Below are 137,783 nucleotides of genomic sequence, written 5' to 3' on the forward strand. Positions count from 1 at the left end.
GGGGACTGACAGATTACCTGTCTACTCTGGAAAAAAAAAAAAATTCTTTCATTCCTTTTCCTGTGTGAAGTGCCACTGTACTTTCTCCTGACTTGAGAAAAAACTGATGACAAATTTAAGAGGGTAGCTTTGGATTTGCCTTTTTTTGTTCCCCCTTAAAGAGGCTAGTGCCTGTGGACATACTGTGGCCTTTAAATAATGAACACCTCAAAACTTACTGGAGTGATTGAGAAACATTGAACTTTGTGCAAAGGGTATCTTGTAATACATGGAGTTAACTGGGAAGAGAAACTGGATGTTGGTTAACCTACAAAGGAGCATGTTTTTGTCCTGGTTAAGTAATTGTTTCCTGGTACAAGGTCACCTTACAAATGACTCATAACTTGTCTTGCTGCTGCTTATAGAAAATTAGCATTAGGATATAAATTAAAGTAACTTTGAAAGTCAGTTTTATAATATCAGTAGGACATTGCAGCACTGCAAATGAACCTCTTAAGCTCAGGAAAAGTAGATCACATCCAGCAAATACTAATTTTTTATCAATTGCTAGAGATTTACACAGACCAGCCACAGTAACCGTGTCTGACCCTAGGATCCCACTAAGAATGCCAAGTCAAAGTGAATGTTTCCAGTCAGTATTTTGTAAATTCTTTGGTTACAGCTTGAACTGGTGCCTCTGGAGAGGGACCCCTATCCCAATTCACACCTCTCAGTTATACCCCTGACATTCATCACCCAATCCAAGTCAAACACAAAATTCTGGTCGGTGGGCTCTTGATTTCTTGCTGGGTTCCATTGTTGCTGGGGTGGCCAAGTTCTCGTGTAGCTTTTTCTTTTGGAATTGTCTCCTTGCTCCTTATCATGTCCCTTCTGCTTGTATCTGCTGAATTTCAATAGTTCTTTTTTTACCAGCATTGTTACATTTATTAGATTAAAAGTTTGGTCAGCTCTTGCAGCCTGAGGGGACTATTCAGACAGGAGAATACAAGTAACCTAATTTTCTCTATAACTCTTGATAGTTCTTTATCTTACTCCTTAAAACAATCAGTTGTTTGTCTGCTTGCAACACCTGTGTTTTAGAGCAGGAGGAAAACAGGGATGACACTAGGTACTTCTGTGTTAAAATGCCTGAGTAATCATAAGTTGTTATGAAATTTTGTCTTTTCAAAAAAGTAAGTCCACAGATTCTGATCCATCTAATGATATTTGCAGTAACAAGGAAGTTGCAGTAACTGCTGTCCAGTAGATCCAACATTTGGATGTGTTATGCAATTAAGGAATGCAGAGGGTCACTGCCCAGGCCTTTGCAGGGCTCAAGGGCTCCTGTGCTTCTTTGCAAAGCTTAGTCACTATGACTTTGCAGAGAGGGCCAGCATGCAAGTAAATTGCATCTGAAATGATATGGAATAGATTGCTTGTTCCTATTTGGAGCAGTAAGTAGTTTTAATTCAGTGTGAAATATAAGTGCCGGATTATTAGCAACATGTTTACTTAATATTTAGCTTGATTTTTCCCTTCTGGACTGAACTTCCTATGAAATTATCACAGTACCTGTTCTGTTTTACTGTTGTGTAGTCTCTGAAGCTTGAGGTATTGCTGAAAAAAATTCATTATCATGGCCCAAACCAAATACCTTTGTCAAAAGCAGGCACTTAATCACATCCACAAAGTCCTTCAGCTGGTGCTAGTTTGAGGCTCAAGGCAAAGCTGCTCTATTAATTTTCAGTAAAGGCTGAGCAGGGCACTGCACAGGCCAAGTTCTGCCACGTGCACCTGGGGGAGAAAGTGCAGCTTTCAAACATGAGATGGGAACAAAAATTACAAAACACAGCCTCTGCAGAGATGAACTGGAACTTTGCACTGGCAAAGCTTGTTTGTAGGATGTGGCTGGGAGTAGGTCAGAACTGGTTCTGCAACCACAGGGCTGTGATTCTGTCACTTGCAGAACTGGCACTGTGTGTGTATCCTTTCAGTTTCTCCCTTTTTATTCCTGAAGCAGCAGTTGCTGCTTCAAATCCTGTGCTCCAAAAGCACAAAGCAAATGCACAACCTCAAACTGGAGAGAGATCATTCCCCCAAAGAGCCGTTTCAGGACAATGCAGTGACCAGGCTGGTGTTTGCCAGACCTGGTTTCTGATCTCTCTCAGAGCTGGAAACTGTAGACTAACGACAAATATAATTTTGTTCTCTGTAAAAGGGATGTAATGTTTTTCTAGGTCACAGGGGATCCTGTAGCACTGAAGTCCTGCAGTTAAAATATCCAGTTATGAAAATGACTGTCCAGTTATGAAAACATCCAGTTTCCCTCCCAGCCTTATGTTTTAGATGTAACTTCTTTTCCTGCTGAAATCTCTCAGAAAAAATGTTACAGCCAACAATACATCTTTCGTAAGAGCTGGAAGTGGGAGGAGCCTCCTGTGCAGAGCCATTTTCACACAACAATTTCTGCTCTCTGGAGCTGACAGATGCATCTCCAGCAAGTTAACACTGTGTGTCGATCAAACCACAAAAGCCAAGAGTACTGACACACCTCCCCTTTGCTGTAACGAGCCCAAAGAACACATTGCCAGCCAAACAAGTTCTTTTTTTTTTTTTTTTTTTTTTTTTTTTTTTTTTTTTTTTTTTTTTTTTTTTCACATCCAACACAGCTGCAGCTTACAAGCAGCTTGCTCTGACTCACAGAACGCATCCATCTCATCTGCTGCCACATGTTAATCCAGCTGCCGAGTGCTGCAGCACACATCACAGCTGGAAATGCTTTTGGGCATCACGGGGCATCCCAACAGGGCTGGCACCGCTCACCCTGCATCCCGCAGCTACAGGGGCAGCAAAGGGGCAGCTCCTGCCCTGCTCTCCCCCCTGAGCCTCCAGCACAGGGTTAACACCAGCTGTGTTTGTGTAAAGGCTGTGACAAAACGCCCGTGCTCTGCTCCCACCCTGCGCTGGGAATGTGTTTTTCCAGCTGCGCCGCCACACCAGCGCCTTTGCAGGAAGTTTCGCAGCTCTCTTGCTGCAACCCGCTCTCTGATCTCTTCGCCCCCCCCCGCCCCCCCAAGCTTTCTTTTTTTGGCTTTTTCACGTGATTTCCCCCAGTCTTGACTCAGCAGTTTCTGGCGTTTATTGGTTTGGTTTCCTACCACCACCTCCCCCAGAAACCCGGCAGCTCAGAAGCGCTGCCATCTGCTCGGGACCTGCAAAGGGATTAGATAAGAAGTGGTTTTATTCGGAGTTATCAGCGCAGAGCTGCCGGGAGCCCTCCCTGCCCTGTCCCCGAGCAGATTCACACCTGGAATAGAACACAACCCAGGCACTGCAGATGTCACCTGTCCCCCCTGCATTTCTTGCTTTCCTTTCGAGTGTTTGAACCTTTGCAGCCTGATTCTCACGCTGCTTCATGTAAACAATATTGTATTCTTAGAATTTATCAGTATGTTTTGCATTCTTGTTCTCTGAGAGAGAACTTGACTGATGGTCCTAGTGACCAATGGAGTCAGGAGGTTGTAACCTCCTTGGGCCAAACTTGCAGAAAATGTATATAAGTAGATTGGAGTCAGATAATAAAAGAGCCTTCCATGTTTGACCCTGCTGCTGCCTGCTGTCTTCTGTGAGGGTCCACACCCACACCACACCTTGTTACCCCTCTAAGGACAGGGGTAACATCGGGTGACCCCAGATGTGTGAGAACAGGGTCCCCTGTAACAATTGGTGACCCTGGATGTGGAAGAATGGGGTCCCCTGTAACAGTCACCCTGCACTGGATGGGACATGATGTGTCCCGACCCCAAATTCTCAGTCCACAGGCTACAAACCAGGGCTGTGTGAGAAAGGAAAACTCTCTGTGAATAGCTGTAACTCTCAGTTGCTGGCGCTGTCCCAAGAAGGTCGCTCTGGTTCATCCCCCTCTGCCAAGTAAATCTGGGACCTTTCTGGCCAGCGTTAATACATTTCCTCTTTCCACCCCTTTCCACATGAAGTGGAACTGAATCCTTTCTCTGCCTCCTGGGAAGGAATAATTGGTTCTGCCACTATTTTATTTTCCCTGGGAAAAAAAAAAAAAACTACAGGAATTGCCCTTTTGCTTAGAGATATCTAAAAAATAAATAAAAAATACATTAGAATAAAGTCATGATTACTGCATGTCCTAGGGATTATCTCCTTCTTCTTTTTTATCACATCCTCTACTCTTCTGCAGCAGGAATCAGAAACATTAAGTTACTCAGTGCTTCATTAAACAGTGGACAGTTTGTTTCTGACCACACACATCCATCAATTTTGGCAAGTCCCAGGACTAAGAAAAGTTTGATTACAGATATAATATCTAAACTGCTGAAACTGCTAAAGGATTCACAAAAGATTAACCATATGATGCAAATTAAATTAGGCATGAAATTATACTCCTTAGTGAACTAAAGCTTTAAAAAGAAATTATAAGGTTTTGCATATTTGCTCTCAGTGTATGTCAATACCTTCTTCAAGATCCTCATCAAAAACTGATGTCAGGAAGTTTAACATGTAGTAAAACTGTAATGCTGTACAGAAACATTACAGTCCTCCTCCTCAGCTCCAGCAAGGTGTGTAAATGTCTTAGAAAACCAGATCAGCTTGCCATCCATCAGTGGCTCCCAAAATCATGCCAACTGCAAAATCATTTCTCTCTACTAAACAAGAGGGTAAGGCATTTTCTCTGCATTATGGTAACAGTAATTCACTCTTCTCTCATTAAAGGTAAACAGCTGAGAATGTGAGTTTGAGCTTATGTTACTGAAGTGCAACTATCACATAAATGTTATTGTTAAGACTGCCACAATCAATAAAGAAATAACTCATGATAAATAATATGCAGTGGATATTTGTTAGAGGTTGAATCCTACAAGCACTGAATATAATAACTTATAGAATTAAAAAGGAATCAGGTAACATCTAACCCTAACTACTGAACTTTTTTCCAAGGACAGATGAAGGATTTGTTAAACATGAGAGCAAAAGAGCTTCATTTTGCTCCCTCCAGAGCTACAAAGAGGAGATAGGCCTTGGGAACTGCCAAAAAAATTCTCTGTTTGGGGAGAACAGTGCCAAAATCAAGATTCTGTCAGTTGGCTGGGCAAGAGGAGAATATCATTGTGAAAATGCAGGAGTACATTTCTTTTAACAACTTTTCATCACATCCAGATGGCTGGAGCACATGAGTTTTGTTGCACAAACCTCTTCATGAACATGCAGTGTTTGTAACAACTCTTTGGAGGTGGAATTTGATCCTTTGGTCTCCCCAAGGACTCCATGCAAGGGCAGAAACCCCTTGGGAAGATTTTGTGGTTGTCCCACTGCTTCCTGCACCTGCAAGTGCATCAGTCCCTCTGTGACTGTGTGACAGTGACAATAAACCACCAGCTCAGCCCACCAAGATCATGTAAAATGACATCACACCACCACATGCCTGTGGCAGGCAGGGGTGGAGTACAGGGAGGGTGAAGTAACCAGATGCAAACAGAAAAATAATCTGTTTTCTGGTATTCATGATGATATTTCTGGTGCAAAGGAAGATATTTTCCATTCTGCTAAATTAAATAAACTATACCATCCTTTTAACCTCACACCGGCTGCTATTTTTCTTGTGTTATTAAACAGAAAAGGATTTGCTTGTTATTATTGCTGCCATTAGATTTCAATTCAAGCTTCGCTAAATTGGCATAAAGGAAACAAGTTAATCAGCCTTCCCCTTTTATCTGCAGAACATCCACTTGGTTCAGAGCCCATTTCCTATGTGCAAGCAAGAGATCCAAATATTCAGAATTCTTCACGGAGAACAAGGGAGTGTTAGAATATCAGTGTATATACATACCAATGTATATACATAAGTCCTGAAATATTCCAGCAGATACAAAAGGTGCCATTCCACTGCATGAACTACCTGAACAGGCCAACCATTTTTCTCCTCTTCTGATTCATTAAAGCTTAATTCAATGTCTGTCTCCTCATAGTCAAATCCTCCTAATTTGATCGCTCCTAACTCCTTGTGAGATCACTTTTTAAAAAGAGAACTTTGTACTAAACGAGTGAAGCCTGAGGAAACACAAAATCCCCAGAGCTGGACTCTCCCTAGCCTCTGAAATGCCCCATTCTTTGTGGTGGAGCTGAGAAAGACTTGCTGCTTTCAGAATCCGTGGTTTCATCTGTGCTGCTGTTACTGACATTTCCCCACGGCCTACAGCAAGTCGGTTATTAAAGTTTATTTCTTCAAATAAAGTTTTGGCAATTAAGCCCGAAGGATAAATATACTCTAAGTGCTTTGAAATTACATGAACTTGAGAGTCACATGCAACCATGCTTAGACAAGTGCATGTGCAGGTATGTAACACACGTGGTGGGTGAGGGGGCTCCAGGTGTGGTTATTAAGCACAAAAAGAATTGCAAAGAAGCAATGAACTTGTCTGACCACAAAAGCTCCAGTGTGGGGTCTTGGGTTGGTTTTCTCACCCGAAGTCCTTGCCCTCTAAAAGCCCCGAGTCACATTGGTACAAAGAAGCGGAGACTTCAAGGCCTTGTTTTCTGGTTTCTCATGATGTTTATTATTTGATATCTCAGCATTTTCTCTGCTCCCAGCAGAGGTCTGGACAGCGGCTGGGACACGAGGGGACTGCCCACCGATGGGGCATCACCTTACGTTTATACAGATAATTAGGTGTAGGTTATTTACTATTTTGTACCAATGCCCAGTGCTTACACTAAGAGGGTCACTTCTGCTTTGACCCAATCCTCTCTAACCACCTTATATCATCACCACCCCAGAGGATGGAGGATGAGAAAGAAGGAGAGGGACACGAGGTACCACCCAAATTCCACCATCTTGTCCCCCATTTATCTCTATTCTAAAAATCCTAAAACTACTGAATTTTGCACCTTCTACTGTGCTGAACGACTATTTTCACTTCCTGGTGATTTGCAATTCCTCTCCTTGTGCTGGAAGTTTCTCCCATGGGCTGAGATCAAACTCAGTGTCTTCCTGGGCTGTGCCAAGGTCTCCAACCCCCCTGGACCGGTTCTACACCCCCCTGTCCAGGGCTCAAATTCCCTTTCCCGGGTCCCCGCTCATCCAAGGGGATGTCCTGGACTCCAACATGGGGGACCCTCATTTGTTCCATGTCCTGTTTTCCGTGGTGGCCCTGACACGCCAGATTTGGCTTTGTGACATTCTATGGGAAAGTACAGGATTGCAAGCCCTTTGATAACAAACTGCATTATTTCCTCTTCCTCAATGACTGCTCTCCTATCAACTCCATCTACATCCCAACTGTCTCATTATCAGGTCAATATTGTCTTCTTAAGACTTTATTTTCTTTCCCCCGTGGCTGGGGATGTGTCTTAGAGCCCAATCATTCAAAACCCTCAGTTCTTCCACAGCATCACAAAGAGGAATAAGCCATTCCAGAAGGCCCTTCCTGGCCAAGCACGGAGCTCCTGTCTCCTCAGGCCATCATCTTTCCTTGCTGTCTCCCAGCCTCAGTGTTTTCTTCCATTTCCCCTTTCTCTGCGAACCCAGCCTTTTTCATTTGTTTCGTTTGGGTCTGGGGGGATTTTATGGGTTTTTTTGGTGGGTTGTTTGTTGGGGTTTTTGTTTTGTTTTGTTGTTTGTTTGTTTACTTGCTTTTGTTTTGTTTTGGTTTGTTTTGGGGGTTTTTTTGTGTTTTTTTGGGGGGGGGTTTGTTTGTTTGTTTGTTGGGGGTTTTTTTGTTTGTTTTGGTTTGGGTTTTTTGATTGGTTTTTTGTTGGGTTTTTGTTGTTGTTGTTGGGTTTTTTGGTTTTTTGGTGGGCTTGGTGGTTTTTTTTGTTGTTGTTGTTTTGTTGGGGTTTTTATTTTGTTTTTTGGTGGGTTTGGGGTTTTTGGGTTTTTTGTTGTTGTTGTGGGGTTTTTTGTTGGGTTTTTTTGGGGGGGATTTTTTGGTGGGTTTGGGTTTTTTTGTTTTTGGGGGGATTTTTGTTTGGTTTGTTTTGGGGTTTTTTTTTTGTTTGTTTGTTTGTTTGTTTTTGTTTTCCCTAATCAATGGTGTCAGGATGCAATCCAGCATCCATTACATTTTACACCACCTTTCAGACCCAAATCATCAAGTCTCTTGTCCAACCATCTTCTCCCCGTTTTCTCCAGCTCTTTCCTCCTTCATTTGCGCAAACTCCTGTCTTCCCCCACCCTTCTCTGCCCCACTTTCAGCCCCGGCAAAACCCGCATTGGGGTCCCTTCCCTTCCCTTCCCTTCCCTTCCCTTCCCTTCCCTTCCCTTCCCTTCCCTTCCCTTCCCTTCCCTTCCCTTCCCTTCCCTTCCCTTCCCTTCCCTTCCCTTCCCTTCCCTTCCCTTCCCTTCCCTTCCCTTCCCTTCCCTTCCCTTCCCTTTCTCTCCTTAGTGAAATCCTCTCTATTAAATCTCTCTCCAAGTGCATCTCTTGTAAGCCGCCCCTTCCCAGCCTAGAGCAGCCCCAGCGCAAACCGCAAACGCTGCCGAGGACCAGAACAAGCCGGGGCTACCCTGTCCCTACAGAGGCCACCGCGGCACAGCCCCTGTCGCTGCTGTCACCGCTGCCGGTACCGGGAACCGGGACGGGATCAGAACACACCAGACCCGCCCGCCCGAGCCGGCGCGCGACGAGCGACCCCGTCCGCGATCCAGGGAATCGAGCGGCGGCGAGCGGCGATTGGCGGCGCGCGCGCGGCCCCGCCCCGCCCCCTCACATGACCGCTGGGCGAGCTTTTTTTTTATTGTCGCGCCCGCTCGCCCCGGCCGCTCGGCGTGCCCCGGTGTCCCCGGCACCACCGCCACCGCCATGGGCCCGCGCCGCTCTTCCGCCGGTTCCTCCTTCCTCCTGCCGCTGCTGCTGCTGCTCGGCGTGTCTGGTGAGCGGGGCAGCGCCTTGGCCCGGGGGGAGGGCAGCGGGTGTCCCCACAGGCTCGTCCCGGGCCCCCCGCCCCCTCACGCGTGTGACGCACCGGGCGGGCACCGGGAGGGCCCGGGGGGGGGAGGCCGGGGGGGGTCCCGGGGCCGCCTGGGCCCCCGCGGCGCCTTCAGGGGGCGGCCCCGGGGCGGAGGCGCCGCTCCCCCGGCCCCGCCACTCACGGGAGGGGAAGGGAGGGGAGGGGAGGGGACAGCGGCGGGGCCCAGGCCCCCCGGGCCCGGCGGACGGAGCCGCACCGTGCCGGGGGAAGGCCGGGAGCCCGGGGTGGCTCCGCCGAGGGCGGCGGCCCGGCAGGCGGCTCCGCGGGCCCACCAGGCCGGCCTGTCAGCGCCGCTCGGCGAGAGGGCCTGGCAACGGCCGTGCCCGGGTTCACCGGGTCAGCAGTCCGGCAGCGGGGAAAGTTCTCTTAAAACGCACTTAAAATTTAACCCCGTGTCTTTGGAGCTGGCAGTCGTGGAAATACAGTGAAGGCGTGTCAGTCCCGTCTTTTAGGGATCAGTGTGAGTTAATCGCTGTGCCTCCCGTAAAATAATAGGTCCTGGTCTGCAAGCAACGCATGGTTCAGGTGCTGTGTTCGTGCCCTTTGGTTTACACAGTGTGTCACCGGAAAGCTGGTGCTCGTTTCAGAGAGTCAGAATTCTGCGTTGGAAGGGACCTCAAGGATCAGCCGTTCCAGCCTTTCTTGGCAAAAACACGGTCTAGACAAGATGGCCCAACACCCTGCACAGCCAAATCTTAAAAGTGTCCAGTGTTGGGCAGTCAACACTTTGATATTTTTAATTTGTGTCAGATAAAGAGGCTATAAAATATTCTCTCAAATTTTGCCAGCTTTGACAGTTCCATGATCTGCATCATATTTGTTACACATTTTAGGAATCTAGATATTCTTTCAGTGTCTGGTAAATTGAATATGGTCCTGACATAATTTACTGCTTTGTGATGAGCTGTCCTCTTAAATGACTCTAGAAAATGAAGTAAAAAACAATGTCTTAGTAGCTAATAACAATATCTTACAGGTTTTTTCCAGTCCTATGCAGTCGAAGTAGAGCTAAAGGATGCTTCAAATGCTACGTGCCTGTATGGATTTTGGATGATGAAGTTCTTGATAACATATGAATCAAACAGTGGTGATTATGTAAGTATTTGGGAGTAACTCTTGCTGAGAACTGGATTTTGACCTGGATAAAGGTTTAAGCTCTTTATGTAGGGTGTTTCATTTCTTACTTTTTTTACTAAGTCAGTTGAGAAGAATATTCTTATATAGTGCTTATAAAATAAAGAATAAGTTCTCAGTCTTACAAATTACTGAAACTGCTCTGTTGCTCTTACTCAAATGATGTACACAAAACTCACCAAGTCTAACCAGTGTCAGTGTAGTTATGTTCTTGGCCCAAGCAGTAAATGTAATTGCAGTTCAATGGGATCAAGATATACAGCCAAGTTAGAGTTGTACTTTTGTACTTGAATCTGATATGGCTCCTTTCTCAGGCAGGTGTCAGGAGGCCTTTATCATAATTTTCCAGAATAACTTAAAGTAATCTCACTTACCTTGTGCAGAGTTTCAGCTAACTCCACCAAGTTTATCATGTTGTCGTGGGGAAGAGCTGCCATGTGAACGCATTTAAAATTACCCTTTTCTTCTAGAAAACCACAACCCTGAACTTGTCATCGAACGTGACACACAATGGAAGCGTCTGTGGCAATGACACAGAAGCTGCCCTGGTGGCACTGCAGTTTGGAGAAGGTCATGCTTGGAGCATTACCATGAAAAAACTCAACGAAACCTACGGGGGAGGCTTCATCACCCTCACCTACAACACCAATGACACAGCTGTATTTCCTGATGCTAAAAGAAAAGGTAATATTCAGTGCAGAATCTGACTTGCAAAGCAGTCTCAGCCAGAAGTGTCAGACCTCGTGTACCTGACCTGGCTTGGCTTTTTTAAAAGTAAGGAGGAGTACAGGAGTTGGTAATGAATATAATGAGTTCTGTACCACGTGCTGCCAACTGCTCTTCCTTGTACCTGCCTGCTGGGTAACAACCCAGGCCAAATGGCTTCACTGAGTGTGTAATTCCTGTCAGTGGAAGAGAAGGGGAAGGAGAAACAGCTTGGATAAGTGAGGTGCTGGTAGACAGCAGGCACACAAAAGATTAATTTTAGTGTGCACTGCTTGACCTTGTACCTTGCCAAGCAATACAGTGTTAGCCTGACTGTGTACTAATGCCTACTAATAACAGAGTATTTTTTCTCCATAAAAACTTAAGTAAAAGGGTTCACCTTTCTAATGGCTTGTCTAGTTCTCTAAGCTTGGTTACTCCTGCGCTACCCAGCAGTTCAGGTCAGGACACATAAGGAAAACATTGAAGAGAGCTTAAGATTGTTAAACTTAATTATCTCTTTGTCTTATGAAATTATATAAAATGTAACACCAGCTCTAAGTTCTTGTAGCTCATAAGGCATTAAAACATTTTTGCTTCTTTGTAGGACCAGTTACTGTTTCTGTGAAGGATCCTTTTCCTCCAGCTCCACTGAATACTGTCTTCGTGTGTCATAATTCCTTCCTTATTGAAGCAGAAAATGTAACGGAAGTTTACTGGAATGTTACTGTGCAGGCTTTTGTTCAGAATGGCACAGTCAGTAAAAAAGGTGAGCATTTCGGTTTGTGAAAGAGCTTTTTTGTGTTGCCCCTTAGTGCAGGGAGCAAAGTCCCATAATAAAAAATCCACCAATTCTAAGATGTGCTGTGCTTAACAACATTCATGTAAATATCCTCTAGTATTTCTTCCCTTGTTCCTGGAAAAATAGATTAGGAGAGCAGATTTAGTAGTGTGCTGTAATGTCGATTGTTTGCGTGCCAAGGCGGGATTCTTCTCAAGTGTGTATTCCAGTAATTGGGGTATTAAGAATAAGCATTTCAGAACTGCTGTTGTGAGTAAATGATTGAGTTTGAGGGGTTTTAGCTGACTGCCTTCCATTTCCAGTGGTGGCCTCTGCTGTTGCATTTGGATAGTCCAGAGCCTGTTGTGTCATAGCTCAGAAAGAGACAAGCACATCATCCTGCTACATATGGCATAATAGGGTCACTGACTTGATCTACAGCAAATGCATGTCACACTTTTATAACAACTGTCTTTGTGTGTTTTGCTTCCGTGTGACAGAGTGTGGATTTACAACTGAGTGTTACAGGATTTCTGAGAATAAATGGCAGCTTTACTTTGTCTGAGTAATAAGACGTCAATAAAATTTCAGCAATTAAATGGTGATTAAAATGTCTTTGCAGAGTCTAGATGTTCTACTGATATACCTACTTCTGCACCTACTGTTCCACCTACTACTGCCAATGCAACTACTGCCAATGTCACTACTGCATCTGCCACTACTTTGTCTCCTGCTCCAACTGCTCCCCAACCTGTGGAGAATCCAGCCACAGGAAACTATTCTCTTAAAAGTGGAAATAAAACTTGTTTCCTGGCAAGTGTGGGGCTGCAGCTGAATGTTTCCCAAGACAAGGTGCTTATTTTTTCTTTTGAAGAGTAAAAGTTGCTATAGTTGTTTGGTGAAATCTGAATGCAGGGTATTTGCTTTATACACTGCTGGCTGTCCAGAGCTGCTTCTAAGTATTGTATGTAGCACCTCTCTGACATCAGAACAGTTTTGTCACATAATACCTGTCTTCAAAAATCTTACACGGAGCCAGCAGAATTTGTTACTGGGAATACTTCTAATATGATTAAAAGTTGGGAACTTTCTTAGCTGTTATGGCTTTTGTTCCTGCAGATATTGTCTTTCCCTTCAGAGGGTAGCCTGTTGTGTTAGGGAACAAAGTAACACTTCTCAAGCAATTAGTTTGTTTTAGTACTGCCAGCATGTAAATTTAACTCAAACAGCCTTGGTTCCATAGCAGCCAAGCTCAGCTCTTCCTGCTGTCATATTTATGACAAGCTCTTCTAACCTAAGACTGTTCCTGACTGAGACAACATATTCCAAAGGCAGCTGAATGTCTTTGCTGTGCTTTGTCTGTATTTTAGCCACTTCTGATCAACATCAATCCAAAGACAACTGTCGCAGATGGCGCCTGTGGTAACACGACAGCCACTCTGAAACTGAACGATGGAAATAGCACACTGATTGGCTTCACATTTGCTGTTGTAAGTAACTTGTTTTATTTTAAACTAATTTGCCATTTAACAGCGTGGTGATCGCTTATAGTAAAATCCTCCTGTTGCTTGCTGGTGGTAGAGTGTTCTGTTTTGGGAAGTGGAACTGGTCCACTGAGTGCCTCAAGACAAATGGAGAACTGGGTTAAAGTTGCAGAAAATGTAGGACTGGTAAATGTGTTGGCTTTTTTAAAGCACGTGTTCTTAAAGTTACAAATGCAAAATTGTGCGCTGACACTTGGTTTTTGCTTCTTGAACAGAAAAATACAAGTGCAAGTGTACAAAAATTTTATCTGAGGGAGGTGAACGTTACGCTGCTCAACCGTCTGAATGGTTCTGGTAAGAAACAGTATCTGCCTTAAACAAGTGTAATAGTTTATTCAGTGTTGGTGTCAAATACTTCTGGCCTTTTTTTTCAGTGTTCTTCATGCTTACTGTTAGCTCCTAATTTATGTCTAGAAGTTGGTTTGAACAAAAATAATAAGCAGAAATGGCTGTAAGAGTTACTTTAAACAGCAGTGTTGGGATCACTCTACAATTCCTGAAACTTCTGCTAATGGAGTCACTGTAAATTAAGAGGGCTTCTTTGTAACTCTTTTCAGTAAAGTGATTTTTTGTGGTGTGAAATACAATTGTACCAACTTTGAGGCTTTTTGCCTAAACCAGCTGTTGTCTTCCTTGATTGAAGATGCTGCTGTATCTTCCAACTACTTGTACTTAACTCTCACTAAAAAAAGGCCAGTTCTTCAAAAACTAAAGCATACTTTGCCCCCAACAAACGTATGTTTTCTCTTTATTTTTCTTTAATTGCTTGTCATAGCTACGGCAATTAAAGAGCATTAAAACTAAAATAGTTGCAACTCTGCAGCACTGGGACAAGTGTAGGTAAAGGGAAAGCCTGATGTCATGTATATATGAAAGCAAGGTTACTGCAAAGTACCAAAGAACTTCAGTCTCTGATTTCTGGTTAAGCAGATCGATCCCACTTTGCACTACTTTGTTTTTCAGACTAGTCAGTGTTGAAGTGTTGGCCCCTCTAGATTCAGTCTTACTGTATTAGCAACTGTCTTGCATTTTAAATGAACATAAAAAATCCCTTTCTTCTTTTTCCTTCTTTGTTTAGTAATTTCAAGTGCAGATAACAGCAATTTCAGCAAGTGGGATGCTTTCCTTGGTAGCTCTTACATGTGTAGAAAAGAGCAAACTCTTCAGATTAATGAAGATGTTCAAGTACATACTTTTAATCTATGGATTCAGCCATTCCTTGTGGAGGCAAATAAGTTTGCTACAGGTAAGAGTTACGTTTTTGTTTTTAGTGATGCTTGCAAAATTCTTACTAAAATGTAAAAAGCACCAGCATTAGGTATAAGCACTTTATCTTGGAAGCTCTTGTTCCAATTTTTTAAAATAGTTTAGATATACATGAATGAAGTTCTGAGACTGACATTCAAGTTCAAGCAAAGCTTTGTTCTCACTTAAAATATATCTGCTAAGTGTGTGGTTCTCCTTCACAAAACTTGGATGAATTAGAGACACTGAAGGGTGATTTAGGCATTTCTGTACAGAATAGGTTAGAAGTTACCTCACTACACCTTGACATACAGCTTTTTATAGCTCAGGTATGTAAGAAAATCAGACAGAAATTTTACAGAAGTGGACTTTGGGAATACTGTTAGGTGTTTTGTTTCTTTTTAACTGTCAGTCTAAGGAATAGGAGTGTTGGGGAAGAAGGAACTGTCAGAGCTTCCTTCAGAGGCAGTCTTGAATATCCAGAACTAAAAAGAGATTCTGAAATGTTTGTTTGCTGCATTATTTTGATCTTGTCTGGAGAAAACTGAAATGTCTTATGTTACCTCTTAATATTTAGTGCAAACTGGTCTTTGAGCTTAATGCTAGTATTTGCAGCTTAGTCTTATTGGACTAGGCTGATCTGTAGACACATAGATTGAAAAGTTCTGTTTTTAGACAGAAGCAAGATAACTCTCCATATGTGTGTAGGGTAAACAGTCTTTCTAAAGAGTTAGGGACCCATTTCACTCTGCAGTTAAAGTTGCAGCTAGCTTTCTTCTAATTATAGTTATTTTATCTGTGTAACATGTTTTCATTCTAGATAGATTCTTGATACCAAATCTAGGTCACTTTTTTATCTTTAATGACTGAAAGCGCCAACCAGACTTGCCTTAAGTATGAAATGGATAAGCCTGGTTATTGAATGTAGAAAAAATGGCTACTCCCTTGCCTAGTGCAGATCTTGTACACAGGAAAACTTGTACACCCTTAACTTGCTATAGGTTATCAATGCTTAAATTAAGTATAGTGCTTAAATGTGCTAAATGTATCAAAGAACCTCTGCAGTTCTTTCTCTCTTAGTTTAAGTAATATTTGATTTTTTTAACACCTTTGTATTAAGGAAAACAGATTTTTTATACCACGTTTGGCAAGTATTCTGTCTTTATTTGTTCCTTATTGCAACCTTTTTCTCACCTACAGCCCAGGAGTGTTCGCTGGATGATGACAGCATTCTAATCCCAATTGTAGTTGGTGCTGCACTTGCTGTCTTGATTGCCATTATAGTGGTTGCTTACATAATTGGCAGAAGAAAAAGCTATGCTGGATATCAAACTTTGTGAATCTAAGCGTGATTCCTGTTACGATTTCACTCTAAATAAAGCAAGTGCAAGTTCTGAAGTCCAAAAAAGACCCAAAACTTAGGAGTAATTATTAGCCACAGCTAATTGGAGTTGAGAAATAAAGGGAGAATGTTTATCTCTGATGAAGCAGAGCTACACTTTGTTTTCCTGCCCTAAGAAGACGATGTGGGTTTCATAGCTGTTTTGAAGATGTCAAATGCTGGATGAATTGTTAGGCTAAGGATTTTATCTTGCAAAGATCCTAAAGCATTTTAGGATTTATCTCTGCTTTTTACAAATACTAGCCTGAAACAAGAACACGTTCTGAACTGATGTGCATTGGGCATCTCCCAGAATAGCATAGAATTTGTACTTGCTTCTCTCCTCTGCGTTCCTTAGTTGTCATAATTGTGGGTTAAGCTGGCAGCATTAGTCACTCTGTTGACTTGTACAGTGTTTAACAAGGATTGTCTAATGCCCAATAGCAACTTTGTTTTCCATAGGATTGAACTTCAGGCTGGTGATTAAGTGATCTCTTGAAGTGGCAGCAGTAACTTACTTGCCTTTGTTAGGGTTTGAGTAATTTACTCCTGCCTCGGTGTAGTTTCAGGAATCATTCCTATGCCATGGCTGTACAAACAAAACGAGTAATTTCCCAAATGGTGAATATATGGGAAGACTTCAGTGCTGAGATGCTTTCAAAAAAGAACCTGTTAGGCACTGAATTCTTTATTATACCTTGGCAGTCATCTAAAATACTCACCTAAGGCAGACTTCTGCTAAAGTAATGCAAGCTTTTTTTGCTGGCATCAGTTTAAAGGGAATAACCTTTCTAAATATTCCAGAACTTTAAAGTGCACTTAACTTCATACCATACTCTGCACAGAACTGGTCTGTCTTGTTGCTTTGAATGACCATTGTTTAAAGATGCTTTCATTTAGTGAGCCAGTATCTGTTGTTGCAGCTTGAGCTGTTTTGAAATCTTCATCTTGAATGGTTCTCTGCCAGTCCAAGTTCACATTATAACTGCCCGCCATTGGCACTCTGAATGTTTAATGTACTTTGTGTTGGATTGTTTGCGGTGTAGCTTTTATTAATGTTAAGAATGCAAAAGCCAAACAAGTCTGAGATGGACCCACAACACCTGTTTTTCCTTGCTGTATGGAAAGAATAACTAGGAAAGAATAAAAAAGTGCAGTGCAACTGGACTGTTCTTAAACTGCAGCTCTGTAGAGAATAACCCTTGATGCACAACTTTCCTCTGGGCTCCTTGTGCTGTAATACATATTCTTACTGCATGGAAAAAAAAAAAAAAGAAGTCTTTTAGACTTTTAGGTAATTGTGGCTTTTTTGCATATGTCATAACACGAGCTGCCTAAACTAGTTATTTAACGAACATAACATTTTCTCCCCCTTTAGAATGAGTTTAGCCTGCATCAAAGCTGCTCTAGTGTTTTATTAGTGTTCTCTAGGGTTGTAGAGATGTCTGTGGCATGTTTGTATACAAATCATAAAATACACTTCTTTCAGTAATGGTTTGGGTTGTTTTTTTTTGTAAGGACAGTTTACTCTTGACACTAGCCAAGGAAGCATGTATGGGGGATAGTGCTTACTATAGCTTGTAGTCTACAGCTTGAACTTTGCATCAGTTACTGAAATACATTTTAATGAAAGTGGGGAACCGCTATAAGTTTAATCATGAAACAAGCTTCAAGACTTACCATTTTAATTTTTAAAAATGGATCTAATGACTTTCATATTAATATATCCTCAAATGCAGAAGTTCCTATTGATTTTTTTTAGCACCTTTTCTTTTTTTTTTTTTTTTTTCTTTTTTTCCTTTTTTTTTTTTTTTGTGAGTGATGTTCAGTGGCACCAGTTAAACATGCATTTCTGTTAAGGAGTAATCATCACACTTTTCTTCTGACCTTGCAAATTTTTGAACTGTAGACAGTTTTCAAGTGATAATATAGAAGATTCATTCAAACTGCTTCCTAAAATCAACACTAGAAATACCATTGCAAAAACCTGTAAGTATGTTGGCTTAGAGATTTAAGTACTCCTAGGTTGATATGCAGGTAACTGGTTCAAAAAACAGCAGTTTCACCTGACTTCCTGTTGTTATAAAACCACTAGTTTTCCTGTATGTATTGCTCCATAGGGAACTGTCAATCTGTTTAACCTGTGCTCTAAAAAATAAAGATTGTTCTATTTCTTAAGGAAACTTGTTCACATTTTTTAACTGATTTGAAAACAGACGTCTTGTATTGTCTTTTTTTAACAAAAATAAACTCAATGAGTAAGGTGAACTCTAATCAGTCTGTATCTGAGATTCTGTTACATAGCTGGTTCTGTTCTGGTCTGTGGAAACAGCATTTAAATTGTGGATGTATTTAACACCTGTGGATGTGAAATACTAATATGTACAACCTGTTATAGAGTGTGGTTGGTTTAGTACCTTATACACAGTTTACTAAATACTGTATTTTAAAATGTTAAAATTTCTGATATTTCAGGTTAAAGATGTCATGCTAATAGTCCTCAAAAAAAGCATTTCTAGCCAGTGAATGATGGGATTTGTGTTTTGGAAGGGGATTTTGTTTGTTCATTTGTTCTTTGTTTTGGCTGGTTGTTTTTGTTTTTTTTTTTTTTTTTTTTTTATGACAGTGTTCTCCATTCCTTAGCATATTTTAATAAAACACAAACTTTGGGGCTTTTATCATGAGATAATTCAACTGAGTTGAATCTCATGATTGGAATTAAAAGGGAAGGCAGCTTTTATACTGGGGATAAAAAAAGCTTTGGGCCAAAAATTTATGACTTTTTTGAACGGAGACACATTCAGCCACATCAGTCGAAAAAGCTGTTCCTGCTGGCCCTGCTGTGTGTTGGGCTGCAGATAGCAATTCTGCACTTGAAGACACCTCTGAAGCTTGTAACCACTGTGCAGTAGCCACACCTGGATAGATGTGTGCCAGCAAGGATGGAATGTTCCTGGTATGAAACCTTTACCCCTTTTCCACCCTGGGGATTCCCTGTAACAGTGCCACAGTGTGACGTGTACTGCAGCCATCTCCTTCATTTGAAGAAGAGAGGGAATTTCTGTCACTGCCTGCTGGGCACCTTCATCCTCAGCAAATCAATTCATAGTGTTTAGTGACCCATTACCCTGCATCTAGCAAATTGTCTGTGTTGGTATTTACTGAACAAAGATGACTAAACATCAAATGCATGTCTCTCTTGAAGATGCTTAAACATTTTCTCAGAATATTTTGAAATAGCTGTATAAGATGCGTAGTTCCTTTCCTCTTTTTTTTTTTTTCCTTCCAAGTGTTACTCTGCTTGGCAAGAGGTGCCTTCAGATAATACGAGTTCAGTATTTTCAGCTGTTTTGAGCCCTCCACGTGTTCTTGCTCTTAGGCAAAGGCTTTGTGTAATATTTCGGGAAGGGGCCATGGCAGGTGTGTGCTGGACTGTAATAAGCTAAAGCAAGATGATACATTTCCCTTAATTAATGCTGATTCCATGAAAAACAGCAGACAACTTTTGAGGAAGCGTTGACTCTGTGTGATGCTCTGTCCTAATTAAAACCTCAAACAAAATAGTTTTACAAGGAGTGCTGCTTTATGAAACACTTATAAGTCAGGCACTGTTCCAGTGCTGGAGATCCCAGGCATGGCCTCCTGCCTTACCAAACCTCTGCTGGCACAGGCAGGTGCAGCTCTGCTCTCCTTACAAAACAGATTTTGATGCCAAGCCCTGCCCCCAAGTTTTAAACCAGTTCCTAGCGTGTTTTGTTAATCATTGATGAGTGTTTTTACCAGCAAGGAGCTGCTCACATGTTTTACAATCTGTATATTAGAAAAACACTGTAAATTTATAGATGGCTCTTCTATTTTCCCTCTGATGTGGATTTCAGTGAGGTCTGTGTAGTTCTCAGCTGGAACTAATAACCCTTTTGCATGGAAAATAAAGTGAAGACAGAGACTGTCAGTGTTTTCCGTGCAGTGCCTGGAGGTACATTTATCTTGGCTGTTTCTTGTAGGTCTTAGTAAGGTTCTGCTTTGTTACTTTGGTTGTCCCTTATGTCTTGTCTAGGACCCAGAGGAGTGCTGGTGACTCAAGGGTTGGGAAGACCCCTGGACAAGGCAGTAATACACCATTGTGGGGGTTTTGTTGCTTTAATGCTGCTAATTCTGAGATGTAATCAGCTAATGCATGCTCAGACTGCTGGTTTGTCCTCACATTTCTAATCTGTCCTCTGCTTGTTAGAGGAAGCTGAAATCTAATGAACAACTTGAACGTACAAATAAGAAGTATATTACCAATATAAAGGATGTGTGTAGTAAATACATTTAAAGAAATCAATCTTTCCATCAATTCTTTACTCAATACTGATTTTACTTTACATGTGTTATTGTATCTAATACAATGGAATTTCTCAAAAATGCCTGTTGGCTCCTTGCTTTCTTTGGTTTCTAATGCTTGATTTCCCTTACTAATTTATTCTCCCTTGCTTTTTTTTTTTTTCTTTGTTCTTTTCTGCAGCTGAAGAATGCATTGCTGATTCTGACCTGAACTTTCTTATCCCCATCGCAGTGGGTGTGGCACTTGGATTCCTTATCATTCTTGTCTTTATATCTTACATCATTGGAAGAAGAAAAAGTCGTACTGGCTATCAGTCTGTATAATCTCTTAATTCCATCTCTCTTGCCCACCTTCCCTGTTCTTTTCCCTTTCCCACACTTCCTGACCTGCTCCTTAAAAAAAAAGAGAAAAACAAATTAATTCAAGTTTCTTTATTTAAAAAAATTAAATCACTTCATGACAGAATAACATGCCATGAGTCTGAAGATGAGTTGCAGAAGCTACTGTATGACTTTGGAGAAAGTGAGTGTTCTGAGGACCAGAGAATTGAGCAGAGTTGGTGTGTCTCTGTGGGAAATGTGATTATTTTTAGTAAAGAAGACATCTACAAAACTTTCTGTCATTTAATCTTTTCATACAAGAAAATTTCTAGATGCCTACAGCTTGTCTTGGTTAATGCTACAGCTAAAACTATAATTAAAAGTGTGAATGCTGTGTCAAAAGGGACAGTACATGCAGTGGAAAAATGAATACCCAGCTCTCAACAGATTTCTGTTGGCATATGGCTGTTCTTGTGAATCAGCCTGAATTTCCTATTCCTTCTGAATGTAAAAGTAGTACCTGATCTCACTAATATCCTGACATAATATGAGAAGAACATCTGATTCTTCAAGTAAGTTAATTTGTTTAACATCATATGGAGAAGCTGACTGCTGATGTAAGTTGAATAGCTTTGCACTGCTGTGGCGTCTAATTTGCTAAGATAAGGTTCAGGTCTGGAGTACTTTGGCTACTCAGAAAAGGCAACAGTCTGCTGAAGGAAATGTCTCCTGTGCTGTTTTGTTGAACTACATTTTTCCTTTTGTTTTGAGCTCAGTTGTGAAATGAGGGTGGGAGGCTGGAATTTCACTGGCTGCAGTTTCTCTCAGCTTCTATTCTGAACATAAAAGAAACTACACAGCGTTGGTCCATGTGAGGCTCAAAAGTATTTTGAGAGCACTCAGACTGATTAAGAACACAGATTGCTCAGAGATTCCTGCAGTTCCTTTGGACAGCTTTCATAGGTCAACATGGGATCACTGAAAAGCTCTGATCTTTGAATGCAAGTGGAGATATACAAAACTTTTCAGGTTTGTTAGAATTAATGTGCATTTAACCTCCTCATTATTGCTGTCTCATTGTAAGAGCACAAAATACCTAGCATGAGGAATGCTGATCATAAAGCAGAAATGAATATATGTATAATGAAGAAAGTGACTTCCAAAGGAATAAGACATCTTACCTGTTTGATGATGCTTTCTTTGTTATTAGTGCCATACCTTCGCAATTCTATATTCCATATCTAAACTGTACCAAAATCAAATTTAGTGGTTTGTGGTTGTGTTCTGCTTCATTCCCATCAGGTTCACATTGATGGAATGAAAGAAGCCTCTTGTTCTTTAAACCTTTTTGGCAAAAGCCTTTTGCAGCCAATCAACCCTGAGAGCGCACAAAGTTCTGTCCTCTGCAGCAAGCATTGACTAAAGCTGCTTCAGTATTTAATCTCTTTGTGCATTGGCCCTGTATCCATGTTGTGGGGAAAGCACCTTCAGTAATTCACATACACAAAGGTGACAGTCAACGCTGATGTTTAGGCAACTCACAGTAGTTGTGTGTTCAGGGAAGGGAGTTTTCCAAAGACGTAGTTTTAATGTTTGAGAAATATCTGTACATTCAATTATTCTTGTCCTCACAGTGACCAAAGATAACATCTACCTGATTCTGACAAAAGTGATTCCGTAGTACAAATGGGCTCTTGGACCAAGTTATGTTTTGGGTTTTTTTAAGGAATGTAATTAAATGCTGCTGAGGTGGACTGTGTGCTTTAGGTTTGGTTGTCTTGGTCTCTTGTATTGTACCTTTGCTCTTGCAATACTTGATTTCCCTGCCAGTGTTAAATGGAATTATTTCAGGTGGCATATTATGAGTACACCCACTCGTCAGTGTGGTGTTTCTCTGCTGCCAGCAGATGGATTACAGCTTTGTTTTCATGCTGAGATTGCAGACTGAAGTTTTTAATATCACTTTTGCTAGGCTATCTTAGTGAAATGTGGTCATTTCCTAGATGCAAACACATACACATATATATATTTTGTATATACATAGAAAGTATTATTTTGAGCTTCAACAGAAGTAAAAAAAAAAAAAGATCCAGCACTTTAGGGTTGTTGCAGCATGAAGAGTGGTGTGTACAATTTTCCAGATCTTAAAATGAGTGTACAAATATGCTGACAGCAGAACATGTATATGGAAAATAAAGTTAATTATTGTGTTTATAAAGCTTTGTTTCTGTCTAAGTAGACATGAATGCCATTTCTGAGAGATTTTCCAGTGGGATTGTCAATGTGCTTGGATCTTGATATTTGTGGGGAAACAGAAGCTTTTCCTTCTAAGCTATTCATGGATTTACATCCAAATGAGTTGATTTTTGTGTTGATTTGGTCAAAGTATGGATCCAGCATCTGCTAAAGCACCTCCTCTTCCAACAGAATCCTTCCAATAGGGAATAGATATTAAAGTTTTATCTTGTTGCTAGTGTGAAGGCTGTTAATTTGATAGCATGAAACACAATGAGTTTGGTTTCCTTTTAAGACCCCACAAATCCAAATCTTTTAAAAGAGCTAAAGCAATTGGCAGACAGAAAAATGCTTGTGGGTTTAACTTAGTTCAGATGTCAAAAAGAAGAGCCACTTCCCCAGCAGCATCCTCCTCGGCAGAAGCCAGTTTTTGTTGGTCAGAAGATGCCCTTGCAGATAATTTGTGCAGGTAGAATGAATATGTTGCCCTGGTTCTATAAGTGCCATCTGGATGATGACAACTGAGCAGAATTAGTTCCTAAACTAACTCTGGTTCAGGTATTTAACAGTTGTTAATAAATAATTTTTGCCAGATGGTTGGTTGTGATGCTTGGTGAAGAATGAGTCTTATTGTACTGGGCTCCTGAACTCTTTGGTCTGCGGAAGTTTGTCAAGTGCTCAGAATTCCAGGATGTTGTTACATGTTGCTTGGAAATTCAGTCCCTAACTGGCAACACAAGCTGCATCTCTTAACACCAGTGTTTCAAGAATGCCACCACAGAGTTAATTTTACTGTAGTCACTTTATTTTAAATACAAAAAATCACTTCTTAGGGACTCATATAGATCAGGAAATGACAGCAGATGAAGTTCCTTGGCTATGGATGTAGGACAGACATACCATAATGCCCTGTTCAGCCAGTAATTTTAGTAAGCGTGCTTTCCAAGTAGTACCTTTATCCCAAGGTGTCCTGTCCTGCTGTGTTCTCATAGCTCCCAACAATCAGAATGCCCCTGGTCTCTGTCACATCTGAGGGAGGCTCAGGCTGCTCAGGGCAGTGCCGTCTGTGTTTCATCAGCCTTTGGGGGTGATAAACTGATGCCTTCACTCACCCCAACTCTGACCCCTTAACCATGAAAGGACTGAGCACTTCCCTGAATTTTGCTGCAGCTTTATAGCTTTGACCTCTCTGGAATGGGGAAGGAGAGGTCTGAAATCTTTGGTGCCTGATCAGGTGGCACTGCCAGCCTATGAACTGTGACAGGAGGGGAGAGCTCCTCTCACTCATCCCTGTCCAAGAGACTGCTTGAGGATTCCTGGGGCAGAGAGAAGTATTGGAGTGAGGAGGAGGGAGGGAGAAATGCATTAATCTTCCCGCTTTAGAATGGAACAGCTGGAAGGGCTCAAGGGCAAACGATTTTCTGTGGCCCTTGCTCAACACCTCGGGTGTGCTGAACAAGCTGTGTAAAATGCTGCAGTTAAGATGCTTCTGGGGCTGGAGATCCTAGAAGCATTTTTAGAGCTGCCATTTTCAATTTTCAACTGTTATTGCAGTCATAATCCAGAACTTTTGCTGTTTATTATTTTAACAAAAATAGTGCTAATAAACTACCTCCTTTTTAGCTTTTGCCTGAGAAATGCACATAAAACTATGCTAAAAAAATACAATTTAAAGCCAGGAAAGATGCATTCCAGAGGGATCACTCATTAAAGATCTTATGAAAATAGCATTTGCATACCAGAGATTTTTTTTTTTTCAATCAAAAAGTGGAATCCTTTGCAGGTTCTATCCCCAGAGGAAAACTTTTTAATTTTCATTAAATCATTTCATGTAAATCATTAATTAAATAATGATTTACATCAGAAGAAGAAAAATATGGATCCACATTCCATTGTAGCTAACATGCTCCATTGGTTTCCTAACTATGAACAAAAATAAATTAACAATAATCTCCATGTGCCTTTTCCTAGCAGAAAAAAAGTGCTGGCTTGATGTTTTAAAAAGGTAAAAGCCTCTGATTTGACTTAATCTAAGTGCCTGGTGTGGGCAGGGGCTACTTCCCAATGTTGAGTGTGAAGATGATCCGGCCCAGGAAGCGGTCACTGTTGAGGTCGTTGATAATTCCTTTCCCATTCAGGCGGCACTGAATGGGGACCAAGTAATTCCTCTGCACATCTGTAAAGTGCATGGCCACCAGTGGGGAGGTGTAGTTGACCTGGAAAGAAGGGAGATAGGTTTAAGTGTAATTTTTGAGGGAGCAGGAAAGCAGGCAGGGCTTTTATGTTCAATGAAATAATTTGTAAATGGTTCAAGGTTCCAGGCACCTGAGAGTGTCTGCCTGATGTCCATCAGGGTCTCTCAGCATGCTGAGCCTTTCTGTGTCTGTGTCTTAGCAAGATGGGATCACTATTCATTGCCTCTTGGGGTCATTGCCCAGGACACCACCAGAGCATGGGATTTTTAAATGCTTTATGCTGTCCTAAAAACCACACACACCCACTCATGCCCACTCTGATACACTCACAGACTTACACACACCCTTACACACACAGTTACACATTCACACACTGTTAAACACACACATACATACACACACTTTGTCAGACACAAAAACAAGGCGCTGTAATCCCAGTGTCCATGACCTCCATCCTGCCCACATCTGCCCAAAATAGCCTCAAAGCACATCTGTGCAGCAGCTTTTGCCCTCCCGTTTCCAAGGAAGCATAACAGAGATGCCAGACCCTTACTCACGTGGGTGAACTTGCCGTAGTAGGGATAATACATGAGGTCAAACGTCCCATTCCCAGGGTAGAAGTCCACCGACCTGAGGTAACTCTCATTGCCTTTCTGTGATCAGAAAAAAAAACAGAGGCACACACACACACACACAGGATATGGAACACAAAATACAGCTCTCTTCAGGGCTTGTCTCAGAGCAAATGTCCCTTGCCAGAACCTGGCTGAGCCCAGCTGTGCTGTGTTTGCTGTGAACCCAGTGACCACCCTGCTTCCAGCCAGGGAAGAGTGGAGCTATGGAGGCACGGACAGGGTTACAGTTTGCTGCCTGTTGGTTCCCTGCTGCACTTTTGCTCTGTTAGGATGTGATCCAGCAGCTCCCTAGGCAGTGGGAGCCTCTCCTTCGCCCCACTGCTGTTGGCTTGCAGGGTGCCCCCAGGACTGAGGATGCTGCAGAGCAGCTGGAGATGGATATGAGCAGTTCCTACATCTTCCCACTGAGCTCTAGCTGGGACCTGGCACCTAGGCCCACAGGCTGCCCCAGGGGCTGAGTATGGGGGTGCCCGTGAGGTTGCAGGAGCAACACGGGAAGCAGGAGACTGGGACCAGTTTCACTGTCAGCAGACTGGCCTCCAGTTGTGCCCAGACACATGGGCAGCACTGGTCCTGTGGAGTTTTGGGGCGAAAATGAGGACAAATTGTGCTGAAGTCCCTCAGGAGGAGACATCTGGCCTTGTAGCCACCACGCTGCTGAGCACAGAGGAAAGCAGTACCTGCACTTTGCAGTCCACACTCACGGGGACTCCGGCACCAGGGCGGTAGCCTATGATCTGCAAAAGCAAAAAACACCCATGCTTGTATGAAATGCAGTGCCAAGCACGTGCTGCCTCCCTTCTGCGGGGCTTAAACCTTCCTGGGTGCCAGAAACATTGCTCAAGACAGGAGCTGTTTGTCCCTGCAGCAGGGTCTGCCACTCCACACAGAGCAACCTGCCCACAGGTGAGTGCCAGATTGCTGCCTGAGAACAGGGGCAAAGCAGAAAACACAGAGTCCAGATTCCCTGGACAGAGTAACACAGCCTCTTCCCCACACAGTTCACACTCTCCCATGCTTATTTTCTCAGCAGTGAGCAATGAACCACCTGCTATTAAACTTCGATTAAATTAAATTCTAAGAAAGCTCCCATTGTAAAGCACCTGGGGTCTTCCACTAAAGCTTAGTTCCTAATGAAGAAGGGCCTCACAGAAGATCCTCCAAGCACTAAGGCCTCAGCAAATCAAATGGAGCAAGTTTTATAGTGGGTTTTTTTTAATGTTTTCTATCAGATACGGCCAGCAGGTTTGGGAATTCTAACTCCCTTTTTCCCTGGGCCTGAGAAGTGAAGGAGTTTCAGTCTGTTTATGATCTTCATGGCACTGGGATGCCCCAAAGGAAGGGATTTAAGCAAGCATCTTTCTCTGTACCCGGTTCATCTTCAGCAGGATGCAGGGCTGGCCTTTCGAGTAGCCAAAGGTTGGGTCCTCAATGCCAGAGCAGTTCTGCAGCAGCGAGCGCTTGAACTGGCAGGCCTTCTTCTCCTCACTGTCACTTCCCCCTTGGATGAAGTACTGCCCTGGGACACACTCAATATTCTTCTCCTCCTGGACTTTGTCATCATAAGCTGGTGAGGACCAAGAGATTTGTTAAAATGCCCTGAGATCTGCACAGACCCAAACTCTCAGAGGACAGTATGTCAAGGGTGTTAGGAAGTCATACCTGGAAAGGCAAAGTTCCCTCCCACAGAAGCTCCCTTGACCTTGTGAGCCTCCCTTTCCAGATGTGGCTTTTGGATTTTTAACAATTCCATTTCCAGGAGAGCCAGGAATAACGTAAAAATATGGATATGTAACCAAAAACATATTTGAAACCAGAATGTTGAGCCAGAGGATGTAAAGGCAGTGTATGTTTAATTGGAAATAGAACCCTTCAAAAAAATCAGAAAGGTTGATGTAGTTTGCTTTATTTTGTATCTTTTACAAACTTTTTGACCTATTCTAAATCTTTTAAGCCATATACTCTTTTTAAGCCATATACTCTTCAGCCTTTTTGAAGCTTAAAAGAACCACTTTACATTACCAGGTCTGTTCATATACCTGAAGCATGGTGATATTTCTGAGAAAGGTGACCACACGAAATCCTTAGGCTGTGTAGATCCACTTTGTGTAACTAATACTCTTCTTTTGAGCAGTGCATTTCTGGAAGAATTGTCTCCCAGACTACAGAGGACTTAATGCAGAATTTTATTGTTATCATACTGCAGTTATTCTAATTTTAAACATGCAATTTGGTGCTGAAGGTTTGCTCTACCTCCCCTATATGCTGTTTGAAAAACAGACCATAGGCATTAGAACTTGTGACCTTGTATTTGCTCTTTCTTCTTTATAGAGCTCATTAATGTGGTTGAGTTTTGGTAAGCCTGTGAGAAAAAATTACCTCGGAAGGAGACCCCTGCAGGGCTTGCATGTATCCATGGAGAAAAACAACCTCACCTGCTAGGAAGTGGTGCATGCTGTCCACGTAGGGCTGCCATGTGTTGGGCTGGGAGACATTGAAGGCAATGGTGAACCCATTCAAGTACGGTCTGATCATCACTCCTGAAGGAGACAGACCCTGATAAAGCAAGTGTAGGTGGACCAGCCATGGGCATGGGCTGTGTGTTGCAGGGGCTGGTGCATTGTTGTTTTTTCCCCAATGGTTTGTCCCTGATCTCCCTATTAGTTCCTCAGGATTGGTGCTGTCCCAGGTTTGTTCTCTCTTTCACCTGTCAATCAATGATTGAGTCTTTCCCCTTGTTCTAGAAAGTTCTGTTCTCCTCGACACCCTGTTGGCTCTTTGGCTTTGTACCCTCTCTTTGTATCCCCTCATTTGGCATAATCCTGTGAACCACTCCCTGCGATCCTCCTCTGCTGAATGGTTATTGGTTAGTGTATGGTACCCACCCCTTGTGCCACTCCTTTTTAAAATGACCCTGCATCCCCATTATCACTGCTCTCTCTCCCTGGATGTTTTCTCCGGGATAAACCTGTGGAATCTTACACTGAGAGCTTTCTCCTTGCTTGATCCAGGATGTGACTCACTCTGCTAACTTGGGGTTGACAACTTCAGAGGTCCTGCCTAGGCATATTCTATGCCATGGTAGCTCCCCATTCCTGATGGAAGTTCCACTCAAACAGCCGGGGCTTTGGAGACTGGAGGGAAAACATTGTGACTGGACTTGGGCTGGGCACAGGTGTGAGATTGGCAGCACCAGCTCACAAGTCAACTCCCTCCTCCACCCACTGATCCTTCACCTTCATTTCACCCCGTACACATCAAAATATCCAAGAAACATGGGAGATACAAAGAACCTCAGTAGTGTTGTGGGTTAGTGATGGGCTTGGGGTTGCACAGAGGGGCTGCAGGTCCCCTGTGTTCCCAGCTGTGTGGGGCAGTTCCACACAAGGAGCAGGGCAAGGGGCCCTTCTGTCTCCCACCAACACAAAAACACTGGGAAAATTACGTGTCTGACATAAGGAAAGGATTTTCTGAACATTCTCTTGCCAGAACTCCCCCGAATAATAATACATAAAAGCTACTCTTGAATTGTATTTTATTTTGAAGGCATGGGGTATAAAGGGCCAGCAGCTGAAATGCATCAGCATTACCTATGAAATACCAAACTTAGCTTTTACCTTGAGAATAATGATAACAAAAACTGTGCAATTAGAATAATAATTAGTGTCATAAGAGTGAATGCTTCTCATGGGGCTTTTTAAGGTGTCTGATCCTCTGCAGAGGACCTGCAGCTCTGCCAGTGCCCTGAGGTGAAAACACCCTGTGTTAGGGAGGGCTGGGTGACTGTAGGAGTGCACAGCTCCAGCAGGGCTTTTCCTGAGGTCCTAGCCATGCCATTTTGGTAGGACATTGGTGGGCAGAGGTGCCCAAGGCCAGGCTGGCTGGGGGTACATACCTGGTGGAGACACTCGGTCACGGAACCTGGGCGTGTAGGGGCTCAGCGTGAGTAGCATCACATACAGGCAAAAGGCAAACATTCCCGCCAGGCACGTGTAGAAAATGAAGTAAAACAGTAAGATCAAGCCTGCAAAAAGACACAGGCACGTCGCTGTTAAGGCAACCAGAGCACATCCCGTGGGATGTGTCCCGCAGGGATGCACAGACGTGCTCAGCACGGCGTCCTCTGCAGCTCTGAGTCCGTGGTGAGGTGGGAGCTTGCACCCCCAGCCCTGCACACAGACTCTGGTGTTTCCGGGTGCAGGACTGTCAGCTGCTTCAGGGCCAGAGTAGCTGCTGTTTGGTTCTGTGTCCCTTTTGCTGCATGGCCCTTCCCAGAGCTGGATCAGGACCAGGTGTGTGTGTTCATCTCTGCCTGAGTTCTCTCCGACAGATGGACCCAACATTCCCCCCTGCCTTTCCAACCTTCTTCTGGCATGGTACCCAGTGGCTCCAGCCAAACTCCTGATGGGGCTCTGGGGCAATGCTCCTGCCCTGGTTCCTGTCCCCTACATGGGAGGGACCCTGGTGCTGGGCCTGAGCAAACAGCATCACCCAGAGCTGCAGCACCACTGACTGTTTCATAGCCCAGACATTCAGAGAATGGGTTTGTTTTTCCTCTGGACCAGGCTGAATGCTGAGGATGTCTCAAGAGGCCACAGCCTATGAATAAAACCCAGCAGCTCAGAAAGCAAAGCGAAGCCCTAACCCAAATATTTCCCAGGAGAAACGTTCCGGCAGCTTGGAGGGAGCCCTGGGAACACAGATGTGCACTCCTGCCGTGCTTCTGCCAGGGCCACCATGCTGGGAACCACTGTGGGGCTGTGTCCTGCTGAGGGCTAAGCTGGGGCAGATGGGACCATCCATCACTGCTGCTGGTGGCATAGAAGGGCTCATTTCCAGCCCTGCCACAGTGATGCTGGATGGTGTTTCTGCACGAGCTTTATAGAGCTGGAGCTGCTGCTGGAGCACCAAATTGATGCTTGTTGAGACCTTTTCCCACTTCTGTTCCCATTTTTGTGTTTCCTGCAGTGCAGCAGGGAATGTTGTCACCAGCAGAGAGGGGGGTGAAAGCCTTTCCCAGGGATCACCTTGTGGGCCAGTTGTCTCCCTGCATTTGGTGAGTGCAAGTCCCCTGAAGCCCCCAACCCAGGGGACACCTTTAGAGCCAGCACAGGGGTGCAGCCCTAGGCTGGACAAATTCCCTCCTTCCCACCCATGAGCTGAGAGTGGGAAAGTTCCGCTCCACTCATCTCCAAATGCTCTCACTTCAAAATAAATTTTGATTTTCATCATAGCTTCTCCTGGCCCCATGTAGAGACATGTGAGCACGTGTGCGTGCACCAAGGGCATGTATGTTCATGGGCAGCAGGGTCACAGAGCAGAGCACAGTGATCCCAGGGAGGACAGGAGGATGCTGCACCCACCCCAGTGCTGCCAGCACTGCCAGCAGTAGCCTGCCACAGTCACCTCCACACCAGACTGAGCAAATCCTCTCACAAGGATCTTCCCAGGACCTGGAAGAGCCTCCAGAAAACCAAACCTACATCACTAAGGACTGTCATCCTACTGCTCCCACACTAGTCTATGCCTTCCCATCCAGCAGAGAAGCACAAAAACTGCTCTGCCTCTGTGGCCAGCAAAGGGCACAGGAGTGCAAACATGAACATCAGGTCTGTCCCAGACTCACATTTGCAGGTTTTCAGACTACTCTGGTGCTGGTGGGCAGCTTCCTCTGTTTCTCCCAGCTGTCACCACAGGCTTTGCAGGAGACCCAGAGCTCTTGGCAGGGGCGTGGCAGGGCTGTAGGGCTCGTGGTGCCCTGCCAGTGCTGGCCAAGGGCTGCAAACACCAAGCAGCAGCTCCTGGTGGTTCGCAGCCTTACACTGATGGATGTGCAGGTGGCTCTGGGTCAGGCAGGGATTTTCACTCTGGCAAGGGAACAGTGTTCTGGCAGAAGAGAGCTGCAAAGGTGGGTGGCACTGCATGTGCTTGTGGCATCTTGGTTTTGGACCAAGCCTGCAGCAGTGCTCACCCCACAGGCTGCTCTTAACCACCCGGGACACCTCCAGCAATAATTTTTGAAGGCCACATGTGGATAAAGTAGACAGGGCACTCAGAACCATCAGAGCTGGCACATCCCAGTCCACCAGCTCTGACAGCACTGTGGGTACTTTGTCACTACCAGGAAAGCTGTGGGGTGACAGTGCTGACCAGCCCTTCCCTTCCCTGTCTAGAACCAGGGCTCATGCAGGCAGGGAGGGCTGCCCTGCCCCATGGTGTGCACCCTCCACAAAACACCTGCCCCAGAGCCCGGGCACTCCTCCCCCACCAACCCGAGGGTGCTAAAGCCACTGTCCCAGGGGTCCCTGGCTTACACAGGCAGGGGCAGGAGTGCTGGTGGCAGCAGGGGTGCACAGACTAACCTGCAGCTCTCATGCTTGCTCAGGCTCTAAACTTCTTTCTGGGATATGGTCTGGGCTGCCTGAAATCTTCGCTTTCACATTCTCTGTCAACATTAATCTCCAGAACAAGGGTAACTTTTACATGGTTTTCTGCTTGTCCTCCTCAGCAGTTATTTATTGCACTAGTTAGAAACATTAACACTAAAGAAATGGGCAGGGGTGGCCAGTCCAAGCTACCACAGGCAAGTGAATTCATTGTGAAGCAGAAAAGGCAACAATCCCCGAAAGTGGGGCTTGAGCAAGGACCTACCCCAGCTCTTGGCTGTTCTCCCCAGGCATGTTCTCTCCTCCGGGTTCCACAAGAATATCTTCATCTCTGCAGCCAGGTCTGCCCAGGTTTTGCTCCCCATGTCTGCCTTAGGCTCGTCCTTCTCTCTGTCAGGATCCTGGACCTTCTCCTCGTGCTTTTTTTCCTGGAAGAGTTGCAGAACACAACCCCCACAGGCAAGCTGAACTTCTCATTGGCCAAAAATAAATGCAAAAGCACTTAATATCTGGAAATGTTTCAAATTTCCATTTTCCCATCATCACTCTTGAGTTAAAGAGAGGCAGTTTTGGCTGTTCCAACTTAAGCTCACTTAGAACCCAGCATCCCTTTTTCCATGACATGCACGTCACTGCTGTCACACTGGGTACTGTCTGCTTGTGCTGGCATTTACAGAAACTCATCTTTTTCCACCTGCATGAACATGACCAAATAAAACCTGTGATCTTGGGACACTGGGACTGTTCCCACACTTCTGCAACATCTCTGAGTTCACATTCTCTGTGCTGCCACAGATGATAGCAGGCAGCAGCATTTAAGAGATCAACCAGCTTGTTTTTCTTGGCATCTGAGCAAGTGTTCAGTCTTTGAAGAAATTCCTGCGTGTTGTTACTTTTTTGATTACACCGAGTTCCAGGGAAAAGCATCTCCCCAGGTTGCAAGAGTTTGTGTTTTGCCTAAGAGGTGAAAAGTTGTTTGTCCAGAGCTCAGGAACACAAACCTCTCTGTACCTGTGCCTGGGCAAGAGTCACCTGTGACACGGAAGCCGTCCTTCATTCCCCTTGAATCCGGGCAGGTCTCCAAAAACCTGGTGGGAGAAGGTGCTGACCTTGTTTTCAGCTCGGGGCAGGGCAGGGCTGGGCCGGGCACCGCCGAGGAGAGAAGGGCGATGCTGTGATCTGGATGGGTTCATCACCTCCCCGCATTTTAATGCAAAGGCTGCTGCTGCGGGGTTCAGCCGCTCCGGGCTGCGTCAGAGCCACGGCTCCCCGAGGCTGCTGTGCCTGCTCCAGGCGTGGATCCACAGCTGCCCTGCACCTGCCTGTCTCCACCCAGGGTCACGGAAACCTGCCGGCCGCGGGCACCTCTTGGAGCCGGGACTCTCTGATAAGAATTTGCAAACCGTGGGTTGCCCCAGGGGAGCCGGGACGTGGCTTGGCAAAAGCATTGCCTTAGAAACTCCTTTGAGTTGGGGGCAAGAAATTAAACTCTGTTCAGACACACAAATACTGCAAAACAGCGAGAATAGGGGGAGAATGACTCCAAAGCCTGAATGTGTCCCTTGGGGAGCCTGGGCAGAGCGGGGTTTGTAAAACATCCCCATCCCACTGACTGCCCTGATAGGCTCTGAATAAGGAAGGCCCCCGTGGGGCTTTTCTGGGAGCACTCCTGCATCACTAGGGTGCTGCTGCCAGAAAACACCCAGAGCTGCCTGTAGGGCCAAGGCAGTGTTTGGCACAGGTCCCACACCCCGGGCTGGAGCCCTGCCTGAGGCAGCTCCTGCAATGGCCTGAGGTGCAGGGTGTACAGGGTACAGGCTGATGAAAGCAGCAGATTTTGGAGCCGGGAAGCAGCAGCCCCAGCACGAGTCACCAGCAGGGACAAGGTATGGGAACTGTACCCTGCCAGGACACTGGCAAGGGAATAAGTGACTGATGAAGAGGGGGAGGAGGAGGAGGTGTTCTTCTTCCCACTCTCCCCATTAAATAAAAGAGCTACTAGCAGATGTTTTGGAAACATTTCCTCAGAGTGCCAGAGTAGGGGGGACTGCCCGGATGAACTCCACACTGGTGCTTAGTGCTGCATTGAGGAAAGCCCTCTGAATTTCATACAAACTTCTGCTGGAGGCAGCAAGAGCCCACACTCAGAAGCTGCTACCAGTGCTTAGAGCTGGGGGATATGGGGACAACCTCCCCCACCATGGGAACTGAAGGAGGCTTTTGCAAGGAGAGAACTTTCCAGCTCCCCTGGCTCTATGCTGTGTGACCCTTCCTTTGGTTAAGGGTCCTATCCTACCAGCTGGGAAAGGCCACGAGGGCTCCATGGCAGCCTGGGGAGGCTGAGGAAGACCCAGGCTCACCCCGTGGGTCTCTGTGGGGCAGATGGGCAGGATGGGATGATCCCAGTACCAGGTCCCTGGCAGATATCTCCCAGCCACAGAGCTAGGTCAGGTCTGGAATGAAGCACAGGTGGTTTATCTTCACAGCCAAGGACAGAGATGGTTTTGGAACAGCCCCTTGCACCTGGACAAGGAGCAGGAGTGGCAGGGACTGGGACAGGAGTGCAGTGGGGCAGGGAGAAGGCAGAGCCATGGCAGGATATGTTGGGACACTGGACAGCCTTGAGTCTCTGCCTGCTGTGACAGATTGAGAAGAAAATCTGGGGTTCAACTATGGCAAAACAATTCTGTGCTGACTGTTGTGAGTGTCCTGGGGGAGCTTTCCCCCATTCTCACCTCAGACCAGTTCAGCTCTCAGTGTTGGATTCCTCCTGCCGAAATACAGGTATGCAAAGGGTCACCCTGCCCAGGTGTTCCTGTCCCTTCCAGTCCCCCTCACCACCCAGCACCACTGGCCAGAGCTGCCACTGCCCTTTCCCCCGCACCAGCCCCCCATACAAAGTGCTTTGTCTAAGGGACAAAGCAGCATTTCCTAAAGCAAAGCAGGAGTTATAAATTTGTCAGCCACGAAGCAGGTCCTTGCAGCAGCTCCCACCTCACTTTGTGAAATGAGGCTGGCACCCCCCAAAATACTCACCACCTTCTGGCTGGGGCTCCTGAGCTGGCCCTCAGTGCCACTGGTGCTGGTGTTCCTGTTATTCTTGGGTGGGAAACATAAAAAAAGTGAGTGTTGGCACAGCAGCAGTGGCCCCCTGTGCCAGTGTCATTCCTGGCTCTCAGAGACTCACAGGCTCTCAGGGACTCCCCAGCACTGCTCTACACTGCCAGCCCTACAGCACCCCTAAAACACCCCTAAAACCCTATGCCAAGACTCTGGGGAGAACGCTGCTTTCCCTCCCTACCCTGCAGAACTGTCCAGGAGTGGATCAAAAAATAACTTGCCTTCCTAAAAGGGGGTAAGCTTAACTCAGCACAATCCTATCTTTGAGTCCTCTGGCATCGGGTACCCTTTGCACTACCCTCGCTGCATTCTGCCTCGTATTTGAGTTCCCATCCCTGCCGGCCAAAGCCCTACATGGGGAAGCCAGGCTTTTCCTCTAGGAGACCGTGTGGCTGTTAATAAACACTAACACATCGCTGGGGTTTCCGATGGCGAGAAATGTCGGTCAATGTGTGCTTGTCAGTCACAGCGGGGCCGGGGTTAATGATTGCGAAACCTCTTTTGCGGTGAAAGGGCTGGTGAGAGGGGCAGGCAGGCAGGTCTATATTTATCCCCGCGAACAGAGACAGCTCCCAGGAGTTCACAGCGCCCATTTCTTTAGGTTTAGGAGCTACCCACAGGCTCTCAGAAAAAATCCAGGGGCACACCTTGCTGTGACACCCTGGAGATCGGGGATGGGGAGTGTCGAATTTTTTTCCATTAGTGAATTACAGGCATGAGATGATGCACTGGGGCACCTGGGGTGTGTGCTGGAGTCCTGCTGCTGGCAGAGCTCCAGCGGTGCGATGGATGATGGATGATGGTGCGTCCCTGGCTGTGTGCTTGCAGCTCTCGAGGAGCACCGGGGCTCGGTTTACACGTCTGTCTGTCCCCAGCCTGAGCTCGGCACGGTCCACCTGCTCCTTCTCTTGGCCCATTTTCAGTGGCACCGGTGACCCTTCCTTTCCTGGCCCTGTTCAGGGGTGAGGAAAAGCTGCCTTGCCCCAGGCTGGGGCTTTGCCCGAAGGGACGGGTGTAGAAATTTCCGTGGATGGCAGGGACAAGGAACTTTGCAGACCTGAGATGTTCGTGGCTTTATTATTACAAGGATCGTGGGTAAAGAGGGCCTGCCTTCAGCCACCAGCCTCAGCTGAAGCAAAGCCCTAAAGAGAGAAAGGGGGGAGAGAGAGATAGAAGAGAGCTAAGGGGTAGAAATGGGATAAGAGCCGGGAAAAACGTGGGGAGAAAACAGGAGCGAGAGAGGGAGAGGGGGGAGAGAGGTAAGAGAGACCAAGCGAGGTAAGAGAGCCAAGAGGGTAAGAGAGTAAGAGGGTAAGAGAGGGATCACCTTGTTACAATCCATTATATCTCTTTTTGTGTTGAATATTCTAATTTACAGTGACCAACCCGTGCAAGATACAAAACCTTCAAACTTTGCATGCAGCCTATAAGAACCACTACATTACCGTGTCATTTTATATTCTAAACTCTAAAAGCCACATTTCTTACCTGTTTTCTACCTGATGCCTTTGGCAGAGTGGAAAGGCAACATTCTTGAGTCTTGTTTTCCTGTCTTTTAACCCATCTCCAGCTAATCACCTTTTTCCTGCCTGCCATGATCACATCTCAAAGCTGGCTTTCATTTCTATTTCACTCACAGGTTTTACATCCGTCTCAGCTGGAAAAGCACCATTTTTCCCTTCGCTCTCCTGGGCATGGCTAAAAGCCGCTCACCGGCTGTGCTAATAAATGGGCGCTGCGGGAAACAAAGAGCTTTGGCAGCTGCCCCGGGCTGGGCAGAGCTGGCCGGGGCTGCCGCTCTCCCGGTACCGGTACCGGTCCCGGTGCCTGCCCGCAGCCAGCCCGCCGGCAGGAGGGCACGCCGGCAGCTGTGCGCACAGCTGGGCCACAGCTGGATCTCCTGCCAGGCTGGCGCCGTTGGGGAAAGAAGGTCGGGAGGAGGAATGGGGATGCAGGGATTTAACATGGCAATTGTAGGGCACCAACAGCTCCCCGGGAACAGGCAAACCCTGTGCACAGGAGGGGATGGAGGAGGGAGATGAGACCTTGTCTCCTCCATCACCAGCACGGGGTGAGGGCAACTGAGCAGGAAGGGACCAGTGCCAGCCCCTCTGTCACACCCAGGGTGTTCGGGGCTCATCCGAGGTAAATAACTGCTGTTTTCCCTGGAGATTGTGTGTTCTGTGCCATTAATTGATCTGGGCATTTGCCTCTGGTATCACTGTCAGTGTGCACTTTCTCTTTTCTCCTGGGAGAAGCTGGTCATTAGGCTCTTACCCAGTGAAAGTGTGGATTTTTAAAAGCATAGGATTAGTTTCTCTTAACTTGATGAAATACACTCGAAATAATTACACGATTTGTACTTGGCATTTCTCAAGCCAGGACATTGGAGTCATTTACAAGAAATTATGTAGCCTGCTGAGAAGATGCTTTTTACCCCCGTTTTGCAAGATAGGATGTGGAATAGGGAGGTTGAGGGGCCTGTTCTTGCTCCTTGGCCATGGACACGGGGATTGCAGATGGTTGGAATAGGGCACAGGCAGCAACAGGCATTGCCACCCGAGGGGAGATCTCAGAGCTCAGAGACATTAAACACTTGGGCCAGTGGCCGTGTCGGGGTGTCCCGGGACTGTCACCTGCACCTCGGGGAGGAGGGAGATGGGGACAGCGGGGCAGCAGAGAGGGGCCAGGGAGATTCTGGCATTGGACAGAATGTCCTGGGGCAGCTGGGCTGGAGGACGGTGGGAGATGCTGAAGGCAAAAGGATGGAAAAAGGTGGGGAGAGGGGTGGGGAGCCCCTCTGGATGAGATGCCGGTGAGTGCGCCGAGATCTCCCAGAGAGGGGACAAGAGCCCCAAAGTCCCTGCGGAGATGGAGCAGGAGCTCCGTCCTCTCCGGAGAAGGGGCGGGAGCTCCATCCCTCCCTCCCTCCCCAAGCCCCCCTGGGGAAAGGCCTCCAGCGGGGTGTCCCCGGCGCTGCTCCGAGCATCCTCCGTGTCCAGAGCCGCCGGTGGCTCTCGGGGCGGCCGCGGGCGGAGCGGAGCGCGGGGCGAGGCGCAGGCGCGGCGGGGCCGGTGCCGGGGCTGTACCGGGGCTGTACCGGGGCTGTACCGGGGCCGTGCCGCCGCCGTGGCCCCGCGGGAGCGGCGGCGGCAGCAGCAGCAGCATGCGGCAGTCCCTGACTCAGCAGCGCCCGGGCGGCGTGGCCCTGCCCGACTCCGTGGGTGAGTGCCGCTCCGGGGAGCGGGGTTGGCAGGGGGATTGTGCGGGGTGCCGGGACCCCGGGGGACCCCACCGGGGCTGCGGCAGCCGGGCCGCTCCCCCCGCCCGCCCCCGGCCCGGCCGTGTGTTCCCGGGACCCCCGGGAGGGTCATCCCGGCGGGAGGCGGCTGCGGCAGCATCCTCCTCTGGAGCGGGCGGAGCGCGGCCCTCCCGCGGCCCCGGTGGGGTCGGGACCCCTCGTACCCCACCGAATGGCGATTTTCCCTCCGTTCACACCCGGCCAGCCGGGCAGAGCCCGCAGCCCCCCGCCTGCCCGCAGCCCGGGCGGGCACAGCTCCCTCCCCGCCTGGTGACGCGTTTTCGGCAGAAAAATGGGACGAAAAAGGAGAGGGGCTGGGAAGAGGGATGCTCGGTGCCATCTGCCCTCGGTTCTCCCGGGGTTAAAAGGAGAGGTGGTTTATTCTTTTATTCTTTGAGCTGCTCTGTGCCTGTTCCTCGCTGCCTTTGGGCTTTCCCCCCAAAGAACAAGATGGAGAAGTCGGTGGTGTTTCTGTGCCATCTTGTCCATTTTCTTCTAATAATCGTGGGGAGGAAAAAAAAAAAAGTGAATCAAGGGCAGTTCAAATATATATATATATATATATGCATTATTGCAAACTTCTAAAGTAATCTGGAAAAACCATCTGCAGCCTTGTCTTCAGACTGGCTTATAGGGCAAATGTATAACCAGAGGATGTTTCTGATGCTTAAAAGAAAAACTATCATTATAAAAGCAGTGCCCATTTTGAGTGCCATTTTAGCAAAAGTAATAGCCAGGCTATGGATAGCATTAATGTCCTTACAGCTCCCTGACAGAGTTAAGCACAGTGTTTTGGATCACCTGGTTGTGGTGAGCACTGCAAGTTTGGGGGTATGTTTGGGATAAATCACAGAGAAAAGGCTATTGCTCTTTGAAAAGCAGAGAGAGCAAACCTGCCATTGCTCAGCTTCTGTGTGTAGAATACACCAAGCTCAGGAGCACAGAGGAAAATTACCTGGTGGGGAATACTTTCAGCAGAAATTAATGTTGAGGGAGAGGATTTTGTCAGAGCAGCCCTTCAGCAGCTGTTAGAGAGATACTGGGTATGAGTCCATGTATGCTGAAGCAGCTGCAGGCATCCTTACAGCAGTACAAAACCTAATTTTCTACACTCATATCAAGGTGTTTTCAGAGAAGGAAAAATGTAATTTAAAAAAATGTAATCCCAGTACAGAGTTGAAGTGGAGGTAGTCACATTATCTCCTCAGTTTCACATCTTTCTTCAGTATCAAGTTAGAACATTATGGCTGGGTTTTTTTCAGAATTTGAAATAAAAAGGTTTTTTTAAAATATTTTTTAATCTTATGAGGAATATTGAAAAGCTTTGACAAAAATTCCAGTTGAAACCTTGTGCTTCTCTTCTCTATTGGATGTTGGCCTGTGCCAGTCCTAAGCTGGGAAACAACACAGAAATTAAGAGTGAAAAACGTGATGGTGCTGAAACAAATTCAGGATCTATAAATGGTGTTTCAAGACGCTTCTTTCAGGATGGTTTTCGTGGTAACTTTTTGCAGCAGTTGTGATGGCAGTGCAGGAGCACTGGTTTGTGTGTTTGTGTGCCCACAGCCCCCACCCAGCCCTGCCCTGCACTCTGGGAGCTGTGTGAGGAACACATGGTTGGGCTTTATTTACCCTCTGCTCCTTTGCCAGCCAAACCCTAGCAGTAATCACAAGTTTGGTCATTCTATGGAAGCAAAATGGATTCATCTTTTCTCTCTTTTCAGAACTGGTCTATGTAAGAAACAGCAAATTTTCTCCAGTTTTGGTCCCACTGCTATGGATTTTTAAAGACTTTTATGGGACACTTGTATTTAAATGGTTACATAGAAACTGAAGTGTGGCACAATGGCAGTATTTGTGAGGCAACACATATGGAATGGCTTAATCTCTCAATGATTTTTGAATTATTTAAAATCTTCAATTTTATACTATTAACTTATTTGGTAGATTTAGGAGAACAACCCCTAAAGAGTCACATATCTTTTTCTCCATCCTATAAAACATGGCTGGAAAGACTAAGGATCATTGATAAAATATCCAGCCTGAATCCTGGGGTTCTCTAGCAGTTATTTAATATTTTTGTTTGAAATGAGCACCTATCTAGGTATTTATTCCAGCTAAGGACTAGCCAGTTGCCAGGCTCCTTGCTCTTAGGACCAGTGATGTCCCGGTGGTGCAGTCAGACCTGTGCTCTGGAACATGAGCAGAAGGTTTGTGGGTGGAGAGCTTTCCTTCTAGAGACAGCAGCCCAGTCAGAAAGGATGGTGGTTGTTTTAATAAATCTCTCTTGCCTTTCATGCAGGGCAGGGAGGTAGGACTGGATGACCTTCAGTGGTCTTTCCCAACTTTACCCTTGTGTGATTTTGTGCTCTCCTTCCGTTGGGCTTTTAAGCCCCAAGTTTTAGCCCTTGTCTGTGATTTGATTGGGGTGAAATGATCCAGCCCCAGCTGTGCCAGCCCAGAGCAAGGAGTGGGAGCCCTTCTGCCAGCAGCACAGCTCCTGGGTCTGGAGCAGGTGTGGAGGAGCAGTGGGGAGCTGCTGTGCTTTTCCCTTGGAGAGATGTCCATGTGGAAGAAGGGAGATAATTTTTAGTGGTGTGTGTGGGTTGGTACAGCTGGATCAGTGTAACTTTTGGGGTGAACTGATCTCTTTATCTGCTGGGCATAAATACACAAACCCTACAGAAGGGGCTATGGGCACCTGGGGTGTGCATCTTTGAGACAAAAAGCTGCCCAGCGGGGCCTGGTGTGCTCCTCTTTCTGGAGAATTTGGACAAGGAGGTTGTGCTTAGCTTGACCAAGTCTTTGTCAGGGTCTTTTTCCTGTAGTTTTATCTCCCTGTGCACAGGCTGCCAGGGAGCCCTGGACAAGTGGGGATTCCCAAGGTGGTTTGCTTTAGGGAATACACTCAGTAACAGTGAAAGCTGCTCCTTGCCCTTGGGACACGTTCCTGCCCTTCTCTGAAACACCCAGAGGAGTGCTTGGAGCCTCTGAGGTGGGAATATCCTTCCCTGCTCCCAGGGCCTGTTGGAGAGCCCCAGACTGTGGGAATGGGATTGAGGGTGGCTCCAGCAGCCCACAGGGAGTGAGGCAGGGGCCCCTACAGTCCATTATCCAACCAGCCATTCTTGCAGGTGCTGGGTTATATCTACGTAATACATGAAATATGATCAAAAGGATTGTTCCACAGATTGACACAAAAATGGCAAAGCACATGCAGATCAAACACACCCCTAAAGATGTTGCTGAGTGTGGTGTCACAGCCAGCTTTCCTCTCTGCTGGTGGAATCACTCTTCTATGTTTATGCTCATTTGGGAGATCTATAAATATAGAAAAGGGGAAAAAAAACCCTCATCATCATCCAGCAGCTGTAGATGAGTTTTACTAATCCACAAATTCATTACTCAAGCATCTAAAAATACCTGGTCCTTGCCGAAAGTGGAGGAGAAGTGTCTGATACTGGTGATGTCTCATTTGCATGGAAAACTGTGGATGCCTTATGATTACAGTCAAATTTCCCCTCTCAAAACAAGCAGCATGCAGTGGGGTTATTTAGCTTGATGTGAGTAGACAGTTCAGAAAGTATATAAATGCCTAATGTGAATATTTCTCATTAGCTCAATTGCCCCAGGCTAGAGGAGCTGGGAGACTCCAGTGTATTTAAATGAGCTTTGCAGAGTTGCAGTTCTTAAAGCTCCCTTCATCTACGTCAGAGCAATGTTAGTGAAGGTGAAAAGTGACAGCCAAACCCAAAAATATTCTCAAGTCAGAAAAAGGGAAATTCACGGTGGTGTGGTTGGCAGTGGGAGGAGAAATTTGTGGTGCTGTGACTCTCCCCAGACGGAATCAGCAAATTCTGTTGTGTGTGTGTGTGTTTTTAGGGTCGTTCAATAGAAGAAAAAGAAATTCCCTCTACGTAACTGTGACTCTCCTCATTGTGTCAGTATTAATTCTAACGGTGGGCCTAGCTGCTACAACAAGAACCCAAAATGTGACTGTTGGAGGTTATTACCCAGGGGTTATTGTAAGTATAGAACTCCTAGGTAGGTCTAGAAAACTTATTCCCTACAAAGTCCCTTGTAATGCTGAAAATGTTATAAAGGGTGATCTTGTCCTCAATATTTTGCTCAGCTACTTCATTGCCATTTGATTTATTTGTTTTATTATTATTTTGCACCTGCTGCACATTCCCATGCAAAAATCACCTCCAAGTGGCAGCTTCCTCTGAGCTTCAGTAATAACCTGCTTTTGAGTTAGTGGTGAGACAGATAAATAGATTTATTATGTCAGTCAAAGCAACTTTAGAACTTTTTTGTTTACGTAGATCACACTAAGCCCAGGCAGAAGTAAGACAAAGAATGCTCTTACTGCCAAAAGCAGTTAGAGAGACCAGGTCTTGAAACTCTGGTTGCATGAACTTGTGGTCATAAAGTTTACTTGCAGAAGTGTTTAACAAATTGGAGTCCCTGGCTGAGGAGCTGTGGCAGCTTGCCAGGGGAGCATGTACATCAAAGCCATGAGCACATCCATTTCCTCTTTTTTGTTATCAGTGGCTGAAAATGGGAAAGAACAATCTTGTAGCTTCAAATGGCTTAATTTAGAGAAGACCACTGGTGTCCAGCCTTCCTGCCATTACATGTGTACTCTCTTACAGAAGCATGAAGTGCAGGTGTGTCACAACCCTCCTGGCATGAGCAGAGGTCTGACATGAGCTGGAAAGCAAGTCCTGCTTTGTTCCAGTGCATGTCTAAGACATGCTGAAAAAGAAGCACTGAACTGCAATCAAATTAGGTGTCTCAATAGATTAAATGCAGCCAGTGGCCCCAGCTAGAGGCTCCTGGTGTAACAGCTGCAGGATGTTGCACATTTGATTTGGAGCTTTGAATTTGGAGGCTTGAAACCATTCCAGATAACCAGGTGGAAAGTTGTTCTTGTCTTACTGCTGTTTGATTTATCTGCCATGCATTGCTAATCTCAGGGAACTTTATACTCTTCTGTGCCCAAGTTCTTCTCTGACTGAAGGAGGCCTCTTTACAGCCATAACAGTGTGGAACATTTTTACAGATTATGTCGGTCCTCTCTGGTTTAGGTTTTCTGGCTTGTCCCAGTGTCTCCTGCATTTAGGCCTGATCTTTTTCACAGAGGAGTATAGAAAGAAGGTGTTGAGAAAGGTGACAGCCTGGCTTCAGACTCTCCACACTTAGTCTGCACTGTGCCAGCCTGAGCTGAACCTCGTGCTTCAGAGCAGGTCCTGCAGACTGATGCAAATGGGCAGAGTCTGCTGTTCACATCCCCTTGACATCTCCAGAGCTATTTATGGTCAGGGAACGTCAGCATCACTTACGCTTTTTTAAAGCTTAGTCTACTCAAGGAATTAATGAATTCCTGGGCTTGGGAAGGGCATTGAGTTACTTTATTCAGAGGCACCCTGGCATTTTGTTTTTGTCACCAAATTCCCCATCTAGGTTCATTAATCTGCCCTGTGAAAATGTGTGGTGACCTCACCTGTCTCTCTGCACAGGAAAACATTTCACTGTGCTGCTGGATGTTTCAGAAGGTACTTAAAATAGCTGATGTTTCATAACAAGCTGGGATTTCTCCCTTTACTGGGGAAAAAGAGCTGGCTACAGAGAATGAGTATTCAGTGAGTTGTCCTCAAGCAGATAGAGGCAGAGGTCTCTTTGTCATTCTGGGTGACTTCTGTGTGTGGACCAGTTCCATGGTTGGAATCATCTTATGGAACATAGAATCATAAAGTCATAGGCTGTTCTGAGTGGAAGACACCCATCAGAATCATCAAGTCCAACTCCAGGATAACCCCAAGAGTCACACTCGTGCGCTTGAGGGCATTATCCAAATTCTTCTTGAACTCAGACATGAGATGTCTCATTGCTGCCATGCCTAAACCACCTTTCTTTCCTCCTCCAGCTTGTGTTTCTTAGGCAAGCACCTCTTGTGTGAGGAGGAAGCATGCAAAGTTGTTTCCTTCAATGCAGGGGATTATCTTCCCAGGCCTCTGCTTCCAAGGAAGGACAGAACTGGCACACATCAGTAGGATTTGTTTGGTTGGTTTTTTTGAGGGTTTGAAGTTGTTGTTTTTTTTTTTTTTTTTCCCCAGCAGCTCAGTTCCTCATTGATACAACTGGAGATGCTGAAGCAGAGGGTTCAGTGACATCCTGTAGCCAGGGTGCCTTCACCCTCCTCTGTGACCATCCACCCCTTCAGATCACATCAGTGAACACCTTATCTGTGTCTCTGTGAGCAATGTCCTCATCTGTGGGTGGATGACAGACCTGGGACAGGGAAGCCCAGAGTACCACAGTGATGTTCAGCAGACAAGAGTAATACTCAGGTGCAGAAGACAAGGAGCCCTATGGAAGTGAGACTGAGATTATGTGTGTTGTCTCCAAGTTGTAAAAGCTGCCACAGTCGTGTAAATGACTGACCTTTCTTGGGCTTTCATTGGCAAACCTCTTCTGTAATGATCCCTTGCCAAGGATGTTGGCTTGGGGCTTTACTCTGGAAAAGCACATTCACTTTGTGTCCTGTCCTCCTTTCAGACAGACGTCCCAGGGATCACATCCACCAGCAAATAAATCATGTAACTGAGGAACATTACTGAGATCTCCTTGTCCCATAGATAGAAGAATGAGAAGTTTTTCCATTAGTGCAATGAGAATTCCTGTTAATGAGAATCCACCAATTTATTTGGTCTTCGCCTGCTGGATGTGCAGACTTGGTCTAATTTCTTCTTCTTGAATTATCTTAAATTATCTAAAGCATTTCACCTTTTGGTTTGAGGCTGCTCTGAAACACCATGTGGATATTTCTCTTAAAGCTCAAAGGCCACAAAACATTCTTCTTGAGCATTTGCCTTAGGTGTGTGTTGCCACAGAGATTCCTTGTGCTGGATGTCAGCAGACTGAAAATTACACCTGGATCCACATCACTCTTAATGCCTGGATCTCCCAAATTTCTTTGAATGGACTTGAACTATTTTAGGAAGGTGGGGGTGTTGTTTGCCTAAGCTAAATTACAAGTCCAGAAGCACTGGCAGGTCAGTGTGGGGCAGTTCAGCAGTGCCCCAGGTCTCTGCTTTGCCTGTTTGCCACCCCAATGACTTTATTGCTGTGCTTCCCACCTTGGCAGTTTGTGCCTGACATGAGGACAGTGGTCTGCACGAGCTCGAGGTGCAAGCCAGGCAGTGGGGAAGCTGCAGCCTGGACAGCTGCACCACTTTAATCCCTGCTGTTGGAGCCACCTGCCCTCCCTGCCTGCAGCACTGCACCAAAGCAGGGCAAGGGAAGATTGCCCAAGTTTACATCACATTTGTGTCTGCTAATCTCTCCCTGTTAACATGCCTCTGCCTGTTAGTACTGGATTCATTAAACCTTTGTTTTCAATTCCTGCATCTCAAAGTGTCGATTCCAGGTTAGTTGATTCATTTTTGAGTCACTACATGATTGTCTCATGCCTTGTTTTTCTTCCTGGGAAGTCGGTCAATTATTGGGCATTCTCACATAGCTCTTCACTGTCCCTGGTCTATTGTCTGGATTTGCACCTCCTTAATATCATAGATCCATCTGTAGGACTTAACCAGCATTTCTTATTTTGCTAACCCAGGGAAGTGGGGTTGGATACACCTACACCAACCAAAGACCTTTCTCAGTGTGACATAACACTATTTTTGCATCTCCTGTCTTAGTCCGTGGCTCCTGCTTGAAGTCCTTGTTTCTGTCCTGGCTGAGGTGTGCTCTGTCCTAGAAACTACTTCTTAGTGTAGCTTAAGGCTATGGAGAAAGGAGGTGGGAAATTGTTCTCCTGGCTGACTTCACTGAGCTGAAATAAGTGTTGTCAGTTACAGCAGCAAGAGAAGATGCTTTTGCAGCAGTAGCTTATTCTCTGTTGGGCCAGTGTGAGCTCTTCTGGTAGAACACCCTGGTTGATGCATCCTCACCCCTGGAAATGAGGGAGGAGTAAGAGAAGACAGAAAATTGCTAAGTCTTCCAAAGTGTAAAGCTCCCTTATTTCAGGCTTCACATAGAGGAGCTCTCTGAGCTGAAAACTGAATTGGTTGCTCACATGTTCATTGAGGTCGCAGAGACCTGGTCCTGGAGGTTTTAGTGCATTGGTCCTGCTAGGTTTGCATCTGGAGGCTCCTGAGTGTCTCCAGGGTTGTTCCAAGACAGCAGTGCATATCCTCATCCACCAGCCATTTCTCAGCATCACTGTGGGGGGATGGAATTCAGAGCTCATCCTTTTGGTTTCTACACACGCTTTTAGTGTCATATGTATCAGGGATACACCTGATAGTTTCTGCTAGCGAGAGACTCCACTGATTCCTTGCTAAAGGAAGAGTGCTCACACATCAACAGAATGTTCTTTTGCTGCTTCTGGGTTTAATTGTGTTCTGTTTGTAAAATATGTTGGATATCATGCTGATCTAAATGCTAACAATGCATTGTTTTTCAGCTTGGTTTTGGTTCGTTCCTTGGGATAATCGGATCAAACTTGATAGAAAACAAAAGGCAAATGGTAAGCTCTTCATAAAAACTTCTCAAAAAATGACAGTAACTCAAATATTGTGTGTAAAGAGTGGTATTTTATGTTTTCCTAACTCTTCCAGGGTAGTGTTGCATACCTCTTGAGAACTGGAGATGTTTTCTGGCAGCCTAGGAGCAGCACCCTGTGGGCACTCTGCCTCCTGCCTCTGCTCATCTCCCTGAGGAGAGCAGCTACAATCCCCCTCCCTTGTGGTTTTCCCAAGCTCTGGCAGTGAGATCCCTCCAGCCCTGCTCGTGTGAGGCTGCAGAGGGCTGAGGAAGGTCATGGTGTCCCTGCAGCCTGTCCTGCTGCCTGCCTTGGCAGGGATGGAGGGGGCTCAGGGGGCAGATTAGCAGTGTGTGCTGCTGACCAAAGCTAAGGCAGGTTCTGCAAAGGCAGATGGGCGAAATTCCTGCCTGTCCTAATCCAAAGTCTGCCTTTGCTTTGCAAATAGAGTGCTCCCTGCAGAGCAGGAGGAGAGGGTGAGGCAGACCCTTCAGGAGATGACATTTGTCTTTCCCACAGTCAGACAGGGTGCAGGGGAGGTGAATTTCCCAGTGGATATCTCTTGTTGTTTTCAGCCTGGCTCTGCAAGAGCAACATATCCCTGTTCTTTCTGTCCTAGCAGGGTTCCAGCCTCTTGCTCATCATGTATTAGCAGCATGTCAGTGTCTGGTTGAGCAATGAGCATATTGTGCCAGTCCTGGACTCTTCACAGGAGTGCACACAACTGACAGTGTGGCTCTGACTTGTTTGATTATTTTGAAGAGCTCTGGACAGTCTGTGTTTACTCTTTTCATCTCTCTATCATTTTGTGTCCTGAAAAACATTCATGACCCAGCTTTGCAGGGATTGCATCAGTGCTGCCTGGGCTGGCAGTGAGTGTGTTTCTGCTCTGATCACAGGACACGCAGTAGCTGTCACTTATTGTCCCTGTGCTTTAGTCACATGTCCTCCTTACCCAGGAGCACTTTGCAGCCTCAGCTTTGTCCACTGCATGTTTCCGTGACACCGCTGGCCGTGGAGGATTTATTTTTTTCAACTTCTCTGAACTTCCCCTGTGTCCTAGTTTGCTAAAAGGCAGCTTTGGTCTGGCTTGTTGTGCAGCTTGAGGCAGAAAACACCAAAAGCAGCTTGTGCATCTGTGCTCCTATCTGTGTTTCTGTCTGTGGCTGGCAAGTGTGAGGAGTGGAGTGAGCCAGTGTGGCTGATGAGGAGAGATAACCTGAGGGAGCACTTCTCACTTCCCCCAGACTGCTGACAGGAACACCTCTCTGGTTTTTCCCTCCCAAGTGTATCGACTTCCCTGCCGTGCCTCTAGAAGGGCAGGGAGAGGTTTTGTGCCCAGAGGGAAGACCAGCTGCCCAGCAATGCTGCCCTCACTGCAGGCGGGTCTGGCACACGCCCCACTGCCCACTCAGCAGCCTCCAGCTGAGGAGTCAGCACTTTACATGTCTTTATGACAGTCATCTGTACCATGGAAATATAAGAACCAGCACCTGCACAGCTCATGTGGGGCTGTACCATCACCTAAAGGGACCCTCAGCCGAGGACACTCCTGCACTATTCGAACTCAATTTATCTTTTGTTGTCCCAATGCTACTTTGTGTGGCTGACTTTATCTGGAGTTATGTGAGTGAAGATCAATCAATAATAATATCACACAGCTCTATAGAAGGACTTCTGCTTGCTACAGTTAACAGTATTATCAACCCCAAATCAAAAATCTTGTTGACAAGTTGAAAACTGGTATTTTTAAAATTAATTTTAAAATTAATTTTGTCAAGAAAATTAACCCACAGGCACTAGAGGTTTATGTCTAAAAAAGGAGACAGAGGAGTCCTGTAACTTTATTCAAATAAAGGGAGAGGCCATGGGGCATTTCCCCTGAGGTCTCTCAAAATTTTTAGGGAATGCAGCCTCCTTTTTTATTTTAATTTCCCACTCACGTTTCCCTCTCTCTTTCTCCATTGGTTCAGGTACTTGAGAGGTACAGACTTCCCAAAATGCTTAATACCCCCTTCTAATGTATACCCCCCCACCACCCATTTTTCTTTTTCCCTGTGTCTCTGTTCTTTTTCTCTAAATCCAGAGATTTAGAGACTGTCTCAAATGAGTAACAGTCTGTGGTAATTAGTGGAATTCCTATGAAATTTATGGTCCCCCCTCATTGCTTTTTTCATCTCTCTGTATCTGGCCTTATCTACCATCAGGCCCCAAGTTTGTTTGTAAAGACACCTCCTTTTCATTCCTTTCAATTTGTGGGTTTCTATTTGCTGTTTGATTTTTTTTTCTCTATCATAAATCCTCAGTGTTTGGTTTTCAGACTTTTCATTCTACATCCGAAAAGGAGAAAACTATGTAAATAAAGTGAGCATCAGATACTTATCTCTTGGTAGGGCTGTTACAAAAGTACCATCAACTGTGTATTTATTTTAAACCACCATATTAGCAGCTCCTATCTGCGAGCAGAGATGACCAGCAAATTCCCTAATTGTATGTATTTAGTGTTTGGCTCACTTCCTGTCTCTAAGGCTCATGCTATTTAGGGCAAATATCCTCTTTCATGTGTGTATGAAACAAAGGACAGTACTGAGAAAAACTAAACTTGCTTCAAAATAACCTAAGCCATAAACCCCCGTGTCTTCCACCAAGACTGGACTTTCTCCCCTTGTGTGGTTTCACTGTTTTGGTGGTGAGATATTGTGGCTTTATAATGGATAGTGTGAGCTGGGATCCAGACATGCAAAGGGTGGGGCTGAGTGGGGAAGAAATGCAGGAGTTTACAGCTGACAGAAACAGGGTTGGTGTAGGATCTGGTCCTGGAAAACTTGTCACCTGCTGCCATCTGCAAGTCCTGTGTGGCACAGCATCCAAAATTCCAGTTACAGCTTGTTGTGATCATGACATGTTCACGTGGTCACTGAGGTCGTTTCACAGTCTGCTCTCTGCTGCTGCTGCTGTCTATGCCTTGAGTACTTGCCTCATCTAGAAAACCATTTTATTTTCTCTCATTTTTAAGTTGTTATATAGGGGCCATTTCCACCATCCCAGGTGAGCCCTCTGGCATCTCCAGTCATTGTTCAAGCTGATCTGGCCTGTATATGGAGGTTACTGGACAAGATCTGTTTTCACTTAGGAAGATATAAATAACACCAGTGTGATTAACCTAAAAATCCTGGGCTTCTTTAAAAACATACATAGGATCCTTCTGGATCGTATTTGTCCAGAGGGTTGGCTTGTCTTTTGGAGAACTGGAGCCTTGTGCAGTGGCAGGAGCCAAGGTTTGCAAACAAACTTAGTATCTGGAGCTTTAAAACAAACATCCCCAAGTCAGGAAACCTGAGAGATCTGTCAGCCCTGGCTGGGCTAACTGTTAGCTTTGTATTTGGGCTGTAGAGATTTTTACTATTGCTTACAGCTGCCCCATGACCAGAGTAACCTTTGTACTTGTGGAGAAATAGTTTTTAACAGCTGCTGGCAATTGACACTTGAAGGTTGTGGTCACCAGAGTTAGAAAACCACCAGGGAGCTCCCTGTTCTTTACAGTGAAATATTGTAAATGCATTGAAAAAACGTATTTCAGTATATATGAAGTAATATTGAAAGCTGTTCCCCAAGCTGCATTTTGTGAGCCTGTCTGTCTGAGTGCTGTGCTTGCCCTCCCTCTTCAGCCCTGCTGATATCCCCAGTGTGCTTTGGCAGAGGGGACTGGGATCAGTGCTGGGAGCTCTGTGAGGAGCTGGTCAGGAGCCTACTGGCAGCAGCTGAGCTGAGTTCAGCTGTGAGAGGGGCTGTGTCAGCACTGGGGCACGGCTCCTCTGAGCCCAGCTGAGCTCTGGCTCTTTGGCAGAGGTGGTGCCTGAAGTGGCATAGTGGGAATAGACACTGTTCCTCATACCTGGATTGGAGATTATTTCTGGTTTACCTGCTGAATGCTTTCACCCTAATTTTACAAATGGGCATGACGGGGCCAGTGGAAAAAGATTGTTTGTCTGACTGCCCTTCTCAAGCTGCAGGTGGAGGGAAGTCTCTCTCCTTGCAGCTCTCCAGTGGGAGGCTGGATGGACTGTGTTTGCCACAGCCTGGCCCCAAGGAGCCCAGCCAGGCTACTTTGAGAGCGTACAGCACCATCAGCTGCCCACCTGCCTTCTGCTCTCATGGCTTTGTGCCTGTACCTGCATCCAGGGGTTGTTCCCTGAAGGCACAGTCCCAGCAGAGGGGTTCACACACTTCAGTCTCCTGCATCCTCACAGCTCAGTAAGTGTTCACAGGAGCAGCTCCCCACAGCGCTCTGGGGAGAGGAGAGAAATTCTCTCCTGTCTCTCCAGGGGAGAGTTAAGAACAGCAGCAGCCAGAAGAGGAGGCCTGTTCTCAGCCCAAGTTTAGCCTATTGGAGTAATGGAAAAACCTGCATTACTCTGTCAGGTCCCCAGAGAACCAGTCTGGCACAATGCTCCCACCCCTGCCACTCTGCCAAAGCAGACACACATCCCACTGCCCTCAGCCAGTCCCTGCAGCCCGGGCAGACATTTGGGTCATTGATTGCTTGAGGGCTTATCGACTCTGGGTTACATATCCTTGTGGAGAGGGCACTAATCACTTGGTTGTGGGGAGGCAGATGATACTTTGCTTTGTTTTCCTTTCTCAGCTCGTTGCATCGATCGTCTTCATCAGCTTTGGTGTCATCGCTGCATTCTGCTGTGCCATAGTAGACGGTGTCTTTGCTGCCAGACACATAGTAAGTGCTCCCAGGAAAACACAGCTCCTGCAATGCTTTTACTCTAAGGAAACTAGTGATTACTGTCTGCAATCCTGTATCAGGCTGCATCAAACCCTGTAAATATATATCATGTGCTGAATGAATGCTGCTTTAAATCACAAGATTTAGAAAAATGTTACCATTAAAAAAAAAAAAACAGTGGAAAGCATTAAGATCTTAAAGCTTTGCTTTGGATTTTTTTTTGGCTTTATGTGTTTACTGAGTATCAGAACACTTAAGATGTAATGGGAATTACAACTATTGCCAAGGGATAAAACATGGGCAGTAACATCTATTTTGTTTTAAATATGGGCAGAGCTAGTTCTTAATGCAGAGTGAATCACTGGATGCTGTAGTAGAATGAAGCAATTTGATACGAAGCTCACTGAAGCATTACAGTATAAACAGGAAACATTTGCAGTAGGTTCTCAGTTTCCATTTGGTGACTTAAAAAATTATGAGCTACTGCTGTCATGACCAATCACTAGTACAGTGGGATGTGCAGAAGCTTTAGTTATTAGTATAGAAATAAAAAGACACAATTCTATTTCAGATTTTTGATTAAAATTTATAACTGCAAACATTTTTTTTGTCCTGCAACTCTGCAGTTTGATGACCTTTTTTTGGAATTTTTGGCAAAAAGGGATTAAAAAGGCAGATTTGGGGTTTATTTGTATCAGAATGAAAAGGAATTGCAGACCAGAATTACCCACAAAATGGAAACTCCCTGTGTATGCTCCTTGTGATGCTGGCTCTTCTTTCCTGCCCCTGAGTATTCCAGTGGTGGAAAGGTGGGTGGATGGCAGGATGGCAGGATTTGCTGACAGAGCAAAGGGCACAGCTCTGCTCAGTTGTGTGATGGGTGTCTGTCTGTCTGTCTGGGTGAAACCAGCAAGTCTGGGCCATCTCTGACCCCCTCTCAGGGTCCTTGAGGGGGTCCCTCAAGGGTATGACATTGTGGGTTGGGCTGTGGCTTGAGCTGGCACCTCCTCCCAGCTGGCTCTGGGGATGTCTGAGGCAGCCAGAGCTGAGCAGTTGTGATGCCAAAGGCTTTGGTTTCTGCCTCTCGATGAACAGATGGGCTTTGGGCCTCACTTTGGCACCTGACAGTCCAAAAATGTCACCACCTTGCTGGAGATACACTCCTGCCACGCCAGCACAAAGGATTCTTCCTGTTGCCAGCTGCTGCCACTGCTCTGCCACCCAGAGAGCCAGTCTGGCTGCTCCTGGGAAAGGCTCCCTGATGTGGATACACATCTGGCATTGCTTTCCCCGAGGTTTTGCCTTGGAGATCACCCCAAAGGGAGGCATTAATGCATATTTGCAGGCTGGAACATTGATGGTCCTCCAGAGCTTCCGCACAAGACACTGAAGAGCACAGGAAGGACCAATTTGCCAACAATTAATGAAAAACTGCTATGATTCTGCAAGAAGAACTCTCAGAAATAGGTCAGGCAGACCTGGGATGTGTCTTGCAAGATGAGGAATAAATCTTTTAGTTCAGGATGGCCACTATCACCCAAAGAGCTTAAGAGAGTGACCTCCCGTGCTGGCTGGAACAATTTCATGCCTCCAAGAACCAAGGTTAAACATCATCCTGGGCTCAGGGGGCTGGGGTGGGGGCTGTATTGAGGTGCTGGCGTGAGATCAGGGTCTCTCTAAAGCCTGTTCCCTTTCCCCAGACCCTTTGGGTGATTGTGATTTTGATTTTGCTGCAGGGCTAAGCCTGGTGCTTTTTCTCTGGCAGGATCTGAGGCCGCTGTACGCAGGGCGATGTCAGTACTACTCCAAGAGCACCACCCCACCAGAGGTGAGAGCAGGTCCTGCTGTGTCCTGTTAAGGGACCAGTTTCTTGGTGCAGGTGGAGGAACGTGCTGCCAGGTCCAGTGTCCTGGAAGTCTGCAAAGTGAGGAGGGGGTGGGAGGCTGGGCCAGAGGTGGGAGCAGGATGCTGGGAGTGCTTGGGATGTGGGTTCCTCCATGTGCTGCCTCAGGAGTGAAGGAGCAGATGGAGAGAAAGGGATGTAGGATAGGAAAATTCACCAGTTTCTCTAGATCTTCAGCTGTGCCTTAGTTGCAGGATCTGGGTGGTGGGTTAAGATTTCAGACAGCAGTAATTTCTGTGTACATGAGCAAAAAGTACCAGCTTCTGCACCTCTCCTTTGTCTTCTCCAAAGAGAAGCCTGTTGGGGGTGGGTGATCCTGCCACATACTGATGGTGTGTATGGACATCTTTGTCTGCCTTTGCTGAGCACCGATTGTCTCTCAGAGCTTTCCTCACAAGTCCACAGGTAGTTTTGCATAACCACTGTATACCAAATTAGAAGGGCTGCTTGAGGGTGCAAAGTTTCCTGCTAGGCCTAAGACTGTCCATGTGGACTGGGGTGTTACCACCCACTGGCACAGACAATTATTAACCATTTTGGCCAGTTCTGCAGCACTGTGAGAACCTTGCTCTCAGTTTGGGCCGTGCTGCTGACAGCTCTGCTCTGCCTTGTCATGGGGTGGGGTGCATTAGTTCAGCAACGCCCTGGCTGCTTCTAAAGGTTGCAAAACCTCCTTCCTCTGCAGGCATCTGCTTGTCTGTCAGTTCCCCACAGCAAAAGGAAATGCTGCTCTGTTCTGGTCTAGCACATCTCTGTTCCAGTAACGGAGGACTTTGTGGGAGCAAGATGGGGAAAGAAAAATCAGCCTAGGGCTAGTGTGGAGATCACTGAGAGATCTACATGCAGAGCAGGCCAAACAGCAGCACAAACTGTGTTTGGGGATTGTGTCATTCTGTGTTTTACGTATTTCTTTTCTGTATTCACGCAGGCGGTCTGTCACCCGCAGCGCCGTGCCCCCTGCACACCGAAAATAAAAACCAATACCTGCTTTTGCTGTGACCTGTACAACTGTGGGAAGTAAGCCAAAAACGCCACTCTTGGCCACGGGAAGTGGTCATGCTCGTTTGCAGGATAGTATCAGTTAATGACGGTTGATGTGGGAAGGGACCTTAAGCTCGGTTTGTTAGCAATGAGGAGTCCCAGACAAAAGCTAATGAAGTAGAGGTGGGTGTGAAATACACCAAGGCCATCCCAGCTGGAAAAATGAAGAGCACAGGAGCTTCCATTACTTTCGTGCTTGATGTTCTCCTCAGATTTTCCACCTATTGAGTGTTGCTTGTCTTAAAGCCTTCCTTCTCTGTCGCACTGGGTTGTTTGTTTTTCTTTGAGAGTATTGAAGATGCAAAAAACCTGGGACACTGTTGTTCTTCATCTTGCCACCATTCCATTCCCCACGCTGCTAACAGGGAGGAGAGTTAACAGGCTGGTGCCATCTGTGCTTTCATAAACCCGTGTCCTCTCTGCCCAGTGAATGTCCTTCATGGTCACACGAGGCTGGAAGGTGAACCAGCACCTTGCAATGAGTCAGAAGGTGGTTACCAATTGAGAACCACTGCAGAATGATCACACCACTGAGATCTGTGCCTAAGCCTGATAAATTTACAGCCTGTGCTGTTTATTCCTTGTGGAGTGTCCACTGTGTGTCAGTGAGTAATTAATAAATTGGTTTTTTACTGCCAGCTCTTGCCTAGGGCTGTTTGAGGCTTAGCATGTCTCACAGTACTTAGTTGGGCTGGCCTCCACTTAAATCATTGACTGTGGTGGAGGAAGATCAAAAGCTGCTCTTGGGAGAGGGTGAGTGTGCTGGGAAATGTGATCCCTGGTCTGTGCAGGATTTTGTATGTGTGAAAGTGGGGTGAAGCTCATGCTTTCCTTAAGCAGTTTACAGAACACAATCCCTTTTTACTATCTTAAGAGAGCGATACACAGAATAACTGATTGAAATAGAAAAGCTTGAAACTTTTCTGTATTTTTTCTTCTTTTGCTTTTGTTGGTATTTTGTTTTTCTTCAGTCTTCGCTCTGGGACCTGCCCCTGAGCCATTTCCCTCTTTCTGATAAAAGATATCAGTTGTTGCTATTTTAATCTTGCTTAATACCACACAAATATCCTGCACTGAGGGGGTGCTGGATGGTGTCTCAGTAAGAGAGGCACAGACACTCAAGGCTGGTTAGTGCACATGTAAAGGATGGAAATCTTGGAAAATGTGACAGGAATCTCGCATTCTTCCTGATGCTGGGAACTCTGCCTTTGGCAGCACGGGGCAAGCCCCTTCCTGCAGATGAGGACATGCTGAACAAGGCGGGATGTTTTCACTGAGAGTTCTGTGCTCTCAGACATCTCCATAGGAACCAACACTTGCAAACAGCACACACAGGTTTTATTGTTAGGGGGTCACGGTGAGAGCTCAGGTTACACAGAGGTCGTGCCAGCCAGAAAACAGGTTTCTGTAACTTGTGGTTAAGCTCTGCCTCAATTTTGCTTGAAACCCCCACCTCTCCTTGCAATGTCTCCCACAGCGCCTGCTAAAATGAAATGGGGGAATAAAAAGGGCAAAGAACTTCTCAATTGCTCAACTTCTAAGCTGAGTAATCAGCAAAGGAGGGTGACTTGTGAAAGGGGCCAGTTTCCTGCAGGCCTTGTGGTCTGCTGAGGAGTGAACCTGTATCTCCTCCTTCTTGACCTTAAATATGAGCCGTTTCTTCCCCCTTTCCTCAAAGCTCTCACGTGCTTTGAGTCTAACCCTGTGTGTGAGCTGCAAGATAAGTCATTCATTCACAAGCTCTTGGTATTGTCCTGGGGACTGGTATCAGGGACTGTTTGTCCCTGATAAATGTGCTTTCTGGAGGGGTATTTGCTGTAGGCCACTATATCTGGTGAGCTGTGCTGAAGGCCAGCCTGTCCCCCACCCAGAGACAAGTCATTCCTGAAGAATTCCACTGCAAGACTTCAGGAGTTCACGTATTGCAGGAGCTGCTTTTCCTTTTCCAAAATAATGGCTGAACCAGATTTGACTGAGTTTTCTCTCTCTTTTCTGTGCGTGGAAAAGGTTCAAAGTGTGAGCAGAAGGACCAGCCAGCCCAGGCTGTTGTAGAGCTGGAGCAGGGCACGGAGCTGGACCTGCTTTGTGGCACAGCCAGGTGGGAGCTGTGCTGGCCCATGCCCATCCCACCCAGCTGCTCTGTGTCCCTGGGGAGCAGCCAGCACTGCCTGGGGGGCAGCTGCTGCTCCTTAGAGCACACACTGATTTCCCAGGGTAGTTCCAAGACCGGTTTGTCCTTGGTAAGCCTCCAGGACCTCTGTGGAGAGTTCAGATGAAAGAAATAACCGGCAGGTTCAGACACAAAGTCATTTGTTTCAGAACAGAGCAAGCAGTTAGTGCAGGGAGATGATCATGGATGCCACAAGCATGGGATTTAGGAGGCTTCATCCCCACTCCCTTGGTAGTAAGGTCTAGGTTATCACTGAGCTGCAGAATGCATTTTACTGTCCAGCAGTACTGCTTAGGTTTTATGATATGTGGTGCATTCTTTCATATGCAGTGCATTTATCATTACTGTTGTTTTTTTTCCCAATCTAGCAGAGTAGAGATTTCTGGAGGGTACTATGAATACATTGATGTCAGCAGCTGCCAGGACATCATCCACCTTTACCACTTGCTCTGGTCGGCAACAATTCTGAACATAGTTGGGCTGTTCCTAGGAATCATTACAGCAGCAATACTTGGAGGCTTTAAAGACATGGTAAGAGGATATCAATTTATCTGTGCATTAAAGAAAACAAATCAGGCAAAATGCCTTTAAAGATAATCATGGAAACTATTGGTATTTAAGTGCAAATGATCTATGCATTACTTCAATCAGGGTGGAAAGAAGGGCAAGAAATAACTATGAAAAAGTGGAAGTGACTCACTTTTCTGATCTTATCAACACCTGAGCACAGTTAGAAAATATTAACAGAATTGGGAGACTGTTTTTTCAAAAAGAACCATCAGAGAGGTGTTGGCTATACCAGGCTGATTTAAAATAAGCTCTTCCTTAAAAATTGTTCTGCCTTTTCATGGTGTTCACATTCTACAAGGAAAAGTGCAGTGGTTGCTCATTAATTGTTGATTTCTAGTAGCAGTCTGAGCTTTACAGACTGTTTAAGCAGCTGTATTAGGCTAAAACTTTCCATCTAATTTCTTCATGGTGCAGCCTGAGAGGGGGAACTGGGGATCAAAACCAAACTTCAGAAAATGAAAAAAATACTGTTCTAAAAATGTGAACTCTGAAATACCCTCACTTAACCAGGCTGCCTGTTACCTTCCATACAGTTTCGTTCTGAACAGCACAATTGAATGGGTAGAACTGAATGTTCAACAGATACATTTGGGGCTTTTTCAGTCACTTGTGACTTATTTGGAGTAATACAAAAACAGGCACACAGAAAAGAGATCTGTTGTCCTGGCTATATGTTTTTCTTACAAAGAAACCTTGGGCCCTCCACTAAGGGTACCTTACTTCAGAACTCTGAACCCTTTTCAGACTCACCAATATCTTCCCAAATAAAACAGGAGACGTATTCCCAGCTGTGCATCATACCCCTTTGAGATTTGATCCACAGCAGAGAGCCTGTAAACCTCTGTAAACAAAGATGTATAGAAATGAACAGCAGTTCACAAAATGCCCCTAATTTGGTAGTAATGAATCATTTCTCCTACTTGTGAAGATGTAAATCTGTTTTGTGTGAGTACTGGTGTGCACTGGGCTACTGCCAGCTTGTTCTGTGGAATCTGAAACAATAAATGGCCATGGAACAAAATTACCTTGGAAGTCACCTCTTGCCTGAGAGGGAACTGGATTGCCAATTGCTAATTCAACAGAGTCGAGGTCTAAAGACAAGTGCTCCTTTAAACCATTTCTACTTTCATTCAGCTGTCAGCTTTCTGTGACTGGGTTTGCAGCCTCATACTCTCTTCTTTTTGCTTTGATAGACTCCTTCCCTCCCTACGCTGAACTGCACTGTTGAAAATGCACACCCTTCAGTGACCTACTACTCCAGGCCACAAGTGACATCTTACAACTCCTACTACCACAGCACTCCTCACCTGCCTCCCTACTCTGCTTATGACTTTCAGGTGGGCAACATTACAGGATGTTTCCTTGTTTAGCAGCAAGGTTAAATCCAACCAGTCTGCAAGGACTACTGGGGCCTGTCTTCCTGTCATTCACACAGTTTAATTTTCTTGTTCCTGCTGAAAATACTAATTTTTTCCTACTAGGCATTGGTCCTTGGCAGTGCTCTCTCTTACTAAGGCAGTGTTTTCCTGAAAGCTGTCCTTGAAATGAAGGCAAGAAGGAGGACCAAGGACCTGCTGCCTGCCTCTCTATCACTTACTGGTAGAGATCACATTGAAGATAAGAACTGCCTCTGGCACTGCAGTGTTCTGAGGAGAGAGACAAAGCCAGGTGTACCAAATTGTATTAGGCCAACAGCTGTGTCTGAGAGTAATAGATGAGCTTTTGGAAACAAGATATGTGAGCTCCTGAAAACACATGATACCTAAAAAGCTGTTTTGTTGGGGTTATTTTCCACATGCTTCAGCTGGCCTAAGAGGGGTCTCTCCAAACATCACCTCTGCTGTAATGCATCCCTTCCTCTTTGAGCTGTGGAGCTGTGCTGTTGGAAATGCAATTTCATGTGAACCTTGCTGTCAGCATCAGCTTTCACTTGTTGAAGCAGATGAGGACATTTTCTCCTCACCTCTTCTGTCAGGTGGATGTTACCACAGGGGTGGTGTTAATTAACTTATCACACAACCACCAAGGCTGGAGACTTTTATTTTAATTGAAAGAGTTTAAGATCTTGATAATCAACAAAGAGGGGTGCTCTGTGAGAGCCACCATGTCCCTCATCTGAGCCATGCATTAGAGCTAACATGAATCTAAACCTTGCTGGGTCTGCTGCTGGTGCCACTGGACAATGCTGTTGTCAGGGCTCCCAAACATAATCGAACACTTATGTCAGAACTTCTAGGGTGTATTTGTGGCTCATTTTTGAGATTAATGAAGCCTGGGGCAGTCACTGCTGCTGTGTAACTAACTCTCTGCAGTTACAAAAAAATGCCAGCCTCAGTGCATGCCAAACCAAGCTCTGCCACAAAGACCTTTTCTCAGTTTCTCAGCAGTTCTAAGCACTGTCTGACCCAGAGTTTGCCAGTGTGGCAGCCCCAGCACCTGCAGAGAGCTCAGCATGGGTGATTTCCCTGCTTTGTAGCTGGAAGTACTGCTGGGCTCTGCTAGCAGTTTACAGTTCAGCCTGGCAGATCAAAGTGTCTGCATCTCAGTGCTGTGGGCACAGGTGTTGGCTTGGGAGGCAGCACAAAAGCTGGGCATAAATTCAAGTCGTCTAAATTTAATATAGCCAAGTCCCTCTTTGAAATGAAATTCCAAGTCTGAGCCTTGCATATCTTCCAGGGAACTTGGGGCCTGCATGGGATCATTAGCTGAGCCTCTGGTTGTGGAGACTCTTTTGCCTGGAGCCCCACTCTGCTCCAGGCAGTGACTGCACCACCCTGGCCCCTCTCCCCTGCCATCCCACACATCATGGAGCAAGCCCAGCCTCGCCTCTCAAATATCTTCCAAAGGATGCACTCCCTCTGGTGCAAGAATGCTTCCCACTCATTCCACACATTTTTCACAGGAGAAAAACAACACACCAGAATTCCTGAGGAGGCCTGGGCCCTTGGAAAAACCTGGCTTTCACACACTACTCTAAAATGGCAGACCCAGGTTTTTGGAGCAGCACATTCAGTGTTGCTGCAGGCTGGTATGTGACACCCAAGATTTGAAAGGAGCTCATCAGTTTTCAGTTGTCCAGTCTTTGTGAAATGCAGCATGCACACAGAAGCGATGAGAATTATTTTGAAATGTCTTCAATTTCTGGATCTAAGCAGCCTCATTTTTCAAAACTGTTACTTACAGGCTTGTCCCTACCTTGAATGCAACAAGTTATGCGAAGTGTTATTTGTAGTATGCACAATTCACTGAGGTGAACCTTGAAATGTTAATTTTGAACTGTTCGGTAATGAAATATCTCTTTGATAAAGTAATTTCCATTAGGAAATTGTTACATTACAGCCTTTTCTTGTCTCCCTGCAGCATTCCAGCGTGTTTCCAGCCTCTACTCCCTCTGGCCTCTCGGATGACCCCCAGTCCCTGTCACCATCTCCCAGCTATATGTGGCCCTCTAATGCGCCGCCTCGTTACTCACCACCCTATTTCCCACCTTTTGAAAAGCCACCACCTTACACACCATAAAGAACGTGGGGGAAGAGGAAAAACAGCATTTGCCATCGAAATAAGTGTGAACATTTTGTATTTATATTTTACTGTGGGAGGGAGCGGGAGAATACAGAAGATAATTGCAAATAAAAATATTAGATCGGACTGTCCTTTTTTTTTTGCGAGACTTATTTCAGAAGTTTAGCAGTGACCTGTGACAAAGGGGACAGACTTGTGATGTTTTAACGAGTCAGTGAGTAGCAGGTGACCTAAATTTCAGCCTCTTTGGTTCATGTAGTCCTTGATTTTTAATCAAGTGATCCAACACAGATGACAGATTCTGGTCTGCCTTACTCCATCTTGTGCCAAGCTGAAGTAAGGGTAGCCAAGATCAATAGTTGCTCGAGGTTATCAGCCTGTTTGAGGTGAGGGTGCCTGCAGACAGCATGACTCAACACTGGTTTTGTTTGGCCTTTGGGCTCCAGTTGCTGGGATTTTGGATGGGGGAACACAGATCTAGCTCACATCACCTGCTGGCCCAACACACTGGAAAAATTTGGGGGGGGAACTGTGACAGTGCCTCAAAATGTAACCCTACTGAAAAGGATAACATCATAGGATAGCCTCATGTATGTGTAGCAAAATAATCAGAATATTGCTTGGGGGTGGGGGGCAAGCTGTTTTTATTTCAGGTTGTTTCTTAAGATAAAAGAGGAAAAGGAGTTGTCTCTCTCTGAATTCTGTGTAAGTAATGCTGAAGTCAAACAGTTTTGGTGGTTGCACTGCCTAAATTGTCCTTGTATTCCTATAAAAAACATCAGGAACCATCTACAAGTCACTGAAACAGTGCAGTGAAAATGTTACTTATTTAGTTATTTGTTTACCTTTTCTGTGGTTGGGAATTTAAGTTTGTACTTTTAACTTTTTTAATGGACTGAATCAGCACCTGAATAAGCACTGGTTTAGTAGCAGTATTATGGGCTGCACATAAGGAATATCCACTACTAGTTCTCCAAGATATAAGTCTCACACGGATGAAATTCAACACCCTGTAATATAGGACGAAACTGAGGAATTTGCAATTACTGTTGTGACTTTCATTTAATCTTCAGCTGATGACTGTGCTGATTGATCTAGATTCCAGCAGATTTTGCATGCATCCTGCATAACAAAAGGTCAGCTTTGATATGTGACACACTGACCTCTAAAGTGTGGTTCTACTCCAGGAAGTGATTTCAGATGATGGATCTGAGCTGCTCCACCTGAGCGTTCTCAACTGCTTACTTCAGGGATGAAAACATTAACATTTTACTCCTTATTTCCTAAAGATATAATTTCCTCGGCATCAGTTTGTTGACCCTAATCCTCAGTTGCCTTCCTTTACTTGCAACTGATGAAGACAAAAAGGTACCTAAAAGGTAAATGTGGCTTTCAGAATCAAAATAGAATACATGCCAGTTGGGTTGGGGGAAAATCCAGTTGGATTTTAAACTGTGGCACTTACTTTTAATCTATTTTTTAAAAAATTAAAATGCTGTCAACATGGAAAACAATCACGGAAGTCTCTGATCTCACTTTCCAAAGTACACCCACACTTTATAATGCTGTTTTTAATTCTATGCATTTGCAAAGCCTTTAGGCTAGACTGTATATTATTAACTTTATCATTTCCACTGTCAAATACTAATCAGTATGTTAGTTCATTAAAAGATGATACTAGCCAGAACCAAGAGTGACTTTTCTCCAGTAAGAAGGGAAAATAAACAGCTGGAGAAAAGAATGCAGCTCAAGGATTTAAAGCAGTAGTGTATGTAGAACATATCCTGGTGGCATTTTGTTTTACTCTAGAATGTTGAAGTGCAGCTCCTACAAATTTGCATACTGGAAATAAATTTATATACTGGGGCATCCTCCATTTTATATTACATTTTATTGAATTAAATCTTAACAAAGAGAACATGGGCAATTTCAAAACACAGTACTTTTCTTAATGAAACTCCCCACAAAACTGGAATCAGAAGGGCATATTAATTTAGCATCAGAAAACATTTTATTGCTTTTTCTTTGAAATTAAAGCTAACAGTCCTGTCCCACTTTTGACAAACACTGTACCATTTGTGCCTGTCAACTAAATAGGGCTAGAAGGACAAGGGGACACCACAGGACAGGACTGTACCTCCTGAAGGGAACATAACTTAGTGGCAGAGAAACAATTGGGAGATGAATTGTGTCATCAGTTTTGAGCTGAAAAATAACTACCCTTAGGAAATTATCCAAATTCTCTTTTTTTTCCTAAGGAATATTTTAGCAAAAAATTACATTGCTGCTTTAAATTCACTATAAGAGGACAAGTACATTTTCACATTAAAAAACTTACTGGTGGTATTTTCTGTTGAATTACCTGTTTCATTCTGCTTGAGTAAAACTAAGCATTTAATGTAACTGCAACATTCTGCACTGTATTTGTCATTTCTTATAAGAATGTCAAGTTTGTGATTCATATGTACCCTTTTATTACTTTGCCAAAGTTAAATAAAATTGTGTGACTTTTGTAAACATTTACCAATTCTGTTTTACATGTTAGCAACCTTCCTGTTTTACAAGCATCTTTAAGGTTATTTGAAAAAAGTGAATAAAAATTGCATTTAAAAAATCAAAGCAAAAAAAACCCCAAACCAACAAACAAAAAAACTCTCATCTTTATTCACTATATTGGAGATGTATTTCTAGCAGGATTAGCCAAAAACTCCTTAAGTTCTGTTTTTGAAGGTGCTCATATCCCCACATTTAAAATTCTGCAGCTTTACCCACATAACATGGTGGCCTCACCTCAAGCCCTGTAAAGTTTTTACTGCTGATTTTTCACTTAACACAGCTCTGAATTATCCAACCAGCCTCAGAGTCTCCTTTACTTACTTTGGGCCTAATTCTGTCCTGATGATGTCAGCTGCTCTTTGATGTCAGCAGAGCGACGTAGAAGCCCTATGCCAAGGGGATAAAGGCATCTACAACAAAACTTGATATGTTACTTATTGAATTGCATTCCTTACATGTAATAAGAAGTCTACACAAAGTAAGTGATTATTTCCTGTTGGCCCTGGGTCACCAACAATGGAATTCTTATAAATCATAACCAGTCAGCAGCTGGTAAGACCAGCACAAACCATCAGTGAGCTGAAAGCACTGCACTGGTCACTATGTACGTTTTACTGGTCACTAGGTAAGGGTTTTCTGGGTTTTTTTTCACTTTGAGCTCATTTGCAATGCCAGCAGTTCCACAGGAGCTCTGCCTGTCCTGAGAGTTCCCATCTACCCCACCTATTGCAGCATTCAGCTCACAACACACTGGAGTTGTTGAGCTGATTTGCTTTCCTAAAGTGTCCAACAAAACCAAGGCCCAGACAAAAACACCTCCCTGTTCCCCCCAGCAGTGGGTTCCCTGCTATTCCCAAAGACCTGGAAAAGGAAGCTACAAACATGTTCGACTACATAAACTGAGTTGCCATCAAAAAGAAACATACTACACCCATCTTGAGAATTAAAATTTTATTTTTTTTGCCATAGAAAGCTCTAAGAACTAATACCATGTATTGGTTAATGAAAAGTAGAACACAACTTGAAAAAAAAGTATGTTAAGGAAAGACTGTACAACTATATACATCACAGACCGGGGAAAACCAAGGAATGTTTCACACGGAACATTTCCTTGGCAATACCTGTAGAACTCAGAATTCAATGTATATAGTTGACAGCATCTTTTTAGAAGCTGCATGCCTTGACAGAACAAAATAAATAAGCAGTAGCTGTTATTCAATATTTATTTAGTTCACATAGTGGAATGTTATGGCATGAATCCCCTAAGAAACCAGGCAGTGAGGATGCAGCCACCATTACCATATTCTGCAGCAGATCTGGTAATGGTTTTATATGCATAATAAATGAAATTTTTGAAATTTTGAAATTTTTCATTTCTATATAAATGCTTTGTCAGATTTAACCTTTTTATTTCATTGTCCCGAAGCCAATTTCTTAATATTCATACAAGTTTTTTCATTAAGTTAAACTGGAAGTTAAATGCTTACAAAAACAAACAAAACCACAAATATAAGTGCAATACCAGAAATCTAAATAGAAAAACTTACTCATGGCCCCATAAAAAAATTTCAAATGGATTTAACATGTTTTCAAACCAATAAATACCAGAAGTGAAATTAAAAAAAAAAAAAGCTTTACATACCTCTGGACTTTGGATATCAAAAATCACTTCCCAGGAAAACTGAAGACCCTGAGACACATGCAAGCACGAGTCTTCTAGCGAAAATAGTTACAAAGCCCTAATTTTCCAGTTTTCCTCCAAAAAGAGACCTTTACTAGGCACAGTTTAATTTAAGGTTTTAAATATATCAGCAGCAAATAGTGATAGCCATTATGTTTAATTCTGCCTAATTCTAGATCCCCATAACAGGCATGATCCTTGTGGGCCCCTTCCAACTCAAGACTGTTTTGTGATTAAACACGTGTCACATCAATAACAAAAAAAAAAAAAAAATCACATTGCATTTGTCTCATCACAAAGGTCAGGAAGCCCCACCACAGCTCCAGCCAGCTGTGGCTGAGCCACCTGAGCCAACACAGGCAACCCACACTCCTGCCACATGATGAAAACGACTGACCGCAGAAATCCCACCTCAGTTACATCCCACGTTTGAAGCGTGACCCCCTGTATTCAAAAGGGTCTGCAATATGATGGGGAAATAATCAGCTATTTCATGCTCTTGGCTGACAAAAGAGAAGTTCTGAGCATTATATGCACCATGTAAAACAAACCTCCTCCCATCACTGCCCACGTGGATTTCTGGTACCTTTTTTGTAGCTCAACTCACGTTTGAACCATTTACCATTTAAGTGCCTTTCTGTGAAGAGTACTCTACGTCTAAAACCTTTAACCTTGAAAGTCATAAAATCAAGATGCTAACTTAAAACATGAAAAAGAGAAACCTGTAACTGCAATTTAAGCAATGAAAGGTTTCCATGACTAGTACTATGCACAACAGTCTTTCTCAGTCACCTCTAGAACTTGAGGAGTTTTCATATTACCATTTACAAAAATCAACAAGTCACTAACTCTGAAATGCTAAACTATGACTCCAGTCAACAGCTGTTTTTCTTTATCATTTCCTGATCAAGTTGGACATCTAATTCATTTTTTAATTGCTTTAACAGGCCCCAATTGCAAGGAGGATAAAACGGCAACATAATAAACCCAAACCTGGGAACAGCTGACAACTAGACCACCACAGAGAAATTTATACTTTGGGTCATGGTGAATAAAAGGGTATTTTCTGGTTGTTGGTTTAGTCCTCACCTTCCAAAATGTATAAATGGGGACCAGTGTGGGGGGAAATCCAAGCAGGCATAAAAGATCTTCAGGAGTCTCAGTGCTAAACCAATACACCACTTAGATGAATTCATAGTTTTGAGAAGCCTTCAGCTAAAAACAAATGATATTTTTATCATTAATTTTCAAACTCCAGACTGAAGCCCTTCTTCTTGAAGTGAAAAAAAAAAAAAAAAAAAAAAAAAAAAAGAACAGCATGTTATATCAAACTAATTACTGCCATTTTTTCTCAGCAGTAAGAAAACACAACAACGTAACTCAAGCTTTAAGAATGTAACATTATCTCCTTTCTAAGTGTTCTAAGCTTCTTCACTGTTGAGCTTTGTGGGGTTTGGTTTTTTTTTTCTCATTGCAAAGAGTAAAATATCATGGTCCAGGACACTGAATACTTTGCTCACCCCACTTCCAAGTGCAAGTAAAGTTTGTTCAAGTTAGCCCTAATTGAATATTGCTTGTTGACAAGACTTTTTGCATGAAGACAGATGATTCATAATATTTATAAAAGCAGAATTAAAATGCTAGCTCAAAAACAGACTACTCCAGTGTAGTAGGGGATCATGTATTTTGGCCCCTTGTTCACAAGTTGAGGGATTTTTTTTTTTTTAAATAGTTCCATGACCAAGAGACTATGATGAAAAAATCTAACTGTTTTCTTGGTTAACATCTAAACAGAATTCAGCATTAAAGTGCTAACATGGAAGAAAGGTAAGTACATGGTAAATATGGGTACAGGAAACATCTCCATTATTTTAGAAATATTTCTAGCTCTTTAGAAGGAATTGTACATTTTCAAGCCACAAATCCTCATGTTTTGATCAAATTTAACATAACAGAAAATACTGCTAGTGCCTTAGAAACGTCTTTGTACTTTGTACTAAAGTAAATTTTCTGATTAATTGCTTCCAGAAATCACTGCAGTTAGCATGGTCCATCTAAGTGTTACCATTTGGTGACTTCTTAGAACAAGTTAACTTCTTTTGACTTTAACCTTTGATTTTACAGCAATTTCATGTTCAGTCAAAACAGTTGCAATGCTCCCGCACTGGATCCTTTTCCCCCAGCACTTCGAACATTTCAGTAAGATTCTGGTATCACAAACTCAAACTCAGTACTTCCCTCTGACGGGTTTTGTTTAAAAATCGCTTCGTTCCCCTGCGGAACAAAAATGTCGTCCCAGGTGATGTGTTTGCCGGGAGAGTTGGAGGTGGCTCCTTCAGTGCCGTCCTTCCCTGAGCCAACACGGTAGACAATTCCCCCCTGGTTCATTCCCGGGACACTGCTGGGGCGGTCAGTGATGTAGGCATACTGTCTGATCTGCAGGGACCTGCAGGGGTGCAGCCGGTAGAGCTTGGTGTCTCCAGAAGGGTCTTGGCTGTGAACCGACCTCATGTGCGAGGCCATGATTTGGTAGCTGATGAAAGTCTTGCCGCAGGTCAAGCACTGGTACCTTCGCTCCCCGGTGTGGTGAAGTTCGTGCTTGGTGCGATACTCTGCCAGGGCAAACACCTTGTCACAGTAGCGACAGGGGTACTTCTTCTCCCAGGAGTGGATGTTATAATGTCTCCGCAGGCTGGTCAGGCAGGCGTAGGACCTCTTGCAGACGATACAAATGTAGTAGACTCTGCCGTCCACCGTGAGCTCGTAGTGGTCGTCGTGCTTTACTTTCATGCGTTTCCCCTTTGGAGATTCATTGCCGGAATTTTTGGGTGTGTCGTCGGGCTTGGCTTCCCCGTCCTCAGAATCGCCCTTCACAGGGATGACGATGTCATAGGTGTCCTCACCGATGTTGGCATAAACCTTGCAGCCTGTGGATAAACCTCCTATTTCAGTTGCTGTATCTAATGTTATGATTTTCTGCCCATCTGCCATGTTCTTTGACGCTAGACCCGAACTTAATTCCTTGTTGTTTCCAGAAAGGACATCTGAGATTTTTATTTTAAATTCTCCAGGTTTAGGAGGTGTCTCTTGTGAAGAGGTAACCATCTGTTTTTTCTGTACACCTGATCCTTCAGGGCTTGCTGCCTTAGGAGCAGAAGGCTGCTGAACCAAAGAGCTGCTGCTGACTGAAACAGGACTAGAGGAGCCGATGATATCGACATCATCTTCAACAACCTCTTCATCATCAACAGGAGTGGCTTCCACTTCAGTTACAGAGCCATTATGGGGTGGCTGCTGGTTCTCCTCAAGTAAATTAATTGTAGGAGTCACGTGTGTTTGATGTAAGGAGCTGGCACCGAGTGATGAGTTAAGCAGAGGCTTGTTTAGCACAATGATATTGGGAGCAAAATGCTGCGGCGCGGCCGAGACGAGAGATTCAGCACCTGGTTGTGTTTGGTTTGGGCTCAGCTGACTGGCAGACAAAGTGAGGTTCTGAGCTGCTGCGGTGCTCGTCAAATGGGGAGAGCCACCACTGCCACAGGATTTTTGGTCAGAAGCTCCAGCTGGGCTTGAGCAAGGCTGGTTCTGGCTCACAGCATTTTTGTCTTTAGCGCAATCTTTTGGAGGAACGATCTCGGAACAAAAAATCACATCATCGTCCTCATCATCCGAATCGCTGACTGTGATTTTTGTGGTCTCGTACTCTATGCCATGCAAGGAGAATGACTGTGTTATAACTGGCATCCCATCTGTCGCCTCCTGACCCTCTGGCCTGATTACAGTCACCTGTGTTTCAGCATCTCTTTGATTTGGACTAGAAGTTGAAGGTCCTGAAGCACCGTCTTTGACCTCGCTTGGCACGTTTTTGCCTTCGGCCAGAGGTATGCCCAGGTCAGCTATGAACTTAACCCCCAGCTCCTGCCCTGATTTTATCAGTTCGTCAAGTAAATCAGATCGAACACTGATTATTTTGGAGCTATAAATATAATTGAGAATTTCTGCAAAAATTTCTGCTCTTACGAAGCTCAGTTCAACCACTTGGCCAGCCATTGAGAAAAGCTGGTGAAAATATGTGCTTGAGGCTGAAAGGATGTTTCTGTGAGCTCGAAACTTTCGGTCTTCCACGATGACTGTAACATCACAAAAAAGTCCATGGCCACGTTGCTCATTCAAAGACTGAAGGAGCACGCTAGAATACTGTGTGTCTGTTGCAGAAATAAGTTTTTTCCCCTCCATTTCTACAAAGGGAAAGGAAAAGATACCAAATTAGTAAAAAAAAAAAAAAAATTACAGTTTTAACTGCATGATAACGTTCACATATTTACCGTCTGTTGCTTCTTTAGGAAAAAACAAATCTGAGATACTGTTCAGAAGATTATGTGCTACTGCACTCTGCAAATTTGTTTCTTGTTGTTTGTCCTTTCCCCTTCTACACAAGGCAAGGGACTTCTGAATACATCCTCTGCTCTTACAAGGTGGGGAACAGAGAAACAACACCTCATCTTAGGTAACAGCAAAAAAGTTAATTATAAAACCAAGAAGATGAAAGTTTTGGGTCCCTCAAGCACCTTTAAACATTATTAGTAATTACTTTTTAGTTGTAAAATATTCCATAAATTGTTACGATAAAGCCCAGTATCATGGAGTTATTTATGACCAGACACCAAAATCTGTGTATCTGTATATTACCAGTGAACTGAGCGAAGGAAAATACTATGAAGAGTGCACTTCCTTCCCTAGAAAACGAAACTTTTTTTTTAAGCCCATATCATACATTTTCAAGGCTTTTTATTTGAAACTGAGCCACTGAAGCAGCACTATAACTGCTAAGTCAAACTAACCCGTGTGTCATCACTGCCCATTCAAAGCCCCCCAAAAAACAACAGCAAAATACAGAACGGCGAGTCACGGGCTCTAATTTACCGGTGAAACTCTATTTCCGCAGGCCGTGCCGGGCCGGATGAAGCGCCCAGGCCGGGGTGCGGCGTGTCCCCGGGCCCGGCTGTGCCAAGGCTGGGACCGAGCGGGGCCCGCCGGGGCAGCGGCGGCGGGAGGCCGGGCGGCGCTGACAGCGGCGGGCCCGCCCAGCGGCCTGGCGGCACCGGGCCCGGCTGACGGGCGGCCGAGCCCCGGGCGGGGCGAGAGGAGCACCCGAGTCCCCCGAGCCCGCGCTCCCCGCCTTACCTGCGCCGCGCTCCGGCCGCAGCCCCGGGGGCACTGCCGGAGCTGCCCTGGGCTCTGCCCCGAGCGGCCTCGGGAGCCTTCGGGCAGGGCTGGGCCGCGCTGCCGCCGCCGCGCCGGGCCCGCCCCGCTCTCCCTCCCGCCGCCGGCAGCCCCGAGGCCGCAGCGCCCGGCGCTTCCGGGGCTCCGGACACGGCCCGGGACGCGTCACCGCCCCCGCCCCCGGCCACGGCCCGGCCCCGCTCCAGCGCAGGCCCCGGGACGGCTCGGGACCCGCAGGCCGCGGCCTGGGCAATTCCCGCCCGGCTCCCGGCACCTGCCTCGCCCTGTGGATAATAAGGCCGTGGAGATGCTGTTTCCCGCTGAATCTCATTTCCTTCCCGGGGGCACCTCCGCCCAGCACCGAGGGGAGCTCAAACACACACCTGGGCACCCTCATTGGTGCTGCGGGGGTATTTAGACACGTGTTAGACAGACTCTGCCAGCGGCTGTGCAGACCTGAGTGGCTTTGACACAAAGTATCTCTGAGAAAACGGGGCTCCTGGCAAATTGGGCACCTGGCCACCAAAGTGACACATCCTCGTCACGTGGGAAATGTTGTGCAGGAATGCTGGAAGAACACCAAGGTCGTAAAAATACTTTTCATTTTCTGATAAAAGACATGTTACTAATCTCTTCCTCTTTTTTTTTTTTTTTTTTTTTTTATTTATTTATTTATTTATTCATTTATTTATTCATTTTTTATTTCTTCCCCTCTGCATTCTGTGGACTTGAACCCACAGGGGTTCCCGATTTTTCTTAACGTTCAAAAACTTTGGCAAGAACAAATGTCCTGTCAAGTTCAATGAAAAAAACGTGAACAGGCCGCAGTCGTTGCAGAAATTACTGCAAAATCTTTCGCTACATAAATCAGCAGTGAAATGGTCCTGCCCAGGATTCTTTCCAGCAAGAAAATCACCTGCCAGAGTCCCTGTATTTGTATAGTTAATAACAGAAGTGCCTTTCTGAAGCGAGCCTTTAGATTTTAAACGTTACAAAACCGGTTTCTGTTTATTTATAGGTTTTACCAGAGAGTCAATTGAAGGAGAATAAAGACTAGAAAAAAATCCATCATGGAAAATACAGGCTTTTCTTCCTCATATGACCCTCAATCATTTTCTCCTTTCATACAGGTTCTTAGTAACTTTTACACAGGAGGGTATATTAAATGAAAATAATACTATAATTGTTTTAATACTTAATCCAGTGCTTTTTTTCTCCTCCAAAAATGTGTGATGGCTCAAATTAAACAATTTCTTAGCCTTTTATCCTCCAGCTTTAAGGATTTCTCTTCTCACTGCCTCTTCCAACACTAAATAACTAACAGGGAAATTTACAGCTACAGATGAGCACTGACTTGGAAGGAACCCTGCTCCTGAAGCATCATCAGATCTCAAAAATCAGGTTTGAATCACTTATTCTTAGGCACAGAAATGCTGCCTGATTTTTAAAAAGCTGCACCATCTCCTTGACTTTCACCTTTCTCTATTGACTTTCCCTCTTTCTCTAGAGCAGCTTTTCTCTATGGCAACTCCTTCTGTCAGACACAGAATCTGAACCCCTCTGTCATATTGCTTCAGTCAGGACAGACTCTCCCCAGCTCACACAATTTGACTGAAGCTGCCACTGTCTTGCTGCACCTGGAATTTAATTTTTTTTTTTTTTTTTTTTTTTTTTTTTTTTTTTTTTTTTTTTTTTTGTCAGCATGCATCTCCTAATTTAGCAGGGTTTTTTTCCACTTTTATTTTCAGACAAACATTTAGAAAGTTGTTGGGAATTCAAGTCGCATAAAACCTTACAATGTAAATAACAATATAAAAGAACCATTTAATCTAAGATATTGACAAGAAACATCTGGGATATAGAACTACGTGTGGTGCTCTTGGAACTGAAAAAATACGTAAGAGACCCAAATAGCAACTTTTATCTTAATGTGTAGAAGTGATCAAAAAAACTCTGGGATGGAGGCTCTGAAAAGATGAATTTTAAGAAATTTAAAGAAATTTATGTGGAGGCTTTTGTGAGAAGACAAAGTATGCAATTCAGTAACGAGTTTTCAATTAAGCAATTTGAGGAGCTCTTTTGTTTTTAAAAAATCCAGTTTGTGAGAATAGAAAGTTCTTTTAAAGACCTGACAAATTTGAGAGACAAAGTAACATTCTCCATCCTGAAAACGTGTATTTTACATTAAAGTAAGTTAAATTTTATAAGCAGAACAGTTAAGGCTTTTCAATAAAATTGAAATTCAACAGTTATCCTAACTAAGACTACCTTTAAAAACAGAAATATTCTTCCACTGTGGAAATAAATAAAAATAAAAATAAAAATAAAAATAAAAATAAAAATAACACCCCACTGCTTCTGAAAGACTCCAAAATAAAAATTTCCACTGTTTGTGCTTTGAAGAAATCTCTGAGAGCATTCCCCCTGCCAATCCAATTATATAAAGCCTCATATAACTGAATTAGGAGTCCAGTGATCCTTTTTATTGGCATTAGTAATTACTGTAGATGCTGTTACGTACTGCATGAGCATTACAACTTGTGTACAAAACAAGTCACCTTATGGTATTAGGTAACACAGGTGCAGAATGCTCCCGAGGCAGATGTTTTACTCATCATTTAGTCATCACTTAGTCAGTTTACCAAAATAATCAGAAGAAGGGAGACACTGGGCTGTCCTCACACAGACACAGGTGACAGTAACACCACACACGTGGGAAATCTCTGGTAAATTTTTTCCCTCCCTGTTCTGCACATGGTTACCCAAAAATTACACAATTTAAACAGGTTTCCTCCATCTTACAGATTTTTTTAATGGCACTTACAGTAGGTTTGGGAGCTCAAATACTGTTTCATTGATGAAAAAGAGACTGACATACCCTGACATAATTTCTGGACAGCATAAACCAGCACGGGTTTCCCAGGGTGGAGCAACTGCCCAAAGTTCACACAGAGCTGGCCAGACCCGGCGATATTACACTGCACTTTCCAGAGCTGAGCACAAATTCGTTTATTTTTAAATAAAGCTCCGCGGCAATGTGGTCAAACCTGAGGGGAAAGGGCACTCACAGAGGAGCGGATGCCTTATCTGAGTAGATAATTTATATCATCTTCATAGATAAAGGTTAAGGCTGGAAAAGACTTAGGATCACAAACTCCAGCACCACGTCCACCATTAAACCATATCCTTAAGTGCCAATTTAACATTCTCAGGACCACTTCTCTAGGCAGCCCATTCCTGTGCTTCACAACCTTTCTCATGAAAAAAAAATATTCCATATACCCGACCTAAGCCTCCCCTGACGCAACATTTCCGCTCGCCCTGTCAGTTTTTACCGGAGCGGGCCCAGAGCCGTGTCAGGCCGCGCTGGGAGGCGCCGAGCACTCTGAATGGGGCCTGGCGGTACCAGGCCCGCCCAAGAACCGGGAAACCCCGTCCGGGACACGGTGAGCTGTCCCTGGGGCGGTGCTGCTCCCGGCCCGCCCTGGACAGCTCCTGGGCCCGCACCGCCGCCGCCACCGCGGCTCGCCCCGCGTCCCCGCCTCACCTTCCGCCGCCGCCGCCGTGCGCGCCTCCATCGCTGCCGCGCGGCCCCGCGGCCCACAACAGGAGCCGCCGCCGCCGCCACTACCGCCGCGCTGCCGGGCGGGCGGGTGGGGCGGTGACCCCGCGGGTGGGGCCGGGCCGCTCCCGCTCCCGCCCCGCTCCCGCCCCGCCGGAAGTAGCCGGAAGCCACCGGAAGCTGCCGGAAGTCGCCGGAAGTCGCCGCGCCGCCGCCGCCATGGCGCCCGCGTCCCGCTCTCGCTCCCCGCCCGCCGCCAGCTCCGAGCGCCGCGGCCGCCGCTCCCGGTCCCGCTCCCGGTCTCGATCCCGCGACCGCAACGGCCCGAGGCGCCTGAGCCACCGGCGGAGCCGCAGCCGGTCCCGCAGCCCCGGCGCGCCGCGCTCCACGGCGCACCACGGGCACCACCACCACGGGAAGTGGCCCGAGTACTACGAGAAGGAGAAGGAGGAGATCCTGAGGCAGAGGTGAGCGCCGGGGCTGCCCGGCCGGGCCCCGCTCTGCGCCCAGGGGACGGAGCTCCCGGGAGGGGCGGGGGCCGGGCGGGCCTGGTTTTGCACGGCCCCGTCACCAGCTCCCGGCCCCGTCACCGACTCTCCGGGCGTTCCCCACGGGGAAGACGGGACCAAGCTGGGCTGGAAGGGGATTAACACCTGCTACCTCCGATCCTCTGCTCTGCCCAGACCTGCCAGCCCGCGAGCCCTTGCTCCGAGTTGTTTCTTGTCTTTGTTGTAGGTGATTTAGGCGATTAGAAACACTAACAAGTGTTTTAAATGTCTGTGTGGCGAACTAGGCGCCGGTGACAATGTTTCCCTTTTCAGGCGACTCAATGAGAGAGAGAGGATTGGAGAACTGGGGGCACCAGAAGTCTGGGGGCTGTCACCGAAAGTTCCTGACCCAGAGTAAGGCATATTCTTTCTGTTTTTTGTAATATTATTGACATATCAGTTCAGTTTATAAAGATGCTTTATCCTTGTGCTAGTCATGGTTATGACTATACTTATTGTATAGTCATAAATAATGTTTATAAATATAATTATTATAATATTTATAAATAATACTTATGACCATACAATAACTATATAATAAATATAAATAAATAATATTTACAATACTCATTGTAGCAGTTCCTTTCTGAAGCAACATAATAAGATTACTACTTTTTTTTTCCCCCCCACCAAATAATTCCAACATACCAATTATGCAATATGTGATTCATTGTAGATTAGTCACCTAATTGTTGTGTTGTGGTTCTGACAGTACTTCCCAGGCTAAATTAGCTCTTTAATGTTTTACCCTCTGGCAAAGATTGACTCAGAATGTCTTTGGTCATATGTGTACCTTTGATCTCGAATACAACAAAACAGATTTTAAGTAGCAAACTGTTATTTCCTTCAGCTCCGATGAGCACACACCGGTAGAAGATGAAGAGGCAAAATCTAGGAGTAGTTCTTCGGATTCCAGCTCAGAAGGTATTTTGCACAGCTTTTTTTCAAAATGGGAAGTTGCTGTGGCTTAGAATCTGCTGCTGCTGCTGCTTGCAGGAGGTTCTCTGGCTTAGATGGGTGGAAGTGAGTGGGTGGGCTCCAGCTCTAAGGACAGCTTTGCTTTGGGAAGGTCAGGGAATGCATATGGAACTAGATGTTCTTTCCTCTCTAATGTTATCTTTAAAAACGTTCCAGAGGAAAAGAAGAAAAAGAAGAAGAAAAGACAGAAGAAAAAGCGTAAAGCATCCAAAAGAAAACGCAGGAAACATTCCGAGGACAGCGACAGCGACTCTGAGTCTGAGCAGAACTCCAGTGGTAAGACAAGAGTTCTCAGCTTGCAGTCTGGTCTCAGGAAATGGGATTCCTGAATTTAGCAGCCACTCTCTCGTGCCAGAGATGTGTTTGATATGTTCTCATATTGACTAGTACTGCAGGGAGTTTTCTACTGACACTTTCCCACTACAAACAAGTCCCATCAGTGTGTACTGGTGTGTACTAGGGCATTCTGGTGGAGGCAGTTAGTGAAGGGAGTAGGCTCGGGTTAGCACAGTGGTTTGGGTAGTAGTTAGGTTAATTATTAGGGGTAATTGTTAGTGTAATTCTCAGCAGTAGGGTTAGGGTTGAGAGAGCAAAAGAGCCTATGGCTCCAGGAAAACTGAGGCTGGGAAAGACATGCCAAGGCAATCCTAGCAAAGCCCCCACATTGTTTTCTTTCTATGTCTTTCTGGCCTGGAAAACCCATAGTATTAAATTGGGTTAGGATTAGACTTAGGGTTAGGGTTGACAGAGTCACAGAGCCTACAGCTCCAGGAACATTTGTGCTGGAAAAGACATGCCAGGGTGATCCTGGTAAGGCCCCAGCTGTGCTGCTCCTACATCTTTCTAATCTTCACCACCACCCCTGGTGATGGGGTTTGGCTTAGGGTTAGGGTTGAGAAAGTCAAAGAGCCCACAGCTCCCTGAGCACTGGGGCTGTAAAACGCATACCAGGGTAGTAAACTATTTAGTTATAACTTAATAATTTCTTTTTGATAATAGATACACTTTCTTTTTTCAGATGAAGATAAAAAGAAAAGCAAGAAGAGGAAAAAGAAGAACAAAAAGTAAGTGTCATCGTTGCTGTGTGTCATTCTGGCTGCTGTTGGCATGGGAGCAGGTCACTTTTCTTTGCAGGCCTTGAGGGAGCCTGAGGACCTTGGGTTATTTGCAAGACCTGGCAAATAATATTAATTTGATGGATTTTATTTAAATTTACAGAATTGTGCACAACAACTCCTTGTATAACCACTTTCTAACACTCAGATAGTCAAAACAGAACATATATATTGTCTTGCTACGCTGTGAAGTGTTTTGTATGAAACAGCAGACAGCCAGTCTTCCTACAGGTGGAAGTTGCCTTGAGAAACTAATTGTTTGAGTGTGATTCCAAGCACCTTTTTTCATCTTAAATTTTTATAAATAACATGTCTGTCTGGCTTTATCACAGGAAGAAGTACAAGAAAAAGAAAGCTAAGAAGAGCAGGAAGGAATCCAGTGATTCAAGCAGCGAAGATTCTGATGATGAAATGCTTCAAGGGGATGATCTCTGGATCGAGAGGTCAAGTAGGTTCACCTGACTTTAAACTTGGGTGGAAACTTCTTGATGTCCTTTCTGTGAATTCTTTGTTAGATGACCTGTGAAACGCTTCTGATAACAAAGAACAGTAGGCATAAGATTAATCTTCTTCATTATTTGATTGTTGCAGAAAATACTGAAGCTGATAGTTTGATTGGACCAGAGGCTCCCAAAACTCATGCATCTCAGGATGACAGGCCTTTGAAGTGAGTAGACAGCTCTTAATGGTACTTTGATCAAATGAAGTAAATCAGGTGTGAAAGTCACTGTTCAAAAGGGCTATTTGCATGCAACAATAAGGCATGCAGAGGGAGAAGTGCTGTGCCAGAAACTCACAGACAGAAGTTCTAGTGATGCTAGGCTTTCCTCTGTCCTGAATTTGGGTAGAAAAGTCTGGTTTATGCTTTTTAGCCTTGATTCCTAGAAAAATGAATTCTAAATGTCTTTATTCTAAGGCTCTGCAGTAGTGTGGGTTCATAGTGTCATCAGAATTAACTCAGCTGATAATTTAAGATGTTGTTGCTAGTGTTGCCATAATGAAGAAGCGGGCTAATATGTGGGAAAGAATAAGAAAGTGTTTAAAAGTTCAGCTGTATATAGCAATGAAGAGGGAAGTTGGATGTTTAGCTCAGGCTCTCTCTATCTGAAACTACTGAAATCACCACTTTTGTTTTTTAGCTATGGGCATGCCCTGCTGCCCGGTGAAGGGGCAGCCATGGCAGAGTACGTGAAGGCCGGGAAGCGCATTCCCCGCAGAGGTGAAATCGGCCTGACCAGTGAGGAGATCGCATCCTTTGAGAGCTCTGGCTACGTCATGAGTGGCAGCAGGTATGGCTTTGGTTATGGCAATGCTTCAGTGGAATTCCCAACAGCTGCTTTCTCTCCTGGCTGAACTGGAGACTGCTTCCAAGCTCTACTTACACGCATGGAGGAGAGGGTGCTCTGCTTCCAATAATCTACGCTAATCCCCATTGCTAGAGATAGATAGTGAGTTTTTCAAGGACACTTTTTCCTCAAGAGCAAAAGTTCTTCGCAGGCAATGCTCTTCTGATTATTTCAAATGAGGAGGTGCTTGTGTCAGGTGGCTCAAAGGTGGTCTCTTTGGACATTCCCAAGGATGTGCTGGCCCTTCAGCAGGAGACAAATCAATGTGTGAGAGGTTAGCTGCACATTTTTCTTTAGGACCAACATTCACTTTAATTTTAGTGAGCCAGCAGCTGACACTCTGGGGATAGGGGAGACTTCTGGCTAACTGCCTGGGAACAGATATCCCCCAGAAATCCAATCCTTGCTCTACCACACTCCTTCCTGGGAAGGTTTGTGTGCAGTTTGGATTGTCTAGTTTAGATATCTGTTTTGCCAGTTGGCAGGGTCAGCACAAAAGATGCAGATACCAACTTTAAGGAATAAGTATTTGCTACAGTGCGAAACTGCAAGGCATTACAGAGGATAAGCTAAGTAAGACACCTAATCATTACTGCAAAAGATTGCCTAAAATAGTTGAGAAAGATACATCACCAGTTACCCTAATACTTTACCATCATCCAGATCTGCAGATCAGCTGGGGAATCCCTGCAAAGGCTTGGAGAACTATTCCTGAGAATTCTGTGTGGTGTGTCCACCTGTAGGCAAGGCCTCCCATCTTCACTGTGAGAGGGCCCAGCTTTTAGACTGGAGAATAAACAAGTTTGCACAACTTCTAGTGCAGGAACATCTGGTTTCATCCTCCTCTTGGGTTCCACCCAAAGCCTGGCCAGTGCTCGAGGAGGACCCAAGGAAGCTGGCTTTGATCATTTACCTTCAGACAAGGCCAGATGTCTGATTTCATGCCTTTGTCTGGCGTCTAAATGCAGAAAGATAAATATATTTTTATCACACTACATATTTCACCAACGATCACGCGTATTACCTTAATGAGCAGATACAAATACAGCCTTTTGTTGGAAGGTTCATCTAGTACTTCAGTATCTTTATTCAAAGCCCCTGCACCCATTCAGGCCAGCTGACGGCTGGAAGCTGTGACAGGGCACTGGCAGCCCCCTGCCCTTGCTGACATACCCCGTGTCCTCCCCCACAGGCATCGCCGCATGGAAGCCGTGCGTCTGCGTAAAGAGAACCAGATCTACAGCGCAGATGAGAAGAGAGCTCTGGCATCCTTCAACCAGGAGGAGAGGAGGAAACGAGAGAATAAGATCCTCGCAAGCTTTCGAGAGATGGTCTACAGAAAGACTAAAGGCAAAGAGGAAAAATAATGCTTCATTTGAGCTGTGCACCATAGCCAGCGCCACGTGGCAGCTCACCCAGTCCAGTTGTGATTTGAAAAAAGCTGCAGAGGCTGCAGCACCTTTCACCCAACAGGGCCAAGCCTCAGGAGTGGATTGCTTGTATCAAGGAAACAGAGTTATTTTCATCAGATTTTCTTGGATGATTTGTTTACCATCTACAAGGAATCCCTGTGAAGAGAAGGCTACAAGGCAGGAAGAGGTGGAAAAGATTAGAAGTGTCAGTGTTCTGTGCTGGCTTTGAATCAGACAAGCCAAAGGATCCCACAAGAAGGCTTTGTTACCTAATGCCAATAAAGTGTGATTTTTTAATTCCATTTATTTTTATTAATTGTAAGGTTAGCTTGAGAAAGACCTTTAACAAGCTACTAGCACCAGTAGCAAGAATGGAGGAACTCCTGAATTCCCATCCTTAAACAGGACTGTCAACTTCATTAATTTTTCATAAGTCTTTCAGATTTAGGTTTTTCCTCAAAACAGTTGAGTTTGGTTTTGATTCAAACCAGATGTGTAAATATTTTGTAAATGAGTTTGTAATTTAATCCAGATAGGCTTCGGTTACTTTAGAGCAAGCAGATGGCAATTGAGGGTGTGAAATAACAGTGATAGAAGGGTCTCATCTTCAATCCACTGAAACACATGGTGGAGAGCCTAAGTTGCTTGCTTGTTTTTCTCCTATGTTATACATAGGCATCCGTGCAGTGGGGTGGAGTGATTGGAAACCCTGGATGTACACAGGTGGTAATAACCATGTATCTTTCAATTTATTTGAAATGTTTTTGTTTATGGAAGTGTTCTAGATTAAACCCTTGTTTTAACTCCTGAAGTATTTTACTTTGGTCTGTTCCAGCAGTATTACATGTCTTGCTTTAAAATCTGTGCTTGGATGCTTTGCTCAGGCAGTGCTTATGTGGTGGTGTCTTGGGTTATTTAACAAAAAAAAAAAAAAACAACCTTATTCTATTCCATCTGTTGAAACCTAGTTGGAGAAGTGTTCTTTCTTTATTTGTTGTAACTCCAGGACGGAGGGGGTGGCTGCGTTTCTGATAACAAGCCAGCTGTTAAAACAGGGTGGAGCATTGTTTCTTATGTCTTTCCATCTTCCTGGGGGATATCTTTTGTTACTGGGCCATTAAAGGTCACCAATGACATGAGACACTACATCATCCCATTGTGAGATGCTCCACCCAGGGAGGAGGAGCCAAACCATTTCCACCTAGATTAAAAGGAGCCACAAGTGTCACCAGCCAGCCAATGTTCCCATGGGACTCCTGAAGCAAGACCAGACCCATCTCTGGACCCTTTCTCTACAGGACTGTCTCTACTTCTAACATGACCACATCTGCCACTCCAGAAGGGCTTTTGGACTGTTTACAACATCCTGACCACCCTGACTTTGTCAATGGTCTTTGTATTATTGCATTTATTTTATTTTACTTCTTTTTTTTTTTTTTTTTTTTTTCTTCCTATTAAACTGTATTTCTGACTTGGAGTCTCTCACTGGTTTTGCTTTCAAACCACTACAGGTGGCTATCTTTGATTCAACTGCATATTTCCAAACACATCTCCAGGAACTTCTTTTGCTCAAATGTTTTTGAAAACAAAATGGTTTTGCAAGATGGGTCGTTTCTTTTTTGTTCTCCTAATTTATTTGTTGTTGTTGTTCCTCTAAATCTAGCAGTGGAGGTGTCTTGTATATTTATATCAAGAAAATAAAAGTCCTAAAGTCCTACAATGTTTTCCCTGGAGTTTCACAGACCTGGCATTCACAAAAACATCCTGCCCAGCTATCTCTTCCCATTTACACTCTGGAACCAGGTTCCATCCTGCTGCCTCACCCATACTTTCCAGAGACTGTCACACAGAGACAGCTGTCACATCAGGGCATAGCTGATTTTGCATATGTTCAATGCTTTTTATAGAAAATAGAAATGCTGCTATGGAAGAGCTTTTCTTTCTTCATTGTGTTTATTTACTTCTCCACAACAGAGTACTGGTAATGGTGAATTGGAGCTGTTCATCGGGAGGCAAGTCTTTCTATGCACGCTATTTTGTTTTCAACTATGTCCTGAAGCCACTTTTCTCTAAACTGGCATTGTTCTGGCCTGGAGAATGGAACAAAAAGAAGGTAGATTGTAAGCATAATACTGAGTCCAACCTTGGCCAGCTGAGAGCTGGCCTTTATTCACCACATAAGGCTGTCTGCTGCAATAAAAACCCCACCTAGACCCATGTAAAGCAGGACAGATTTCTGAGAATGCAGATGCCCATGGGGTGGCTATTCATGCCTCTGGGGGTAAAGCTACTGATTAGCAGAGTTGTTTCATGTAGCAAGATTTTGACTTCTTGGCTCTTATTGCAAACTTATTTACATGGAGCACCCTGTTTGGTTTTGGAGTGGAAAAGCTTGCTACAACAGAAGAGTAATAACATTTACCTTCGAATCAGCCTGCTGGACTCCAGTCTGTAGAAGACCTGCACAGGTGCGGTCTGGAAGAGAGCAGAGACAGGGTAGAGGCCACCTACAGCCCCTCAAAAACCAGACATTGTAATTGGGTGAGAGCTACTGTTTACTTCAAAAAAACCTGGGTATTTGGTTGGGGCAGCAGGGAAGATACTGCTCAGGGACTGTCTGGGCATTGGTTGGCTAGTGGTGAGTTACTGTTTTAATTTGTGTCACTTGTCTTTTATAGTGTATTTTTTCCCCTTCAGTCTGTTATTTTCTTTCCCCAATTAGTTACTATTATTCTATTTTTTTAAAAATACTACTATACTTTTTCACTTTCAGTTCTCTCCCCCATTCCATAAGTGGTGCGGAAGGAATAAGCAAGGAGCTCTGTGATGCTTAGTTGCCAGAGGGGGTTAAACCACAGACAATTATTTGGGGATCCATAGCTGTTAAGTAGAAGCACTAAGGTTCTATATGACTTAAGCCTGGAGGTAAGAAGTCTACTCAGTACAATTTATTTCATTTTTTTCTTTTGAGTCGCAAGAGTTCATTGTACAGGTGCAGACTTCAGGCTGATCAGGAAAGGGATTCTGAGACAGCTTGAAGTGTCACTCCCTCTCTACTGACCCCTCATTCTGTAACTCACTTCTACTCAGCCCTTCTTACAGCTGCCCAGAACAATTGTTGCTTAGAAAGGGAAGATGGTAAAAGCAGGAAGGCAGATGTGGGATCCTGCCAGATTCTCTTTGTCAAGTTCTGTCAGTCAGTGATTTGGGAACTAACCCAGCCTCCTGCTCTGTGCCTTACTCTCCTTGCCAGCTGATAGCATGTTTCTATTAGGCCATGTCTAAACCTCCTGCCATTGTTCTGGCAATGTCCAGGCCTTGTCAGCATCTTCATGAGAGCTGCTGGCTCCTCACCAGTCCCTCCACTGTCCTGGCATTTCCCTGCCTCAGGAATGCCACTGTCCTCTTGTCCCTTAAAGGACTAGTCCATCCACACCATTTCTGGGTACTTACATCAGGTTGGAATTTGGAGATGACTATAACAAAGTAGACACTTGCTGTTGCTCGTGGGACGGGTTTTCTGCGTGTTGGGAGGCCCCAGCAAGCTCTGTAATGGTACCTCTTGCTGTCCCTCAGTTCTTCTTTGTCAAGAAATTCTGAGTGGTGAAGCCAGCTCTCATGAATGACCCATGTCTGTTGAATAAATACATCACACTAAGGCTCCCTCTTGTCTAGCAGAGCTGACTTGAGGGTGGTGCTAAAATGGAACAGAAGTGCTCTCCCTTAGTTTTTCATACTTATAACAGTGAGAAGCTGTGGCCTTCCTGAGTGGATGGAACTGTGACTCACAGAAATTAGTTCTTCAATTTGCTGCCGCCCTCTCTCCACTGTGAAGTTCTTGGCTGTGGTCCACTGGATATTTTTGATTTCATGCTTGGTATCTAAAACAAATAAAATGCTGACAAGTCCTCCTGAAAAGACCCCAACACATTCTAGCAGAGCAAAGGCAATACCTTTCTCTTTTTCCTCACTGTCAGCTTTTTCCCCTTCCTTGTCCATTGGCTTCACCTTTAGAGAGATAAACACACAAACAGTGAGAGAGCACTGTTCTGAGAGCTGCAGGCCCCCTCTGATGGACATGGGGAGCAGAGGAGAAATCCCTCACCGCCCCTGGTTCATACCCCGCTCACCCTGCTCAGCTCTCCCGGAGAGGCGGCTGCTCCTCCCCCGCTGCCCCGGCCAAGCCGGGGGTCCCCGGGTGCAGCGGGGCCCTCCCGGGGCACTCCGGTCCCGGGGTGGGTGTCAGACCCCGGGGAGGTGTTGCCGGCCCCGGCGCTGTCCCCGGCGCTGTGCGGGGCCCCGCGGGCACGGGCGGCGCTCCATCACCACGGCGACCCCACGCCGTCACCATGGCAACTCCGCTCCATCACCATGGTAACACCACGCCATCACCATGGCAACCCCGCGCCATCACCATGGTAACCCCGCGCCGTCACCATGGCAACCCCACGCCATCACCATGGCAACCCCGCGCCATCACCATGGCAACCCCGCGGCATCCCCTGCCCGGGGAGGGAAGACGGTACTGAATTATTAAAAAACTATGGATATTGATCTAATACCTATATCCAGCTATGACGGGCAAAGACTCTCTAGCAGTTTAAAGTTAGAAAGTTGTGAAAAACGAGGTTCACTTTTTTGGTAAATTTTAAGAAATATGTTTAATTAAAAAAATTAAGACAATTAGGAGATTAAAAAAAAAACAACAAGTACAGCCGGCCGGGTGAGTTGGCACTCAGCCAAGTCCACACCTTGCTATCTCAGAGATATTCTTTAAATACCCTTCCTATCACAACAGTTTATGAATATTCATAGAATTCCATAAACTAGTTTCTATATTCTAGGAACTGTTTTGCATGGTTCCCTCTTGGGTTCGCCTTTTTAGAGCATGCGTGGTTTGTGGCTGTGTCTTCATTACCACCTCCAGCTTGGGCCTTGGTCCATACTTTCTTCAGGTGGCAGATGCTGATAGTTGGTGTATCAGTAGCAGAGTCTTCTTTACATGTTCACTGGATGTTATCCTAACCAAACAGACAGTTTAAGCATACTTACATCAACTACTACCACTATGCCTAATCTTCTTTTATTAATAGCAGAAATAAACTTATATCCTGTATCCTTACTACGTTATTAATCATATAGCACACATCTTGCGAAAAGCCAATTTTATAATACACATTTATAACAAAGTGTCTGTTTATTACGACACCGTGGCATGTGGGATCGCTCCCAAATACACACATGCAATTTACAGATGATCACAGGGTCTTTTATGTACAGGAGTATTGAATACCCAAAACACAAATGCACATTCATAACTCTGGGACATCCCATTCCCTGCTTCAAATGGTAATTAGCCCAAAAAGCCATTAAGCATGGGGAGTTTATTCTTTGAAATGGGTTGGTGGTCTTTTTTATGGGGTGAGGTCCAAAAATGATGAAGTAAGATGGATCTTCCTCTCTTTGACTTTTTAACCTTTAGTGTTATGTGACAGCTGAATCCTGTTTTTTCCAGGACTGTTTGATTTATGATTGTATTGCATTCATGGGGTCTATTGACTATTCAGGATGCAAAAGCCTAGTTTGACAGCTCCCATGATTTATCAGTTCCTTCAATGATTTATCCTTCAGTCTGGCTTCTGTTAACAAAAGGAAAGTTTAGCTCCCTTACCTCAGCAATATCTATTTTAACTAAAGCCTTTAATTCTTCTAAATCAATGCTTCAGTATGAGCAGGAAAACAGCTGTGGGACCCAGGCAGGTTCTCTGCTTGTCATATTTTTGCCACTCTGGACAACTCAGGAGCTAAAGCGACCTGCAGTCTGTGCTCTGCCAGGCAGGGACTCGGTCCAGCCTGGTGCACTGAGTGCTGCAGGGTCTGGTGCAGAACACAGACCTTCAGAGGGAAAGGATCACGGGTACTGTCTGAGAGAAGCCAGAAATGTTTTAACAGATCACAGGGTACTGAATTCCCAGCAGCTGCTCCTCCAGGATGACACATGTTGGAGTCCAGGGCATCCCTCTGGGTGCCCTGGGAAGTCACAGACCTCGGTAGAGAGGCCTGGGACCCAAAAAACAGGGTCTGAGGTCTGGCCAGGGGCTTTTCCTGGCACAGAGCCCAGGAAGACACAGACTTTGATTTTTGTCCATGAGAAAAACTTCTAACACAGAGAAGAATTGCAAGTCACAAATGTGTAATAACAGATAGTAGTGTAGTTTATCACCAGATAGAAGATTGTGTAGTTTTGGGTTTTTAGAATGGAGCTGACTGGGAGACTGGAATTAGGGTGGTACCCTGAGTTCTTCTTGTTCTCCCTTGGCATCCATCTTCTGCAGTGACGTGGGCACAAGGTAGTTTCAGTGGATTGGGTCAAAGTAGAAATGACTGTTAGTATAGGTCATAGACATTGGCACAAAATGGTACATAACAGCCATGTAGTTATCTGTATAAAAGTAGAGTGACCTCCCATCACAGGGGGAGTCACGTTGTGTTTGAGCTGCTGTGAACATCTTGGCTGGACACAGAGAACTATAAGATGAGAATTAATAATCAACACGAGAAACCAAGAAAACCAGGACCTTGAGACTCCATTTCATTCTTGCGCCGAGCACAGACAGCAGACTTAAAACCTTCAGAGGTTGGAGAGGGAAAAACACTCCCTCGAGCCAAACAGAACCACCAGCCTTGGAATCTCGGGTGAGAGAAACCTAAAACTCAAGAACACGAGGCCTTGGGGCAGGGGGTAGGAGGTGCTGTATGTGCATTCCCCTGCAGCAAAGGGTTGCTGGACCACGGTGAGGCAGCCATGCCCCTGCAGCCCCATGATGGAGCAGAGATCCACCTGCACCCAAGGAATGACCCCACGCTGGAGCAGGTGGATGTACCCAGGCTGTGACCCCGTGGGAAGCTCATGCTGGATGGAGCAGGTTCTGGCAGGACCTTTGTGCCCAAGGAGAGGAGCCCACAGGAGCAGGAATTGTGACCCTGCTGGAGCAGCTGGTTCCTGAAGGGCTGCACTTTATGCGTGGGACCCGTGCTGGAGCAGTTCATGAAGAACTACAGCCCATGGGAAGCACTCACACTGGAGAAGTCAGTGAAGGAGTCTCCCATGGGAGGGACCCCATGCTGGAGCAGGGGAAGAGTGAGGAGTCCTCTCCTGAGGTGGAAGGAGCAACAGAGACATGGGATGACATTTACCACAACCCCCATTCCCCATCACACTGTGCAGCTCAGCAGGGAGGAGGTAAAAAATATCATGAGTGAAGCTGAACCCAGGAAGAAGGGAGGAGAGGGGGGAAGGTGTTTTATGATTTAACTTCTCATTACCCTGCTCTTATCTGTCAACACATTAAATTAATTTCTCCAAGTCGAGTCTCATTTGCCTGCGACAGTAACTGATGAATGGTCTGTCCCTCTCCCCGTCTCATGAGCTCTCATGAGCCTCTCAATGTATTTTTTCTCCCCTGTCCAGCTGAGGACGTGAGTGACAGAGTGGCTTTGGTGAGCACCTGGTGTCCAGCAAGTGTCACCCCACCACAGCAACACAAATGCAATGTCTGAACACGTGTATAGCTTTATTTAAGAGTTAAATCATTTTCTATAGATATATGAATTTTTCAAAGCGTTGACACCTTAGTTTATGTTCTCCAGACCCTGAAAAAGAAAAAAAAAAAAACAAAAAACCAGCAGTAGTTGTGTCATTCTTGCCACTAATGTGCAACAGAGAGTACCTGAAAATGCAGATTTTCAAACTATATTTAATTAGGTCTTAATCAGAACAAAATTAAAATGCACATCCCCAGAGGCAGGCCAGCTGCAGGCACAGAGTGAGATCTGACAGCCCCAAGAGCAACCAGTGCCCGCCTAAGCTGCCATCCCAGAGCTGGGGGATGGGGGAGCAGTGCCTGGGCCCCGGTTCCCCCCGGCGGTCCCTGCCCAGCGCCCCCAACACCTGCCTTGGGCACATAGTGCTTGTTGACACCCGACAGCCGCCGGTCCCTTTCCATCAGCGTCCACATGTAGGGATAGTGGGCGATCCTCTTCTCCTGCAGGCACAGAAACGCCTGTAAGGGCCTCGGGCAGGGGCTCCCGAGGGAAGGCGGGATAAGGGGAGCCCCGGGAGGGAAGGGATCCCAGAGGGATGCAGGGACTGGGGGATAACGGGGCCTGCGGATCCCGGACTCGGGACCTGCCGCCCCGCCCCGCACTGACCTTGCCGCCGTAGGACAAACGGTGCATGAAGATGGTGGCGATGCCGGGGACGCTGAGGCAGGCGCCCATGATGGCCATGCCGGGCAGGATCTCGTACCACATCCCGCCGCTGCCGGTGCCGCTGCCGCCGCCGGTGCCGCTCCCCCCGCGCCGACTGCCGGGGCACTCCCGGCCTGCCCCGCGCCCTTCCCGGCCTGCCCCGCGCCCCCTCACCGGCCCAGCGGGCCCTAGCGGGCAGCGGGAGCGACGGCGCTGCCAGGGAACAACCCCTGGGCAAGAAACGAGGCCGTGCCCTCAGGCTGATACCGCTCTCGGTCCCAGTCCCAGTCCTAGTCCCAGTCCCAGTCTCGGTCCCAGTCCCGGTCTCGGTTGCTGACCCCACGGGGATCAGCGGTGGAGGGCGCGATGCACGCTGGGAGTGGTAGTCCAGCGGCGCCCTCACGGCAGAGTCTCGCGAGAGGCGGCGATCATTGAGCGCGCGGCGCTGCCCGGCCTGGAGTCAGGATCGGGATCGGGATGAAGGAGGACAAGGAGAACGCCAGGCCCAAGGAGCGGCGCGGCGCCTCCGCCGGCCCGGGGGTTCTGCTGGCCGCGGGGCCAGGCACGGCCCCCAACGCGGGCACGGAGGGCAGAACCGGCACCGCCGAGCTCGATCGCCTGGAGCGGCCCAAGGACAAGAAGGAGACGCTCAGCAAGGTGGGGCCTGCGCGCCGCCGGGAACGGCGCCCTCCCCGCGAACGGAGGTCACCCTCCGTAACGGGGCCCTCCTCCCTCCGGTGACAGGGCTCCCCCTCTGTAACGGGACCTTCCCCGCTAACGGGGCCGCTTGCGGGGGCCTCCGGGACGGGCGGTGCCGGGGGAGGCGGTAATGTCTCGCCCTGAGCGCCGGTCGTGCCGTGCCGCAGGTGGTGATCCGCCGGCTGCCGCCCAGCCTGACCAAGGAGCAGCTGGAGGAGCACCTGCAGCCTCTGCCCGAGCACGACTACTTCGAGTTCTTCGCCAACGACTCCAGGTACGGCCGCCTGCCCCGGTCCGGGCGTTGCCGGGAGCCGCCGCTGCCTCCAGCCGGGCCCCCTCGTCAGCCCAGCGCTCTCGGTTTGTGTCTCTGCAGCTTGTACCCGCACATGTTCTCCAGAGCCTACATCAACTTCAAGAACCAGGAAGACATAGTCCTCTTCAGGGATCGCTTCGACGGCTACGTTTTTGTCGATCACAAAGGCAAGTGGACGGCGCTGGGTGGGTGTTGCTGCTTCCCCCGCTGTCTGGTTGGGTTTGGGAGGGGTGGGTGTGACTTGTTTGGGTTTAGTGCCTCGTATAACAGTTCCAGCACATCTAGAAATACGTACATATATAGATATATAGTTACAATAACATTCTGAGTCTTTTAAATGAGCTGGTTTGCAGTGTAACAGCACGCTGTGGTTGCCATACCCAGCTGGATTTGTGCAGCCAGTAAATGTAGTGTACCTGTCAGAAGGTAAAGCTTTAAAGACTGTTTGTCATGTATTGCAGTCTACTGTATTTTGTCAAAAAATGAGATTTGCCTCAGTTGCATTACTTTAAATTATTCTTTCTTGCACAATGAACACTGACTCTGTAGGATGAGACCATTATGTGGTGTGGTACCACTGAGGCACCTGAACTGACAGTCATGGGCAGTCTTAAATCTAGTATGTCCTTCTTGTCAGTCTGTGAATTTGCTGCTTTCTTAGTTTCCTGACAGTGTTAAGGTCATGAATTCTACTGTCTGTAAAGTATTTGGGTCTTTTTTTTTTTATTTTATTTATTTTTTTTTTTTTTTAATTTTTTTTTTTTTTTTTTAATTTATTTTTTTATTATTATTATTATTATTATTATTAAATGAGTTTCCAAATACAATATTTTTTAATGCTGTGTAAGTGTTGCATTTCTCTAGTATTACATATTTCTTGTGAGACTTACTTTGCTGCTTTACTTCTGGATGATATAATCTATTTTATATCCATTTAATATATTTTTAATGTATTTTTTTTTCTCTCAACAGGTCAGGAATATGCTGCCATAGTTGAGTTTGCCCCTTTCCAAAAAGCTGCGAAAAAGAAGAGTAAGAAAAAGGATGCCAAAACTGGAACCATTGAAGATGGTATAACAGCAAGCTAATTTGTTTTGCATGTGTAGACTTGAAACTCTTAGCAGTAATTTGAATGTAATGTTTTTACTCTGACACTATAGTTCCACCAATAGGATGTTTGCTTAATTATATATGAACTTTATGACCACTGCTTTGCCAGCTAGAAATCTGTTAAATATGATTGTCCCAGACAAACATAACACAGCAGCTCATTTGAGAGCTGCTAACTTATGAAAAGGTGGCGTATAAAAGCCCAACCTTAGTAAATGTAACTGAGCATGGTTAAATCCACAACCCAGTGGATGATGCGAATACTTTCCATACTACAGTATCTCTTCTTTTTTTGCCCTCCCTTTTTTTTCCCTTCTCTTGTGTGTAGATCCAGAATACAAGAAGTTTTTGGAAAGTTACAGTGCAGATGATGAAAAATTAACCTCCACACCTGAAACTTTGTTGGAGGAGATAGAGGCAAGAAACAAAGAGCTAATAGGTATGGAAATCTATGTACTATAATTATATTTTCCTAGATCACAAAGAAACAAATACGTTTTGTAATTTGAAGCTCAACCTGGAGGATACCGAATTCTTTTGTGTATTTGTGCTTAGTATTTGTTAAACATTTAGGCTAATATTATTCAGTGTGTTTTGTTGCCATGCTCTAAATTCTTCTGTAGGTATAAGGTTTAGATAACAAGAGTTCCTTCCTGTTGCAGATGTTTGTTAGCCAGAGCAGACTGTGGAGTGGCTGCATTTCAGTGAGATGCAGTGCTGTGATCAGTGATGTTCCATGCAGGCACAAGTTAAGAGATAAATTTGGTTGGGTAAAACGCCACCAAAAATGACCAGGTTGCTCTTTTTAAGTATCTTCAGGGATCTCTGTAAAAACGAGAGTGTCTGGGAAAAGCCTAATGCAGACTGAGTGTAAAGATAGGCGTAATGGATATCCTATTAGTATCCTAGAGAAGTTTATAGAATCCTAATAGTTGCCATTGTTTGGAGATAGGTTTGGAATATTTGTTTCATTGCTGTATTGCTGTCTGTGAGAGGAGACAGGCAGGGGAATGTGTAAGGCTGCTTCCCTTCATATAGAGCTTTGTTGTAGGTACTGCAGTATTGGATAAAGCAATAATATTTACTTTTTATTTTATCCATTCTCCAGCTAAAAAGACTACTCCTTTATTGAACTTCTTGAAAAATAAACAGGTAAGACTCACCTCCACAATTTTTTTTTTTGTTGTTTGAAAGTGCAATTTGCTCATCGTATGTTGATACATTTCTGCCCTTCCTTTTGAAGAAGGAGCTTTTGACCCAGACTGTCAAATTTTGGTTCATATATTTTAAAAGACCAGAGTGTTAGAATGGTGGTGCTTTGTATACATTCTGGTCACAGCAAAACACCTCTTGTTGCATTGACAAAACAGATCCCATTTTAGTGCTTTCATTTTTAGTGCAATATGGCTGAGGTTCTTGTAGATGATCTTTCTCCTAGCACATAGAATTATTTTAACTTCTAGCAATGGAGAAGATCAGAGGTGGGGCAGATTTAATTAAAATTTGAATGATAAAGGCTGAGGCTAGAGTTGTATTTGAGTTTTTTAAGACAGTACAAATTAAGGCTTATGAGTAAAAAAAATACTGCCGCAGTATGTTGAGGTTCACAGCAACAACAGAGATGACAGGACATCTGTTTTTTATTATTATTTTATAATAGAGGCAGCTTTGAGGTGAGTTTGATGGCTTAAAGAGATGTTTCCTGGTGTGGAGAGACACTATTTCTCTTTGCTTTTACATACACAGAGACTGAGAGAAGAAAAAAGAGAGGAGAGAAGGAGGAGAGAATTAGAAAGGAAAAGACAAAGAGAAGAAGAAAGAAGAAAATGGAAAGAAGAGGAGAGAAGGAAGAGAAAAGAAGCAGAAAAATTGAAGAAAGTAGACAGATGCCCAGAAAAAGAAAGAGACAGATCAAAAGAAGAACCAAAGATTAAGGTCTAGAACAGTTCTTTATTATAAACTGTTACACTCCCTTTCCCCTATTATTTGTATATCAGTATCAAAATTGTACTTTGGGTATTGTGTGAAGAATCACATGAGTTTGGTGTTAGTAAATGACCAATTTTTTTGTAATATTCAGTAGTAGGCATTGTAAAGGTTTACATGCTGTAATGTTTCATAGTAATATTTAAAGTTTTTGTCATGTGACTGTTGTACATGCTGTGGTAAACAGGATTGTGAATTCGTTGTGGAATGGAGACTATTTTTAAGCTTTCTAAAACACTCTGGTTTAGGAGAAAAATCCTAGTCAGCTGTGTGAATAATGCTTACTCATACACTCCAGCTTTTAGAAATACTGTGATTTGTAGTAATACTTTTTTTAATGTTTACTTCTTACTGGACTGTGGTTCCTTTGATGCAATTTCGGTGTTGTGCCAGACAATATGTGTTAAGAGTGAGCTTTTTAGTTGAGACTTCTGTTTCCTTTGTAGCTACTTAAGAAGCCTGAAAAAGATGAAAGAGACTTGGAGAGAAAAGAAAAATGCAAGAAACTGGAAAAAGAGACTCTGAGGGAGGAAAAAAATGCGAGTAGTGCATCTGCCAAACGATCTGATGGGGAGACAAAAGAAGAGAAGGCAAAAAAGTATTCTAGTACTTGCTATAAATATATATGTATCTATAACTTGTTTCCTGATTGTACTGAGGCTTAGGCTGCTCTGCCATGACCATTTTTTCAAATTCCTTTCAAATTCTTTTTCTCATGTAAGGCATGGGCTGTGTTCTCTGTGCCAGTGCACATCCCCATGATACAGAAAGCTTTATGAATTACCTGGAAATTCTTCATTAGTGGACAGATTTTAATATTTTTACAACTCGTTATAGGAACTCCACTTAGGGTGCCCTTATGTAGGTGACTGCAGCAGGCTGTGAGCACTGTCCTTGCAATGAGATAATTATTATAACCATGGCAAGAGGAGAGGTGTTCTCCAGTTACCAGTCCCTCTAAGTCTTGCAAAAAGTCAAAGCGGAAAATGTAATTCTCAACAGCTCCGTGATCTGTTCGAGGTTCAGTTCTGCCATGTGAGAAATACAGACAAATTCAGACGTTTTTTGAAAGCCAGAAGAGACTCAGCCAGTTATGCAAGTAGGAGGCTGGGAAACTCTAGTGGTCAGTGTCCTCTCTGGCTGTCATGCATGACTTGGGCTGTCAGAGCCTCCCAAGAGCTCCCTAGTACCTGCCAGTGTGTCGTCTTCCTATTGCACATTTACACCACTTTTACATTGATCTCCCAGCTCTGTTTGGTGAATCTTTTGAGCTTAATTTTCAGTTTTGTTTTCATACAGATCAGAAGATGAGTGTGTAAAGGACTACAGGGACCGAGATAGAGATTTTGACAGAGACAGAGACTATGAGAGAGCACAGAGAGAGAAACTGAGACGCCAAGAAGAGGAGCGTCGGAGGCAGAAAGAGCGCTATGAGAAAGAGAAGGTTTTTAGAAGAAAAGAGGAAGAGGTGAAAAAGGAGAGAGACTTACTCAGAGAAAAGGGAAAGAAAAGTGATCTTACAGACTTTACCAGCAGCACGGACAAATCTGAGAAAGTGACCAAAGAAGATAAAAAAGAGGATACAGTTAAGAGGGATCGTATCAGAAACAAGGTGCTGGATTTCTTTAAATTCGTATTTTGATTCATAGGGATCTGTGGTTTTTAAGATAAAAGCACGTCAAGGAAAGAACCGTGTGGTTTCTCTGTTGAAATTTCTCCCTGTTCTGCAACAAACTCTGCCATTGCTAGAAATGTCCACTAAAATTTGTTTGGCAGTAGTATTTCTTGTCACTGTAAGAACAAATCCAAGAAAACATGGGTTAAATCATAAGACACTGATCCCATTTTAAATGCTGACTTGTGCCATAGGCTATCTCTTTAAGGTGTTGGTGGAGTATCAGTGATCTGTCAGTGTCTGCTGATCTTATAGGTGCCTGAAAATGCATCTCAAAGTGGGAGTGTGATTGAACAGGTTCCTTAAAATAGGAAACTGCAACTTGCAGAATATAACATGTCTCAAGAAATAATGTCTTGAGTGTAGTTTTATGTACTCTACAAAATCTGGTTTTGCAGCATTGCTGTGCTTGTTTTCTCTATCACTTAAGACATTGTCAGGTACAAATGAAACTGAAAGTTTTGAAACTTTGAAGTTGGCCTCTCCTCTGAGAGTGTGTGAGCTAAACTCAACAGGAAACTCGTTACAAATAACCTCAGCTATGAGTAGTGTTCTTTGTGGCTTGAACAGGGATGTTGCTTTTCAACAGAGACAACCTTGATTTGGGACAATTTAAGTTACTTTGGCACCACTTGTGGAATAATTAAACTTAGCCCGAAAAGTCTGAATTTGAGCCCATTTATAATACCATAGAAGTGATGCCATAATAACCCCGAGTGCAGGGAGCTATGAAAGAGTCTAAACAGTTTTGATTTATTTCAGGATCGCCCAGCAATGCAGCTGTACCAGCCCGGAGCCCGAAGCCGGAGCAGATTGTGTCAGTATGAAGACAGTGCTGCAAAGCCCCCAGATCAGGGAGTGGATAAGAAGCAAGAGGGTGAGACCAGTCACACGAAGGAAGAGGAGTGACTCCTGTGCCAGCCTTATGTGTTCTGACTGTCTGTGCAGCCAAAGAGCATGTCCTACGCAATCCAGAAGTGCCTTCGGAGCGAAAAAGGAACAAAGGAAGAAAAGAGGGCATTGTGCTGTTGGATGTTTCTGGTTAAAAAACCTCAGTTGTAGATTTGGAATTTTAAATGTGTTCTCATTGTAATATTTTCAGTTTTTTTGAACTTATTTTCCCAACATCTAACTACAACAGAGAAGAGAATCTTTGCGAAATAGAAAGACTTTATGGCCTTAAGTTTGATAATAAATGAATTGCGGTCAGGAGGGGACAAGACCTGGATCAAAAGCCAGAGCTCTACTCTAAGGCAGTTATAGCCAGTGTTGGATGCACTTCAGCACACCAAGACTGGAGTTGGCTGGAGTTAACAGAGGTGTTGCTGTGCTGTGTGGTGTTCCTACGTGAGGCAGTGAAAGCTGGAGTGTGTCAGTTTAGCACTGAGACACATACACAGGCTGGGGTTGTTGAGGTACCCGTGGATAGGAGCCTTTTGGCACATAAGGAGCAGAACATCTGGCAGTGCAGTAACCATGGTAGGGAGGGAGAGACCGTCCTCTTCAGTGGTTCTCTGGATAAAGTAACTTAAGTTGGAGTGTATGAATAAGCTGGCTTAATAGTTGAATATGTCTTGGTAAATTCTCATGTAAAGTCTCCCTACGATGAAATGCTTGTTTTTAAGCAAATGTAGCTGGTTTGGGCATCCTGTTCTTTTCCAGCATCTTCCCTTCTCTCAAGTTTGAAACGCTTCTGAACTCCTGCCCTCTCGGAACTGCTTCCTCTTCCCTCATAACTTGAAGTATTGTTTTACAGCCCAGAACGAGACTTCGCCAGTAGCAGCTCCTCCCAAGCTAGCGAATTTTAGCCATAGCTGTTTTTTGTACTAAACCCAAATAAAACTCGCACAAACCCGCTCGGTCGCCGCCGCCCCTCACTGCGTGCGGGACCTCCGGGCCGGCAGGGGGCGCCGCGCTCGCCCCGCCGTCGCCGCTCCGCCCCCTCTTTCCGCCTCTTCGGACGCCGCCATCGCCGGGACGCCGCGCCGCTCCGCGCCATGGTGAGACATCCGCGCCCATCCGCGCCCTCCCTCCGCTCCCCGAGCCCTCTCTCCGAGCCCGCTGCGCTCGGGGGTCGTGGCGGGCGGGCGGCGGGGCGGAGGGAGCGGGAGGGAGCCGGGCGCGGCGTTCCCGGCTCGCCGAGGCCTGGCGGGGCCGGGGCTGCCTGAGGGACTGACCGCTGCGCTCTCTTGCAGTCGTCGCACAAGACGTTCAAGATCAAACGCTTCCTCGCCAAGAAGCAGAAGCAGAACCGGCCCATCCCGCAGTGGATTCGCATGAAAACCGGCAATAAGATCAGGTAACGAGATCGGCTGGTGCTCTCCGAGGAGCTGCGGGCTGAGTCAGGCGGCCCGGGCGGTGCGGGCCGAAGGCGGGAGCTGGCGGCGTTTGTGCCAGAAAAAGCGCGGGTTTGTGGCCGTGAGGGCCATGCGGGGATGGCAGGGCTCTTGAGGCAGCGTGTGGCTTCCATGCCGTTCTGTTCTGTAGTGTTTTTGCACCACTGCTCTGCAAGCGTCCACACAAGTTCGGTGTAAAGTGAAAACCTGAACTGTACGCGTGGATTATTTATTCCAGATTTTGTTCCCTGGTAGCTGCTCTGTTCCTTACGTTCCCCTCCCCAATACCTGCCTTCTCTAAGGGCTGCTCCTTTGGGCTCCTGCATTTTCAAGGAACACCCTGAACGTGGGTGCTCCGAGGTTCAGGGGTGGTGTGTGAGGACTTGCTGGATGTATGGGAAGTCAGACCGATAGTATAAGATGCTTGGTATCTGACTGTAGAATTAATTTGCCATAATTTCTTGCTTTCCTGTTGTTTTTTCTCGAGCATTGTGCTTAGAGAAATGCTGTGACACACCGGGTGCACATGGTGCATGCACAGGGTGGTGCCTGTCCAAACCCTCTGGCTGAAAACTGCAGCAGAGCTTTTTATCTCATAGTCTCCTTCATCTGGGCTTTTTAAGGAAACAGAATTCCCTCTTCTCTTTCTCTCCTTGTCCTAAGCAGTGAGGAGAGCAGCAGCAGCACTGGCTGGCTCAGCAGTGACCCAGTATTGCTGGGTTCTGTTCCTGTAGCTGCTCCCAGCTTGTTTCTAGGCAGGATCAGTGGTGCGTGCACTCAGCTGGATCCTTCTTTTCCACGTGCCAGGTTACAGCTGGGTTCTGTTTCAGCTAAATTGTACTACTTTGAAATACTTGACCATAGGGCAAAATCCCAGAATTTTGTCTCCTGTAGCTGGGCCAGAGGTTCTGTCCAAGCTTTGTGTTAAAGCAGGCTGCAATTGCAGCTCTTCCTGCTGTGGGAGTGCTGCCATTTTCCTGCTGAGAGCAACCCTGTTAACACTGTCTGTGGTTTCACCCTCACCATGGTGAAAGCATTTGTTATTAACATGGACAAGTACATGCTCACAAAGTCATGGCTTTTTCTTTGTGCTGTTCTGTTTCATGTTTAACCAGTGTGTGTACACTTTGCTAATTCATTCTGCTTTTGTCTTAGGTACAACTCCAAAAGGAGACACTGGAGGAGGACCAAACTGGGCTTGTAAGAGAGACTGTCCCGGGAGCTCTAATGAACATTGGTCTTTCTGTGTCAGATCAATAACACCCTCAAGTGATCCCTTCTGTGCTGCTGGACTGCAGTCCCCACTGTGGGGTTTTTATAAGCTGGTCTGGGATGTTGATGTTAAAATCTTTGTATCTGAAACATGGAGACTCTGTTCTATTAGTGTTCTTTCAGGCATCACCATGAGCATTGACAGTGCACAGGCTTATTAATAAATATGGACCTGAATCACTTTCGTTTTTAGAATTATTTCTTATGTATGTGGTGGGATTGTAATAATTAAATTCACAGCAATGTTATTTATATTCTCACTTAATACGAGAAACCTTGGCAGATCTTTTCCAGTAGAGTCGGCTGTGTTCCTTTCACTGACTGTAAACCTTCAGGAGTTAAGTACCAATTTTTAAAAAATAGTCAAAATAAGACCTGAAGAAAAATCTGTTAAAAATGCAGTACTGTAGCGTGTAGCACACAAGGTCTGTGTAGTCTTTAGAATATTAAATAATGTGAGTTTTGTTCAGGAGTCTGGGTTGGTTTGGTGAGTCAACACCAACCACAGGTACAGGTTAGTATAAAACATTCTCAGTAGACAGAAATTTAAGATGGGGCTCAAAGGGAGAGTTTGCAGCTATTTAAAAAAGGGGAGAGGAAAGAAGGGGATTAAAGTAGTTGGCTTTACTGTACTGGTGATCTCTTCTGGGGCCTGTGAAACCAATTCACTGCAGGGAAGTGGAGGAGGAGGCTGTGGCTGTGCACCCAGACCTTTGTGTTCGCAGCACTGAGCTGGGGAGCTGCTCTGGCCAGCAGGAAATCCCTGAGAGCCTGTTCCCAGTGCAGCAAAGCCCATCCTGACACTGAGGGCTGCCAAGGTGCTGCTTCAGCCCTGGGTTCATTCCTGAGAGGCAGCTTCCTGAGGAAGCTTCAGCCTGCCATACCTTCCTTCTGTGTTGCTGCTTTTCACATTGAAGGTAAATAGATTTATCTCCTTCATATTGCAACTCGGAGCAAGTAACACTGGGCACAGCATGTGCCAAACAGGTAAATGCTAAGAAATACACATCTCAGGGGTCATGAGGTCTCTCCTTCCTAAGGTGTGCTGCAGGGTTCTGTCAGGAGGGGCCAGCAAGGCTGGGATTTTTACCAGCTTCGGGATACTTCAGAGGTGTCCTCTAGCTTCTCACCCTGTCTGGTAAGAGTGGACTCTAGTTCATCATCAGGGGGAAACAGTAAGTCACTGCAACAGGAAAGCAGCAAACAGCATTGCCAGAGATGTTTCAACAGAGGCTCATGTGCTGCAGCCACTTTGACCCCAGTGATTTTTAAACCTCTTGTGCACTCTCCTTGGAGTGAGTGTTCAGGAAATAACAGCACAGCTGAGGATTGGAGTTTGGCCTTGGTGCCCAGCAAACCACCTCCAGCCTCTCCACATCATTGCTGGCAGGAAAAGCTGCTCATGGAGTCTCTCTCTGTAATTGTGTCTATGGGGACCTGGCTGAGGAGGAAAATTAATTTTATGGACTTGAGAATGGAAAGAGACAGTTTTTTCCATGACATTTGTGAGAAAACTTGCCTAAGCAATAGACTGAGCAATTTATTACTATTTATTAGAAAGTCTCCCTATTACTATCATGACTAATATTTTCATTAGATGGAAGTAGCTTCTACTAAGGAACTGTTTTGGAAAATAACCCCTTGTATTATTTTCCCTGTTTGACTGAATCTGCTTTTCAAACTGGACATTAAGGCATAACACAAAGTAAATTTGGTACAAATTAAACTTGGGTTATATTCAATCTTCCGCAGAACCTTAACCAAACAAATATCTCCGGGTTTGAATGTTTTCTGTTGTGTGTGGCAGCTCTCTTTGCCCTCTCCTCCCTGTGAGAGGGATCATGAATCTGCAGAATTGGACTAACATGATAACTGAGACATCAATAGAAGCTTTAAAGAAAAAATATTTGGATATTCTAGTCCATTGATTTTGGTGGATATGTTTTGTTTTCTGAGTGAAAAGCAAAGTTAGAGCTGATTGTATACTTGAGGAATATTTTTTTAACATGTTTCTATATCCAAATCAACTACCTCTCTGTAGGTATGAAAATGAACTGAGTGAGACAAAGGGGTGGGTCACTGGAAGAAATATTTTTTTTCTTTTTGCTCAGTGGAAATGGACCCAGCCAGGGCAGGGGGTGGCATGGCAATGATATTGTAACACATCTAGGGAAGCAGAGTTCTGGTCCTGCTCTTTCTGAAGTCCCTGTCTAATTTGTCTCAGCACAGAATACAGGGTCTAACCCTTGACCAAAATATGGGGGAAAGGCTGTCTTCAGAGGGTTTGGTTATCTCTGAAGGGAAAGCAGTTACTGAAAATCATTTTGTCATATTTAGGTGCAGCACTTGTCACGAAATTTTACTTTCAAATGGAACACTTAAGTCCGTGTTTCCGGGTGGAGCATGACTAAGCCACAGGTACTATTGCCAAGGAAATGGCTCCTTCAAGGAAATTCTCATTAATTCCACCGTTTACTCTGTGCTTTACTCAGAGGAGGATGTAAGAACCATCCTATGCCCCTTCCCTGACAGCTGCAAAAGGGTGAAAGAAGACTAATAGGTCAAAAAATACTTTTCAGGCCTGTCTGTCTTATCAACAGCACCTTGGTTGCCAGAACCTGACCCATTGCTGTTCATGGAGTTTGTGCTGGCTTCAGCAGACTTGTGAGAAGCCAGCCTGCTCTCCCATGGCATGGACATGGCCACAGCAGTTCCAGAAGGAGCTGTACTGCCAACATCTTCAATCTCTTGGAGCTAAAGCATTACAAAACTGTTGTAGATCAGTCATTAAATCTAGTTCTGGTGTGTTTTGTATGTATCTGCTGCTGACCTCAGGGATTAAGATGTCCAGACACATCTATATGTCCCCCAGGCACCTGGACTGGGCATTATCCAGGTCCTGGATCCCTATTCACTCATGTGAAGGCTGCTCTTCCACATGTCATTACTGCAGACTGGGTTATTTTTGTGTCTAGGCAGCATTTCAAAACACAGTCTGAATATAATTGGAGTTTGCTCAGGATCTGTGAAGCCTCCCAGCTGTAGTTCTCCAGAGGAAGTTACCTACACAGTGTCTGTGTATCTTTCTGCATCGAGATGCAAATGTGCCTGTGTAGCCAGGCCCAGATCACCTTGAGTCCCTCAGTCACCCCTGCAGGCCTCCTGAAAAAGGCAGTTGCAAAGAAAAAAGAAACCACAACTGCCCTTCTAAAGGAGTTGTCCCTGCAAGGGCTGCCCTGGGGAACAGAAACTCCCCAGTTCCTCTCTGAGAAGCATTTCTCAAACGGGACTGCTATTTAAGGGTATCAGAATAGTCTCATGGTGATGAGAAAGAGGAAGGGGCTGTTGTTTTTCTGAAGATATTTTGAAGCAGTCCTGGCCTTTGAGAATGTAAAAAGCAAGTTGAGATCATCAGGGAAGAGCTCCACTTGGTGAACAAAACACAAACAGGCGAGCAGAGGTTTTGCCCTTTTAATGCAGTGACTGAGATATACATGTGCTGTTAATGCTGCTGCAGCGTGTTCATCAGTTTCATTTTTGAGCATGCCCTCAGTAGCAATAAAGATAATCTCACAGCCTTCACATACCTTTTCCACAGTTTCTGAGAATGAATCATCTTTCCAGAGCTGTTCCTGAACTCTAAACCCCACAGGAGCTGCCACATGCTGCCCCTCTTGTGTCCTTCCTGCCTCCTTTGCTCTGGCCCCTATTCCTAATGAGATTGAGAATTTCAGTCTTCCTAGGATAGTGATCTCAAGGGAAGGGCCAGTGTGAGTCGTTTTGCACTTTGAAAGGCTCCTCTTGGCCTGGACTCTTTTCACAAACAGGGCCCTCAGCTCTTACTCTACTGAAAAACAGCTTTGTAATTAGTTGTCATAGACAAACACCAACCCAGAGCAGGTGTGTATGGCAGAGAACAGGGGATCTCACAGGGAACTGGAAAACATTTGCAGCATGGGATCCACACATGGTGGGTCAGCATCCTCCTGTGGGCACGCAGGGTGTTGGAGCAGCTCCCCACAGCAGAGCTGACATGAGCCCAACCATGGGGATCTGCTGGGATGCAGCAAGGAGTCCCCACCCATGGGGGCATGGAGCCAAACCCCCTCTGCAGACAGGTAGATTTTTGGAAGGGCTGTCCCAAGGTACTGCTCTCAATGGCCATGGTGCTCAACACACACACACACCAGAACAGCCCCAAAAGTCCACAAGACCCAGGGTGGCCATGGTACCCCATGTCTTAACCCTCACTTGACCAGGATTTTGAACACTCAAGTTCCCAGCTCCCTAGGCTTTCCTAGCTGCTATCCAGCATGGGTTTACCAGTGAATGGAGCCAGGAGAGCTTCAGCGCTCATGGAAGAAAGCAAATGCCTGTCTAACAAAGTCTCGGAGGGTCGACAGGCTCCACGAGTGCTGGGCTGTTCTCTCGGCCCCAGAGTCCACAGAGTCCTGCCCTGCCCCAGCCTCTCTGGATGACTTACAGTTGTTGTTGGTGTTGTGAGAGTGCAGCTGGACCAAGTCCTCCTCCAAGGCCCCTGCCAGCTCCTTCAGGTCCCTGGAGGTGTTTGCTGGCAGGTACTGCCAAGCCTTGCGCCCGTTGTGGTCCCTGCAGGTGGTATCTGCCCCGTAAGCTCCCACCAGCACCTTGATGAGCACCTCGTGTCCCTGCAAGGCAGCCAGGTGCAAGGGGGTGAGCCCACCGCTGGCTGAGGGGATGTTCATGTTGACAGGGTAGCCTTTCTTCTGGGCATGGGAGATGACCTGGATGAAGCTCTCGTGGCGGCCGTGCTTGGCAAGCCAATGGAGAGCAGTGAAGCCTGTCACAAAGTCTCTCCTGGTCAGCAGGCTGGGGTCCATGTCCAGCAGCTTGATGATGCTGTCCGCATCGCCCTCGGCCACCGTCAGCAGCCAGGCGTGCTCCAGAGGATCAAGGACCAGGGGCAGCAGATCAGGGCTCTGCTCAGGCGTCTGCTCTTGGTGCAGCCCCGCAGGAAGGCTGCTGCTGCTGCTGGATGTCTTCCGAGCAGTGGCAGACCGTAGGGTGCTGCCAGGGCTGTTGGTCTGCAGGAGGATTTCCTTCAGCTCCCTCCTCCGGGTACTGCTGGGGCTGTTGGAGAACCTGCCCGAAGTCCTACCCCAGCTGCCCAGGCTGTGCCTGCCCCAGGTGATGCTTTTGTTGGTGTCCATCTTCTGCAGCGCATGGAAACGCTCCCTGCTCCCCAGCGTGGCTGACCAGAGATGGGAGCTGCGGGCCAGGCCGCCCGCTCGGGGCTGGGCGGCATCTAGCAAGGAGAACCTGCGGGAGATGCCAGCTACCTGCTGCTCCGCCACGCTCTTCTCCCGCTCCTGCCCGGCCATGGCGGTGCCTGTGGCAGGGCTGTCCCCAGCAGGGCACAGCCCACGCTCCCCAGCGCTCACCCCGCGCTTCCCGTCGCGGCGCCGGGCGAAGGAGGAACCGATCCGGCAGGGCGGGCGGGCGGGCACGGCGGCGGCGGGGGCGCGGCGCGGCCGGGGCGGTGCGGGTGACCTTTGGTCACGCCGTGTCCATGGCTGCCGCCGGGCACGGGCTCAAACACGGGCTGGCTCGGCCCCCCCCGGCCACGCTGGGCTGCGCCAGTCGCAGAGGGAATACAGGGAACGCGTGGGAATACAAGGAAAGGTGCAGGAATACAGTGAGCGTGCAGAACCGCGGGACTGGATGGGAGGCACGGGGATCCTTAGTTCAGTGCTGACGCTACAGCAGAAACTGATCAATTGTATTCTCTTGCCTGTATAGCCCCGTTTAGCACTGCTGGCTCAGCATTAGCACCTGGAGCAGCCAAATCCTTAGGCCGTAAGAGCTGACCAAACATCAGCTTTTGATAAAACGATGCTGCTAAAAAAGCACTCTTGGAATTCAGCAGCTATGAGCGGAATGAAAATGATAAGGACCAAGGAGACAATCCCAGGAGAATAAAGTAGCATCAGAAGGCAGCCAGCCCAGCTACCAAGAAATCAAGATACTGCCAACCAGAATTTAGTAATTGGCTTGGACTGGGTGATGAGTGTCAGGGGTATAACTGAGAGGTGTGAATTGGGGTAGGGGCTCCTGCCTGGAAGCACCAGCTTGAGCTGTAACCAAAGAACTAACAAAAGACTCCTTGGAAATATTCACTCGAGCCCAGCATTCTTTGCAGGGTCCCAGGGTCAGATCCTGTTACATTGTCTGGCGTGTGTAAATCCATGACAGTGGACCCAGGACACCTCCTCTGACCCCAGCAGCACCCCAAGGTTGTTTCTCTGAAGCAATTACCTTACAGCCCCCTGAAATAGCCCCCCATGACTGCCATGCTTCTCCTTGATGCTGTGCCCAGGAAGGCCCAGGTTACTGCCCCAAGAGGCCACGTTCCCAGTGGCTGGTCCCAGCAGCCTGGGACACTGCTTGGGTCCTTGCCCAATGTTTCATCCCATGAGGAATTTGGCTGTCCTCTCTTGCTGTGATTCCCCTTGTAGCACAGTCCATGCCTGGCATTGCTGGCAGCTGCAGCCACCAGTAGTCTATACCCTAATTTTGTTAGGAACCAGGACTAATTCTTCTGCCCCAAAAGCTCCCAGCCCTCTTTCTCTCCAGAAGTTTCTTACCCATGACTGCTCTGACACCTGTGGCTGAACTGTCACCAGGTGTTTTTGCAGCTGTTCAGGCAGCCAAAAAGCCACACCAGCCCCTTGAAACCTTTTTCTTTGCCTTCTTTGCCTAAGCTTTAGCCCTGCTCTGACTTGCCCTGAGCTGGTTGTCAGCCCTTGAGGGCCTTTGCCTTTTTCCAGCCACTTGGACCAGTTTTTCTGGGATGTGTGGGGAGTTGGTGCAATCTCAAACCCCAAACAACTGGTGGTGAAAGCTTAATTGTCCCCTTGCTTCCTTTCTGGAGCTGCCTGGTTTTGTCACTGGGTTTTGGTGGCTTCTGTGGTCCCAGGGAGGCAGAGAACTCGAACCACACAAGCCATGAGATCTTGGTGAACAGTTGAAAACACTCGGGTGGCATCTGGAAAGGAAGGAAACAAGGAAGAAAGTAAGGAAGGCACGAATGATGCAAAGCAAACCTCCCATTTAGGGCCACTCTGCATGGCTGCATTAGGGACTGAACCCACCGGTGAGCTCTGACCATGGTTAAACCAGGGTGACAACCTTGGAGACTCTACTCAGGAGTCCAGGGACTGGGAAAGTTACTTTGGGGAAGAGTTTCCTCCCTCTCAGCCTTGTTTGGTGCTTGTGCTGCCATCAAACGAAGGGAAACCCTGGGAGCGGCAGCTGTGCTGATGACAGGCCGGGAGGAGCGGGCCGGGAAGGAGCTGTGCTGCCACAAAGAGGGAATTCGGCACGGCCGCCCCCAGCCGGGTGCCCGGGCGGGCCTGAACCCTCCAGCGGACCTGAGACAGGGCAAGTCCAACATTCCGCTTCAAACAGCAACTCATTACTGATCCTGGGGCACCTGAACGGACCCAAACCCGGCCTCGGGGCTGCAGGGCTCCCGCCCGGCCCGTGTTACCGGGGGGCCGCAGGAGGGCACCGGGACGGGCCCCTGAGCCTGACCGAGGAGGCAGTGAGGGCAGCCCTTCCCCGACCCTGGAGCGGGCACGGGCCGGGGGGCGGCGGAGGCAGCCGGGCAGCTCGCAGGGCTCGGGATGGCTGTGCCGGGGCTCGGATGGCTGTGCCGGGGCTCGGATGGCTGTGTCAAGGCTCGCATGGCTGTGCCAAGGCCCGGGACCCCCGCCCGCAGCCCCCCGCCCGCCGGGCCCCCTCAGCCGCCGCCGCCCCGAACCTCCGCCCGCCCCGCCCGCAGCCCGGGCTGCACCATCACGGCCTACCGCGGGGAGGGACCGCCGGCCCCGCACCTCACGGAAGGCGGCGGCGGCGGCGGGACCGGCGGGACCGGTAGGGCCTGGCAGGGCTAGGGGGGCGGTGTGGTGAGGCGGGGCTAGGCGGGGCGGGGTGGGGATCGCGGGTAGGGCGGGCTCGGGGGCGCGGCGGACCCCCCTCTCCCCCCTGCGCGGTGCCGCGGTGGGCGCGCCCGGAGCCGCCCGCAGGCCGGGGCGGAACGTGCGGCGGGCGGGCAGCGATGGCGGCGGCCGAGGTGGCGCGGCAGGTGCGGGCGGGCGGGGGCCGGGCAGCGCCGGGGCGGCCATCGGGAGAGCCAGGGGCATGGCTGGGGCGGCGGGGCCGGATCGGGGGGCGAGGACACCGGCCTGGGGCCTCCCGCGGGTTCGGAGACTCGGTTCGGAGCGGCGGCGGCGGCTCGGGCTTTGAGGGCCGGCCGGAGGGGAGCTGAGGTTACCTGGATGTTGAGGGGGTCTCCCCCGCTGCAGAGCGGCCCGGCCACCTTGGGTCCTGCCCCACCGTGCCCGGGGCTGGCAGAGCTGGGGAGGCCTGGCCGAGCATCCCTCACCGAGGCTGGGGGCCCTCGCCGGGCTGGGGAGGCCTGGCCGAGCATCCCTCACCGGGCCGGGGCACGGCAGTGCCATCCCTGTCTCTCCGGGGGTGCTGCCCTCCTGGCAGGGAAACCATCAGCCCGTGTTGGGGGATCAGCCCGTGATGCGGGAGAGGAAAGTCTCCGGGCTGGCACGGCGGAGGAGCGGTGGGAGCCGAGAGGCAGCACCGTGTCCGTGCTGTGCTTTGTCCCCGAGGGTCCCCGGGGGTGTCCCCGGTGCCACCGGCCTCTGCCCAGCGCGGCACAGGATCCCTGTGTGCCTGCGGAGAATTATCCAGAAGAGGAGCAGAGGGAGCTGAGCCACCTCTGCGTTTGTCAGGGAAATGCTAAAGAGGCATCTGCAACGTGTTTGCATGAGGAAAGGTTTTGTCTCTAGTTTGATGGGCTTCCAGGTTTCATGTCCGTGTGTTAATACAGAAGTAATACTTGAAGTGGATGCTTTCCAATTTCAGCTTCAAAGCAGTATGTTTGAGCAGGGACCCAGTCTTGCTGGACGGGTAGATGTAGCCATTCCTTACCGGTTTGTGATGTTATTTCCTCCTGGACATACCCTTTTTCTTGTATGCGACTGCCAAAATATGTGAAGTGACTCAGTTGCTCCTGTGTATTTTAAAGAAATTGAGCGTTAAGTTTTCCTAAGATAATGTGCAGGAGTTTGAGACATCTGTTTGTGGTCTGGAATGAATTTATTATACCACACAGCCTCGCTTTGGAGGCAAAAAGGAAAGCTGGCTGTGAGACAGACTTGAAATTAGTGTGCTGCAAATTGAAAATGTCCTTTTATGAACAGATAACTTGTCAGCCAAGGTCTTGGGCATCTGGTCATGTCTGGTTCCTGGAAGAGTCAGCTGTAATGTCCTGGTGGTACAGAGGGCTCTGTGTGTGCCAACAGGGTTTAAGGTGTGAGAGCTGGGGCTGGGTTTGTGGGGGAGCTGGGGTTACCACCCTGCCATTGTCCCAGAGAACCCTTGATCAAACCCACACTTACTGCAGGGATGGTTGGTGAAACCCCTTCTCCCCAGCTGGGCAGGGTGGCCTTGTCACCACGAGGCTGAGCCCCTTCTCCTGTCCCCTGTCAGCAGGGAGGATGGGCACAGAGGACCAGCCTGCTGTCCACTGTCCAACTCTCAGTCTCTAGTAGAGGTCAGAAAAATTACTGCAACTGCTGATAGTGATACGCATCTTTTAACTGCTGGAGGAGACTTCTCCCGGGAATGTATCCAAACTGCGTGGCATTTCTGCAGCCTTTTGTCAGGGGCCTAAAGAAGTGTAATCTTAGGAGCTGTCAGAATCTGAGATTTCGGAAGCACTTGACTGTTTGTGAATGTTGAATGGCCAGGATGGTGCAGTGCAGCTGGAGAGGGTGGTTGATGGTCAGGGCCCTTGGTGAAGCACTTCTTGCTTTCCATGGGGCCTGATTCAAAACTATTTCCTTCCCACTTTTGTGGTGTTTTTCTTTTATATTCTTGAGGATCTTTTATCGGCTGAGCGAGGAAAAATAATACAAAGTCTTAATCTAGACTTTACATTCCTGATTTACATTTATCTCGTGGAGGATGTTTATACTGTCTGCTGGATAATTCTTCCATTACATAGGGGAATTACATACTTGTACAAGCGAGAAATAATTGGTACAAGTGTTGCTCTAATTTGGCTGTTTAATCAGAGCCAAATGCAGTCTGGGGAAGTGAATGCCATAACGCCAAGGTCACGAGGAGGGATCTGATGTTGTTCTAAAGATGATGTGAAAAACTGTGGTGTGGAAACTTGAGTTCAGGTTCTGCCTTGCTCCGCCATTTGACATTTGACTTCTTGTGCAAGCGTTGTCTCAGGTTTGGGGTTCAGCCCCCAGATGTCAGGATTAAGGGCAGCAGAGGGGCAGGGGGTGGCTGATGTGGGGGAGCTCTGTGAGTCTTGCTTGATTCAGTTCTGTTACAGGATGGTGCTGCTGTGTTTGTGGTGGCTGTTTGGAGATCTTTCTAAGGGAGTCTCCAAGGACTCAGGGTTTGAAGTGATCCTCATTTGGGAAGAGATGAGAACTTGTGTCAGAAGTACTAAGTGTCAGCTGTCAGTGTCCTGAACAGAAACACTCAGCTAGATGAAGGATTGTGCTGCAGCCTCTGAGAGCAGTTTTGTGTTGTGTGGGCCTCACTTGGACTCTGGGTCCCTTGGGTTCAGAGCTGTAACATTCTTTATTTTCTTTGCCGTGCTCTGCCTGAATATCACCAAGTGAGAGCTTTGCCTTTGCCATGGAATCCAGCATTCTTTTAGACCTGGCCACGGAGAGTCCCGAATGTGCAGTGTTGACATTTGCAGTGAGCAGCGCCATTCCCTGTGTCCTGTTTTATCTCCACAGAGAGACAACGGCCTCTCAGGGCTCCGGGGACACCAGGAGGTGACAGTGCTGTACCCTCTTGTCCTGCTAAGTAGATCAGGACACAAGTGTGCATTCAGCAAGATTTTCCTCTAATTGTTTTTCCATCCCAAGGACCCTGGCGAGATTCAAACACCTCAAGACTAAATCTTGCCCCTTTTATGTAAACTGATAGTTAATGTGTGGTGCTTTCAGGCTTGGGTCACTCGTTATAACGTCTTTATATTTTCCATATGATTCTGATAGTTTTCTGGCAGGTAGCGTGGCTTCTGTGGCATGGAGAAGCCCTTACAAAAGGCTGTATAAATCTTTCTAAGAAAGGAAGACGTAAAATAGCTTCTCCAAGTGGCTGTTCCTTCCTTTCACTCTGCAGTAGCCCTGCCTGATAATACAGCAGGAGAGTGTGTTGCTCTTTTTGTTCTTTTAAACTTGTTTGTGACAAACACGCTTTGCTTCCTCCCAGGCAACAACAGCCCATTCTGTCTAGGCAGGGGGTCGCTCTGTGTATATGGGGGAAAAAAAAGGCATCTGGTATCTTGGTGTGGTGCCAGTGTTCACACTGGCTTTCCAGAGATTCCATCTTTGTCTTCATTCTAAGAAGATGTAACCTTAAAATAGAGGGTACAAAGGACTCTGAGCCATCCAGCACTCACTGATGCTCCTGGAAAAAGCCTTCATGCATGCAGGAGTTAAACTTTGCTTACCTTGGTGGTACCTCTTCATATGCTTCAAATTTGATCTGGTTTGGGAGATGAATGATGGAAGAGTCTTGAACACCTTATCAGCAAAAACCTTACAAGCTTAACATATTCTCCTTCAGTGTTAAACAAGGGGATCCAAACCTACATTTAATGTACACCCAGGATGACTAATCAGTGTGTTCATATGTTGTTTATGATGGTGCTGTTTATATATAGCAGTGCTCTGGTACAGAGATACCACTTGGTGCTTGAAGACTGGTGACTTGCACTGTTTCTTGGTGGATCAGACAGAAAATGTTTCTTTTCTCTCCACTAGTTTGGTAATTGCTGTCACCTTTCTGATTTGTGTCAAAACCAGATCTTAAAACGTTTTTTTTTTTTTTCCCCACTGCATCCAATCTCTCGATGCCTTGGCCAAGGAGGCTGTAGGTTTTTAGGCAGAGTAGCACAATTTACCTTATGGCTGTGCACTTAACATGGAGGCTGAGCTGCCGTGCCTGGAAATCACATTTTGCAGTAGTTGTTTCCTGGCCTGTACCAGATGTGAAGTGTAGTTTAACTGCATTGTAAAACCACAGGTGACTAGAAAAAGAACCTACAGGAAATGACTTGAAGGCTGAATCCTGTGTGATGGTAAATGCCTCCTCGTAGCTGAGAACAGCTTAACTTCTACCATTTACTTTGTTCCGTCTGGATCGCACTTATATTTAGGGATGAGGGGATGATTTGTTCTTAATGAGAACCCACACTCCTGCCCACACTTCCTGGGGAGAATAATGTTCAGGCAGGTTCCAGTGGTGTGGTTTTAAGGCTGAGTATTAAAAATACACTTGATATTTCTCCCTCCCCAGGAGCTGTCTGCGGGTGGTTCTCTCTCGCGCCTTTGTGGGATCTGTTCCCCAACTCTGTCCTTCACCAGGACTGTGGGGCTGTTGCTGCAGGTCCAACACTGCCATGAGATTCCCCAGTGTTGGGGTTTTGTTTTGGTGAATGCAGTTTAGGAGAGTTTGAATGTGTTGTCACAAAATCCGTGTGTCTGACAGGCCTCCCTTTCTTCTGCATTACTGGACTTCAGTAGGCAAAACCAGAATCTGCTGGGGAGCCTGAGTGCCTTCCTCATGAACATGTCATTAGGGAAGGTGCTCAGGAGTTAATGAAGCACCATATTTGGTGAACATCTTGTCAGGAAGAGTCAGACTGATACACAAAATCTGGTAAAGGGGAAACATATTTACACATCACAGACTGGTAAATATGGTTAATGATTAAAGTGTGTTTGAAGCCTTTTATTTGAAAAAAAATACCCACCCAAACCCACAACAGCAACACAGTAACAAAACAAGAAATCATACAGACAGGCTGCTGTAGTAAATGTACTCCTTGGGGATGTTTTCTCAGCCTAAAATACCAGTGTGATTAGCAGAAGAGGGAAAACCAGTATGCCTGTCCCTATAAACAGGCTTTCAAGAGATGTGAAAGCATGATAGTCAAAGCATAAATTCAAAATCACACCCTATAAACTACTACCTTTTGGCTGTAGTATTTTTTGCAAACTGGGGGAAAGCTAGGGGGGAGTTTTCTGATTTTCACACTAAAACGCATTTTTAAGAAAAGCTTTTGCTTTAGAGAGGGAAATATCTTTCTGGGGCTGCAAGAGGACAACTTACACACCAATACAGGAGTGCAGCAGGGTGGGTACTGGAGCAGCTTCTCAGGAAGTCCTTGGGGTGGCAGGGCAGGAGCAGCCCTTGTTCCCTCAGGAGATTTGGGTACCTCCACTCCCAATCCCTCGTGAGAGGCTCCTTCAGGCCTGTGGGTTATGAGGAGCTCAGTTCTGGACACCTTTTCTCTGCTTTGTTTTCCTGTAGGTACAATTCTCCTCGCTGTTTCTAGGTAGTTTCTATAATTGCAGCTGTGAATGGGAATTACATGTGAGTTCCAATTCACATAAAATGAATGGTAATAGGCTTGTGGGAGGAGGTGTCATTAATAGGTTGTTTTGCGCAGAGGATTCTTTTTGTTTTCAGTACAAGGTGAGACTTGAGCTTCTGCATATTTTTTGAAGAAACAAGTGTTTTTCACCTCTTCGTCTCAGCAGCTGTGTTTGTGTACATGTTTTGCACATTTTAGTGTTATTCTGTCAGGGCTACCTTCAAACTCTTGGCAGATGAAACGTTCTGTTTGTGCCTTCTGGAATTGTTTTGGAGAAGAGTGAATCGTGCTGGCACGATTGACAGATCTGTGCAAATCTCTGCTTGTACCGTGGAGCTGATTCCACTTGGGAGGTCTTAAGGGTTTATACAGAGAAGCGTATTTTGTTTGAAAATGACACAACTGTTTCACTGTATTTCAGGGTGAAGGCTGTCGCACTGTCCCGCTTTCTGGACACGTAGGATTTGATAGTTTGCCTGACCAGCTGGTTAATAAGTCGGTTAATCATGGGTTTTGTTTCAACATCCTGTGTGTGGGTGAGTATTTCCATTTTGGGAAGTCCTCTTGCTGAAAAAGTTTTCTGCAGCTGGATGTAGCTTGTAGCTTACAGCAGTAACAAGGTTGCTTTGATTTGAATTTCCCCAACTGTTCTATTTTCAGTAACAAGAATTACTGGTGCTCTGGGAATTCCCCACTGAGATTCTGCAGTATGGCTTTTTACCAAGCAGTGAAATAAAATGCCTAAAATCACAGGCTATTACTGTGATCTTTCTTTTCGTCATATGTTTGAATTTCACATTTTTTAAAAAAAATAGGTGCTCGTGCCAGAGTACATTGTCACGAGGTCTTGTTTGGTTAAGTATTGAAGAATTATTATTATTATTATTATTTTAACAAAATACTAGTCATGCTCCTCTTAAATCACTAAAAGCTATTTTTTTTCTCCTCCCTTCTGTGCATACTTGAATTAAGATAGTGTCTGGCCAAGCCTTAACTCTTCTGACAGTTATCCAAGCTGCCATGTGGTGTGGATCACAGCTTGGGCCTGGCACTGTAGCAGGACTCGGTATCTGTCCCTGCAGCCCATCTCACAGATCTTCCCCAGGGTTAGGATGCCAAATAATCCCTTCTCTTAGATAACAGAAGTAAAACCCTACATGGCTTTGGTACCAGAATTTGGGAAGGCGAATTGGGAAATTAAAAATAGAGAATTAATAATTGTCTGATGGGTTTGCTGCTGCTGATGCCCTGCCTGTGGGAGCAGGAGGTTATTTTGTGGCCATGGCTGCTGGGACTAAGCCCTGTCTGCAGATGATCCCAGCAGTGCCTGTGTGGCAGAGGGAAGAGCTGTGGATACCTCCTGGGGACTCAGCTCTGCACCCACACAGATGTTTTCTGCCCCTCCCCTGAGAGATGCAGCTCTTGGTGTGGACCTGGTGTTTGGCCAGAACAGGGTTAAGTCTGAAATGAGAGTAGTAGAGCAAGGAGAGAAGTGAGCCCTGTTAAATGGAGCTGAGAAGACAGTTTTCCTTACAGCCACGATCCTGTGAGATGATAAACTTTGCTGACAAGTGGAGGTCACTGTCAGGCTGAGTCTCTAGGTGATTTCCACAGTACATGAATGTGGTATGACCTAAGGAAACTCCTGTCTCCATGTCTGAAAGCGTTTCCTTTTCCACTCACTGGGCTGCAGTGTTGTTTTTAAAAGTTCTAGCTGTAGCAGTGGATGCCTCCTAGTTAAATCTTCACTTTGATGTGTGGAGGGGAACTCAATGCCTGTGCTCTCCTCTTTGCAGGGTAGAAATGGAATGCATTAATCACTTGTTGAGGTGAAGGACTCACCAAGATCAATGTACATTAGTTACCAATGTCAGTTTTTTAGGAGTAGTAATAACACAATCTTGAAATAAAGGAACTTTATAGAAAAATACAATAAACTTCATTAAAAAAAAGATGTGCAAAAGATGTGTTGCCCCCACCCTTAAACATCCTGGAGAAAGAAAACAAAAATTCCCAGTGTTCATCTGTCATTTGTTCAATTGGATTTCACTTGTACAGCAGAGTTTTGGCATGAAAGATTGGAAGAACAAGGAAGCAAATGAATATTGGATGAGGATCCCATAGATAGGCCACAAAACACAAATGAAAGGCACTTCATTGCCCCCCATTTTTCAGCTGTGTGTGGCATCTGTTGGATGAAAAATCCAGTGATAATTCTAGTCTGTGTCATACTGGATCTGAGCCAGAGATTCCTCCAGCTCTTGCTGGAGAAGCCAAGGAAAGCTTCAAAAATGACTCTCAGCAGCATGTCCAGAGTGGAGCAGTTTTTAGCTCTTCTCATGCTGAAAGCTGTCTCCCCCGTGAGACTAGAGCCAAAACTAGAATAAATGAGAAAACCTCTCATTACATCTTAGGTGTTGCAGATGGTTTCTCTGATCTTTTATTTCTCAGCACAACCATTTTCTTCCTGAACCTGACATGATGAATTTTTGGTTGCCTCTTAGCTCAGTGCAAAGGCTGGAGAAATGTTTAATGGCTGAGACTTTCTGTGCTGACTGTATTTCTCAGTGAGATAGGGGAAAAGAGGAGGAACAGGCTGCTGGGTTTTGATGTAAACTTTCTCAGTTTTTGGCAGGGTAGATTGTAGTTGCATTAAACTAGTATCTCAATTTAAGCAGGATTTTGCCCCTTCCCCTCTCCCAGGTTTTGCAGGGAATTTGTTCTAACTGGCCTATTCAGTGCAATGAGAAAGGCTGTTTTGTGGCAGAAATAGTTCACTTTCCCCCAGGACTGTACCAAGACTGTTTGAGGTCTCATTCCAAAGGAGTGAGCTTGTGATGTGCAGGAGCTCTCACCTTGGGGTAGGGAGGGATGTGCACAGGATTCCTGGTGCTCTCCAGCAGGCAGCTCTCTGAGGTGATGAGCTGTACAGCCTGGAAGTTGCCCAGTGGTTGTTTCTGTGGTCACTGGTGCAACCAGCAGAGGAGAGAACAGTTTCTCTAATCAAAAAGCCATCTGTCTCCTCAGCCTTCTCCTGCCCTGTGCTCCTGGTATCCTGGAGTGGATGCTGGGTGCCCCTCTGAGGTGGCATTTCAGTGTATTTTGTGAGCCCCTGTTGCCCTCCTTGCCCCTGCAGCCCAGCCTTTGCCTGGCCCTGGAGAATTGTGTGCTGTCTCTGCATGCCTGTCAGATGAAACAAACTATTTTTTGCTCTCTCCTTGAGAGATGGCCTTATCAGTTTGAGTTGCCTCGGGGCTTGTCTCAGCAAACCTGCTACATTGGATTAGCTCCCATTTCTACACATGAAAAGGCTGTGCATGCATATACATTTTCTTTAAAATTGAATTATTTGATATCTGGAGCCACAGTTGTTAATCTTGTGAAGGACAGGTGCTGCTCTCTCATGAAAGGAAGCTCTTGTGAAAGCTGCTCCCTGCCTTTGAACAGGGAAATGCTCCAAGGACTCTCCTGTCCTCCCACAGAGTCGATTGATGATGATATGATGGGGGCCTCTTAAATCCTGAGTGCTGTGGGAAAGGGGGGCAGTGAGCAGTTGCTTGTTTCACTTAGCACATGCTAGCAAAAAGCAAATTAAATTTCCAGGCACAAAAAGAGGAGGTACAGCTTTTGTGGTGTATCATTCAGCTCACTGCTGCAGGTGCTTGGAATGCTAAAAGTCCTGTGAAAAGAAGCCATGAAAGTTCATGCAGCACAAAGATGCCTGTCTTGGTTTGGGAAGTTAGGAGCTTCTCCCAGCTGTAGTTTTGCAAGTTCCATCAATGTGAGATCTGATGAAGTGGTTCCATGGAGCAGTGAAGATGCCATGTGCAGGTGCAGCTGGAGCAGGGAACATGTCTCAGGAGAATGAGGGGGCATGTGGGGAGCCCAGCACAGCCAGGCTGTTGGGCATTAAGAGTGGATGGTGCTTTCTCAGCACTGATGTAGGGCTGCTCCATGTCCAGAACCTGTGGTGTAGGCTCTGGCCAATTTTTTTTTTTTTTTTTTTTAATGTCCTTGAAAATTGTCAAAGTTAACAGCAAAGCTCCATCCCATGATGAAAGGTACAGCACTCAAGCTTTTCCGTTGCCGTCACATCTTCCTGGTGCAGAACTCTGCCAGTAAAGGTCACTCTCTCTGCCCTCCCCACAGAGCTTTGGGACAGCAGACCACTGTCGAGTTGCATAATTCCTAAGTACAGTTTTGGAGATCAAATCACATGTGTCCATAAGCCTGACATCAGGAAATAATCTCCTTGCCAGGGATGCTGTTTTTTTCAAAGTAATTCTGCCTTTTTTAATCCCTGTTTATAATTTCTGTTTTTTTGGGGAAGATTCCAGTGCCACTGGCTGGAACAAGCACAGACCACTTATCCTTTTTATCAGACTGTCTGTTCCATCTGGACTCCTGTCCTTACAAGAAGCAGTTGGCACCATTCACATCTTCCAGCCAGTAAAAAGTTGCCTCTGTGTGAAACAGAAACTCCCAGAAGATTCAGAAATTCTTCCTTCTGTCATTTTTGCCTTCAAAATAGCACTGCTCCCTATCTCTGCTCATATTTAATACAGCAGAACACTTTATTAATGTCTTTAGTCTTTTACCATTTCATGTCACTCTGTCAGTGTTAACATTCTTTCAGCTGAGACAGTCTCTCTTCTCCATCTTCCCTGGCAGGCTTTAATTCTGTGTCAAGTCAGTGGGGGACACAGTGCAGAGACAGGGGTACCTGCTGGCTCAGTGTAAATTTGGGAGTGCAGACCTCATATGAGATGCCATGTTACTGCCTGGATGTTTTAATCATGAAGGTGTTTGGATGGGCAACTCCCACCTGTAGGAAAATGCCGCAGTTCTGATATTCCCCTTCCAAAAGGAAAGTGTTTGAGTTCAAAATTGCCTAGCCCCTCTGACAGTTAAAGTCACTCCTGCTGAAAAAAAACACTTTAGATGGATTTAAAGCAGGCAATGATTAACAGGTTCAGGATGTGCTGAAACAATAGTCTTGGCCTCATACAAACATCTTTCACCCAAAAGAAGGAGGGAGGAAGAAATGAGAGGTGACTTACGATGTGCTGTTTGTCCAGAAGCCAGTGTGGTTTATAGATGACTTGTATATCCACTGCAGAGAGCAGCTCCCTGCCCTGGTCACTGCTGCTGCTCCCCTGTCAGCCTGTCCTGTAGCCTTGGAGCTGCTCCAGGGCCTGCCAGGCTGTGGGGCAGTGACACAGGGGGAGGCTTTGCAGGACTGTGTGTGGGTGATGCTCCTGCCCTGCAGGGCTGAGGGGCTCCCCTGTCCTGAGATGTCCCATCAGGGTTCCTGGCATTCACAGGCAAGCAGCCAACTCACTGCTCTGTCCCACCCATCCCTTGGCAGGGGCTTTGGAAATGCTGCAGCCTTCTCAGGCTGTTTGGATTTTTGTCTTTTTTTACACTGCTGCTTTCCTGGAATCCCTGAGAACAGCCTGGGAGGCCATACAGGCTGTTGGCTGTTAACTCTCAAAATCCCTGTCCAAACCATGGCAATGCATTGATCTGATTTGTGCACCTGCTCCTTTTTGGGAGCAAATGGTCCCGGGCAAGTCCAGACAATGACATTCCAAGCCAATGAAGGGCTTGTTGGATCAGCTTATTCTTCCAGCTACAGAAGTAACCTTGTGCTTTGCTGGGTCCCCCTCCCTTGCTCTGGCCAGTGCTGTTGTAGGTACAGCTGATACACTGAGGTAGCACAGGGGACTGCAGCCACGCCAGCTCCTGGTGTTGACTCCTTCTTCTCCTCTTTGGATTGAAAACCAGATTGATGGAAAGAGCAGCTGCATTGCTGACTGTTGTAGCTGTAGTTGATGTTGGTTGGTGATGGAACACCAGCTCTCAGCTGGCTCCCAGGCAGTTCTGCAACTCGAGGTGTGCACCGACTTTGAAATGTTAGTGGATCTTTCTGCCTCTGGAAAGACACTGGATATATCATCCTGTCAGTTGGGGACTGCTTAGTTCCCAGAGCAGGCTTGGAACTAGACAATATTCCTTCTAACCCAAACCATTCTATGATTTTATGATTCTGTGTTTGCCTTGTGCTGCCTTGTACAGCCCTGAGTGAGGAAAATCCCTTTTGAGGCCAGAATAGGAGTTTGCCTGCTTGCAGGGGTGAGGCTTAGAGATTTGGACATTTTGGCAGGACAGGATGGAGAGGAGTTTCCCCCTTCTTGAATTGGGCATTTCATGCAAGTTTGGATCTGCTACAGAGCTCTAAACCTACAAAAAATAAGAAACTCTTTTATTCTGAGCAAAGTGGGAAAATGGTGAAGTTGTTTTGGTTGGGAGCTGAGGGCTGGGGGAAGGAGGGGAATGCTCTTGCAGCCAGACACAGTCTCCCTGTGGTCCCACAGCAGGCTGGAGGAGCAGCCCTTACAGAGGGTGGGGTTCAGCTGCTCCTGAAGTTTCTCCAAAAGCCATCTGGGCAGCTCAGAAATTGCTGTTTCCCCAAAACACAGCAGCCCTCACAAGGCAACAGACCAGACTGCGTAGGAAGTCAGATCTGTGAGCACGGGGAGCTGGCTCTGCTGTCAGAGCCTGGTAAGGCAGGCTGCCCTGTGGAATGTGTGCACAGAGGGATTTGTTTTATTCTTCCTGGGATGTATCTAAAACAAATTCAGGACTGGTCTCTGGGATTTGTCTCTTCCTTCCAGACGAGGAAGCAGTTGCCCATTGATAAATGAAATCCAAATAGCAGTTCAATACTGATAGAATGCTAGCAGAATACTGACAATACTAGCAGAACTTTTGGAAGCAGATTTTGCAATATTGTACAGCTTGTGTAGCCCCTCAGGTAATACAGGTGATACAGAAAATGTCCCCTCCCAGTGCAAAAGGCTGATTCTCCAACTCGTTATGAGAAACCAACTGCACAACTTGCTGTGGGACTCGAACAGCTCTCAGGGTTTCTGCATGGAAGGAAGCTATTTCTGTGGCTGCTTATTAGAGACATTGATCCTGGAGCAGCTTTTTTGGGAAATGGCAGTGAGCCCCATTTCCTCTCCCACTTCTAAATGAAAACAGCATCTTCTGTAGTGTAGTTGTGGGTTTAAGCAGGATTTGGACGATGCTTTCCCCTTTGCCTTTTCACCTCTTTCTTTTCATCTCTATTTTCTAATGACATTAATGGCCATTAGACTGTGAAATGTAATTTGCCCAGAATACAGACCTCCCATTGTTCATGGCTTTCTGTTTACCAGACGCTCCATTGGGAGCATGAGATCTGCTTTCATCTGCTACAATTTCACCCCTGTTAATGTTTGGAAGCTGAAAGGCCAGCCCATGTTAATATTCAACAGAACGTTTCAACTCTCTTCTTCTCCAACAGGGGAAACTGGCCTTGGTAAGTCCACCCTCATGGACACCCTTTTCAACACCAAGTTTGAAGGTGACCCAGCATCTCACTCACAGCCTGGAGTCCAGCTGAAATCCAGTACCTATGACCTGCAGGAGAGCAATGTCAACCTTAAGCTGACTATTGTAAGCACAGTGGGCTTTGGGGATCAGATCAACAAAGAGGACAGGTGAGTGTAGGGGAGAGAGGCTATATTGTGACCTGGCTGTTCATTCTCCCTGTGTCCTAGTTGGGCCTGACTGCACTGCAGTTTTCCTGCTTGCATCTTAGGAGTTGTCCTTGTCACCTCTTTGGGATGGGACAGGTAGAAGAGCGGACAGAGGCTCTGGAGTGTCAGCACTGCTCCAGCTATAGAGCAGCTTTTCTCATGCTGTCAGAGCAATTTCTGCCCTGCTGGCAACCTTCTGCCCAAATTTATCTGGTGGGGAGACTGAAATGCTCCAGGGCATCTGGGCTTGTTCTGGTTTGTGATGACCTCAAACTGCTGACCAAACCGCTAGTGTGGTTTAGTGTCTGCTTGGCTTAATACCCACTTTTGGCAGGCCTCTTCCATGGGAAAACCCCCAGGGAAGCATGATAAATGTGCAGTGAGATACTCTGGGGGAGTGTCTCTGGCATCTCACATCCCAGAATGGCTGGAGTGTGTTGATTAAGGGATGTGCAGTGACACCAGACAGTCTCCAAGGTGCATCTCTGCAGGGACATTGCTGATGAGATTTGCTTTTTTGTGGATCTGTTAGATATTTTTTTAAAAGTTCATTTAAAATGCACAAATGTCCTTTACATGATGAGTCTGGCAGGGTCTGTGTTCCAGAAGACCTTGCAAGGGAGTTGCAGGAATTTCCTACCTCAGAGCACTGGGCAAAGGTAGTACTGAATGAAGCTGTGTCTTCCACCAGCAGCACTCAGGGCTGTAAGAGCAGCAAGCCATTCACTCCCTGAGTGCAGGCAAGGGTTACACACTGCTGCAAATGAGTCTACATTAGCCTTGCTTTAGAAAATCTCTCACCCTTGCATTTCAAAATGAGAGTCTGCTTTCCCTGGAGAGGATGGTGTATCTGCTGACCTCTGCTGAATCCCAGTACTGTGTTTTGACAAACAGGCTGCAAGAGTCTGATGTAGGACCATGTCTCCTTGTCAGCAGTGCAACTTTAAAATTTCTTATAGGTGGGAGCAAGGGAGGTAGTGAGAATTGGTCTCAGGAAGTGGAAAATGGAAAGTGAAATCTTTCAACAGCTTGTTTCTTAAAAGCAAGCCAAGGGGCATTGTTCTGTTTGTTTAGCTCTCTGACTGTGAGATGTAAAGCATTTTTTTTTCCCCTTTCACCAAAGCTATAAGCCCATCGTTGAGTTCATTGATGCTCAGTTTGAAGCCTACTTGCAGGAAGAACTGAAGATAAAAAGGGTCTTGCACAACTACCATGACACCCGGATCCACGCTTGCTTGTACTTCATTGCTCCAACAGGCCATTCCCTGAAATCCCTGGACTTGGTGACGATGAAGAAGCTCGACAGCAAGGTTGGCACAAGTAGCTCTTACTGGGCAGATTTACTGTTTGCATAGTGGAAAGGCTGCTGCTTTTCCAGAGGATCTCCTCCTCACCTTGAATAGCCCTTCTAGTGGAAACTACTGAGTTGGCAGATAATTCTGTAGATTTATTGAGCACTTACAAGTTTTTAAAGGTTGTATTGCAGACTTAGAGAAACTCCCAGGAGCAAAGTTGATTACTTCATACCTCTGTTTTTAATTAGGTGAACATCATTCCCATCATTGCCAAATCTGATGCCATTTCCAAGAGTGAGCTGACTAAGTTCAAAATTAAAATCACAAGTGAACTGGTCAGTAATGGAGTGCAGATCTACCAGTTCCCAACAGACGATGAATCAGTGGCGGAGATAAACGGGACAATGAATGTAAGTGACTCAGTTCTTCTTCCTCTCCCAGAACAGCACTGTCAGTCTAGGGATTGGTGGCCCATACTGGGATGTTTCTTTATCTACTTTCCCACTTATTTTGTGTCTTAAAAACAGAGGAATTCACAAGTATTTAATCCTTGTAGTGTCATCCTAGGCTAGGAGAGCTTTGTGGGAGGCTACTGCCTGTCTGGTGGGCTCTTCTAGTCAGAAGACAGACTTTTAAACCCTTTTCAGCTCAAGGGTTTGTCATTACTCCGTCCTGCGCATCACCTGATGGCCTCCCACCAGTAAATTTCCAGGATCTTGTGTCAAGGAATTACACAACTTAACCAGCAAGGTGTGAAAAACAATACACAGCTCGGGCCAGACCTGCCTCGAGATGCCTGCAGGTGCCCATTCTGGCTCTGGCCTTCCCAGCATCATGGGTGCCTGTCTGTGGCTCCTTGAGGATGAAGCAAGCTGTCCCTTGGCCCTTCTGGCAGCACATCCTGACCATGGTCCCATTTTCCAGAAGCTCCACAGGAAATCAAGTAGGGGAAGTTGATTGCATTACTACGGTGGATATAGTAGACATCTAGCTGATGTCCATTTGTGCCACCTCTTGATTTAGTATGTAGAGTGTTCTGGACAGGCCTGAAAGAAACATGAAGTCCTTACGTAGGAGCTGTCAGTGACAGTTTCCTGGTCAGAGCAGTTCAGTGTTAGCTCTTCTGAGGGTGGAAATCTTGCTTGTCTTTCAGCCATTTACTTGTCTCCTGGAAGGGAATTGCTGTCTCTGGGTTGTGTCAGTCACTGCACAGACAGATCAACTCTTTAATCCTCTATTACAGTCGGAATCACCAGGTTTATGGGGACAAAGCAGGCCATAATTTGACCAAGGCAATTTTGCAAGTCTGGAAAACTTGTATCCAAATACTGACATTATTAGAAACATAAGACAAATATTACTCTTTGTGTGTCCCATGTGAGAGCAGGGGGCTGAGGAATTCAGGGGGAAGAGCCCATCTCTGTGAGTGCTTGCTGGCAGTTCTGCTTTGTTTGACTGTATAAGCCACACTCAGAAAGCAAAAACATCCTCTCTGAAATCTTTTGCTTGTACCAGCTGTCATGACCTTATCCAAATTTTTGGATAGCCTGTGGAATTCACTGCCTGCTCTTGAGAGCAATCCAAGGTCACTGATCTTCCATGTAGTTGGCGTCCTGAGGCCCTTTCAATTGTCCAGAATTTTGTGCACTTGAAAAGCTTTGCCTTACAAATGTCATTTCACAAAACTCAGCAGAAGGGGTTGGTGCAAGGAACTGGGAACTCAAAGTGCTGAAATTTTGCACTTCCTTGCAGCTTGGCAGACTGCAGTGTAGTTCTGAGGAGCAAGGGAGTTGGAGAGAAATCTCACAGAAAAATGCAGCAAAGTACAATGGCAATGTCTGGGAGGGTTTGCTTGGCTGCCTGAGTTTTGGAAATGAGAAGACTGTAAGGTGAGATCTTCAGAGCCTAGACAGGTGTTTGGAGGGTTTCAGTTCCAATTTTGTTGAGCTTGCACTGGGCAAATCTCTTTTTGCCTTCTGCAGAGAGATCATCTGTACTGAGAAGTGACTATTTCTGATTTCTGCGTTTCTGAAAAGCAAATCCCTCTTGTTCTTAGCCAGCTTTTGTGTAATGTGAAGTGCATATCTCAGCTTGAAGAGTGTGACTTGGGTCACACCAGATGCAGTGGCTTGGGACATGTTCAGCCCTTCCTCACCAGGGCAGAAGCAAGCAGGCAAGAAGGAGCTGGGGTGAAGGATGGACTTCCACCTCATGATCTGATAGACCAAGGTGTCTTGTGCTCCAGCATGAGCTAAAGGAGTGTAGGGGGATAGAATCAAGAAGCTCCAAGACCTCTTACTGCTTCTGTGCTTGTGCAGATGTTCTCCTCAGGCATGGCAGGCCCTGGGACAGCGCCGCAGTCCGAGCCGCAGCACTCTGTTCCGGCTGTCACTCTGATGAGTCTTGCACTGGCTCATCTCACCTGAGGCTCTGTGGCTGGGAGGATCAGCCAGGTAGAGGTTATAGAGTGGTAGCACTAACAAGGTTTCCAAAAAAAGGACCCACCCTGCTACCCCTTGTCTTGGACTAGTGGCCAGTGACTAGACTCCCTGAGATTAGCGTGTGCACAATGACTGTCTTGCTCAGTGGCTGTGCTCATTTCTGTGTGCTGGTGGGTCAGCCAGGTCCGAGAGAGACTAACGTGGATTAAATTAAATGTGTTCCAGGCCCACTTGCCATTTGCAGTGATCGGGAGTACGGAGGAGATGAAAATAGGAAACAAAATGATGAAAGCTCGTCAGTACCCTTGGGGCACAGTGCAGGGTGAGTTGTGAGTTGAGCCCTGGGATTTTCATGGCCTGAATGGTGACACTTGTGCAAGGAGGCAGTGGGCTTTCATAAATGGAGCAAGGGCCTGCTGGACTTGAATTATCCTTTGTTAAATCCTTGTGTCAGGCCTCTAGTGCCAGTTTGCTCTGCTTGGAAGGGCTGGGGTTAAACCTGTTGGAGAAGTAGACAGTTGGGGAGTGTGGGAAGAGATCTTAGTTTCTGTCCCCATTTTCATCCTTACCATGTCTCCTTACAGTGGAGAATGAAGCTCACTGTGACTTTGTGAAGCTGCGGGAGATGCTGATCCGCGTGAACATGGAAGACCTTCGTGAGCAGACCCACACACGCCACTACGAGCTCTACAGGAGATGTAAACTGGAAGAGATGGGTTTCAAGGACACTGATCCAGACAGCAAACCTTTCAGGTGAGATCCCTAGAGGAGACAGGAGAGCTTGGGAGAGGCATTGTTGGATGCGCTGTGTGCTTGTGTGTGTGCGCGTCCTTGGGAGAGCACGGAAAAAACCAATGCAGCAAGAAAAACTGCCAGGTCAGATAAATCCAGACTTCTGGCTGGGAGAAGGTGAAAAGACAGGGAGGATGTGCAGGAGTGACTGCGAATCTGCAAGCATGGGAGTAGAAATGTCTGTGCTGCAGAGAGACAGTGGTGCCTATTTTGGGCTTACCTAGAAACAGAGGCCAGACAAAGTTAAAAGGATAAAAGTTAAAAGGTTATATTTAATGAAGGCCCTTCAGGTACATTAAGGCCAGATGAAGCCTCCCAAAGGGGCTAGCTACACCCAAAATGGATGATGGTCACAAGTTTTTCAGACAGGTATAAGTTTGATCTATTTACATATCAGGTGTTAATCCTCCATTTATGACTTCAGGTAATGAAGTCATTTACCCCCAGTTTGCTCCCCCCCAATTCACTTTTATTTATACTTTTCTGGGCCTGAGGCTATAGGGTGTTCTTGGATCTCAGGCCCAGAGGGATTGTTTTGTCTGACCAAAATGTGAAGACAGTTAACTAGCTGGAGTTTAAAATTATGCACTAATGCACTACAGGATTGGAAAAATATAAAAGCTGAAATCTTAAGGCATCAACAGCAGTGTTCCTCTGAACCAGTGTTTGTTGCCTGCTGGCCTCTTTGAATTGCCCAACATTCAACAAATAGAGAAGTGCCAAAAATCATGGGATAAGGAAGACCTTGGGCACATGTGGGTGAGTGAGTAGCAAATGTATTATGTGCAAAGCAATAGTCATGGTGAGGGCCTGATTTCAGAGGGTCGGGGAACACAATTTGTCGTAGGTCTTATCACTGGATTTCCCTTCCTTTTCAGCTTACAAGAAACTTATGAAGCCAAAAGAAATGAGTTTCTGGGAGAACTGCAGAAAAAGGAAGAGGCAATGAGACAGATGTTTGTCCAGAGGGTCAAGGAAAAAGAAGCAGAATTGAAGGAGGCTGAAAAAGAGGTAAAGACTGCAGTACTTGTGTCTTCATGACTGTGAGTGATAGATTCACTCCCAAGTAGGGAGTTGTTGCCAAAGCACTTTCTGCAGAGTGTGGTTTAGGACTTTCTTACCAAGAAGTCTAAGGTTTAACGTGGATGGGGATGTTAAGGTGTTCTGTCTGTAGGACAAAACTGAATGACAGTGCTTGTTCTGTGCAACTTACTGCATCAGGAAAGGGCCCAAGTCTTGATTCTGATGGAGAGGTGCAGTGTGGTAAAAGTCAAGGAGAGAAACAGCCCTTGAAATGAACGTTTTTTTACAAAATGTACACCCATACAACTTTCTTAGCATTGTGAAAAATCCATTGATTTACTGACCTTTGAAGAGGAATAGGGCAGAGACTCCTGGAGATGGATTAGGGTTGGTTTTTTTCACATTTATGCTCTCCCAGTCCTCTGTTCCTAGTCTGCACAATGATGCATGACTAGAAAGCTGCCTGTAAATTGTGGAAGGAGACTGTTCCCTGCCCTTTGGGCACTGGCAGCTCAGGAGCTAGAAATGATGTGGAGACTCAAAGGCTCAGATCCCAAGGGATCCTTCCATCTTCCTCTTTTCCTGTGAAGAGAATATCTGGTAGTTCCACATCCTGCTCACCTCTCTCCTTTCCCTTTAGCTGCATGAAAAGTTTGATCGCCTGAAGAAATTGCATCAGGATGAAAAGAAGAAGCTAGAGGACAAGAAGAAGTCTCTGGATGATGAAGTAAATGCATTTAAACAAAGGAAGACAGCAGCTGAACTGCTTCAGTCACAGGCTCAGCAGGCCGGAGGATCGCAAACTCTTAAAAGGGATAAGGAAAGGAAAAAGTAAGTTGCTAACCCAGAGATACTTGCTTTTTGCTAATGGTTCTCCTTGACTACTTTTCTGGGTGGTCATATCTCCCTCCATCGTAGCCAGTCCTTATCAGGGGAAGGTTTGCAGCCAGATTTAATCCCTAGTAAGGCTGAGCAGTATCTGGAAGCATGTAACATTTGCTGTCATCCTGAAGAGCAGGGAGCAGTACTAACCTCCCTCTTTGCTTTCTGACAGCATGGGAGAGGATAAACTTGTTTTCTTTCCCCAAGATTCCCTGCTCCTCCCTTGGTCTCTCAGTGCTTCTAAAGAAGTGGAGTAGTAGCTGCCAAGGCTAGGGTCTGCATAGCAGGGATGTCCCATTACCCTCAGAGAGGAGTGTGTTCTCGCTCAGGTTTGTACTTGTTTAGGTTGAGAAGATAGTGGAAATTGTTCAGGAAGACTAACAGTCTTGAGTTCTGGAATCTGCAGAATGTAAGACTGCAAAATGAGGGGATAAGTCATAGCACCTTGTTAAGCACTAGTACTCTTCTCTCCTAAATCATCTTTTTGCCCTCCACAGAAGCAGTGGCAGATATTGCATGGCTGTAGCAGGGGTTCCCCATGCCAGGGACTGGTGTGATATAATCCAGCCCCTTGTCAGAGTCTGGAATCTGGGCTGTCTGCAGTGCCTGTGCCAGGCTCCTGAAGCTCTGCAGTTGCTCAAGAGCAACCAGCTGTAGAGTGAATCAGATCTAGTTCTCCCAGCACTGAGCAGCTCCCTAGCTCCCTCCCTACTGTGGTACATTTCCCAAAAGGAACGCTGTGCCAGGTATGCAGAGAGTGGTGTGCAGGCAAACAAGGGTCTGCTTTTGTACCACTGTACATGATCTCCCCTCTGCACAGTCCTGGGGTAATCCTTGCCTGCACTATGCACTCTTAAGCACATGAATAAGTGCTATTAAACGGGACAGTCTGGGCCATGCCCAGTGCTGACAGCACTGTTTGTCAGGGAAAAAGCCTGTGGCTGTTAAGCTTGGGATCAAATGAGACAGAGGAGGAAAGACCCAATTACAAGAATGAGATCCTGGTTTAGTCTTTTAGTTTAGAGCTGAAGGTGCTTCAACATGAGCATTGTTTTGTGATGAGCAATTAGTGCTGCCCTTTTCTCACTCGCCCATTCCTTTTTCCACTGCCTGTTTTGATTTGTTAATTTGAATCACCTTCAGGGGTTTTTAATATCTTCTCGTACTGAGGAGTCTGAGACTGACTGAGAACAGACTTCTCTCTCCAGCCTGGACTGCGTGAGGAATACCCAGCTGAGTTCTTTCATGCTTAGACCCCTTAGATATCTGCTCACTCAGGACTGCAGACTTCACCCTTGAGATCAGTCAAGGTCAGGAATGCAGAAGAGGCAGGCAACAGCCCTATTAGTATCAGCAATTAGTTGCTGTGGCACAGGTCAAACTCTTGGTTCTTGAAGTGGTTCTCATCTCAGAACAGCTCCTTGGCACCAAGCACTATGATAGGGAAAAGCTTTGGTACTATCCTTGTCAGTTAAGGGCACATAAAACTCCATGACAGAGATAGGTCAGTGCTTCAGGAAAGCTTGGGAAGGTAATAGGGAGCCTCTTTCACCTCCAGGAAAATTGCTGTGCTAGAAATGGTGCTGCCTTCTTCGCTCTGTAACTTCTCTGATTGTCCTTAATAACGGATTTCAGTATTTAGATCATACATTTTTCTTAACAGTCCATAAATTTTGCAAGCTGGAGCTTAAGTATAGCTTGTTTACTACTGGCTGGCAGTAAAATAACCTTTTTCTTTCACAGGTGACTTGTTTAAGCCCAAGCTCTGTAATTTGCACTAATCGTGACTCAGTTGATTTTTTTTGTTGTTGTTGTTTTTACATCATTATCATCATTATTAGGTCTTACATGTGTGCTGTTTTACAGTTAGCTGCTGTTTGGCTGCATGGTGCATGAGGCACATTGTCCTGGTAAGCGTCATTAACTAATAGACCCTCACAGTGGGATCAGTTACTTTCCTAAAAAAAGCAGACTGTGTGCAAGTCCTGAAGCTTATAAGTATTATCTCTGTCTTCCTCTGCTATCACCCCCACTATATGTGCTCTACCAGTTACTCTGGATGTGCAGTTGTAGAAAAAGTATGTAATTATCTTTAAAGATTCTGTAAAGTTAAATTCAGAGACTCAGGATATGGAACATAGAAAAATAAGGATTAATCCTCTTCCTTTTAGATCTTCCTCGCATTTCATTGGCTCTGTTCTCTTTTTTCCATCTCTCTTAAAAATAAATTATATTCTTTAATCACACAGACCACGTTGATTCCATGGCAACAATTGCTATGGAGATGTGGTGCTGATGATACAGCCCAGCTAGCCATGCAAATGTCTCTCTCTTTCCTTTCTCCTCCTTCCTCCCACTCCTCCAAGCTGTAATGTTAACTTGTGGTTACAGTGAAGGTGAAGGTAGATGCAAGACTAGTTTCTATCATCCTCGTTAGGATTATTAGTTAAACTATTAATGACAGTGCTCTACTTACAGCTAGGTTGAGTGGGTTTAATTGAGCATTTTTAATTTGCTGATGATTCTTTGGTGAGAGGAAGAGGAAACCTCCCACAGGATTTTCTTGCTTCTTTACAGAGCAGCAATGCTCATTATCCAAGGGAAGTGTGACAATGCCCCAGGCTGAGGTGCACAGGCTCTCAGAGAAGGGACACTCTTGGAAATAAAGTATAAAACACAATAAAAAACCTCACCCTTGAGCCCACCCTTCCCTGCAGACAAAGCTAAGAGTTACATTCTCTCCTGGGTAGTCCAAACTAAGTTAGGGTCTACCCTTGAACTGGTAGAAGCTGATTCCAGGATTCCTTCCCTCTTAACTCCACCAAGGGAAATGGAAAAGCAAATAAACATCATGCTTTCAGTGAGAGGCATTTGAATGTAATTTAAATGGGACCTTCCACTTAACAGAAGAGCTGCAGAAGGGCCTTGCACTGACTCGAACTAGCGCTTGCAGTCGTCTTGAGCTGTCCAGTTGAATGAATGTCTCTGCTGCCAGTGGTAACTGTAGAACAATGAAAAGAACAATTGTCTGCTTATCAGGCTCTGAATGTGGAAAAATAAGCTCAAAGAATAACAGTGTTCATTCTGGTGCTGAGTACGAAGGCACAGCTAAAGTGCAGTTAGAGTGAACATTACTGATTTTTGTTGGTTTTGGATTGCTTTTGGCAGTCCTCATAACTGTACACTGTTGTGTGCTGGGCTTTGAATCGAATGAAGTCCTTTGTTCCCACTACACAAATGCAGACAGTGCCTTTTTCAATGGGCATTTGTCATTGCTAAATTAAATATGTATATGTGGTATTTTTCCAGGATTTAGAAAAACACTCTCCATATTGATCCATAAAGTGTTGCAGGGCTTCACTTTTTTGCAAGGATACAAACAAGTCACAGTTGATGAGTCCTGTAGCATGCAAAACGATGAAAGGATTGTTTCAGAAAATAAATTTGGTTCATCCCACTGCTGAGTGTGTGTGTGTGTGTCTGCATAAAGCATGTTTTGTAGTCAGATTAAACCTTATTAACACTCAGCAACATTTTCTTTTTTGCGTGTGTGTGCGCCTTAGGAAAACTTGTATTTTTATTTTGGTTTTTTTTGTCATTAATCCATAAAACCATTAACCTGCCTTTTTCTTTCATTTTCAGTTCGGGTTTCCTGTAGAACCTTTCCCCTGGCCCCAGAGGCGAATGCCCCACCCTCGGCTGTGCCATTGTGCCTGTTTGCTCACCTTCCCCATTGCTCCCCTCCTGCGCTCACCACTCGGGGTTAATCCAGAGCTCTTGCCTGCTGGGGTTGTTCTTGTGGGGGACCCTGCTGGCCAGAGGGGCTCCTGCCACGTTCCTCCTGTCCCTTGGGACACCCACTGCTCCTGGGCAAGTGTCCCCTCTCCCATTGCTCAGCTTTTCCCCCGCTCCATCATGTCAGAGCTGCTTGGGGTGCATTTAGCTCCTGCTGTGGGTGCAGCCCGTGGGGTGGGATGTGCTTCCTCCAGAGACTGGCTGCCCTCTTCCCATGTTAATTTGCTGTCCCTAAGCCCTCATTATTACCCCCTGTGCTGCCATGTGTGACTCAAGTAACTTTCAAGGACTTTTTGCAAAACTTGACATCCTCACAAGCATGGGCCCAAGTCCAAACCTCTGGTTCCCAGGCTTGAGGAAACCTCAAATTTGGATCCATGGTTTGCAACTAAGTGTTCTCTGAATGCTGCAGGGGTCATGAAGGATCTTTTGCCTGGTCTCCCTCTCAGTGTGCTGACCTGGATGCACATCCTGGATCCAATCTCAGGGAAAGCTGGTCACCTTGCTGTACATATCAGTGTTTCTGAAGAAAGACGATGCTGTTTCATTGACTTTCTTCTCAGTGATTCCAACAATTTCTGGTTTTAATGCAAAAAAATACTGCCTTAATTTTTTTTTTATCTGGCATCTTTTTAGAACTGTACAGATGTTGACAGATTTCTTCTCATATTTTCTATTCAGCAAAAACCTTGTTTTTGCTGCAAGATTCGGGCTGAAAAAGAGGGTGTTTTGTTCACTGGGCCAGGAGTTCTGCATTCTGGCTAAGTGCAACTGTGGTTTGCCTGCAAGTGCCTTCTCTGTGTATTTCTGGCTGAGTTTTGTTTTTAAATAAAGAGTTCATCATACAGTGAATTCTGGTTAACATTTACTTCTTTTGTTTTTTTGTTTTCTTTGCCCTTCTTTTACAGTAACCCATGGCTCTGTACTGAGTAATTACCCCTGAATACAATGGCCTGGAATGGACCTTCATTTACTTGTTAAATCGGAGGGTCTAATAAAACATGACAGCATTTCAGCTGTGACCTTTCCAGGGTGTTATCCTTGCTCTCTCCTATGTCCTTGTTGTGATTCTGTCTTTACTATGTACTGGTGGTTATTGCTTTTATTAAACAATGTAAAATTAGTCATAACAAGATTCTGGATGCTACAGCTTTAAATCCTGCCATATTTTTTACTCTCTTACAATTAATGGATTCCCTTTTTTCCTGGTCTTGTTCCACCCAGCTGAATAAGGGATATGGAAATAAGTTCTGTGAGTTATTTTTGCTGGCGAAATAACAACGCAGTTTAAATATATTTATTGATGACATTAAAATGGCAACACCATCTTAGTTGAATTATCACATAGTTCAGAGATAAAACACTATTTTCTCATTATATTTGGTGTAATTTTCGTGACATCATCTGTCTTTTTTCATTTGCTTTTATTGTTTTCTTTTGCTAATTCATGCTATCTGAAGATTAATATGTAAATCCTTGTTTCCATTTCAGCCTTGCTTGTTGTGTCCCTGATGCTGTGGGCAGGCTCAGTGCTCTGTGTGTGGTGAATCCACACATTCTGCCCTGTTTAAAGATGAGATGTGTGCTGCCAGGCAGCCTCCACAAACCCTCCTGGGGTTTTAGAAGATAAGCACAGGTCAGGCCTAGCCCTGATAGGTGATGCTGTTCAGTGCCAGCTGCTGCCAGGGTTTTACCTGAGCAGAGCTCTGGGTGATGCCACAGGAGCAGATTCAGCACAGGGACAGCCTGGCCCCTGCTCACAGCAGCAGCCCCAGGGCAAACCATGGCCTGGCCTCTGTTCCCAGCAGTCAGGGCAGTCCAAACTCTCTATTATCTCACGTGTTCTGTTTCACCATAAATACAATTTCATTTCCCTTAGAGCTCTTTGATTGCTTTGTGGTTTGTTTGGGATTTTTTTTTTAGCAAGTTAAAATGATTTGAGTATTTTTGTTCTTCCTCTGCTTTTGAATGTTTCCCTGTTCCCAAAACCAGTCACTATTGATCTTTCAATGATTTATAGATTATCTGCTAAAAGGACAATTGAATGTGACTTTTTTTCACCATACTGCAGGTCACTGTTCTTCTTAACCATTTGCCTTATTAGAATGTTATTTAAAGTTATGTGAAATGTTTTTAAAATATTTTAAAGAAAACAAAAGGTTTTTACTTGTATGATTTCCCTGAACTACTTGAGGTACCACAAGGAGGTTCCATCTCTCCTCTGTCAGCTGTTTCCATGTTGCATCTCTTGGTCTTGCTTTTTTGAATGTCTTTCTCTTTTTTGCTAATCTTCTGTTTTTTCTCTTTTTTTCCCCTTTTCTCTCTCTGTAGCTTTTTTTAATCTGTCTTCGCCAGCTGCACTGTGTCTGAGGGAGAAGACTGCCACTTCTAGAAGAGTTTAAGGGTCTTATGTCTGGGGAGGGGGGAACAAATCTTCAGTGTTAGTGTCTCGGAAAGAAGCTCTTTTACTGACTTGCATGATACTTAAAATTGAAGTGTCTTGTAATTTGTGTGACAAGACAGGGGAGAACTGATGACCTGGAATTTTGAAGAGCCACAGAAATGTGATGTTGGGGATTAATGATGTAGCGAATACATTTTCAAACGTTGTTATGGGCATATGTTTTTTCTAATGTTGTCTTTAATAATATAAATGTCACGGGCTTCCCTGAGGGGTGAAGCCTAAGGAATATTTTCAATATACTGTCGTCTGATTGGTTTTGGAAACCGTACATTGAGAATCAAGGGAGATACAAAACATGGTGCAACTCGCTCTGTCGGCAGCCACGAAAAAGATATTTAATTTTATCAAAGAAATAAAGTAAGAACTGTGTGTTCTCACCGGTGTCCTCCTGTGTCTCACCATAAGATAGCCCCACTGGTTGGTGGACGTGACTCAAGTGGTACTTTCTCTTCCCTAACCCCACCGTTCCTCTTGTTTAAAACCCAAGTGCGCGAAAGCGGCGCCGCGCTCTGCATTTACATGGCAAACACCGAGGAACCTGCGCTGTTCCGCCCCGTTACCTTTCTAACTTTCATGTAAATTTTAAATAAAAAACACGAAAGCCAGCGTGGCTGCTGTGGTGTGTCTATCTGTCTGTGTGTCTGTGTGTGCTGCTGGCTGGGCCCAGGCTCCGGGCGGTCACCGGGAAGGATCTTTAGCCTGGTCTCCCTCTCAGTGTGCTGGATGACCTGGATGCACATCCTGGATCCAATCTCAGGGAAAGCTGGTCACCTTGCTGTACACATCACTGTTTCTGAAGAAAGACGATGCTGTTTCATTGACTTTCTTCTCAGCGATTCCAACAATTTCTGGTTTTAATGCAAAAAAAAAAAATACTACCTTTTTTTTAATATATATCTGGCATCTCTTTAGAACTGTACAGGTTGACAGGTTTCTTTTCATATTTTCTATCCAGCAAAACCTTGTTTTTACTGCAAGATTTGGGCTGAAAAAGAGGGTGGTTGGTTTGTTCACTGGGCCAAGCCGAAGCACGATGAGGATGGCGGTTGCCGGCCGCGGGCAGGGTGTTCGGCAAGGGCTGGGGCAGGGTGGGGGCCCAAGGAAAGATCCTGGGGCCTGGGGAGTGCCGGGAGGACCGGGGGGACAGAGGGGACCGGGAGGTCTTCGGGGACCGCTTTGGCTCCGCCCACTTATGTGACACCGCCCACTTGTGTGGCCACGCCCATTTTGACCTCAGACCATTTTGTGGTCCCGCCCACTTTCAGGCCCCGCCCCCTCCGGTGCGCGGTGCCGGCCGCCAGGGGGCGCTGCGGGCGCGGCCCCGCCATGGCGGCTGTTTCTCGCGGCGTCTCGCGAGGCCGTGACGCGCGCCCCACGTGACTCGGCGCCGGCCGGGCCGCGCCGTTCGGCCCCGCTCGGGTGACGGGAGCGGCACCGGCGGCCGAACCGCCACCGCCACGGCACCCGCGGGGCGGGGCCGCCAGGGAACGGGGCCGGGGCCGGGGGGGTGACTCGGGAACCGAGGCCGGGCCGGGCCGGCGCCTCGCGGTGTCCCGCAGCGAGCCGCGGCCTGGTCCGCACGTGGGGCCTGGTCCCGCCGCCCGCGGCCGGGCCCGGTGAGTCCCGCGCCCCCGGCGGGGCCCGGCCCCGCGGCCTCGTCCCGCCATGCCGCCCCCGGCGGAGCCGCAGGCGGAGGCCGTGCCCGAGCCGGTGCTGGAGCAGTGGCGGCAGTACAACGAGACCGAGCGGCAATGGGCGCTGCGCCGCCGCTTCATCCTCCGGCACCTGGCCGCCTACCCCGGCGCCGCCATCGACCAGCTGCTGGCGCTCTCCGTGCTCTGGACCAACCACGTCTTCATGGGCTGCAGGTGAGGCCCCGGGGCACACCGGGCGGGCTCGGGCTCTCTCCTCCCCGGGGCTCGGCGGGACGGGCCGTGTGCGGGCAGGAATCACGATGGAAGTCTGAAACCGGGACGGAAACCCCGCGGGGAGAAGGGGCACAGGCTCCTCCCGAATCTCCCCAATCCCGGCCCCAGATGCGTTATAGAATGTAACCGCAGAAGAGCCGGGATGGAAGGGGCTGGTGTAAGAGGGGTTCTGTCCCCGGCCGGTTCTGTTTGCTCGACTATGCCGGTGTCTGTACGTGGAGGGGAGGTTTTGTTTGCTCGGGTGTGCCGGCGCGTGGAGGGGAGCAGCTTCTGGAAAAGTTTATGTGTGTTCTGCAAGTAGTTGTTGATGTCCCGCCCCCAGGAGTCGTTAAGCTTGCGGTGCTTTGCTGTGTCATTTAAATGAGGAGAGGGTTTCTCCCTGAGCACAGAGCAGCCTGTGCAATTCCCTGGAGGTTCAGCTTTTCTGGGAGAAATAGGACTGGGGAATGGAAGGGCTCCCCTTTCATCCAGCCGTTCTGTCCGTAGCCACGTTGTGGAGAGCTGCAGAAACGTCACCCGCGTTCCAGTGACACCTTTGATGATGCGATGGTTTTGTTTTTGTCTGGATGGAAGGACGGAAGCAGCTGCTTAATGGCCAACTCCTGCAAACCGTGCAGTGACAGAGGAGCTTTTGAGCGTTGATGGCACATAGATGGACTTTTAATAATGTTCCATCTGCGGCCTTAGGGAGGGAATACTTTCTGTCATCTCTACAGAGCAAAATCAGTATCTTTAAATACAGATCTGCCTGTTTCCTTTTTTTTTTTTTTTTTTTGTTCTGGGTCAAGTACTAAGCTGTTCTGCTCTGCAAGCACCAAAATTTAACTTAGATTTAAAATAGTTTCAAATTCCAAAGCTTGAGCTATGTGTTCAAATTGAGACTGTCTTCTTCCTACACAGTCTGTGTGGTCCATCTTTGTGTGCTCTCCTAATGGGACACCTTCTCTGTGCCAGGGTTTAGGGAATGGTGCAATAAACAGTTACAGGGTGCTGGTAATAAAAGGGAACAACTGTGTTCACTTCTGTTACCAGAAGGTTCCAAATCCCCCGAGCTGATGCAGTTTAAGCCTGTTTAACTTTAAGTGCACGTACTTTCTGTGATGGACTCCTTCACCTGCAGCTCTCAGGGGAGATGAGATTTGAGGATGCAGTCACCATTATCCATTTTCCCAGAGCTGGTGTGCCTGGCTGAGAGCTCTGCACGGGAACACACTGTACTGTTAATTAAAACAATTGTAGCTTTACTTGCGGTTGCCTGGGGAAGGAAAGGACCCTCAATGTTCCCTTTTGCTGTTTGGGAAGAGCTGTTGTTGACTTACCGAGTAAATAGCTTCAAAGTTTGAGGGATTTTTGATGTTTTCTCATAAGTTTGTTGACTGGTGTTTATTTTGGGGCTTTGTTTTGTTTTCCTAATTTCTTGCCATCTGAAGACAACCTGTTTGTCAGAGTATCTCAGGTGGTTAGAGCAGGGTGCTGATAATGGCAGTGCTGTGGGTTCAATCCTCATCTGGGCCATTCACTCAGGACTTGGACTCGATAATCCTTGTGGATCCCTTCCAACTCAGACTCTTCTGTGGTTCTGAGAAGAGCAGATCAGGGTCTTTGCTATGAAATTTGAGAGAGTGTTCTGCTGGGAGAGGGTCCAGAAGGCTTAGAAAGCATGGTCTGCGAGGAAGGGGTTAAATAAAAGCCTTCATTTGGTTTAGCACAGAAGGTGCTCCTATTCCCAGATATGTTAAAGGTGGCTGAAAATGGGGTGGTGGTGCAGGAAAGCATTATGCTCCAGAGCTATGGGGATCAGAGTAAGGAATAACCTAATAAGTCACAGCAGGAAGGCTTCAGTCAAGTGCTGGAGACACTGAGTTCCTCTGGCCAGGCAAACACGTGCTGAGGCTGGTTGATCTCCTCGCCCCCAGCAGAAATACCAGCCCTAAAGGTCTCCATGTTTTGTGAAGAACAGCAGGTGTCAAATCTGACACTGTTCTTGTACTCTGATGGAAAGGGACATTTTCACAGGTAATGTCATCTTGTCCTTGTAAGCCAGAGAGGGAAACAGATTCCCACTCCTCTCCCCTTTGGCCGCGAGAGGATGAGGGTGTGTCTTGGTGTGAAGGACAGGTGAAGGCAGGAATCTCCCTTGGAGCTGAAAACATGGCCCCCTTCCCTCCAAATTATTATAACTTTGATTTAGGGGCTTTCAGGCAAAGGTATGAGGGAAGTAACAGCAGTTGTTTCCTGGTGTGTGTGTGTAAAACAAGGCAAACAAACCCCCCAGGGCAGCGCCGAGGGACAGAACACAAACCCTGGGACAGGCTGGGTGCCTTCCCCTGCCCTGCAGTTCCGGGCACGGCCAGCGGGGGCGCTGCGGGCTCCGGGCCGGGCACGGGAAAACAAAATGTAACAAAAACTGCTCAGACCTGGGGTGGACACCCAGTGCAGGGTAAAAGTGTAGCGGATACACCCCAAGCAGTACAGAAAACAGCGAGGCTGGGCAGCCGCAGCCGGGTTTCTGCCAGCAGCTGCTGCTCGCAGCCAGGAGACGCGCCTTCTGGGAAGGGAGAGGAGGTCATGATCTTGATTTTTTTTTTCCCCTAAGGCACCCAGGTAGGTGGTGAGGGTCCTTTCCAGTGAGGTAGGGTTGAATAAGGTCCCAGTTAAGTGGCTGCTCTTAGGAGCAAAGGCTGACCCAGGGTAGGAAAAGCAGTACAGGGCTGGGCTGCAGCAATGGCAGTGAATTCTCCCCATAGTAAAGCAACAGCTCGACTCTCCTCCTCTGGTGCCAACAGCGAGAGAGGGAGAGAAGCTGAGGCCAGCCAAAATCTCATGGTATCTTTGCCCTTCCAAAGAGAAAACCCCCCTGGTAAGAGGGTAGCAAGCTGCACACTTCACCCACCTTGGCCATTTCTTTAGTCTCTCTTCAGTACTGGTCATTATTTTCTCTTAGTGACAGATGGGACAGAATTCCATGAGAGAAGGAAACAAGAGGAAAAATCCACTGTCTCATCTCCCTTTGATCCCTCCTGGAATTTTCGTCCCATTCCTGGTTCCAGTGCCTCCACTGAGGGCTGAGCTGTGCTGGTGAAGCAGGGACTGCAGTAGTCCATGCTCAGAGTTCTCACCCAGAAATTTATATGGATCTAATTTCTGCCTGGCCCTCTAAATCAGGAGCAGAAAAAAACCTCTCCTAAGTGGAGCTTGAGTGGATTTCCAGAACCCTTGGAACAGCAGTATTTAGAAGGCAGTGCAAGTCACTGCAGCCCTGGCTGTCGGGACAGTTATGGGCTCCTGTCTGAGGGCAGTGCCCTGATGCTTTCTGGCTTTGGAAGGTGAGCATGCCATGGAACAGGTGCAGCATTGCTCTTCCTCCTTCCTGGGCCGTGGTGTAAAGCTGTCAGAGGGTGCTGTCAGGCCGTGTTTGTAGGCTCTCCTTGGATAGAAAGGTTTGGCTTTTTTCCTGTTCAGCCTCAGTGTGCAATTGGCTTGAAATCATGTGATAGGTCCCCAGAGCAATGGAAAACTGAGCTGGTAGGGGATGTAAGGCATAGAGGGATGGGCCTGTGGGGAACTGTGGGTGCTGCAGCCAGGTCAGGGTTTGCTCAGAGCTTGTCACAGCCACCTCACCTCTCTTGTGGTTCAAGAACTTAAAACATTTCAGTTACAGCACCCAGGTAGACTTTAATTTGGCTTTTTGAGGGGTGGTCAGTGAAGGCTGAGTAGTGCCTGATGTGGCAGTCCCAGTGTTGGTGACGTGCAGGCTCTGGCTGCTGCCCCTCACGGGACTCCAGTGCCACTCTGAGCTCCCGTGTTTGATTCACTGAAGCTGCTGCTCCTCCTTCACACCCCAGCGTTCATTAGTGCTCCTGGCAGCTCTGCAAACGCTGCATTTTGTCAGAGAGTGTATTGGGATTTCAGTTTAGGATACTGTCAGTGTGGTGGCTGCATGGTGGGGTCAGAAGTGGGTTCATGCAGGGCCGGGTCAGCTGGTGTGAGCTGTGCCCGTGGCAGGGGGACAGTGCTCAGGGCTCTGCTCCAGCAGGGTCAGAGGAGCATCTCCCTGCACCTGCTGCTGTGTCTCAGGCAGCTTTAGTTCTTGTTTTACATAATAAAAGCTTGTGTGTGCTGCCCCATGGGGCTCTGAGCTGTTCTGTGCTGAACCCCCACAGGTACGGCGTGCAGGTCATGGAGAAGGTTCTCAAGATGGCTGAAGGCATCGACATTGGGGAAACCAGGTCCTACGAGTTGGTGCCCAACAGGAAACTGAAGAGATACCGCTCTCCATCAGACAGTGAGTGCACCTGCCTGTGCCAGTGGCCCCTTCCCTGTCCCTTTGGGTGGCCATCCCTGGGAGCACCAATGCCACGGGGCTGCCTCCGGGACAGGCAGCACAGCAGACTGGGGGAAGTGCCTGTGGTGTGCTCTGCTCTGCTGGACTGCACAGCAGTTCTCTCTCCTCTGCCACGTGTGTGATTCACACAGAGTTCTGCCTTTGCTTAAGAAAATGCCTTTTTACCATTTTTCGTTTAAATTATCAGGTAATTGGTTTCCCCTAGGGATGGTGTCTGGAATCAAATACCTGTCTGGCTTTATCTGCTGTGGTGAAGAGTGATCTTCTCACTCAACGAAGTACATAGAGATGTGGAGTTCAGCTCGTTGATTTTGAGTTACAGCCTGCTTGGAGCTTTGAGGGGATGGGAGTAGACATGATGTGTAGTTTTGGGGATTTTTTCTACCTTGCTGGCCCTGGGGAATGCTGTATGTATCAGCCGAATCCCATGATCTTAGGGAACAGTGTTCCAACTGTAGCTTTTCCAGTGGAGGAAATGCAGCAGGCAGAGAGGGCTGGCAGTTCTGTCTGCTGGTTTCTCCATGGCACCTTCAGAGCTGCCTTCCCTCCCTCTGGAGAAGGGTGGGAATTGTGCCTGGGTGTCAGTCAGCAGTGTGGCTGTGTGAGGTCAGACAGCACAGGGCTCCTCTGGGCTTGGATATCATTTCTAGCTCTGCCAAAGCTGCTTCCCTTATTTTGACAGCCAGCAATCTTCCTGTGCTTCCATGGGTCGGCTGCAGAACTGAGGAGATGCTGCTCTTCTCCCCTGTTTTGTCTGCCACAGGCAGCAGCCCTGAGGGTTCTCCAGGGCTTGTTGCACAGACAGCATAATGAGCCACTCTGCTGGCAGGAGCCTTTAGGTGCTGCTGCAGTGCAACCATCAAAAACAGAGAGAGGAAGGAATGCAAACCTTGCCATAATTTACCAAAACTGA

General features: G+C 46.3%; 11 protein-coding genes across 17 annotated transcripts in view; 7 read left to right on the forward strand and 4 right to left on the reverse strand.

Moving 5' to 3' along the window:
* The first annotated feature begins 8,753 nt into the window (after positions 1 to 8,753).
* LOC310923217 (lysosome-associated membrane glycoprotein 2-like) lies at positions 8,754 to 20,511 on the forward strand. The gene is made up of 9 exons (XM_083884393.1): positions 8,754 to 8,880; positions 9,956 to 10,074; positions 10,584 to 10,797; positions 11,426 to 11,587; positions 12,222 to 12,451; positions 12,970 to 13,089; positions 13,359 to 13,437; positions 14,222 to 14,389; positions 20,277 to 20,511. Exons 1-9 carry the CDS (start codon positions 8,811 to 8,813, stop codon positions 20,417 to 20,419), a joined length of 1,305 nt encoding a protein of 434 aa, XP_083740519.1. The 5' UTR covers positions 8,754 to 8,810; the 3' UTR covers positions 20,420 to 20,511.
* A 4,141-nt stretch (positions 20,512 to 24,652) lies between these two features.
* Positions 24,653 to 35,424, reverse strand: ATP1B4 (ATPase Na+/K+ transporting family member beta 4). Of its 3 annotated transcripts, none has more exons than XM_083884389.1 (9): positions 35,398 to 35,424; positions 34,904 to 34,966; positions 32,133 to 32,295; positions 29,377 to 29,505; positions 27,917 to 28,021; positions 26,852 to 27,048; positions 26,162 to 26,218; positions 25,404 to 25,499; positions 24,653 to 24,867 (listed from the first exon to the last, which is right to left on the reverse strand). In XM_083884389.1, the coding sequence occupies exons 3-9, from the start codon at positions 32,230 to 32,232 to the stop codon at positions 24,706 to 24,708; spliced, it is 846 nt and encodes a 281-aa protein (XP_083740515.1). In that variant the 5' UTR covers positions 32,233 to 32,295; positions 34,904 to 34,966; positions 35,398 to 35,424; the 3' UTR covers positions 24,653 to 24,705. The 3 variants fall into 3 exon arrangements, with proteins under 3 accessions (XP_083740515.1, XP_083740514.1, XP_083740513.1); XM_083884388.1 differs by lacking the exon at positions 35,398 to 35,424 and adding an exon at positions 35,209 to 35,362; XM_083884387.1 differs by lacking the exon at positions 35,398 to 35,424 and adding an exon at positions 35,055 to 35,162.
* A 2,729-nt stretch (positions 35,425 to 38,153) lies between these two features.
* LOC310923218 (transmembrane protein 255A-like) lies at positions 38,154 to 64,970 on the forward strand (the record flags this gene model as incomplete). The annotated part of the gene is made up of 9 exons (XM_083884394.1): positions 38,154 to 38,211; positions 42,171 to 42,313; positions 46,762 to 46,824; positions 51,485 to 51,574; positions 53,343 to 53,405; positions 54,409 to 54,497; positions 57,060 to 57,222; positions 58,455 to 58,598; positions 60,622 to 64,970. 9 exons carry the CDS (start codon positions 38,154 to 38,156, stop codon positions 60,778 to 60,780), a joined length of 972 nt encoding a protein of 323 aa, XP_083740520.1. The 3' UTR covers positions 60,781 to 64,970.
* A 1,332-nt stretch (positions 64,971 to 66,302) lies between these two features.
* LOC310923211 (transcriptional regulator Kaiso-like) lies at positions 66,303 to 73,882 on the reverse strand. Its single transcript, XM_083884380.1, has 2 exons — positions 73,791 to 73,882; positions 66,303 to 69,258 (listed from the first exon to the last, which is right to left on the reverse strand). The coding sequence occupies exons 1-2, from the start codon at positions 73,819 to 73,821 to the stop codon at positions 67,217 to 67,219; spliced, it is 2,073 nt and encodes a 690-aa protein (XP_083740506.1). The 5' UTR covers positions 73,822 to 73,882; the 3' UTR covers positions 66,303 to 67,216.
* A 142-nt stretch (positions 73,883 to 74,024) lies between these two features.
* On the forward strand, positions 74,025 to 80,924 carry LOC310923095 (NKAP-like protein; the record flags this gene model as incomplete). The annotated part of the gene is made up of 9 exons (XM_083884186.1): positions 74,025 to 74,272; positions 74,627 to 74,707; positions 75,204 to 75,277; positions 75,488 to 75,607; positions 76,350 to 76,395; positions 76,779 to 76,894; positions 77,038 to 77,113; positions 77,586 to 77,735; positions 78,985 to 80,924. The coding sequence occupies 9 exons, from the start codon at positions 74,025 to 74,027 to the stop codon at positions 79,157 to 79,159; spliced, it is 1,086 nt and encodes a 361-aa protein (XP_083740312.1). The 3' UTR covers positions 79,160 to 80,924.
* A 5,837-nt stretch (positions 80,925 to 86,761) lies between these two features.
* LOC310923157 (NADH dehydrogenase [ubiquinone] 1 alpha subcomplex subunit 1-like) lies at positions 86,762 to 87,589 on the reverse strand. The gene is made up of 3 exons (XM_083884301.1): positions 87,416 to 87,589; positions 87,160 to 87,249; positions 86,762 to 86,857 (listed from the first exon to the last, which is right to left on the reverse strand). The coding sequence occupies exons 1-3, from the start codon at positions 87,515 to 87,517 to the stop codon at positions 86,837 to 86,839; spliced, it is 213 nt and encodes a 70-aa protein (XP_083740427.1). The 5' UTR covers positions 87,518 to 87,589; the 3' UTR covers positions 86,762 to 86,836.
* A 342-nt stretch (positions 87,590 to 87,931) lies between these two features.
* LOC310922751 (regulator of nonsense transcripts 3B-like) lies at positions 87,932 to 95,104 on the forward strand (the record flags this gene model as incomplete). Its single annotated transcript, XM_083883534.1, has 10 exons — positions 87,932 to 88,111; positions 88,321 to 88,427; positions 88,527 to 88,633; positions 89,439 to 89,537; positions 89,905 to 90,015; positions 90,685 to 90,728; positions 91,323 to 91,511; positions 92,009 to 92,160; positions 92,862 to 93,174; positions 94,000 to 95,104. 10 exons carry the CDS (start codon positions 87,932 to 87,934, stop codon positions 94,144 to 94,146), a joined length of 1,449 nt encoding a protein of 482 aa, XP_083739660.1. The 3' UTR covers positions 94,147 to 95,104.
* A 42-nt stretch (positions 95,105 to 95,146) lies between these two features.
* On the forward strand, positions 95,147 to 97,023 carry LOC310922752 (large ribosomal subunit protein eL39). Its single transcript, XM_083883535.1, has 3 exons — positions 95,147 to 95,237; positions 95,433 to 95,536; positions 96,729 to 97,023. Exons 1-3 carry the CDS (start codon positions 95,235 to 95,237, stop codon positions 96,775 to 96,777), a joined length of 156 nt encoding a protein of 51 aa, XP_083739661.1. The 5' UTR covers positions 95,147 to 95,234; the 3' UTR covers positions 96,778 to 97,023.
* Positions 97,024 to 100,319: 3,296 nt separating this feature from the next.
* On the reverse strand, positions 100,320 to 102,383 carry LOC310923344 (uncharacterized protein). The gene has a single exon (XM_083884619.1). The coding sequence runs from the start codon at positions 102,203 to 102,205 to the stop codon at positions 101,192 to 101,194; it is 1,014 nt and encodes a 337-aa protein (XP_083740745.1). The 5' UTR covers positions 102,206 to 102,383; the 3' UTR covers positions 100,320 to 101,191.
* A 2,505-nt stretch (positions 102,384 to 104,888) lies between these two features.
* Positions 104,889 to 131,167, forward strand: LOC310922952 (septin-6-like). 5 transcript variants are annotated; one of them, XM_083883974.1, is made up of 11 exons: positions 104,889 to 104,970; positions 110,741 to 110,855; positions 117,671 to 117,866; positions 119,029 to 119,215; positions 119,449 to 119,610; positions 121,867 to 121,963; positions 122,226 to 122,394; positions 123,312 to 123,444; positions 124,097 to 124,287; positions 126,205 to 126,248; positions 130,465 to 131,167. In XM_083883974.1, exons 1-10 carry the CDS (start codon positions 104,944 to 104,946, stop codon positions 126,206 to 126,208), a joined length of 1,281 nt encoding a protein of 426 aa, XP_083740100.1. In that variant the 5' UTR covers positions 104,889 to 104,943; the 3' UTR covers positions 126,209 to 126,248; positions 130,465 to 131,167. The 5 variants fall into 5 exon arrangements, with proteins under 5 accessions (XP_083740100.1, XP_083740101.1, XP_083740099.1 ...); XM_083883975.1 differs by lacking the exon at positions 130,465 to 131,167 and adding an exon at positions 129,042 to 130,458; XM_083883973.1 differs by lacking the exon at positions 130,465 to 131,167 and adding an exon at positions 127,981 to 129,018.
* Positions 131,168 to 132,002: 835 nt separating this feature from the next.
* Positions 132,003 to 137,783, forward strand: part of LOC310922467 (NF-kappa-B-repressing factor-like) — a 9,651-nt gene continuing 3,870 nt past the window's right edge. The window contains exons 1-2 of the mRNA XM_083883049.1: positions 132,003 to 132,465; positions 136,689 to 136,810. Coding sequence (XP_083739175.1) covers positions 132,263 to 132,465; positions 136,689 to 136,810 — 325 coding nt within the window. The 5' untranslated portion in view covers positions 132,003 to 132,262. The remainder of the gene's footprint in view (positions 132,466 to 136,688; positions 136,811 to 137,783) is intronic.

This window comes from Zosterops lateralis (genome assembly GCF_965231275.1).
Source record: "Zosterops lateralis genome assembly, chromosome: Z".
In the NCBI taxonomy this organism is placed as follows: domain Eukaryota; kingdom Metazoa; phylum Chordata; class Aves; order Passeriformes; family Zosteropidae; genus Zosterops; species Zosterops lateralis.

Excerpts from the sequence above, each read along its gene's own strand:
- LOC310923344 (XM_083884619.1), bottom strand. The coding sequence starts at position 102,205 with ATGGCCGGGCAGGAGCGGGAGAAGAGCGTGGCGGAGCAGCAGGTAGCT.
- ATP1B4 (XM_083884389.1), bottom strand. The coding sequence starts at position 32,232 with ATGGGGAGCAAAACCTGGGCAGACCTGGCTGCAGAGATGAAGATATTC. Across the intron at positions 29,506-32,132 it reads GAGAACAGCCAAGAGCTGGG|GCTTGATCTTACTGTTTTAC; the intron begins GTAGGTCCTTGC and ends GTCTTTTTGCAG. Across the intron at positions 26,219-26,851 it reads TCCTGCTGAAGATGAACCGG|ATCATAGGCTACCGCCCTGG; the intron begins GTACAGAGAAAG and ends TTGCTTTTGCAG.
- LOC310923217 (XM_083884393.1), top strand. The coding sequence starts at position 8,811 with ATGGGCCCGCGCCGCTCTTCCGCCGGTTCCTCCTTCCTCCTGCCGCTG. Across the intron at positions 8,881-9,955 it reads GCTGCTGCTCGGCGTGTCTG|GTTTTTTCCAGTCCTATGCA; the intron begins GTGAGCGGGGCA and ends AATATCTTACAG. Across the intron at positions 11,588-12,221 it reads TGGCACAGTCAGTAAAAAAG|AGTCTAGATGTTCTACTGAT; the intron begins GTGAGCATTTCG and ends ATGTCTTTGCAG.
- LOC310923157 (XM_083884301.1), bottom strand. The coding sequence starts at position 87,517 with ATGTGGTACGAGATCCTGCCCGGCATGGCCATCATGGGCGCCTGCCTC. Across the intron at positions 87,250-87,415 it reads GTTTGTCCTACGGCGGCAAG|GAGAAGAGGATCGCCCACTA; the intron begins GTCAGTGCGGGG and ends CTGTGCCTGCAG. Across the intron at positions 86,858-87,159 it reads ACAAGCACTATGTGCCCAAG|GGTCTGGAGAACATAAACTA; the intron begins GCAGGTGTTGGG and ends TTTCTTTTTCAG.
- LOC310923211 (XM_083884380.1), bottom strand. The coding sequence starts at position 73,821 with ATGGAGGCGCGCACGGCGGCGGCGGCGGAAG. Across the intron at positions 69,259-73,790 it reads CACGGCGGCGGCGGCGGAAG|AAATGGAGGGGAAAAAACTT; the intron begins GTGAGGCGGGGA and ends TTCCCTTTGTAG.
- LOC310922752 (XM_083883535.1), top strand. Across the intron at positions 95,537-96,728 it reads AAAACCGGCAATAAGATCAG|GTACAACTCCAAAAGGAGAC; the intron begins GTAACGAGATCG and ends CTTTTGTCTTAG.
- LOC310922952 (XM_083883971.1), top strand. The coding sequence starts at position 104,944 with ATGGCGGCGGCCGAGGTGGCGCGGCAG. Across the intron at positions 104,971-110,740 it reads CGGCCGAGGTGGCGCGGCAG|GGTGAAGGCTGTCGCACTGT; the intron begins GTGCGGGCGGGC and ends ACTGTATTTCAG. Across the intron at positions 110,856-117,670 it reads TTTCAACATCCTGTGTGTGG|GGGAAACTGGCCTTGGTAAG; the intron begins GTGAGTATTTCC and ends CTTCTCCAACAG.